This window comes from Camelus ferus, chromosome 18 (genome assembly GCF_009834535.1).
Source record: "Camelus ferus isolate YT-003-E chromosome 18, BCGSAC_Cfer_1.0, whole genome shotgun sequence".
Lineage (NCBI taxonomy): Eukaryota > Metazoa > Chordata > Mammalia > Artiodactyla > Camelidae > Camelus > Camelus ferus.
In genome coordinates, this window is record NC_045713.1 from 30819088 (window position 1) to 30942344 (window position 123257).

At 45.0% G+C, this 123257-nt stretch overlaps 6 protein-coding genes across 20 annotated transcripts; 3 read left to right on the plus strand and 3 right to left on the minus strand.

Moving 5' to 3' along the window:
- Positions 1-221: 221 nt before the first annotated feature.
- On the minus strand, positions 222-4921 carry CHP2 (calcineurin like EF-hand protein 2). 2 transcript variants are annotated; one of them, XM_032460853.1, is made up of 8 exons: positions 4613-4921; positions 4029-4180; positions 3530-3602; positions 3342-3422; positions 3073-3203; positions 2820-2881; positions 1911-2033; positions 222-1714 (listed from the first exon to the last, which is right to left on the minus strand). In XM_032460853.1, exons 1-8 carry the CDS (start codon positions 4750-4752, stop codon positions 1661-1663), a joined length of 816 nt encoding a protein of 271 aa, XP_032316744.1. In that variant the 5' UTR covers positions 4753-4921; the 3' UTR covers positions 222-1660. The 2 variants fall into 2 exon arrangements, with proteins under 2 accessions (XP_032316744.1, XP_032316745.1); XM_032460854.1 differs by lacking the exon at positions 4613-4921 and having other exon boundaries at positions 4029-4544.
- A 26192-nt stretch (positions 4922-31113) lies between these two features.
- ERN2 (endoplasmic reticulum to nucleus signaling 2) lies at positions 31114-48859 on the plus strand. Of its 2 annotated transcripts, none has more exons than XM_032460866.1 (22): positions 31114-31319; positions 32966-33071; positions 33432-33465; positions 33694-33766; positions 36772-36844; positions 36965-37072; positions 37393-37494; positions 38414-38678; positions 40409-40487; positions 40580-40727; positions 40835-40956; positions 41676-41831; positions 42042-42210; positions 45170-45251; positions 45391-45580; positions 45664-45763; positions 45840-46039; positions 47239-47386; positions 47480-47607; positions 48132-48255; positions 48336-48403; positions 48484-48859. In XM_032460866.1, exons 1-22 carry the CDS (start codon positions 31227-31229, stop codon positions 48694-48696), a joined length of 2781 nt encoding a protein of 926 aa, XP_032316757.1. In that variant the 5' UTR covers positions 31114-31226; the 3' UTR covers positions 48697-48859. The 2 variants fall into 2 exon arrangements, with proteins under 2 accessions (XP_032316757.1, XP_032316758.1); XM_032460867.1 differs by having other exon boundaries at positions 31115-31319; positions 42045-42210.
- PLK1 (polo like kinase 1) lies at positions 48808-69803 on the minus strand. The gene is given in 11 exon segments (XM_032460870.1): positions 48808-49125; positions 49127-49303; positions 49564-49746; positions 49848-50002; positions 50190-50267; positions 51233-51388; positions 53946-54165; positions 55490-55583; positions 56581-56725; positions 57476-57644; positions 58366-69803. Coding segments are annotated over 11 exon segments (1815 nt in total). The 5' UTR covers positions 58774-69803; the 3' UTR covers positions 48808-49095.
- Positions 69804-70343: 540 nt separating this feature from the next.
- On the minus strand, positions 70344-88918 carry DCTN5 (dynactin subunit 5). The gene is made up of 6 exons (XM_006193114.3): positions 88763-88918; positions 87938-88006; positions 81870-81988; positions 78894-79005; positions 74688-74790; positions 70344-71742 (listed from the first exon to the last, which is right to left on the minus strand). Exons 1-6 carry the CDS (start codon positions 88808-88810, stop codon positions 71645-71647), a joined length of 549 nt encoding a protein of 182 aa, XP_006193176.1. The 5' UTR covers positions 88811-88918; the 3' UTR covers positions 70344-71644.
- Positions 88919-88984: 66 nt separating this feature from the next.
- On the plus strand, positions 88985-111181 carry PALB2 (partner and localizer of BRCA2). 13 transcript variants are annotated; one of them, XM_032460857.1, is made up of 13 exons: positions 89001-89241; positions 91025-91084; positions 91221-91323; positions 92915-94369; positions 96573-97399; positions 97757-97828; positions 99570-99731; positions 100772-100857; positions 101281-101442; positions 102491-102607; positions 106245-106332; positions 108552-108722; positions 110692-110845. In XM_032460857.1, the coding sequence occupies exons 1-13, from the start codon at positions 89194-89196 to the stop codon at positions 110704-110706; spliced, it is 3366 nt and encodes a 1121-aa protein (XP_032316748.1). In that variant the 5' UTR covers positions 89001-89193; the 3' UTR covers positions 110707-110845. The 13 variants fall into 13 exon arrangements, 11 of the variants coding, with proteins under 11 accessions (XP_032316755.1, XP_032316756.1, XP_032316749.1 ...); XM_006193115.3 differs by having other exon boundaries at positions 89003-89241; positions 108552-108700; positions 110692-111181; XM_032460856.1 differs by having other exon boundaries at positions 89003-89241; positions 96720-97399; positions 108552-108700; positions 110692-111181.
- A 1395-nt stretch (positions 111182-112576) lies between these two features.
- NDUFAB1 (NADH:ubiquinone oxidoreductase subunit AB1) lies at positions 112577-120008 on the plus strand. Its single transcript, XM_006193116.3, has 5 exons — positions 112577-112802; positions 116851-116973; positions 117974-118061; positions 118996-119095; positions 119843-120008. The coding sequence occupies exons 1-4, from the start codon at positions 112635-112637 to the stop codon at positions 119085-119087; spliced, it is 471 nt and encodes a 156-aa protein (XP_006193178.2). The 5' UTR covers positions 112577-112634; the 3' UTR covers positions 119088-119095; positions 119843-120008.
- The last annotated feature ends 3249 nt before the right edge of the window (positions 120009-123257 follow it).

A 123257-nucleotide genomic window follows, 5' to 3' on the forward strand; every position in this document is an offset into this window, starting at 1 on the left:
CAGGGGGTGGAGAGAGGAGGATGTGGGAAGCTGTCATTCAATGAGTATAATGTTACAGGTACACAAGATGAGCAAGTTCCAGAGATCTGCTGCAGACATAGTGCCTACAGTTAACAATAAGCTATTGTACACTTAAAAGTGTGTTATGCAGGTAGATCTCATGTTAAGTGTTCTTACTACACACGTTAAAAAAAACTAAAAAACAAAGGGACACAAGGACATTTTTGGAGATGATGGATATGTTTATTACCTTGATTGTGGTAATGGTAATATGAGTGTACACATGTGTCCAAACTCATCAAATTGCATACATTAATTATGTGCAGTTTTTTGTATACCAATTATACTTCAATAAAGCTGGAAAGGAAGTCATTGGCTTATACCATAATGGTGAATGCCAGGCAGCTGACGTACTGAGAGATATTTAACTACAGGCTCTCTCCCAAGCAGAAAAATCCTGGACTATTGCATTTGCCAGCGCCTGGCATGTAAATCTAACCACCACAGCAATTTCAAGCTACCAATCTGACACCACTGAAAGCAGAGCTAGGAAGATAGAAACACCATTGGCTCCCACGTGTTGGTACAAGACAACTCCAGCACAGACCTGGGAAGGGATCTGGGCAGGGCACCAACAGCATGTCCTATACGTACAGCCAGTGTGCTTTGCTACAGACATAGAGTCTCATAATTTTATGAGACTTATCCACTCTCCTCTGTGATATGTCAATGTCTGAACATCTTACCACGAAAAAAAAAATGAAATTACTCTCCAAACTTTTTCATTATTTCACACTCTAGGAAGGTATGTCTTGTTTATTACTTTTACATCACCTCTCCCCACCACAACCCGTCACCATCATACTGGCAAGCACCCATAAGATCAGCGAAAACCCATTTAAGAAGCCAGACTTCAAGACTCCCTCTGTTTGGTCAACCTAACAGTAATGGATATTCTTGTTTTACCCGACTGGCATCACTCCCCCTTCTGATAACAGCCCTTCATTTTCCTTTAAGCAGCCATCCCTTACCCCACTTTGAGTCCTCAGACCTTATTTCTTGGCCCTAGCAGCTAGCACATGGCACAGTCCTGGCCAAATAGGCCTGGAGAAGGGACAAGGCCCCAGATGCGCTGATGACACTCTTTGCTTAGAATTATTGGAAAAGAAAATCTCTTCCCGCTGGATTACTAAGCTAGTAGGATGGAAGCCTGGAGCAGCTGGTAGTCATCCTCCACCATGAGGAAAGAGCCCTCCTGAGAATGAAACCAACACAAAAGAGAGCCAAGCTGAGAGACGGAGAATAACTGAGTCCTGAGGGCATCATTTGAACCCTTGGATCCAGCTGTGCCTGAGACACTTCCAGACTTCTCCAGTTTTCTGAAGATACTTCTAGACTTTTCATTACATGAGCCCATAAAATCACTTTTTAACTGAAGTCCCTTTGATTTGGGGTTTCAGTTACTTGCAACCAAAAGGTTTCTAGCTGATTCACAGATCTGAGATCAAATGAGTTAGTACACATCCCTGCAGCTTTCTCTTCTTGGCCCTAAATAGAGCTCAGTGTCGAAGGAGGAATATGGTTTACTGGGGCTGTGCTCCGTGAGGATGAATACCAAGCAAAACCCGTCTGTGTGAGCGGTCCAAAGGCACAAAGGGGGTCACTTCAGAATCCGGATGCTCATTTTCTGCTCAATGTTCATCTTCTCTAAGGACTGGGGGAAGATGAGTGATGGTCAAGAGGCTTGAATTCCAAACCTCTATGCTTCCAACCTCCTCTCCCAACCCCAAGGCCCCATCATTTCCTGGGAACCGCTCTCTTCCTGCCCTTCTCCCTCCAACTTCATCTCCCATGTCCATCTGTCCTAGGGACTCCTAATCTCAGCTTCCCAGGCCTGAGGGCATCCTGACCTTGGTGAACTCCAGGAAGGACACAGCCCCATCCCCATCTTCGTCAGCTTCCTGCACCGTGCGGTCGGTGATGCTCTCCAGCTGCTCTTCGGTTACCTGTACCCCGACCATCAGCCGGAGTACCTGGGAGGTAGAGGAAGAGACAGAGACAGCCCTAAAAAGGAGGCACAGGGACTACAAGCACCATCTCCCGAACCTTAGCCACATCACCGCAGAAGTTACTACCAATGTCATAATCCATTCCTCATTCCCTTTTCACCCCATTCCAATCACTTCCCACCATATCCCCCCCATAAATCCCCCCATTGCTTCTGGATCCAAACCCCCATTTGTCCTTCACTAGCCCACACGCGTCTCAACAATCTGCCCAAGCTCATTTACTCATCCCCAGCCTGAGAACCCAACATCCATCTATTTTCCACCCCATTCCCCACCTCATCCTCCAACTATTCCCCAGTCCATCCACCACTTCATCACATCTATCCCAGAGTTTCTCAGTCTCACCACTATCGACATTTGGGACCAGATAACTCCTTGTCATGGGGGTGTCCTGTGTATCATAAGACGTCTTAGCAGCGTTCCTGACCTCTGCCCACCAGGTGCTAGTAGCACCAGCCACCTCTTCGATCGTAACAACCAAAAATGTCTCTAGATATTGCCAGTGTCATTCAAGGGGTAAAATCACCCCCAATGGAGAACAAAACAGTCTATCTCCAACCTCATACCCAATGTCCCCCTCCTCATCTCCCAATTAATCCACATTCCAACCCCACCCATTCCCATTTCCCACCCAATATCCCAGTCATTTGCATCTCTCACCCACCAACCGTCCCTCCCATCCCTCACAACCATTCCATTCGACCACCCCAGCCCGCACAGATCACATCTCTTGCCCTATGTTCTTCCAACCTGGAGCATCTCATGCCTGGAGATCTTTCCATCTCGGTCCAGGTCGTAGAGCTGAAATGCAACTGGAAAGAGAGTGGAGGGGAAGATGAAGGTGGGTCTTCCCTGGCTCTCTTCCTGCAAACGTTCACCTTGTAAGAATGGGGGCTGAGGGAGTCACCAGTGGGCTCACAAAGGGAGTGGGTGGTGCCTGGGGCCTCTCAATGGTGTGGTAAATCTGGGGTCTCACTTGGGTAGGGGGGTCCTACAAACTCACAGCGAAGTTTGTTCATTCTGCTGTTGAGGGGTTCAGGTTCCTTAGGGTCCCGGTTTCCGTTGTCCTCATCATCTACAGGTCGAAAATGAGCCAGGACTCTGACAAAGCCTGGGAAATCCACTCGCAGACTCCTGGGGAAGGGGGTGGGGTGGGGGATGGAGGCGAGCAATGGAGGAGAGGTGGTCACCTCGGCCTTCCCTCTGCCTCCGTCCCTAACTTCCCCCTCAACAAGCTTTCACCCCCATCTCCCCACCCCCGACGATGCTCACCCGTCAGGGAAGAAACTGTCTATAATGCGGTCTCCCAGGGGGTTCACTGCCAGCGCCCCAATCTGCTGCAGATCCACGCGGCTGTAAAGTCGAAGTTCAAAGGGGGTGGGGCAAAGACGGAAGGTGGTCAAGGTGAGGAAGGGATCAGAGAGACAGGTGGGAGGTCAAAGGTGGCAGCCCCCGCTCACCTCAGGTAGCCCTTCTCATTCCTGTCCAGCGCCTGAAACCGGTGGTAGAGGCGGATCAGACTGGCCTGCGAGACTGCGGAGGGAAGGCGGACGGTGACGCCCCGAGGACGCTGGGGGTGCGGCCGGACCCCCGAGCGCCCTCCATCCAGAAGGCGGCCGCGGGAGGTGGGGCGGGGGAGCGGAGGGCTGGCTGGAATTGGGGCTCCACCCTGGTCCCCGGGCCAAACGGGCGGAATGGGGACAGGCGGGATGAGACCAGCGCGATCCAGGAGACAGAGGGACCAAGGACCCCTCCCATCCGCCTGCGGCTCTGCCGTCTGCCGCGATCCCAGCCCGAGGCCACCTGGGTGCCCCTAAGCCCGGAGCCGGGACCCTGGATGAAAGTGCGCCCGCCCGCGCCCCCGGATGCTCGAAGCTTCTAGACCCTCCCGACCCCGAGACCCCCACCGGCGCGCCCCGTGGCCCCGCCGGGTCCCCGGACGCCGCGCGCCGCACTCACAGCCGGTCTCCCGCCGGATGCTGTCCACGTCGGGGATCCTGGCGGCGTGGGAGCTGCGGGAGCCCATGGCGGAGCTGCGGCGCGGCCGGCGTCCTCCTCGTCCGCCTCCCGGGCGCCTCCGCCCCGTGGCCCCGGGGCCGAAGGCCACAGCCCTGGCGGGGAGCCAGGCTCGTGAACCCCGGCGTTCCTCGCCTCCCACCCGCGACCCGGGCGAATAGAAAACCGTGCCCAGGGCGGCGGGGTCAGCGGGGCGGGCGCGAACAACGGGCGGTTTCATTCCGAGACTCCGAGGCCGGGCCGGGAGGGGCTGCGCAGGGCCGGGTCCGCGTTCCCACGCTCGCCCGGGACCCGACCCACCTCCTCCGGCCGGGCCCAGCCTCCCAGCCCCTGACCCTCCCGGGTCCCGCTGAGCAAGGCTCGGAGGTCCCGACCTTCTTTATCTGGAGACAGAATCCAAGCCCTTCTGGGAAGGGGTGGCAGGTGGGGAGGGGAGCCAAATGCATTCGTCCTAATCCCTGATGGCCCAGCGTGGAGCCCCCTCCCTAGGCAGGAGGACGGGGAGGTAGAGGCGCTGAGGGACTCACCAAAACAGCTGGAGTGGGCAGAGTCGTGAGGCGCCGAGTGAGGGCTGTTTTACGTGGAAGAAGCACTGGGTTTGGAGCACTTGGGTTGGAATCCCAGCTATGCTACTGACTCTGGACAAGTCAGCGGATCTTGATTTCATCTCTTTTGTTTGGTCCAAATAGCTGTTGTTTAATTGAGTGAATGCTCCAAAATCAGGAGATTGGCCCCCAAATCCCAAATTCCTGGCTTCTGAGTAATCAGAAGTTCTGACACCACTCGGCCACCACTCCTGCCTGCATCACTGAGCTGCAGCTGGGGAACAGCTGCCGTGTTTAAGTGGGGCATCCTGGTCGGTCCACTTGCCACAGTCCCCACCCAGCTCAGTTGCTCTCTTATAAACTCTGTCGGCTTTGGTAGAAGTTCCAGGCTGGGACTGACTTAGACCTCTGACCAGCCCTCAAGCACCATGGGAATCCACACACAGCCTGAGGGAGGGTGACAAACCTCACTGTGACCAAACTTAATGTAATAATAATGAGAACAACCATAAGGGGTCTCATTTTTTTGAGCCCTCACCATGGGCCCTGAACTTTGCTGAGCACTTGAAGTGCATTAGCTCCCATACTTGCTAGACTACCGTCTTCCCACTTTCTGTGAAGGAGGCTGCCATCACATAAAATAATCGTGAACTATTTTAAAGGATGTATCCTCAAAGGGGGCCACATCTCCCCAGGGGAACAGAATAGCTTACTCTTTTTATATATGAAGCACAAATATAGAGAGAGCACATAAATAGATACATAGCAGATCTGTGGTATTAAAATTTCATGGGAGAAAAGTGATTAGGGGAAAAAAGTCTAACAACACTCCTTAAGTTGAGGTGATAATGAAAAAATGTTGAGAAACTCAGTTGTAAAGGAACAAGCAAGTTTTGCATCTCTCATTAACCCGTCTCCCCCCATAATAGTCACACATAGACACAAGTTTCCCAGGGGGTGAGGGGCAGAAATGCAAGCCATTCATTACAAGGGTTCAAGTTTATGCTCACCCTGGAGAAAGAGAAACTGGAGAAACAGTCAATCCTCCAGCCCCAGGCAGAGTCTCACATCAGACAAGCTTTGAAAATATTGATCTGAGAAGTGCTTGCTTCACTTTCAGATACCCCAAGGATTAGACAACCGGCATAAAGAATGCTTGATTCCCTTTCATATGCCCCCCAAGGACTAGAGCACGCAGAAAACCATGCTGTTCCCTAATGGAGCCCAGCAGCCACTCCAGTGCCTCACTGGGAGTGTAGTTCGGGTTAGGTTCTGAACCTAGGAGGGGATGAGAGTCCTTGAGATGTCGCAATAATCACCCGGGGCCAACGTGGGATGCTGATCTTGGAAAGAGTTCATCTCTGAGTCAGCTCTATACTCAAGTGAATCAGGCCAGAGAGTAACTAACAACTTGCATGCACGCAATATCACAAGCCAACAGGAAAACGCTATGCTAGAACCCATCCCTGCTTTATGCCCACGAGTGGCTTTTAAATCAACTTCACGATATATACGTGCACATCTTTCCAGGGCATTTAAAGGGGAAATGCTTTCACTTGCAGACTCTGTTGAATTGGATTCAGGCTGAACATTTGTTTGTTGCTTTTAAGGTACAGAAAAGTTGCTAGCCTTTCATGATGAAGCAATACTGAGGTTCAACTGAGAAAACGCAGATGCAAGAATAGTAGGGAAAATATAGCACAATTCAATAACAAAGACAAATAATCCAATTTTTTACAATGTTCGCAATGAGTTTAATGTCTTAATATATATTAGAGTTCTTTTTTTCCCCATAAAATTGCAGGCTCCCTAAGGGTTGAGGGCATATAAGACATATGAACAAGGCCAGACATCTGAGAAGTCCAAATATCTGAGAACTCAGGCCAAGTCTTGACCAAGTTCCACTGCCTTTGTCCTGCAAGTGGAATTTGGTTAGTTTTTCAAATTAAGCTTTTCAGTTTGTCAGCTTAGCAGGGAGCTTGTCAGTTCCAAACTCGTCTTTCTAGCAATAATCAAGTTACACTCCACACAAGGTGGCCTGTTTCCTGAGTTATTTCATTAGAATCTACAGATATTTGCAGGGAAAGAGTCAGCACAGCATATGTCAAAACAGGCTGTACCTTTGGGAAAGAGTAGGGCTGGGGTGCACAAGTGTGGGTGGAAAGAGCAAGACGATGCCCCTGGAAGATACTAGCTCCAGACTTGTTTAGTTGGGAGCAATGATCTTCATGCACTAGACTTCCAGAGGTGTGCCTGGAGAGTGGATTACAGCTGAACTTGATTGTCACCAAGGGAGAGTTGAGAATTTCAGACAGCTGTGGGTCTTGGAGCAGCCTGACGCAAGGGAACTACACAGAAAAGTCCCCTCCAAGAAGTTTAATTCAAAAAACAAACATGCACCCCAATATTCATAGCAGCACTATATACAACAACCAAGACATGGAAACAATGTAAATGTCCATCCACAGAGGACTGGATAAAGAAGATGTGGTATATATCTACAATGGAATACTACTCACCCATAAAAAAGAATAAATAATGCCATTTGAAGCGACATGGATGGATCTCGAGATTGTCATTCTAAGTGAAGTAAGCCAGAAAGAGAAAGAAAAATATCATATGATATCACTTATATGTGGAATCTAAAAAAGAAAAAAGAAGATACTAATGAACTTATCTACAAAACAGAAACACACTCACAGACCTAATAAACAAACTTAAGGTTACTGGGGGGAAAGGGGGTGGGCAAGGATAAATTGAGAGTTTGAGATTTGCAAATATTAACTACTATATATAAAATAGATTTTTTAAAAGTTTCTTCTGTGTAGCACAGGGAACTATATTTAATATCTTGTAGTAACCTATAATGAAAAAGAATATGAAAATGAATACATGTGTGTATATGTATGACTGAAACATTATGCTGTACACCAGAAATTGACACATTGTAACTAACTATACTTCAATAAAAGAGAAGTCCTCTCCAAGACTGCTTTCCTGGTTAGGATAAGGTTCAGCTGCTGTAACAAATGGCAAATAGAAATCTACATCTCTCTCACATTTGGGTCTGGAGGCAGACAATCCAGGGCTGGTCTGGCAAGGCTGCTAGGGAACTACTCTCCTTTGATGCTCTGTCATTCCAGGGAAGTTGCCCTCATCCAGGATGGATACGGGTAAGGATGGACCTCCAGCCTCAGAACTCACAGTTCCCAGCAGCAGGACAGAGGGAGAAGCAGAAAAAAAGGGCCTGTCTCTCCCTCCTAGGAAATATCCTAGGAGTCATACTAAGTTGCTTCCCATTCTATCCTGGAGAAAGAGCTTAGTCCCACAACCAGCCTAGCTGCAGAGGAGGCTGGGCACTTCTCTAGTCCTGGGTGCCCTGTGCCCAGCTAAAATTTGGGGGTGCCAAATAACTCAATTTTTAAATGAGCAAAAAAAAAAATCTTAAATTGACATTTCTCCAAAGAAGATATGCAAGTGGCCAAAAAGAACATAAAAATATGCTCAACATCATTAGTCACCAGGGAAATACAAATAAAACCACAATGAGATTTCAATTCACACCCACTAGACTGGCTAGAATTAAAAAAACAAAAACAAAACAAGGGGAAAATAACAAGTCGTGGCCAGGATGTGGAGAAATTGGAAGCCTCATGCATTGCTGGTAGAAATGTAAAATGGTGCAGCTGCTGTGGAACCGTTTGGAGATTTCCCAGTAAGTTAAACAGAATTACCATATGAGCAATTCCACTCCTAGGTATACATCCAAAAGAATTGAAAACAGGTGTTCAAACAAAAACTTGTGCATGAATGTTCATAGCATTATTCACAGTAGCTAGTAGGTGGAAACAATCCAAAATGTCCACAGATGAATGGATAAACAAAATGTGATAGAACCATACAGTGGAATACTACTCAGTCACAAAAAGGAATGGAGTGCTGATACAGGCCACAACACAGATGAACCTTGAAAGTAAAATAAACCAGTCACAAAAGACCACATATAACATGATTCCATTATAACATGAAATGTCAAGAATAGGAAAATCTATAGAGACAGGAAGTAAATTAGTGGTTGCTTAGAGCTAGAGGAGCCAGGGGAGTTATAGATAAAGGGCACAAGGTTTATTTCTGAGGTGATGAAAACGTTCTATAATTGAGCATGGTGATGGTTACACATATCTGTGAATACACGAAATCTGCTGAATTGTACACTTTAAATGGTGAATTGTATGCTATGTGAGTTATATCTCAATAAAGCCATTTAAAAAAGAAAAACAAAAACCCAAGAATATCCAGGAAAGCTCTGGAAAGTAAAAAGTAATGAGGGCAAACTAGTTCTAACAGGTTTTTAAATGTACTATAAAGTTACAATAAGCTGCATGGTAATAGTCCTGACTAGACAGACAAGAAACAGACAAGAAACTCAGAAATAGATCCAAATATATATGGGAACTTGGCGTGTGATGAAAGTCGCATTTCAAATAGTGGGGGAAATGTGGATTACTCAACAAATGTCATTTGGAACATCTGTCTTTGGGGGGAAAAATTAAGCTGTACCCCTGCCTTCTTATACGAAAATTAACTCCAGATAAAATAAAGGTTTAAATGCAAAATGAAACAATACAATACAGAAGGAATCTTAGATTTTGTTATAATCTTGAACTGGAGTAGGTCTTTCTAAACATGAAACAAAGCACAGAAGCCACAGAGGAAAAAAAAAAAAAATTGGCAAGTTTGACTATGTGAAAATTAGAATCTCTGTAGAGATGTAGATATAGATATTAATACAGCTCTCAAAGCCAAAAAGAAAAACAGGAAAAATATTCACAGTCTATATAAAGATAAAAGATAATTTCCTTAGAATACAAAGATATCTTAAAAATCAAAAGGAAAACATAACAACAAAAAGGAAAACCAAAGAAACCCTACACTTTTCTCATTAGAAAAAAATGAGATAAGATGTGAAATAGAAATGGCAAAAAGCATAAAAAGATGCCCAATCTCACAAAGTTTAAAAGTACACATTAAAACAAGAGACTATTTGTGTCTTTGATGTGGTCCAGACGACCAGGATACAGGTCATGAACGTCAAGGAGGCAAGACTCATATCTTGCAGGGTTTTGCAGAGCCTTTTAGGCCACAAGTTTTAGTTGAAGTGTGATAGGACATCATGGTACTGCTTTTAAGGTGGAGAATGCGATAACCCAGTTTCTGTTTTAATAACATCACAAGAATCGCTCTGGCTGTTATGTAGACGTAACTGGGGCAAAGCGGAAGCTGGGAGACTATTGCAGCAATGCAGGTGAAAGATGACGGTGGATCAGGGTGTTAGAAGTGAAAGTGGTGAGAAAGGGCCAAATCTGGGTCCTATTTTGAAAGAAGAGTCCACAAGATTTGCTCATGTATTGGATGTAAGGTGTGAGAGACAGAGGAGTCAAGGATAATTCCAAGGTTTTGGTACCAAAAACTGGAAGGTGCCGTTAGCGGACATGGTAAATAGAGACAAAGGGGAACATTTCAAAGGGAGAACATTTAAAAGTCCTTAAGCTGCTTGTCACACATCCTAATAAAGATACTATAAATAGCTCACTGGATATGAGAGTTTGGATTTCAAGAGAGCAGTTGGGACAAAGGTCACGCAATTGCTATCTTGTGTTTTTATTTTCATTCATCTCAAAGCATTTCCTAGTTTCCTCTGTGATTTATTTGACCTATCGATTGTTTGAGGGTGTTGTTCAGTTTCTACATATCTGCTAATTTTCCAGTTTTCCTCCTCTTGCTGGTTTCTAGTTTCATTCCGCTGTAGTCAGAAGGGATACTTTGTACGATTTCAATATTTTTTAATTTACTGAGACTTGTTTTGTGGACTAACATACGACTTATCCTGGAGAATGTTCCATGTGCACTTGAGAAGAATGTGTATTCTGAGGTTGTCAGGTAGAGTGATGCCCCCTTTTCTGGAAAACTGCCCTTGGTCAGAAAGGAGCCACCCCTTCTGAGAGGTTACACACACATGCAAACCGGAGCTGAGCTTAGCCAGGGGCACGCTGGCCAGTCCCTTTGTCTCCAGGTGGGACTGGCTCTGCGGTGAATCCGTACTCCACAGCTTCTCTGAAGGCTCAGAAGGAAGCTGCCTTCCTTCAGCTGCTGTCTTGCAAAGTTTGGATTCTCTGCCCAATCCTGCTTCCCTAATAAATCAGTTGAGCAAGAGTCCGTGTCTGTGGTCCTGCTTCCAGGGAACTTGGCCTCACACGGAAACTTCTAGAACAGAAAAGCGAGACTGGACAGGGAGCGGGTATAAGGAGAAAGAGGAAGACAAAGGAGAGGGTGTGGTTTCCTTTAAAAATTGAAAACAGACTTACCCTATGATCCAGCAACTCCACTCCTGGTCATATATCCAGAGGGAACTCTAATTTGAAAAGATACATGCACCCCAATATTCATAGCAGCACTATTTGCAATAGCCAAGACATGGAAACAACCTAAATGTCCATCAACAGATGACTGGATAAAGAAGATATGGTATAGTTATACAATGGAATACTGTTCGGCAATAAAAAAGAATAAAATAATGCCATTTGCAGCAGCATGGATGGACCTGGAGATCGTCATCCTAAATGAAGTAAGCCAGAAATAGAAAGAAAAATACCATAGGATATCACTTATATGTGGAATCTCAAAAAAGGACACAAATGAAATTATTTATAAAATAGATACAGACTCACAGACAGAAAACAAACTTCTGGTTACCAGTGGGGAAAGAGGGTGGGGAGGGATAAATTGGGAGCTTGGAATTTGTTGGTAGTAACTACTATATATAAAATAGATCAACAATACAGGGAAAAGGCATAGCTCAGTGGTACAGCATGTGCTTAACATGCACAAGGTCCTGGATTCAATGCCCAGTACCTCCATTAAAATAAATAAATAAAATAAATAGAAACTTACTTACCTCCCCCCAAAAAAGAGTAATTAAGGAATAAATAAAAATTTTTAAAAATAGATAAACAACAAGGTCCTACTGTACAGCAGAGGGAACTATATTCAATATCTTATAATAGCCTATAATGAAAAGGAATATATATATATATATACATATATATATATATATGCATAACTGAATCACTATGCTGTACACCAGAAATTAACACAACATTATAAAATGACTGTACTTCAATTAAAGAGTTAATTAAGACTGAGGCCATTCTCTCCATCTCTCCATTGAACCCCGCATCCTTCAGGCACCCCAAGGACACATCTGGGACAGCACCCAAGGCTTGGTCACTGGCATTCCTGGACAACAGTGAGTCTTCTCCTGATGGCTCACATCCCCCAGTCCTCATTCCTAATGGTAATGCTGCAGCATTACTCTTTCCTGGGACTCTTCCAGAGATGATAATGCACACACAAAAAAGGATGTGTGTATACATCGAGGTTCCTCCTGAGAGAAAGGAATCTGTTCCAGGAGCCTCCCCCAGCAGACCTCCCCACACAGCTCACTGGCTGAGATGACATCACTTGCTCGTCCTAAACAAAAACACCAGCAAAGGAAATGTGCCCTCCTGGCCACACATTAGAACCACCTGGCTTTTTTTTTTTTTAATGCGAGATGCCTGGTCCCCAACCTCAGGCCAATCAAGCTGCATCAGAGGACCCAGAACCAGTGAGAAGTGACAGCAAAACTAAAAATTGGGACTGGGTCATCTCCTGCCCCCAAAGAAGAAAAGATACAGGAAAGAGAGAGAGCAGAAGTGAAGGACAAAATGAGTGGGAAAAGTGAGGAATGAGAGGCTGGGAGACAAGTAGCAGCAAATATGTCCCCATCCTCTGGTGGACTTAAACTGACAGTTCTCCCCAGGAAATGACTCCTCCTATTTATTCATTTGAGAAATATTTATTGAGCAGGCATGTGCTGGATGAGGGGGGTTGAGCTGGGAATATAACAGACACAGGTCCTGGCTGCATGCTTTTTTCATTTAATATTATATGGCTTATATTCAGCCATATTGATGCAGTCCCTGTAATTCATTGTTTTGGCTGCTAATATTCACGGTGTGTCTATCCTGCAGGTTGTTCATCCACTCTCCCATTGATGAACATCCAGATTTTAATTCTTCTGAGCAATGCTGGTACAAACATCCTTGTCCACATGCCCAGTTGTGCACAGGCAGGAGTTCTTCCTGATGAAGAAGTTTTTCTTGGTGAAGTTGAATTTGTGAATATTCAACCTGAGGGGTTAAAACCAAACTCTTTTCCAAAATCTTGGATATAATTTTACACTACCAGCAGCATTGCCTAAGCATTCTATACATTTATAATGCAAATGCTCAAGACTTGTTGAAAGCAAATTAAATAATTAGAGAAAAGGAGTCTTAGTGTCAGGATCCAAGGAATCCCATGGAAACCTAGAGCAGGAGTCAGCACCCCAGTAACCTGGCCCTCTCTCTCTGGGGGCAAATCATCTCCCATCTCTGCTTTTCCCCTTCTGGGCATCCTCCCTTCCCTCTGCAGGTCAGCATCCTCTGAAAGGCTCCGATTTTCTGTCTCTTCCATAATTTAGACTTGTCCTTGACTTTGGGTTGCATGGCATCAGCTCTGGCCCAAATCCTTCAGTAGATCGGAGCTCCAATGGCCCCAAATTTTCCTTTCACTAATTCAGATTTTAAGGCTTAGTTGGGGTCAGGTATCCATGCCTGGTCCACTCAGCTGTGGCCAAAGAGTCTTGGTCACTTTAAGGCAAATATGACTCCCTAGGTCCACATTTTTTGCAGGGACTGTGAAGGCAATGACAAAAAAAGAATTACAGGTGCAACACGCACCACGAAAGCGTTTCCATGTTGACCTTTGCTCTCCCTAAACCACAAGAGGTCACGCCGCATACACACTGCCAGTTAGCCTCACACAAATACACTAGTAATTCCTCCCTCATCATCAGAAGGCATGAGGCAAAGAATTTCATATACTATCTCATCTTACCATGTAATTCTTCCATGCTAAGAATTCAGGGAAACAGACTCTCTCAATCCAACACAAGAGACTGCCCTTAGGCAGGAAATTCAGTTCCAAAATCCACATGTAATTTAAAAGGCAAGTGCAGGCAAAATTGCAAACTACCATGAAACTCAGTATGTGGGTTTGTGTTTATCTACCACCTTGTACCATAACCCATACATCTAATTGAATGATACATGTCTTATGATGAGATAATCAGAGCGCTGTGCACTCTCTGATGAATGCTCTTCCTCAGCTCATGACAACACCACTTAAACTATTATTTTTCCTCTTTTCTGCATAATTGGATTCAAATAAGTCAAATAAACACGCATTTGATGCAACTCCAGTGAATCAGAATCTAAACACTTAACAAGCATCTTTATTCTTATGGGAAACTCAAGAAAACCACATAAGCTAAGCACTTGGTACATTTCATGCCTTGAGATGTTAGGTAATAATGTTACGAAACCATCACAATTAGCAAGATATTTAAAAAACCAAGCATCCAATTCAACTGTAGTCTCATGAAGACAAGTGCAAATTAAAACTGCCCTGAGATATCATTTTTCATTTTTGATACTGGAAAAAAAATCCAAAAGTTGGATAAACATTACTGGTGTGCCTATAGGGAAATAGACACTCTTATCCAAGACAAGTGGGTGCGCTGATTGGTGTAACTTCTGTGAAGGTCATGTGAGCGCTGTTAATCAAAGTTATTCATTTACACACTCCTGGGCCAGCATTCAACATCTAAAAATTCACCCTATGAATACATTTGCACACTTGTAAAATGGCATATACACAAGATTATTTCATGCAGCATTGTTTTTTCCAGGAAAAAAAAAAAACTGGAGACCACCCAAGTGTCATCAGGCTAAATAAAGTACAGGACCATGAAACACAATGAAACTGTAAAAACAAAACAAAACAAAACAAAAACAAACAAAAAACTTCTGACAAACTGGTATGAAGAGATTGCCAAGATAGATCAAGTTTAAAAAGCGAATTGCAGAACAGGGTGTATCACTCTAAATAAACATGCTATCTTTTCTGTAAAAAGATGAGAGAATACAAAAATATATATATGTACATATACATTCATATTTGCTTAAGTAAATCTTTTTTTATTGAAGTATAGTCAGTTACAATGTGTCAGTTTCTGGAGTACAGCATAATGTTTCAGAATACTTTTTCTTTTTGATGGAGGTACTGGGGATTGAAACCAGGACCTCCTGCGTGCTAACCACACACTACCGCTGAGCTTTATTTACCCTCCCCCTTATCTTTGCTTAAGAAAATCTTGAAGATACTTAAGAAACTAATAAAAGTGGTGACCTGGAAGGTGAGAAGACACGGTGCAGCTTAGGTGGATGGGCGCTAGCAGTTGAAGGGGACTTTTCATTTTATACCTTTTCATCTGGTTAGACCGTATTCCCTATTCAAAAATTAAAATTAGAAAAAAAATTTCTGTGAGATGATGTTGTAATTTTGATTTGCATTTCCCTGATATTAGTGATGTTGAGCAACTTTTCATGTTCCTGTTGGCCATCTGCATTTCCTCTTTTGGAAAAATGTCTGTTCAGTTCTTCTGCCCATATTTTAAATTGATTGTTTGTTTGCTTTTTAATTGAAGTAGAGTTGATTTAAAATGTTGTATTAGTTTCCAGTGCACAGCATGGATGGACTTGGAGGGCATTATGCTACGAGAAATAAGTCAGACAGAGAAAGACAAATACTGTAAGATACCACTTACATGTGGAATCTAAAAAAATACAGCAGACTAGTGAATATAACAGAAAAGAAACAGACTCACAGATGTAGAGAAGGAACTAGTGGTGACCAGTGGGGAGAGGGAAGGGGGAGGGGCACGATGGAGGTGGAGGGTTAAGAGGTACAAACTCTCGGGTATAAAATAAGCTACAAGGATGTATTGGACAACATGAGGAATATAGCCAATATTTTATAGTAACTATAACTGGAGAATAACCTTTAAAAATTGTGAATCATTATATTGTATACATGTAACATATAACATTGTACATCAACTATATTTCAGTTAAAAAAATATGATATTGTAAAATAAATAAATTAAAAAAGCTAAAGCTCTAAACAGTTCTTAGAAACAATGAACAGTACATACATGTAAATTTTAAAAAATAAGTGCATTATGCTGTATATATGTATTTACATGCAATATATTATATATGTGCAGTCAAATGGTATCAATTTTGCCTAATAAAACTGAAAAAAGAGAAAAAAATTTAAATTCAACTGTAAAAGGGAAAAAAAATCTAGCAACCAGAACATGAAAACAACCTGAGGGCAAAATATTTTGTACCATGAAACAAACAAAATTTTATTTTAAAAGTGTATTTCATCCTTAATGCTTTCATCCGTAATTCTCTTGAAACTCAGCATAATTATACTGAGTGAAAGAAGTCAGATTCCCTCCAAAAGATGTATAATGTCATTTATGTTAAACTCCACAAACTGCGAACTAATGTATAGGGACAGAAAGCAGACTGGAGGGATAGGGGAGCAGGAAGGGTGGGAAGGAGCATTACAAAGAGACACTGGTGGGGGAGGGTATAGCTCAGTGGTAGAGCGCACGCCTCGCACGCCTCGCACGCATAAGGTCCTGGGTTCAATCCCCGATACCTCCACCAAAAATAAGTAGATAAACCGAATTACCTACCCCCCCTCCAAATTAAATTAAATTAAAAAAAACAAACAAACAAAGGGACCCTAGGAAACTTTGGGGTGTCATGGTTCTAGTCATTATCTTGATTGTCATTATCTTGATTGTGCAATGGTTTCTTGGCTGTATACATATGGCCAGACTTAGAGTTGTGCACTTTCTAATATGGGCAGTTGATGGTCAACTACATCTCAAAAAAACATTCTTAAAAGGTATTCTCGGGTGGAGGGTATAGCTCAGTGGTAGAGTGCTTGCTTAAATTAACATGCACGATGTCCAGACTTCAACCCCCCGTACCTCTTGTAATAAATAAATAAACCTAACTACCTCTCCCCAAAGAAGTTATTCTCACCATTTTCTCTATATTTAATTTCACTTTTGTTATGTTTTATAGTATATTCATCTGTAATATTAGGACAGGAATTGTGTATATAATTTAGCAGTTATGCTACATATGTTTGAGGGTGCGTATTCGAAAACTTTCTCATTGCGAGAGGTGTATGATCACAAACGCATGGGAACCACGGGTTGAAGCCAGGGTCAAACCCAATCACAACTGCAAAGCCCACACTTGTAACCGCTACACTCTACTGCCCCCTGCTGTACGTAGGTTTCGTAGCCACCCTTAACCTCTAGACCAGCTCTCACCGCTCTAATGACGAGGAAAGACAAATCCAGGGGCAAAGGATGTTTATCAAAGATCTACCTAGAACCAAACTCTTCTCTTTTTCACCTTTTGAAAATTATTCTTATTTTTTATTGAAGTGCAGTAGATTTACAATGTTCGTTTCAGGTGTACAGCAAAGCGATTCAGTTATATGTGCACATACATACATACATACTTTTTTTTTCCATTTCTTTTCCATTAATGGAATTGACTATACTTCCCTGTGCTGTACAGTAGGTCCTTGCTGCTTATCCACTTCACATATAGTAACGTGTGTCTGTCAGTCCCAAACTCCCAATCTATTCCTCCCCCCAACTTCCCTTCGGCAACCACAGTTTATTTTCTATGTCCGTGGGTCTATTTCTTCGAACAAATCTCTTCTAAACCAAACACACACACACATGCATACACATATACAGATGCATGCACACATACACACGTATACCATGCATACATATATACATACATGCACACTCACACATATACACACTCACACAATACATACATACACACACTATACAAACATACAACATGCACCCATGCTTACATACACATAAATATACACACACACATATGCATACACACTTACACACATTCATATGCACACACATATACACACTCACACACATACACATATACACACACTATACAAACACACATACAACACACACCCATGCATACATACACACTCATACACACAAACACACACACATACACTTATACACATATACACATGCATACACACACACACGCATGCATACACATATGTACACACACTCACACATATCCATACACACACACACACAGCAGGAAGCAGCTCCAGATCTCTCTACCACACCAGCCTCAAGGGAGACAGGGAGGAATCATTCAAAGCTATGAATGAAGAGAAAAAAAAACGAAATAATCTGGCCGAAGTCCGAACTGCAAAAGCTTTCCACTTGGAGGACAGGGGTGGAGAGGAGTCTTGGACTCCCCTAGAGGCCAGCAGTCCCCTTCCTCCTTTCTCAGGGTAACTCAAAGACTTAAAACCAAGCCTCCTGTCAGGCAGGGGATGCCAGAAAAGGTAACTGCAAAAATTATGCTTACAGATGGTTGCAAGAAGGAACTGGGGCGAGGGGAGGAAAGAAACAGGTGAAGGGGATGAAGAGGTACAAACTTCCAGTTGCAAAATAAAGAGTCATGGGTATGAAATGTACAGTGCGTGGAACACAGCCAGTAAACATGCGCTACCTTTGTGTAGTGACATATCGTAACTAGATGTACTGTGGTGATCATTTTGAAACGTATAGAAGCACAGAATCACTGTGTTATGTAACAGGAACTAGCATCATGTTGTAGGTCAGTTATACTTCAAAAACAAGCTCATGGAAAAAGAGATCAGATTTTTGATTATCAGAGGGGGAGGGGGGCTGAAGAGGGGACTTGGATGAAGGCAGTCAAAAGGGACAAACTTCCACTTATAACATAAATAGGTACTAAGGATGCAATGCACAACATGGTAAATATAACTAACTCTGCTGTGTGTTATATATGAATGTTGTTAAGAAATTCTGAGTTCTCATCACAAAAATGTTTTTCTATTTCTTTAATTCTGTATTTATACAAGATGATGGATGTTCGCTAAGCTCATTGTGATAATCATTTCATGATGCATGTAAATCAAATCATTATGTTGTACATCGTAAACTTATACAATGCTGGATGTCAGTTACAACTCAATAAAACTCAAAGAATATGAAGAGTTTTTAAAAGTTGTAGCTTCCACAATTGAAAGAAAAAAATACTATTAACAAAAAAAATCATTCTGGCCATAGTCTGAGAGCTGCTCCCAGTAATCTCAGAGAGAAGCCCACAGTCAGGTAAGAACCTCACAGGTGCCTCTTAACTGTTGCTCCCAAGGATGCCTAAAATGGGTAATCTAGGGGAGTGGGTATAGCTCAGTGACAGAGCGCATGCTTAGCATGCACAAAGTCCTGGGTTCATTCTCCAGTATCGTCATTTAAAAAAGAAGAAGAAATAAAATAAAATAAAATAGGTGAGCTCATTGCTTCAAACCAGGTCACACAATGACACATGCCCAAAAACTCACTTCTAATCCAGTTTCCATCTCAAATTGCATCTAGTGATGGGATCCAGCCAAGATTCATCCTATAGGATGAGGTGATGTGCCCAAGGTAACCCCAGCACTTAATGATAACAATTCTAGAATGCCCCAAATAAACCACCACCCCATAAATGCCACCACTATTGTCATCAGTTTCCTGCTTTCACAGGAACATAAAACTCACAGCAGTATTATTTCATCCTAGAGAAATGAAGGAAACCAAAATGTGACCAGACAACCTTCTCTTTGAGAAGCTATATAGAACAGAGGTTAAGAACTTGAGATTTATGCTTGGGCATATATTCGGAGGGAACTCTACTTTGAAAAGATACATGCACACCATTGTTCACAGCAGCACTATTTACAATAGCCAAGACATGGAAGCAACCTAAATGTCCATTGACAGATGACTGGATAAAGAAGCTGTGGTATATTTATACAATGGAATACTACTCGGCCATAAAAAATAACAAAATGATGCCATTTGCAGCAACATGGATGGACCTGGAGATCATCATTCTAAGTGAAGCAAACCAGAAAAAGAAAGAAGAACACCATATGATATCACTCATATGTGGAATCTAAAAAGAAAGAAAAGAAAGAAAAGAAAAGAAAAGAAAAGAAAAGAAAAGAAAAGAAAAAGAGGACACTAATGAACTTAGCTACAAAATAGAAACAGACTCACAGACATAGTAAACAATCTATGGTTACCAGGGGAAAGGGAGTGGGAAGGGATAAATTTGGGGGTTTGATATTTGCAAATGTTAACTATTACATATAAAAATAGATAAAAGAACAAATTTCTTCTGTATAACACAGAGAACTATAATCAATATCTTATAATAACCTTTAATGAAAAAGAATATGAAAACAAAAACAAACAAACAAAAAAAGAACTTGGGATTTGTTATCAGATACATCAACATTCAAATCCTGGCTCTTTAATTTTGTTTTTAAGTTATGTGTCCAAGGAGAGTGAGCTCTAAATTTCTCTAAAAACTTCTCTGTAACTTAGTTTTGTCATCTATAAAATGGGGGTAATGGTGGGACCTATTTGGTAGGATTGTTACAAAAAAATATATGAGACTTTACATGCAAGGCTCTTGGCACAATGCCTGGCGCCTGGCAAACTCTCCAGATCGTCCCTCTTGCGGTTGTTCTCTGTCTTTCCCTTCTCCTTCCTCCCAGTCCCAGTTCTGATGGACTGAAAGGATTCACACAGGTGGACTGGTTTCCTCTTCAGGAGCTGGCTTGGATCCTGTTGGTCCATCAACATTTCCGGAATCAGGTGGTTTATTTCAACTAGAGTCTCACCTGTCTCACTTTTCCCAAGTTCTAGAAGTCAATAGGACCCAGAAGGATATCTTAGGATCAGCATTACACACCCAAATTTAGAAAATACAAGAAAATGGCAGAACCAAAGATGAATACAGCAGAAGCTTGAAATCAAATCACTGACTGTTTCCCAAAGTAGCATTTTCCAACCCAAAAGCAAGGCCCCAGATCCAAACTCAGCTCATGTTATTGCCAGCCAAAGGGAAAGCGTGTAGCAAAGAAGACAGAAGAAAGAAAAGAGATGAAAAGCTTTCTTGCTTTCTTAGCTTTGCCAAGATGCCCAATGTCCCAATTTCCCCACCTCTGATCTTAGAATTCATGAGAGAAATCCCCCGTCAAGTGGTTCCTCCCCTCTTATTCCAGGGGTGAGGTGGAGAGATAAGTCTCCTATCGGTGGGATGTGTCTCCTCTCTGAGCAAGTGGCATCTTACACACTCAGACCAGGGGTTCTTGAACCCTAGGGTGCATGAGCATCATCTCAAGGGTTTGCTGAAACACAAATTGCTGGGCCCCATTCTCCGAATTTCTGACTCAATGGGGCTGGGGTGGGGCCAAGAAGTTGTCATTTTAACACATTCCCAGACTCTGCACTAGAAACAAGCCCCAGAAGAGATATCAATTTGCAAGAGTTTAGCCCACTTGAGGTGGGAGCTTACCCTCAAAAAGTGCTCCGGCTCCCATAGTCCGAACATCCAGGGAATCTGAGGTTGGGTCCTCCAGAGCAGAGCCTGAGACAGGGACTCGAGGGCAGGGTGGTTTTGAAGGAATCTCTTCAGGGGAAACCTGTAATGAAGCAAGTGAGAAACAGGATAAGGCAGGGGGACAGACGAAGCAAAGATGTGGTCTGGGTGCGGGGTGGAGGATAAATGATACTGCAGAGTGGTCCCTTGTTGAGATCAGGAGGACAACAGAGAAGGGAGCAGCCAGGTGACTTTTCAGGAGAGACAGCTCCCATCAGCACAGAGCGATGCTCCGGAGAAGGAGACAGTTGTGAGCTGTGAGCAGTCACCACTCACTGCAGCTGGGACTGCAGTGGTGGGACACACAGTGTCTACTGCACAAGAGAACTTCCCCCTGACCCCACAAGTAAATACTACTCAACAGCATAGTGCTCAGCAAGCCTGGAGCTGAAACTGCAAGGTTTTGTTTTTTGAAGAGGATGGGGTTTTCTTTTACAATGTTCTTAGATTTTTATTAAGGAAATAAAACAAAGCTACTATGTTTGGGACCCATCATACTTTGCCCATAAGAACATAGATCCTGTTTCTCTGTTTGTTTTTAACCTTTTATTGCCATGTAACCAGTGGTGGGCTGGTAAAATTTTAACAACTGGCTCTAAATGTCGTTCTGATGTGTGCCCTGGTTGATATTCTTGCTTACATTAACAACAAGGAAGAGGAAAATGTAACAGTGAAGACGTATTTTGAAACCACTCCTTCTTCAATGATGTGAACAGCTTCTTTGCTGAATCAGATAATAGGTTTCAAATATGAAGAATATTTCCTTGATTCCTTTTTTTTTTTTTTTTGGTGGGAGAGGTAGTTAGGTTTACTTATTTAATTTTAGAGGAGGTACTGGGGATTGAACCCCAGACCTTCTGTATGCTAAGCATGCACTCTACCACTTGAGCTATACCCTTCCCCCTCCTTGATTTCTTTTATGCCATCCACAGAGGCAGAACACTTTTAAATCCAGTCTGTATTAACATTGTCTTCCTCACTTTCTTAAGTCTAGGCAATGAACAAAACAATAAATCAAGCCCTGATTTGTATCATTGGACGATTTCCATGGTGTAAATACTCCCACTATGGCTGATTTCAAGCCGTTAATGTGATGTCACTGAGCATGGAAGTGGAATGCCATGTGTGCAGTAACCATTATGTAACTTTTCCAGCAAACAGATACCATGGATGTAAATAATCTCAAGAGCAGAGTGAACAGAAAAATAATTAGGAAGTGATGAGTTTTGAATAGTTACTACGTTTGTTTTAAATGCAATATATTTAGTTGTAAGTTTACATAATTTAACTTTTTACAATGGCCATGATTAACTGACAGCTCACAAAATTCTGGGGAAGGTAACAATCAGCTCTCGTGAATCGACTCCAGCACACCAGTGAGATATACACAAAGTTTGCTACCAGCACCCGTAAGAAGAAAAAAAGGAACATGACCAGATGCCCGGAAGACTCCGTCGAGCCTCCTCGCGATCACTAGCCTCCTTCTCACCCGAACTTAGGGCGGGTAACCAATACGCGGACCTCCAACAACGGGGATCAGTTGACCTGCTTTGCAGGTTTCAAAAATAGAATCGTAAGCCTGAAGTTTGAAGTGTTACCACTAGAGGCCTCTCGTGAGGCACAGACAGAAGGCTCCGCCTACAGGACTTAGAATGCGCGTTCCAAACCCAGTCCTGGGTGCTTACTCACCTCTCTTCGCTATAAGGGGACGGCTGACTACTCACTACCCCCGGTGGGAGGAAATAGAGAAATAACTGAGCGCTGAATCTGGGCGTGGGTGAGTCCCTGGAGGAGATCTGGGACCACAAGTTCCCCAAGGGAGATATGGGGACCAAGTGTTTGCAGAGGAGTCCCAGCGGGGGCTCTGACCTCCAACCCTTGTGTGGGCAGCCAGTGGGCTAGTCGGCCAGTGAACGAGGACTGCTTCTGCCCTGGTCATCGCAGGCCCGGCTGCCTTGGTGGCTCCTTTATTCAGACCAGGTGAACCCATGGAAGAGCAAGTCAAAAGAAGAATAGGGTAAACGAAGTATAACGGAGCTTACGTTCACAGACTCAAGCAGACTTAGGTTTCAATCACTGCCTCTTCGCATTCTAGCTTTGTAAGCTTGGGCAAACTTAACCTCTCTAAAACTTAGTTTGCTCATCTGTAGAATGGGAACAATAAAACCTTCCTCGCAAGTTAGTTAACAGATTAGGTTAGATCCTGTATGTGAAGCAAGGAAAGGCTCATATATTTTTTCAACAGTACTACTGTTATGGTCGGGATAAAGAGGAGACTCCTATTTTGTTTGAGAAGGCGTTCTAGTACTCAGTTATGCACAGAACTAACAAGGAGTGGAAACATGGAGATTAAAATTTCTCTGTATAGTATATAAACAGGTATTTCATTTGGGCAAGGAATTATATGCACATTAATGCATACACACACCCCACATATATACATCTACTTTTACATACATGGGTTAGATATATGATTTTTTTTGAGTAGCTTTGATTTTTTTCCTTTTTTGCTGGTTTTACCCCCTTCTTAGTATAGCACACCACCTCTAGCATACCGCAGAATCCTTGTTAACAAACCAATATATTGTATTCTGTATTTTCACCCTTTACTCACCTAAAATAATTTACATATATATATACATATACCTGGTTTTACAAAAGTAGGTTCCTATAATGCTCTTTCTGCATCTTGCTATTCTTACTCTAACTCGTAAAAATCTTTCCAAGTTAATTAATACACTCTATTATTTTTAGTGGCTGCGTAATACTCCAAAGTGCAGGTGTTCTGTAATTAGGTCGGCTATATCTCAGTTGAAGGATACTTGCTTTGTTTCTACTTGTTTGTGCTAAGAACAATGCTCCAATAAGCACCCTTATACCTCTACCTTTATAAACTTTTAAAAATAATTTTTATATAAAGATCTTTTATTTTTATTGGAAAGATCCCCACGAGTGGATTTTCCAGGTCAAAGGGATTATGCAATTTTTATGTTGAACAATTGTTTCCAGACTGCATTCCAAAAAGCCTAACAATTTACATTTCCACCAGCCCCATATAAGAGCATACTCTTCCCCAAATCCCTGGCAGCAATAGGCTTTGGTTTCTTATTTTTGTTTGTTTGAGTTTTTTCTTCTTATGATGGACATCTTCAAGCATCTTGAAACGAAATAGAATAGTATAATGAGCCCCAAAATACTCACAACTCAGCTTCCGCAATTATCAACATTCTGCCATTACTATAGCCTTCTTTTTAATTTTTGCAAATTTATGGACATAAAGTGATATGCTGGTTACTTTTTTAAAAATCTTGTTTTTGCATTTCTCTGACTGCTAGTGATTCTGAGCACATTTTCATACGTTTTGGTTCATCTTACGTAAGTGTCTATTCATAGCCTTTGTATATTTTTTGGTTGTCTTTTTCTTGTCAATTTATAGGAGCAGTTTATACCACAGATATTAATCTTTATCTTCTGTGCTTGCCAATCTTTTTTATGCTTCTTTATGGTATCTTTTGACCTTCTAAAATTTTTTAAAGTATTTTAAATAATTTTTTTTCTTTTACAGCTTCTATATTTTCTGTATCACAAAAGAAACTACCCACCACCTCCACCACCAAATGTAAGCTGGTAAAACCACTTTGGAAAATTGTTTGGCAAAATCTACTGAAGCTGAACAAATACATATCCTATGGCCTAAAAGTTCTACTCCTAAGTATACGCCCAACAGAAATGCATAGATGTGGTCATCCCCAGACATGTGCAAGAATATTCATAGCACTCCATAGTAGCCAAGAACTGGTAGGGGAAAAAATAGTACTGCCCATCAACATTGGAATGGACAAATAAATTTTGGCATATTCATACAGTATAATATTGTACATCAATGAGAGTGAACTACACTTGATGACATGGTCAATCTCACAAAAATAATATTGAAAAAGAAACCAGACCTAGGAAAGAATATGTGGTATGATTCCATTTATATAAATATCAAAAATAAGTAAAACTAACTTATGGAGTTCAAAGTCAGGGTAGAGGTTATTCTTAGAATGGGGCACAAGGGACCTTCTGGGTTACTGGTCATATTCTTTTTTTTTTAATTGAAGAAGAGTCAATTTACAATGCTGTGTTAATTTCTAGTGTACAGCATAGTGATTCATTTATACATATATATATATATTTCTTTTCATATTCTTTTTTATTATAGACCATTACAAGGTATTGAATATAGTTCCCTGTGCTATACAACAGGACCTTGTTGTTTATCTATTTTATATACAGTAGTTATTATCTACAAATCCTAAACTCCCAATTTATCCCTTCCAATGCCCTTTCTTTCCTGGTAACCATAAGTTTGTTTTCTATGTCTATAGGTCTATGTCTGTTTTGTAAATAATTTCATTTTTGTCTTTTTTTTTTTTTTTTTTTTAGATTCCACATGTAAGTGGTATCATATGGTATTTTTGTTTCTCTTTCTGGCTTACTTCACTTAGAATGACGATCTCCAGGTCCATCCATGTTGCTGCAAATGGCATTTTATTCTTTTTATGGCTCAGTATTATTCCATTGTGTGTGTGTGTGTGCGCGCACGTGTGTGTATCAAAACTTCTTTATCCAGTCATCTGTTGATGGACATCTAAGTTGCTTCCATGTTGTGCTATTGTATATAGTGCTGCTATGAACATTGGCGTGCATTTATCTTTTTAAATTAGAGTTTCTTCTGGAGCTGATCATATTTTGTTTCTTGATCTGTCTACAGGTTAAACAGATTTGTTCACTGTATGGCCTATGATTTGTACACTTTTCTGTAAGTATGATTTTTTTTTAAAAAAGTTGACAAGATCTACTCAAAAAACCCTGCACACAGATGTTTACAGCAGCTTTATTCATAACTGCGAAGACTTGGAAGCGACCAAGATGTCCTTCAGTAGGTGAATGGACTAGTAAACTGTGGTACATCCACACAAAGAAATATTATTCAGTGCTAAAAAGAAATGAGCTTTCAAGCCATGGAAAGACTTAAGGAAACTTAAATGCATATTAAATGAGAGAAGCACAGCTGAAAAGGCTACATCCTGTGTGTTTCCAAATATGACATTCTGGAAAAGGCAAAACTAGAGAGGCAGTAAAAAAATATCAGTGTTTGCAGGGGTTGGAGGGGAGAGAGGGATGAATAGGCAGAGAACAGAGGATTTTGAGGGCAGTGAAAATACCCTGTATTACACCATAATGGTGGACACATGTCATTATACATTTGTCCAAACCCATAGAATGTACAACCCAAGTGTGATCCCTAGAGTCAACTACGGACTTTGGGTGATAATGTCATGTCAATGTAGGCTCACGGATTTTAACAAAAGTAGTACTTTGGTGGGAGATGTTAGTAATGGAGGTGGCTGTGCAATTCAGGGGCAAGAGGTGTATGGGATATCTCCGGATCCTCCATTCAGTTTTGCTGTGAACCTAAAACTGCTCTAAGAAATAAAATCTATTTTTTTAAAAAGAATGAGAAAGATTTACTTTCTTCCTGATGGAGAATTATGCCAAGGAATTTATTAAATTTTCCCACAAATTAAAATATTCTCTTTGTCATTTATTAAATTCTCACATATGCTGGTGTATATTTCTGTATTCTCTATTTGATCTAACTGACATATTTTTCTATTTGTCAATTCTTATGCTGAAATTATATTGATACTGTAGTTTCACATATCTGGATAAGACACGCCCCCTTCTCATTATTCTTTATTTTCACACTTTTCTTGACTATTCTCAAGCATTATTCTTTTTTTAACAATTTTTATTGATTTATAATCATTTTGCAATGTTGTGTCAAATTCCAGTGTTCAGCACAATTTTTCAGTCATTCATGGACATATACACACTCATTGTCACATTTTTTTCTCTGTGAGTTATCATAACATTTTGTGTATATTTCCCTGTGCTATACAGTGTGATCTTGTTTATCTATTCTACAATTTGGAATCCCAGTCTATCCCTTCCCACCCTCCACCCCCCTGGTAACCACAAGTCTGTATTCTCTGTCTGTGAGTCTATGTCTGTCCTGTATTATTCTTATATACAATCTCTATTTTAGCCAAGTTTTAAAAATCATAGAATAAGTTTAATATTATAGGAATAACAGAATTTCATTATGCTTATGATTTAATTTAGAGAGAATTGATTTAAAAATTTTTTTTTCAGATATTAACGTGAAGATAAGTATTTTTCAGGGTTTGTAAAGGAGACATTTTTATATTTACGAAATGATTATTGCTACATAGAATAAAGATCTCCCCAGTAATGTCCACATCCTTATCCCCAGAATTTGTGAATATGTTAGGGTCCATGGCAAGGAAGATTAAGATTGCTCGTTAGCTTATCTTTTGTTTGTTTGGTTGTTTTTTTTTTTTTTTTTTTTTTTTTTTGATGGGGTAGGTAATTAGGTTTGTTTGTTTGTTTTTAGAGGAGGTGCCAGGGATTGAACCCAGGACCTCGGGCATGCTGAGCATACACTCTACCACTTGAGCTACACCCTCCCCCCTGAGAGTCCATATTTAAACATTTTTATTTAGTTATGCATTTAATTTACAATATCATATTTTTTTAAATTGAAGTAAGTTGATGTACAATATTATATGTTACAGCTATACAGTGTAGTGATTCACAGATTTTTAAAGATTATACTCCATTCATAGTTACTATAGAATATTGGCTATTTCCCCCATGTTGTCCAATACATCCTTGTAGCTTATTTTATACCCGAGAGTTTGTACCTCTTAACCCTCCACCTCCATCGTGCCCCTCCCCCTTCCCTCTCCCCACTGGTCACCACTAGTTCCTTCTCTACATCTGTGAGTCTGTTTCTTTTCTGTTATATTCACTAGTTTGTTGTGTTTTGTTAGATTCCACATGTAAGTGATACCTTACAGTATTTGTCTTCCTCTGTCTTATTTAGAGGGAATTGATATTTTAATCATATTAAGTCTTCCCACACAGGGTCATATCTCTTTATTTATTCACATTTTGTTTTAGTTTTATAGCTTTCATAGGGTTTTGTAGTTTTCATACAGGTCCCGTGCCTTGTTTTTTTCCATAACAGAGGCGCTAGGGAATGAACCCAGGATCTCGTGCGCGCCAAGCACACATTCTACCACTGAGCTATACTCCCCCCACACCCCCCTGGTTCTATGCCTTTCTGGTTAAATTTATTCCTAAGGATTTCCTTTTTATTATTATCATGATTGGAATATTTTTCCCATTACTATTTCTGTTTTCTCCATTCGTTTGCTAGAATGGAGAAAAGCTTTTGGATTATGTATGTGTCTAGAAGCAGAGCACAAACCGAGGTGTGGTGAATAAATACAACTTTATGTCTTTATAACTCAATATAACTTTTTATTTTAAGCTCCCTTTGTGCCAGGTGGAAGAAATTCACTCCCATCTGGCTTTTCCCAGCTTTTCTTCAGGGTGGGTTTAAATTCCATGGAGTTAACATAGTACCAGGAAGCAAGGGGCACTGAGTCCTTGTCATCATCTCTGCCAGCCAGCATCCCCTGAGACGCCCATGGTCTCATTGTGTCCTGCCTCTTGTCCTTACTGGTCTCTGCTGCTTTGTCCCTTTTTTCTTTCTGAAGAGTCTTTCCCTCCTGCTCACTCCCTCCCTCTCTCCCTCCCTCGGGCATGTAGGAAACATCCCCCCACCTCCATCTCACACTAGACAGTGGGAACCTCCCTAATGTCCCCTCTCTGCCCAGACATAGCACGCAGCACCCCTACCCAGAAAGTGAGACATAAATCCCCTTTCTCTCGGATCCCACAAGTCTATGTGGGGTCCTGTCCTGGGGTAAGGGGGCTGCAGAATGGTCCCCCTTTCTCAGGGACCTGCAGCATCTTCTCACTCCTTGCTCCTCCTTATCCTCCTTCCTCTCTGTGTCTGGGGAATCTTCTACCCTCATTACTTATTCTCTTAGGTCTCGGTTCATGCTATGAGTTATACAAAAACTCAAAAGGTTAAAAAAAAAAAAAAGCTTCATTTTCTCTCTTTCTGCTTCCTCATCCCTTCTCTGAGATAATAAATTCAGAGCAGCCTTGCTGGATTAGGAGAAGGGCTGCCAGGGGGAAAAAAAGCTCTGGAGGGGAAAATGTTGTTAATATTTCGACACAGTATCCACCAGACCTATAGGCACTGGAAAAACAACACTGGAGGAAATATGACAGAATGTTAACAGAGATACTCCATTTCCAGAAGGTGGAAACATGAATGAATTTTCTTTTCTTTTTTTTTAATTTTGCAAAGTTTCTAGAATGTATATTACTTATATCAACACACACACACACACACACACACACATGTTCCAGTTCACTTGTAGTTTGTATTCTATTCAAATCAAGTTTATCACATGAGACATTCCTGTGGATCCAAGCATACTTAACAAACACAATGTGCATTCCAAAACAAATAAATGTACAGTGTACAAAATAGAAAGTGTAAAGGCGGGCTCATTCACACTCTTGGTAGCATGGGTTGGTTTCTAGAGTGGCAAGCAATCATTTTTTGTTATCAAGTTAGGATTTCCATGCTGATTTGGGTGCAATGGAACAGCTCAGCACGAAGGAGTAACCAAGCGAACTAAAGACTCCATGATGTACATATTTCTAAAAGAGGTTTTTCTGCCATGAGCCAGTTGGGTTTTCTAAGGCTTTTGATGACCATATGGTTAAAGAAAGCCTTAGATTTGGGATGTTCTTAAAAACAGAGCCTGAGACAGGGGTTCTTGCTCAAGTGATATGTTGGAAAGAACTCTCTAACGGGGGTGAGAGAAGCAGGATGGGCAGAGAAACAGCCAAGGTAAGGAGGGGTCTCAGCTGGAGACCAGCTTCAGCCTGATCCCATGGGGACCTCTGGAACACAAATTGCACCGCACAGAGTTGGCTCCACCTTGAAGCAAAGGGGCCAGTCTTTTGTACCCCCATGTCAGCCCATCATGGGCAGGGGCACTGGGCTGCTCCAGTCGCCAGGGGCAATTCTGTAGGGAAGTGGGCACATGTTAGCCCTTAGCAGCCCGTCCTCGGGACAGCTGAGGAATGAGGATGCCAGCCAGGCAAGATTTACTTGGGGTTACTTGAGCAAGCTTGGGTGATTACGAGCTGATTACAGCATGGGTCAGGGTCAGCATGCAGGAGCAGGTGACACCGAAGACACCAATGATGGTGGGAAGATTTCGGGTGGAGAGGAAAGCTATGGGCCAGCTGGCAAAATCTTCAGTGACTTGTAGGGGTGTGACCAAGAGGGCAAGGATGACAAAGAGGGGAGAGGGAGATGGTGGCAGAGTCAGGTTGCATGATTGTCAAATCAGCAGGGATTTTTTACACAAAGAAGAAGGAGAAACGACTGAGTCAAAGCTTGAGAACTAACTGGACCCCTGCAGTCCGGGAGGTCCGCCTGCAGCTGAGACTGTCACTGCGGTAGCAAGGCACACTTTGATGTGCAGGTCTGACGCCTAACACTTAGGAGTCTGTAAGTTCTACGAAAACAAGGACCTTGTCTCTCCTGCCTACCAGGCTGGGATAATAAATAAATATTTATTGAATGAATAACTGAGTCAACCAATTAATCTGTATTTCATCACCTCTCAGTAGAGGCCACCAGCCTAATAACAAAGAGCACAAGCTTTGAGGTCAGAAGTCTGAATCTGAATTCGGGTTCTGACCCCGAGCTTTAACATCGGAAATGCTGTGACGATTAAATGAGTGAATGGTGGACGTAAACATTTGGCACAACACTTGGCGGGTGGTAACTTCCCCATGAAGGGCCTCAGTTGGTACAATCCCCTTTCCGGGAAAGCTCAGAGCCATCCCTCGCGGGGTGACGGGGAGCGGGGTGCGGGTGTGTGTTGGGAAGGGCGGGGGAAGGGGCGGCCCTCGGGCTGAGGTCGCGCCCGGCCTCTGCGCACCCAACCGGCCCAGCCTGGGGCGGAGTCTCCTCCGTCCCGGGGAGCCGTGTTGGCCCCTGGAGGCACCGAGGAACCGGGCCAGCCGTGTGGCTGCCGTCTATGCGGCCTATGGCGAGGATGGCCCAGGGGGCTGGCCCGTGGCCACCGCTCCTGCTCCAGCTCGTGGCGCTGCTGGGGACGCTCGGGCCACAGGTGAGAAGCGGGCGGACGGGGAGCCTGCAAGGTCGGGTTCCGGGACGCAGGCGGCTGGGGCGCTGCGGGGCCACAGGGGGCGCCCCGCCTTCCCAGGCATCCGGGATGCCCCAAGTCGGCCCCTGGCCAGCGAAAGCCCCCTAGCTCTGGGGAGTTGCCAGGTACCCCACTAGCTGGAGAGACATGCCAGGTAGACCCAACACCCCACCCCTCCTGCAGCACTGGGGGTGTGGGTGGAAGGAACAGCCCTTCCGAGGGGACCGTGGCTTTCCAGCCAGGCCTCCTAAAATTTCTGGAATCCTGGCTTCCTTAGAACTTATGATCATCTTAAAGGTCCTCTGTCGAGAAATGTGCCCACACTCAGTTTTACAGACAAACTCATGAGGATGGCAAGGCTCCCCCCTTACCTGTGACTGGACCTGGGATTCACAAGCTCTGGGATAAATAAGCTGGAGGGATGGGAATCTGGTGCAGCCCTGCCAGGAGTGGAAAAGCCCAGTCTTCAGCAGCCAGAAGGCCAAGGCGGGACTGGATCCCACTCCGCCAGCCTCAGAACCCCCGAACACTTAATGAAATCAGAGAGCTAACTGTTCATGCCACTCCCTGCTCACTGTCACTTCTCTGGACTCACCTCACGGTTGCCAGGTGTGAATGTGAATGCGGTGTGGCCAGATTGGGTGTTTCTAGGAAAAAATGGAAAAAAAAAAAAAAGGCCAGAAATGAGAAAAATTAGAAATCTTGATTTTTTAAAAAAGTGAAGTCGTTCCAATTTTTTAATTGGTAGCTAATTAAAAACACATTTTTAAAACACGATCGTGGTCAACCATGGGCAACCAGTCTGCAGTGTCTTCTCCAGACCCCTCTCCTGGCTGCCACGTTGCAGATCATAAATCAGGCCCAGGAAAGAGAGAGATACAAAGCAGTTTCCTGACTGCTCCCAAACCGCTGCTCCACCCCAAACCTGAGGGTCCCGGAGCAGGACGTGGCCTATGCAAGGGTGCGGCTGGGCCACCCGGATGTTAGGGTTTCTACTAGGAGCTCAGCCCCACCCTGTTTGTTCAAGGAGGGGCTGCAGCAGGTGAGGGAGCCCAGCAGGGGCCAAATGTAAGGGCAGCACCAACCCTCCCTCCCTCCCTTGTGCGCCCCCCTCCCCCACCAGCCTTGGTTCAGGGGGCCCGCTGGGGCCTGGCACCAAAAGCAGCCAGACTGGTCTGGGGAGGCAGAATGGGTCTTCCCCAGAGAGGCAGACAGTGAGGCAAAGGAGAAAGAGACTGGCGTTGGACCCAGAGAGATGGTGGTTCAAGCCCCAGCTCTGCTGTCTGTTATCTGCGTGGCTTTAGGCTGTTCACCCCACCTTCCGGAGAATGAGTCTCCCTCCCTTGCACAGTGGTGAGAGTAATAGCACCGATCTCTTAGGGAGGCTGTAAGCGCCACTGAAGTCCTTTTGTAAAGGAGCCAAGGTCCCCTAGCTCCCACCGTAACCCCTCTCTAGGGTCCTGGAGATCAGTGGCTAGAGCCAGCAGCTTCCCCAGTCATTCTTCCTCTGTTTCCCTCTGGGGGATGGGGAGTCACAGCCAGCCCTGCCTGGAGCAAGGGCTAGGGTGGTCCCAGGCCTCTCAGAAGAGGTGACTTTGCTTCCACTGCAGGTCCAGACCTTCAGGCCAGAGAGCCTCCTGTTCGTGTCCACCCTGGATGGAAGTCTCCACGCACTGAACAAGCAGACGGGGGACTTGAAGTGGACGCTGAAGGGTGGTAAGCAGGGCAGTCATTCCTCCCTCCTTGGCCCCTGAGTCGGGGCTGAGGGAGGTCAATGTAGAGGGCAAGAACATGGGGTCTAGAATCCAATCAGCAGGTGTCTGCAGGCACCTTCGCCACTTACCAGCTGTGTGGCCTTGGGAAAGTCACTTCACCTCTCTGAGCCTCAGTGTCCTCACCTGTAAAATGGGACTAAGGGTAACGACCCTACCTCACAGAGTTCTTGGGAGGATAACATCACACTCATGTCAAACGCTTGGCTTGGCGTCTGGCACACAGCAAGCACCCAATATGGGGTATGTCTTTTAACGGGGAGTCTGGAGGGAGCTGCACATGCCTGTGTCCCTGTCCCTGCAGATCCTATCATCCAAGGGCCAATGTACGTCACAGAGTAAGTGGACCTTCAGTCTTTTAAGGAGCAGGCAGCTGGGAGATGGGGAAGCCATAGTTGCTGGGATGGGTGGGTATGCTGGAGGTAAGGGAAGACATTTGGGTCTGGAGCCCTGTGGTACCTCCTGCAAGGGTGGGCACCTACCTGCAGGGAAGTTGAAGGGAAAGGGGGCCTCTTGCCACCAGGGGGCGTGTACCCAACTTTATCCCATTCCTCTCTGCCCCACAGGACAGCCTTTCTCTCAGACCCAGCTGATGGCAGCCTGTACATCTTGGGGACCCAGAAACAACAGGGATTAATGGTGTGTTTCCCTCAGTGCTTGGGGTGGGCGAGGGCCAGGGCTTCTGTTAGCCAGAGCACCGAGGGGGCAGAGGGGGCTTTATGGTCAGAATCTGGGTGTCCTGCAGAGGAGTAAGTCTGACAGCACTAGGGGAAGGCTGTCTGGAGGGGCAAATTCAAGTTTTGCTTTTTGGAACTTTCTGGAACTTTTTCCCCCCAAATATTTTCGATCTGCAATTGGTTGAATCTGCGGATGCGGAGCCCACGGATAGGGAGGGCTGAGTGTATCACTTTCACTAGTGTCTCATCAGCCAAAGCCGGTCACGTGGCCAAGCGCAGAGTTGGGCAGGGTCAGGATTCTGACTGCGCCGGGGGAAACCTGCCAGGAAGGTCTAGGCACGTGATTTAGGAAACTGAATTGGTGAGAAATGTCCGTGTGTAGACAGGCATCGTCCCAGCAAATGGATGGCTCGCTGCAAAAGAGGAGCTTGAGGAGGTTTTATTACGGGATTATTTACAAAGGTGTGGGCCGAGTACGGGAAACCGCAAGGCAAGGTGCCATGTTCTGTGGCCCATGAACGTGGGGCGCCATTATCAGCCCTAAGCTCATAGGGAGGGAAAGGAGCAGTTACCACAACCTGGAGCCAGAGGGGGGCAGACTTAGAGGGCCACCTGGTAGGGGCTGAGGCCTTTGAGGGAGGGACGCAGCCAGCCCACCATGACTGTGGAGAGGAGACCGGGGAACACATAACCCTGGTCCTGCCCTCTCCCCATTTTCACAGCCCGCCTGGAAGCCAGAGCGTAGGGTGCCCGCTGACTGAATCCAAACGAGTATGTCTCCTGGGGACTGAGTGGGGCAGCGAGTGGATCTCCAGTCCTGTCCACCGCCGGGGGTTGTCATCGGGCCTTAGTGGGACAGGTGTGGTTGTCAGTCCCATCACTCCCGCTGCGCCAGGGATAAAGTCCAGTCGCCCTGACAGAGCACGTCAGGCCATCTGTGATCTGGGCCGCCTCATTCTGCAGCCTCATCGCTCACTTACAGGCACGTGTGCACACACACCTGCACGCACGCACGCCGTTCAGTTTGCTGAATATGCCAGCTCTGGGGCTTCACCCGAATTGTCCCCACCATCTGGAACCCTCTTTCACTCTGCCTTTGCTTCCCGGACTCAGTCAGGATCGGCCAGAGCACGCTGCAGTAACAGCACGCTGCAGTAACAGCACACTGAAATCTCCGCGGCTCCCCGGAGCTGGCTCCCTTGCTTACACCCTGTGACCTGCGTCGGTCCCCGAGCTTCTGTGCCCTGTGGTCTCCTGGAGACCCAATCTGCTAGAAGCTCTGTCTCAACCCGAGCTTCTCGGTCACCGAAGCAGAAAAGGGGAAGGTGGTGAACCACACACTGGCTCTTGGCATGTCCGTGTGGAAGTGACGTGTCTCTTCCGCTCCCTCCCTTTGGCTAAAGCACATCTCATGGCTGTGCCCACTTAAGGCAGTCAGAGCAGTATGTTCCCAGCTGGAGTCCAGAATAAGAGCCAGAGTATTTGTGAGAAGTGCGCCCCTTCCCCAGCCGTTTCCTACTCAGCCCCTGTGTCCCAATTTAAAATCCAAACTCCATCCCCACCTATGACCTTGCCCCCAGCTGACCTGACTTCTGGCCACTTTTCTCCCCCCATCCCCTCTCCCTCTTGCTGCCCCTGCCGGCGATCTCTGCAATCTGTCCCTCTGCCCAGAGGGCTCTCCCTCCATGTGCTCCTAAGGCTCACGCCTCACTTGGCTTGGGGTCTTACTCCCTGGCTGCCCTATGTCAAATCACCCCCTCTCCTAGTTCTCTGAGTTTGTTTGTTTTAATAGCATTTACCACTACCTGGCATTATGGTTCACGTGTTGTTATGTACTATCTTTCCCCCCATACACACACACCAGAAATGTAATTCTGTGCAGAAAGGTACTTAGTTATCACTGGGTCCCAGCACCTGGCTAGTGATAGGTGCTCATTAAACAGCAGCTGAATAAATGAGTGAATGAACAACTGAACTTTGCCCGTCAGTCCTTCTTCAGTCCCCCACATCTGCATCAGGCACCCTCAACTTCACGTGCTCCCCAAGCACAGTGTAAGCACACACATCAGCTACAGGTTGTGTTGACTCTTGTTGTGGATCCTGACTCTGCCCCGGGAAGCCCCAGTTCTCTTCCCCTAGGTACTTCCTTGCGCTTGGGATGCTGTCTGGCAAAAGCTCGGTATGTGGAGTTTGGGATTTTTTTTTTACTTTGATATGATTTCAAACATAAGGGGAAAAAAATGCAGGAATAGTACAGAGAAATTCTTTATTCCCTTTGCCCAAATTCATCCATTTTTTAACATCTTACCACTTTCAGTTTACCATTCTCTCTTAATAGGCAGATAAATAATATACTTGTATATATAAAATTTCTTTTTCTGAACTATTTGAGAATGAGTTACAGACACTATTCCCCTTTATTCCTAAAGTGTCACTGTGTATTCCTGAAACACACAATAGCCTGAATGTAAATTATCAAAATCAGGAGATTTAATGTTGATGCAATAGTGCTGTCTAATCCACAGTCCGTATTAATTTTGTCAAGTGTCCCAGTGGTGTCCTTTATTGTTTCCAGTCCAAAACCAGGATGGCCCCTTGAGTTTGGTCCTCATGTTTCTTGGGTATCCTTTAACCTGGAGCAGCCTCCCTGAAGCTGTCACAGCCATTGAAGTTTTAAAGTCTTGGCAAGTGTTTCTGAGGAGGTTGTCAGGCCAGGATCAAGACATCAGGTGGCATCTTGGCACTGGGTGTGGGATTTGCTGCAGCTCCGTAAGGGGTCATGTAGCAGAGTGGTTAAGTGTGTGGGTTCTGGAAGCTGCCTGGGTGGGTCCCAGACTGTCTCTGGCTCTGCTATGTTCCAGCTGTGTGACATTAGCCAAGTTACTTAGCCTCTCTGGAAATGGGTATTATAATAATTGTACCTAATGAACAGGTTGTATGTGTTTCTCTGCTCTTCCTGCTCCTCAGAGACTGCCGTTCACCGTCCCCGAGCTGGTTCATGCCTCCCCGTGTCGCAGCTCTGATGGTGTCTTCTATACGGGTAAGCATCTCTCCAGCCTCTGAGTCCAGGTCTAGCAGGGACGGGACCTAGGTCAGGACGGACAGGCTGCATCCCCTCTCCAGGCCATCTTGAGAGCAGGCACACTTTCCACCTCCACAGGCCGGAAGCAGGATGCCTGGTTTGTGGTGGACCCTGAGTCAGGGAAGACACAGATGACGCTGACCACAGAGCAACACTCTACCCCCCGCCTCTACATCGGCCGGACACGTGAGTCAGGCCCCAGCTGCTCCCCAAGCTCCGGGCAGCCCCACTTTTGCTCCGCCCAGGCCTGGCAATTGCTATCCAACTGGCCTGAGTCTGGGCCAATCAATCTGTCAGTCAACAAACACTTCACTGAGCACTGAACAAGGAGCTAGGGACACAGCGGTAACCAAAACAGACCCAGCTTCTGCCATGTGATGCTCAGACTCTGGCCTCCAGGCCGGGTGCTCAGGAAGCCCCAGACCCCACAAGATGACGTCCCCTGGGTCGGGGTGGGGGAGTGTCACATGGGCACTCCTGGTAACCTTGCTTTCGGGCATCCCCAGAGTACACGGTCACCATGCACAACCCCAGAGCCCCGGCCCTGCGCTGGAACACCACCTACCGCCGCTACTCAGCGCCCCCCATGGATGGCTCGCCTGGGAAATGTGAGTTCCTCCTTTCTCTGGCACCACCTGGGAGCAAGGTCCCCAGCTCAGGGAACCCTGAGTGGCATCCACGACCAAGCCCCACCACATTCAGACCCACCTGACCTCAGAGGGACCCTGTGTACTGAATGGCACACCCCTGATGGGCAGCCCTAAGTGACCCCCCTCAGCACCCAGCCTGACCCTCCTGTACCCTGAGCAGCCTTAGCACCCTAACTCCTTCACACTCCAGGCGAGCCCACCCAGGTCACGCTGGGTGACGCTACACATCCTGAGGGACTCCAAGCAACCCCTGCACCCCCTGAGCAGTCTGTACGTGTTCTAACTGACCCCCAATGTTGAATGACCCCTGACAGATGACCTTTAGTGACCTCTCACAGACTGACCACCCCCTTGATATTATGACTGCCCTACTGAAACGCCTGAGTGACCCCACAGGTGCCTCTAAGCCACCCCTCATACCCTGGCTTCATGATTCCATGTGAGAACTCATGCAGGTGACCCTGACACATCACAGTGACACCCACAGGGCCCCTGACTGACCCCCTTCAGGTCCTGAATGACTCCCAAGTGACCCGCATGTCTCCAGACCACCCTTGTTGACCAGCAGCCAGCGCATGACTGACTACCCCACATCTCTCTCAAGTAACAAGGACCAAGTCACATACCTCAGTCACCTTTGGGTGACCCTGCCAGACCCCTCTACCTCATATTGCTGTCCAGTTGACCCCAACTGATCGAAGTTACCCAGTGAACTTCCCATGTCCTGATCACCCTCCAGGTGATCTCACCTGACCTCCACACACCTGAGTGGCCCTCCTGATGGCCCACCCTCAGAGCAGCCTTCCCGCTCAAGATGCTCTGAGATGCCTCAGGTCAAGCTCCCTGACCTCATCTCCCCGGCCACCTTTCTTGGCAGACATGAGCCACCTGGCGTCCTGTGGGATCGGCCTGCTGCTGACTGTGGACCCGGGGAGCGGGGCAGTGCTGTGGACCCAGGACTTGGGCGTACCCGTGACGGGCATCTACACCTGGCACCAGGACAGCCTGCGCCAGTTGCCTCATCTCACACTGGCTCGCGACACCTTGCACTTCCTCGCCCTCCGCTGGGGCTACATCCGACTGCCTGCCTCAGGCCCCCAGGACACGGCCACCCACTTCTCTGCCTTGGACACTCGGCTGCTGTAAGTGCACATGCCTTGGGGCTGGGGCCTCTGGCAGTGGTGCAGCCCAGGTGCAGTGCGCAGGCGTGAAGTTCCACCATGACACACCAGTTCAGCTGAAGCAGGGGTCAAAATCTTACAAACAGTTTGGTGAATAATCAGTGCCCTGCACCACCCACCATGTGCTCCCAGGATCCCCTGGATAAACCCGTTGTTCAGCAACTGATAGGGTAAGATCTGGCCTAGGAGGGGCCTCCGTGTCTCCACCCCAGTGCTATAGCTGGCACCTGTTCTGCTCGGTAGGTACTGTATGTTTGTTGGTTGTTAAAAAGTTTAAATATGACCCTTCCTTACAGCACCAAATACCATAGTGTCCCCATCTTGGGGCACCAGGAGACAGACTGGGAAAGTCAGGGATTATCCATTCGCTCAGTTCATTCCACAGACATGAGCTGAGCCCTTGCTATGGAGCAGTCTGCACTCTGGGAATGCAATAATATAACCAGTGTTCCGACTTACAGAAATCTCAGGGTCCAGTGGGGCAGAGAGCAACCGTAATATAATATAATAAAAGAGGAGATAAGAGAAGTATACGGTGTCATGGGAATGTATATGGGGGGCACCTAAGTCGAGACTGGGGGCAGGAGGCAGTCATAGAAAGCTCCCTAGAGGAAGGGACATATAAGTTGAAACCTAAAGGATGAACAGGAAATGAAAGGGAGAGGGAGAAAGAAGGGTATCGTGACAACCAGGGAACAGATTGAATTAACAAATTAAATAAGGCTGGAGAATATCTCTGAGCAGGGAATAAGGTCTGAGGCTGTTAAGCAGGAATCTTGTAGGATCATTTAAAGGGTTTGGGACAAGGCTAAAGAGAAGTCCCTGGAGGGTTTTAGGCAAAGAAGTTATTTGATCATATCGACCAGGCTGCAGGGTGAAGAACACCTTAGAGTCACAAGGGAGGAAGTGAACACATAGAATATCGCATTAGTTCAGGCAAGAGATGAAGACACTTTGAACCATGGCAGAAACACCAGAGATGGAAACACGTGGAGGGCAACAGATACTAAGAGGGAAAACCAGTAAGAATTTGGTGACTAGAGAGTTTTGGTGATTGTGAGCAGAGTCAACAGTTATGCAGAAGCACATGACTGCTGTCATTTCAGAGGCAGGGAACATTAGAGGAGGAAGAGGGGAGGAGCAGGCAAGGAATGAGGTGATGAGTTCAGATTTAGAAAACTGAGCTCTTGAAAGTGGTCTGGGCTAGAAACAGATTTAGAAACAGTGACTCTAGAGTTTGTATCAGTTAGCTTTTGCTGCATAATAAACAACCCCCCCGCCAAGTTTAGAGCTTCAAAATTTCTAATTTTTCAAGATTTTGTGAATCAGCTGGTGGCTTGGCTCAGCCTGGACCATCTAGAATGGCTTTACTCATCCTGTGCCATGATCGGTGGATTATTTAGCCCTCAGATGTCAAATAAGATCTCTCATGCCCACACACACTAGCCTGGGTTTCCTCTCATGGTGGTCTCAGAGTTCCAAAGAACAACATGAGAGGGCAAGCCCTGAAGAACAAGCAGTTCTCAAGCCTCTACTTATGTCTTACATTATCTATTGCCTTATTGGCCAAAGCAAGTGACATGGCCAAGTCCAGAGTCAGTGTGGGAGGGGGCACAGACGTGGATACTGTGGGAACTGAAACCGTCCACAACCATCACTCATTCTTTTCCGCTTTCCCTCTCCCCCACTAGGATGACGCTGTATGTGGGTAAGGATGAAGCTGGCTTCTATGTCTCTAAAGCACTGGTTCACACAGGGGTGGCCCTAGTGGTGAGAAGGGGGTCTCTGAGGGGCTGGAAAGAGGGGATGAGAGCAGGAGAGGAGCCCTCCCCCGACTCATGACTCTCCATCTTCTTCCATAGCCTCGTGGACTGACCCTGGCCCCCACAGATGGCCCCACCACAGATGAGGTGACACTCCAAGTCTCAGGAGAGAGAGAGGGCTCACCTAGCACTGCTGTCAGGTACCCCTCAGGCAGCGTGGCCCTCCCCAGCCAGTGGCTGCTCATTGGTGAGACTCCCAGCTCAAATTTGGAGTAAGGGACCTGTGAGCCCAGGTTCTGAGCTGGAAGGCTGAGGGTGCCTTCAGCCCACTGACTTGTTTCTTCTGCCCCTCAGGACACCATGAGCCACCCCCAGTCCTGCACACCACCATGCTGAGGGTCCATCCCACCCCAGGGAGTGGGACTTCTGGGACCAGACCCTCAGAGAGCATTCAGGCCCCAGCTGTCTTCTTGGAGGTCAGTGCTAAAAGGGCAGAGGAAAGCGGGGAGAGGCAGCAAGCAGGTGGGCAGCCCTTGGGTCATTTCCTCGGGTTTCTAGGAATAACATTTAAGAGTGAGTCAATTGACCTCACACAATTTCTTGGAAGAAAAACTTAACTTTGGTTATTGTCAGAGACGTGCTAGAAGTGTCAAAAAGTTACTGGCTACCTAAACTGTGAAACGTGGGTCACAGTTTTCTTTATTCTTCTTCAACTGAAAGGTTACAAAATATTTAATAAGTGAGAAAATGAAAACAGAAAAAACTGTAAAAGCATGCCTTCCTGGGAGAGGACTGGACAAGAGTCACCAGTAGTTCAAGGTTAGAAGGAACAGGCATGATCTGGAGAAATAATTCTCAAATCTAGTTGCTCATCAGAATCACCTGGAAGCCACTGACTTCAGCCCCACTGAATCCAGAATCTCTGGAGGTGGATACTTGCACTTTTTGGTGACGCCACAGGAGTATCTGTATTTTTTAGCGACACTACAGGAGACGCTGGTCCTCAGCTAGGTTTGAAAGACAATTGTCTGGGGCACCATGATGTTTCACCGTGGAAAGTGCCGCGTTTCCCACCAGACCACTCACCTACCAGCCCTTCAGCTAAGCCCAGCCCTATGCTGGGTGATGCAGAAGGGTTAGTTAGGGGGTCCACAGTGGGAGGGGCTGCTAAGAGTGAAAGTCTCTTTGTCCCCAGCTCCTGAGCCTGACTCGAGAGGAAACTTCGAGCCTAGAGCTGCATCCAGAAGAGAAAACCCCAGGCCTGTACCCCGGACTGGGAACTCAAGACCTGCTGGCAACCAGCCTCACCGCCCTCCTCCTGGGAGGATGGATTCTCTTCCTGATGAGGCAGGTAAGCCCATTGCCCCCGACCTCAGGTCCATCTCACAGTCTTCCTAGGGGCAACTCTGCTCCTCCTCTCCAAGGCCACTTAGCAACTTTGTCCCCCACCCAGATCCGATTCAGCCCACTGTCTTCCTTTTAGCAGATCCCCGAGCCCCCGATCCTGTGCTCTGTGTGTTAACGCTCCAGGGCCAGGCTGGCTCAGGCCCTCATGTTTCAGCAGCAGCAGCTGGTGGTGGAGAAGCAGCAGCAGCAGGTGCCCCTGGCACCTGCAGGCCCTTCTCACATCTCACCGGAAGCTCAGTGCCAGCCCTCGGGGGCCACCCCACAGAGCCAGAAGAGGATTCCAAACCCCTCAGAGCAAGACCAGCCCCTCGAAGACCCTGAAGGTGAGCTTGTGTGAACAGGAGAGGGGAGAGTCGGGGACAGAAAAGAGGGGAGGTTTAGCTTCAAAGTTGGTTTGTTAGAAGCCGTTATGGTGGGGTAGCGAAGCCTAAATGAGTTCATTGGAAAGCACTTCGAATAGTGCCTGCTGTGTAGTTGAGCCCTCTAGAAATGGCTGCCATCATTTTTATTGCTGTCCTTTTGAAGAACCCTAGATGCAAATAGAGGAGTTGGATCTTTACCCAGTTCTGTTAACTTTGATGAATTGCTTAACTCATCTGAGCTTCAGTTTTCTCATCTGTCAAATGGGACTAATAACACCTACCCTGTTACATCACCTTGTGATGAGAGGTTCCCATCCCAATTATTATTAAATCATACCTGGTCATGTTATTGGCTCACGGGTGGGCCAGGTGGATAAAGTAAACAAGCGAAGCAGCCATGTGGGAGAGAGAATAGGGAGTGGTGGGGACTGTGGCAAACTGGAAAACACACGCCTGATCTGAACTGCTGTGGTAAAGCCTGCCTTGTTTACTGCGACACTATCAACACAGAGCATAGCTCAGGGGGAATCAGTGACTGACAGTGGGCCCTGGAGAGTCTTAAACAGCCATTCTCAACTCAGTAAATATAGGTGGAGTGAATGTGTGCTGGGAAGGTGTGAGGAACAGAGAGAGTTACAGTTAATAGTCTGGGACGTGCCCATCTGATATACAGCTGTTTGGAGTCCAGTGCATCAAAATCTTGGTTTAGTGCAGGGAGAGTCAAATAAACGAATGTGGCAGATGACAGAAAATCTTCGAGAACCACTCTCCGAAAAGCCCTCCAGTGCCAGCACCTCGTGGCAGCCTCTAACCTCTGGTTAGAAAGTCTATGTCAAGAACAGTGACCTTGGAAATCTTGGTCCTCCCCTTGATGTGGGGAGAGGGGCGTTCCTCAAGGCCTTTTATTGGTTCACAAAATCTACACTGGAATCACATCCTACTCTCATTTAACTTCCACCAATTCATCTCCCCAGGCTTGGTTGGGCATCCTTCAGGCTACATGGTGTATTCAACAGTAAGTGGATGCAATCAAGCCTGAATCAGAGCTACCACAGGGCTGACACTATATGGCACTTCCTGTGTACCAGGCACCGTTGTAAGCACGGTGCAGGCGTGAACTCGTGAGATATTCACAACATTCCCGGAGATGGCTTGCTGTTGTAACATTTATTTTATTTTTAAGGAAGATGAAATGAAGGCAGGAAGGTCCACGGCACCCCCACCACAGACACACAAAGCCAGTGGCAGCTCAGGGACTCCAAGGCAGGTCAGCTGTGGGACAGTAGTTCTGTTTGCACTTTGGTGGTGATGCCCATGAAGGTGCGTGACCAACTTTCAGGGGCTTCCCAACCCGTGTAAAGGAGCAACACAAGGCATCACGTGTTCTCAGGGTTTCCAGAGGGAGTTCTGCCTTGACACCATTTTCCCCTCACGTGACAGTGGTTGACTCTGCTTTAGAACTTCTCTCCTGCCTTTGCTGCTTCCCCATCATCACGATAGAGAAGGCTGAGCAGGTGGCGGCGAGTACGCGTGTGCAGACAGGGCCTCCCCCCCCCCCCGTCACTTCTGCGCTCAAGGCCTTCGTGGCCTGAAGTGTGGCCTCCATCCCGGCGTCAAGGGTACATGTGAAGATCTAACCCAGAAAGCGCGCAGAGAGTGTTTACCTCACGCCAAGGGCATCCAGAGCAGGGAAGGCAGGCGTGCCAGAGACGGGACCAAGAACCAAGCAGAACCAAGTGAGTGGTACCCAAGAGGGGCCGGAAGTGCTCAGGGACCCGCACCTGGAGCCGGCTGAGCTGCGCTTGTTCAAATAGGCTTTTGAGCCCCTCTGTCCCTGCTTTCTGAGCTGCCGGAGAGGCAGGCACATCTCACCTGTGGGCGATACGCTTCCAGCCCCGAGCCCACACTCTGGAGGGTCCAGCGCACACAGATCAGGTTACTGCTTGCATTTCATCGACAGATGAGAGTGGCTATTTAAGTAGATAATTCAGAGCAGTGCTGAGGGACAGTTCGATACTTTTCTCACTGATCTCTGATGCTAATTTTCATTTACTTTTCCTAAAGCTGATTAGAGAGACCAAAGCTGGCAGCTCTTCCTAAGGAGAGTGTTCTCAGGGCCACTGAGGGGCGTATAATAGTGGGTGCCAGACACACTTAGCTGTATGCATGGGGCCCCTGGGAGCTGGGCAGGGCTCAGCCTGCCTGGACGGACGTGCCTGGGCCACTGGGAGGGGGGTCTCTCGAAAGCTGCCCAAAAGGAACAGCAGTAACTACCTGAGTCCACTGCCAGCCCGAGCCAACCCCACCCTTCTTAGCAGGAAACTGAGGCCTCCTTAGAACTAACTCTGGGGCAGCTCAGCGTCCAGATGCCCGCTTCCTGCCCGTCCCCTCCTGTCCAGGACAACCCCGTCCTGTCCAGGACAGTCTTTTCTGAGACAGCGCTCACTCTCACCATGTTTCCAGCTGCCAAAACTCACCTTCCTGTTTGAAGCCAATTCCTCCATTCAAAGGGTTCATTGTAACTGGTGGAGGTGGGGAGAGTGACAGAGGAAGGAAAGGAAAGAAACCTGGGCAGAAAAATGCCAAAGAGGGAGAATGATAAAAGAAGCCCGCACAGCAAACCTCTGCTCTTCCCTTTCTTTATTAATCCTCATAATCCTGCTACGCAGGCTCCTTAGTGTTAGTCCCACTTCACAGATTAGGAAACCAGGGCACAGCGGCTAAGCCGCTTGCCCAAGTACACACAGAGCAAGGGGGAGCTCCAGGCACTGGACCCAGGCAGCCTGGCACCAGGCTGGGCATGGAAGGTGGAGGCCACAGAAAGGTCACGGCGGCAGGGAGGGTCTGGATGGGGCAGGGTGATGGCTGTGGGCGGTGAGCAGAGGCTCCCTGAGACCTCCCCCCATGCCTGTCCCCTCAGCTGAGCTCACCGTGGTGGGGAAGATTTCCTTCAATCCCAAGGATGTGCTGGGCCGCGGGGCAGGCGGGACGTTTGTATACCGGTGAGTGGCAGCCGGGCTGCCGGACTGGAGATGGCCCCTGTCCCTTGGAGAGCCATTCTTTCAAAGAATCCCCAAGGTGGGTGCAGTTCCCAACTTTCTCCTTCATCTGCCCTCTGAACCTCCGCCTGCCACCTCCCAGGGGACAGTTCGAAGGGCGGGCAGTGGCCGTCAAGCGGCTCCTCCGTGAATGCTTCGGCCTGGTCCGGCGGGAGGTGCAGCTGCTGCAGGAATCCGACAGGCACCCCAACGTGCTCCGCTACTTCTGCACCGAGCGCGGGCCCCAGTTCCACTACCTCGCCCTGGAGCTCTGCCGGGCCTCGCTGCGGGAGGTGAGGCCAGCGCTCGCTCGGGGACGGGCGGGGTGGCGGGGGTCCTGGGCCACAGAGTGACACTGCTCCTCGCTGCTCCTCAGTATGTGGAAAACCCAGAGCTGGACAGCTGGGGCCTGGAGCCTGAGATGGCGCTGCAGCAGCTGATGTTGGGCCTGGCCCACCTGCATTCCTTACACATAGGTACCAGCCGCCTCCCGCCCTCCATCCCAGCCCCTGCCTGTCCCGCTCAGCTCTCAGCTCTGCTCTGCTCTCACAGTGCACCGGGACCTGAAGCCGGGCAACGTTCTCATCGCGGGGCCCGACAGCCAGGGCAGAAGCAGAGTCGTCCTCTCAGACTTTGGCCTGTGCAAGAAGCTGTCTGCCGGGCGCTACAGCTTCAGCCTCCGCTCGGGCATCCCTGGCACAGAAGGCTGGATGGCGCCCGAGCTCCTGCAGCTCCTGCCCCCAGACAGCCCCGTGAGTCGTCCTGCCACCCTCGGCCGCAGGATTCCCTCCCTGCCCAGCGCCTCTTCTGTCCACGCTCCATTTCACCCACAGTGTGATCTATAGTCACTCCTGTTTCTTCACCTGTAAACTGGGGATAATTCTTCCCTTCTTACCTAGAGCTGTGGTTCTCAACCTGGGATGATTTTGCCACCCAGGGGGCCTTGGGCGATGTCTGGAGATATTTTTGGTTGTCGCACTTGGCAGGGGAAAGGGAGGCTTGCTACTGCCATCTAGTGGGGAGAGGCCAGGGATGCTGCTAAACATCCCACAGTGCACAGGACGGTCCCCCAGGACGAAGAGTTATCTGGTCCAAAATGTCAATAGTCCTGAGGTGGAGAAACCCTTAGCTAGAAAATAGTTTTCATCTCTACTGTGCTGCAGGATCACAGGGGAACTTGAAAAAATTCAGGTGCCCAGGCCCACACCCAGTAAGTCTGACCTCCGGGAATTTTAACGCGTAGCCAGCTTGGAGAATCACCCAGATGTGGAGGGTTTGGGGAGCACTAGATGAGCTGAAGCACAGAGTAGTATCTGGCCCCCAGAGACACTTAAGTCCGAGACCCCAGGATTATAGATTTTTGAGTCAGTGTGTGGTAGAGGTCACGGACATAAATGAGAGTAACACGCAAGGACAGTCATTAGGCAAAGCCACCCTGACCCCTGAAGTCGAGCTTCCTGGCGGCCCAAGGACCAAAGCACTGGTGTTATGAGCCTGTGCAGGTTTTGATTTTTTTTAAATGAGTGGCCGGTATTTTACCTTTTGGGAAATTCCACCTGGAAGTCTGCATTTCTGGACTTTCTCAGAAAATCAAAGCTCTGCCACCTGAGAGAGTCCCCTGGAGCTGGAGCTAAGTGCCAGCGGCCACGTGTGGACAGGGCCAGATCCTAGTCCTCACTGCCTCAAAGCTGGCCAGCTTCAGTCAGTTCTGTCACCCACCAGCCCTGGAGGTATGACGCTTGGAAACCCAAACTAGAGGCTCAGTGGGACAAAGATTTGGGATGAAAACCACGGGCCCCTTTCAATGGTGCAGAGTGTGAAGGAGCTGCCTCTTGGGAAGCCTTTTTGAGTCCTAGTCTGAACCAAATCTGCATCAGCCGTGGGAGATCCCAGCCAGGCAGGCTTCCCGGAGCAGAGGCCGCCTCCTTATGCCTTCCCCTCTGGCCCCCAGACCAGCGCGGTGGACATCTTCTCTGCAGGCTGCCTGTTCTACTACGTGCTTTCCGGGGGCAGTCACCCCTTTGGGGAGAGTCTTTACCGCCAGGCAAACATCCTCGCTGGGGCTCCCTGCCTGTCTCATCTGGAGGAAGAGGCCCATGGTGGGTGAAGGGGGGCCTGGGCTGGCGGAGGAGGGAGGAGGCTGGGCAGGGGCTGGGTGGGCCTGAAGCCATTCCTCCCTCTTGCACCTACAGACAAGGTCGTCGCCCGGAACCTGGTGGAGGCCATGCTGAGCCAGCCATCGCAGGCCCGCCCCTCTGCTCGCCAGGTGCTGGCCCACCCCTTCTTTTGGAGCAGAGCCAAGCAGCTACAGTTCTTCCAGGTCAGGGGGAAATCCTGGGAATGGCCCCAGAAAGCCCCAGGTTTGGGTCCTGAGCAGCAGGAAAGGGGAAGCCAGAGTGGCTGGAGGAAAAGAGATTTGTCTACCTGCTCCAGACAGCCCGGCTCCTTATCTAAACCAAGACAGAGCCCAAACTCCTAAACGTTGCCACCTGGGCACTGCACAGTCTGCTTATTACCACTTTCCCAGCCCAGCTGCCCCTGGCGTGAGAATACTCCCCATTCCTTTCAGCCCTAGTTGTCACTCACGCTATTCCTGCCCCCACGGCCCATTGCACTTGTGTGACCTTGAACCTCAGTTTGCTTATCTGCAAAATGGGAACAGCACCTCCATCACAGGTTGGATTAGACCTGGCACAGTGCAAGAGAAACTGCACTCCACGGGCAGCAACAATCCTTATCCTAAACCTGAGCAGCTTTGGCTGCTCCACTCCCCCAGCCATAGGACACCCCTGGCCTGTGGCCTCCGACACTGGTCAGGAGGCTCAGGAGCTCTGTGGGTCCTAGGACGTCAGCGACTGGCTGGAGAAGGAGCCTGAGCAGGGACCCCTGGTGACGGCGCTGGAGGCAGGAGGTTCTGAAGTGGTCCGGAGCGACTGGCACAAGCACATCTCAGTGCCGCTGCAGACAGGTAGGGGCCAGAACCAGGTGGCCGGGAGGCCAAGGGGAGCTCAGTGGGGACAGCTGTGTCAGTGGTTTCCCTGCCCACAGATCTGAGAAGGTTCCGGTCGTATAAGGGGACTTCAGTGCGAGACCTGCTCCGCGCTGTGAGGAACAAGGTGCGTCCCAGGGCTCGGGTGGGGCCTGGATGGTGGGGAGGCTGGTCCAGCTGAGCCCGGGCCCTCTGCTCCAACCTCAGAAGCACCACTACAGGGAGCTCCCGGACGAGGTACGGCAGGCGCTGGGCCCCGTCCCCGACAGCTTCCTCCAGTACTTCACAGCCCGCTTCCCGCGGCTGCTGCTCCACACGTACCAGGCCATGAGGAGCTGCGCCTCCGAGAGCCTCTTCCTGCCCTACTACCCGCCGGCCTCGGGGGCCAGGGGGGCATGCCCAGGGGCTGCCGGGAGCTGAGCCCCCACCGTGGGCAGAACACCAGCGGAGGCTTGGCGGCCGGAGATGCCGGAGCCACGGTGCGGGCAGGGCCCAGGTGCGCGCACCCCTCAGGGAACACAAGAAGAAAAGGAAGATTCACACGTGTTTAATGTATAAAGGCAAGGAAAGGACAGTCCCGAATCCAATAGCAATATTCTGTACAATTCATATGGTGGGGTTGAGAGGGACGGGGAGGAGGACACAGAACCCACACCGGAACATGTACAAAAATAACTTACACAGAGCAGGGATGCCGGCTTCGCCCCAGCCCCCAGGGCTGGGGGGCACGTTATACAGCAGCACCACGGGAGCTGACCAGCGTGGGGCCAGGTGCTGGTGGGGGAGAGGAAGGTGCCAGTCCTTGGTGGGGGTCGGGGGCTACGAGGAGGCCTTGAGGCGGTTGGTGGCAGGACCGCGAGCTCAGCAGCTTGTCCACCATGGTGCGCGCGTAGCGCAGCCGGCTGGCCAGCTCCTTGGAGCAGCCATACTCCTCAAGGAGGCTCAGGCGGTACGTGCGGAAGTCCCGCTTCTCGTCGATGTAGGTCACGGCTGCCATCAGTGGGCACAAGATGAGTTTGGTGTGGTCCTGTGAGGGGTAGGAGAGGAGGGCAATGGACAGACAGGGGGTTATCCGTGATTGAAGATACAGCTGCTGGTATGTGTGTTGGGGGGGGAGGGAAAGGACCCCAGCTGATTGGGGGGGTCCCACCCCACTTCACTCCCTCCTACTGCCTGCCACCAAAGACATGTCCCATGCCTCCCACTGCCCACCCAACTCCGTGGGCCCGCTGAGAGGCACAGATACCCCGCCCCAACTCCCCACGGCCCCGTTCACCTGCTGCTCACCTGGAAGAAATTGATCTGCACGCAGCCATTACTGAGGTGCAGGATGATGGCGCTGCGGGTGCGGAACCAGGTGCGCAGGTAGGGGAGCCGGGCTAGCTCATCACCTTCACGGGGCGTGATATTGGCACCCGCCTTCAGCAAGTGTTCGCTCATGTAGTTTCGGAAATACTTAAGGAGGGTGATCTGGGTGGAAAGCGAGGGAGGAAGCCGAGAGTTAGAGGCTGTCCCCTGGCACATCCCTCACTGCTGGCCACACCAGACCACCTGGGCCAGCCAGCGCTCACCTTCTTTATCAAGGAGTTGGGATGGGAGCTCACGGTGAGGTAAGACTCTGTGCCATCACGCTCGATGTACTGAAGGCTGTCCCCGTCATTGTAGAGGATAAGGCGTGTCGAGTCATTGAAGAGCACCCCCACGCTGTTGTCACACAGCTGATACCCTAGCAGTAGGTGGAGGGAGACCTCAGAAAGGGGGAGTGGGGAGCAGGGGGGCATTGGGAGCTGGAACTGGGAGGCCTGGGATGGAGACAGGAGAGTGTTGAGAGAAGAGGACTGGGAGCGCCGGTAATAACTCGAAGGGGCGCTAGGCCATTCCTGAGCCACCCACCCACCCCGGGAGAAACGTACCGAGGCCGTACTTGTCCGAATAGTCCACCCACTTGCTGACCCAGAAGATGGGGATGCAGGCGGGATCCTCAGCCTCCTCTGGGGCAGAAACAGACAAGACAATTGGTCAGGACCAGCCTCTTGCCCTGTGGGGCCCCAGAGAAGAGCAAAGCAGGGCCTCTGCCAGCAACAAGCTCAGACAGGCAGCATTAAAGCAGCAAGTTACAGTGCAGAGCACCGAGTCCACTCCTGCATTCAGCTGACCCATTTATCAGGCCTGTTGTGTGCCAGGCACCGTCATGGGCACACTGAGCAATGACAGAAGCCCAGTCCTCACCGAGCTTGCATTCTGGCTCTAGGGACACAGACCAGTCAAAATATGGACAAAACATTTAAGTTACTTCTATCACAGTGAGAATCAGTGAGCTTTGAGTGATTAAAAAATTGTGAGAAGATAGACAGTTCGAGATACATGAAAATGTTATACTCCATGCATGCAACAATCCCTTCTTTTAAATACAATAAATATGGAGACTGTAGAATATGTTGCTGAGAAATGTTATGGAGAAATGTAAGGCAGGTAAGGGGGAGAGGTGCTACGATGAGGGGCAGGGAAATGCTCATGGAGGTGACACTGGAGCAGACACTTGAAGGAGGGGAGAGAGGGAGTCATGCAGACATCTGGAGGAAGCGCATGCCAGGACAAGGGAACAGTGTGAGCAAAAGCCCTGAGGTTGGAGCATGTCTGGGTCTGTTATTTCTCTTGTCTTGTATTCCTCTGTAAGCAATTCCCTGAGCAGAAGAACCGACAGGTGCAATGTATACACGTAGCACATGGTGGTGCTGGAAGATGGGGCACTTATGGAGACAGAACAGATGAGTCAGAAGAAAAGAGGAGGGGGCCTTGGAGGGCCTGGGCCACTTGGCTCACTCATCTGGATTGTACTGCACAGGAAATGGGGGACGTAAAGGTGTCATGGAGATGGTGGCCTGGACAAGCCATGGGCACGCTGGGGCTGAGACCTCCCTGCCCTCTCCAGATGTCCCTGGCCCGCGGTGCCCACCTTGCCTCACCAGCCCCCGCTCCGAGGGCTTGGAGGCGTTGACGCTGTGGAGCTGCTGCAGCATGTCGCTGAGGTGGCAGTCAACCGCCTCACTGGTCTCCCGCACCACTGGCTCCTCTTTTTCCCGGGGACGCTCGGCCATGGGGTTCTCCATGCCTGGGAAGATGAGACACGGTCGTTAGCTGGGCACAGAGGCTGCAGGCTGGGAGGGCACGGGACCCCCTGCCACAGCTGGTACTGCCCCCAGAGAAAACTCTGCTGCCACTGCTTTGGGTAAACGGAGTCAGTGCCAGGTTATCATGTGGCAGTGCCTGGTACTCACTCACTGGTACCTCCAGGGCCAGGCCAACCCCTGTAGGAAGGCTTCCCGGCCACACACAGCCATAGAGCTTCAGATGCTCAGACCTCTGACCCAATGCAGGGCCCGGCAGGACACCTCTGCTCACTCAGGGAGACAGCTCAAAGGCACAAGCAGCTTGGAGCTGCCTGGCTTTAATCTAAGAATTAAAAGCATCTTCAGCAGCCAGGAAAATGGGAGGGCTCAGTAAATTGCAACTCATCAGCAAGATGGATTAAGCAGGCATTTGATGAAAATGTAAGAGATTTCCCCCCTAAAATTTTCTTTATGTACTTATATGTAACCAAAGTCTGAAAAGATACACACTGAAATTTTAACATTGATTGTATTTGGGTGGCAGAAGCATGGATGATTTTTATTGTCTTTATGCTTAATGTTTAATTCCTTCCCCACCAACATGTGCTAGTTCTCCTTGTATAATATGAAATTCTTAAAATTTTTTAAAGATCTGAATTTTCAACTAAAAAACAACTATGCTGTGATAAGGACTTAAGTGTGAAATGATAAGATGCTTAAGATTTGCTTTAAAAACTCTAGCAAAAAAGGGGGGGAGGAGTTGGAAAGGATAAAAGAAGTATGGGCAAATGTTCATTATCAAAAATGGATGCTGAATACGTGGGGATTCTTGTATTCCCAAAAAAGTTCTACTTTTGGGTGAGTTTTTAAAATATGTTTTATGTTCAAAAATTAAAACCAAAAGAAAAAAAGGCAATTATTAAAATAACAATATTATAGGATAGCTCTAAGAATAAATATCCCTGAGTCCATACATACATAAATATATAAACAAATAAATCAACGGGAGAGAAGTGACAGGTCTTCCTTATGGAAGGATTATAAGTAATAGATGTGGAAGGAGCAAGAAAGAAAAGTCACCAATAGAACACCGCAGTAATAACTGCTGCAGGCAAGGTCCACCCTGGATGCTAAGATCATTGGGTTTAAAGTTTGAGGAGAAACAGGATTGCCTCAAAGTAGCTCTCAACAAGGTACTAATTAATCACAAAGGAGAAAACAGCAACTCTGCAGTGGAGGCACCACCTTAAACAAGTGGTCACACCACAGTCAAAGGAAATATTAACATAACCAGTGAAAACGTCAAAAATCAAAGCCAAAAGAAAAAAGTAATCCTTAAAACAGCAGTATTATAACCCAAGCAAATGAACTGATGTATTACATTGGTGCTATATCCACAGAAAAATAAAGTATTTCAAATGGTTTGGGGTTTTTTTTTAAATATATTTTATAGGCAAATAAAACTGCAAGAAAATAAAATATTATTTCATAACAGTAACTACTTTTTATGTTGAAAATTTATGTATATAATGTAAGGAAACAAAGCTTTCAGTGTAAGAGAAAAGAAATACAAGTATAAAATTAAAGAAGTAAAAAAATCCTATAATAGTATATTTAAATCAGACACTTACAAATTACCAAAAGAAAAGTATTAATGCCATAGTGGAGAAAAAGATTGCTGTAAGACAGGATTACATCAATGTTATATTTCCCGAACTCGGTAACTGTGTCGTGCGCTGTGGTATGTAAAAGAAGCTCTGTTTTAGGAAATACACACTGAAGTGCTAAGTGGTAAAGACCAGGATGTATACAATTTACTATCAAATGGTTCAGAAAAAAAATTTATATAGATAGATAGATAGGAAAAGCAAATGTAAGTAATGTTAATTGGTGGAGAAAAGGGGATATAAGATACAGGAAGTTTCTGTCTATTACACTTTTTCATAATTTCAAATATCAAAATAAAATGTTAAAAAAAAATGTGAGTCAGAAATAGCAGCATAAACTCAAGGCTCCCTCCCTCCCAATTATTTATTTCCTAATTCTGTCTTCTGAAGACACCTCGAAACAATGACAATCCATGCAATGGGATGTGATTTTGTAAGAAAATGTCCATCCTTTTAAAGAGATGCCTACTGAAGTTTATGGGGGTAAAATGATAAAATATCTGGGATTAACTTCAAAAATATTTCAAAGGAACAAAAAAGGAGTGATGACACAAACATGACAAATCTTGGTAACTGCTGAGTCTGCTGGGGATGTGGGGGGTCCACTGCCTTGTACTTGAAATTTTTCATATTTTTTCCCAACGAACCACTCAAGGTGATAAGAATTTTTCAGGCATGGCATTCAGTCACTCTCATCTTCTGGGGCATGGTAAAGTCTGTCCTTCCTGCCAGAGCCCCAGGGAAGAAGGGCACTTTGCCACATGAGGATGGGGACCATGGATTCAAGGACTGCGGCCTGTCATAGTGGCCACCTGAGCTTTGAGGCCATCCATTCACACACCTGAAGCCTAGGCTCTCTCGGGGTCCCCTGTCTCCCCAGACCCTGGCTTACCTTTATTGAGGACTGTGAGAGGCTTCCGGCTGCTGGGATCCAGGCTGCTGGGAGCGATTGAAAACCTCGGTGGAATGGTGAGGCAGGTGACAGGGAGGCGCGCAGGGATATAGCCAGAAGTGAAAAACTCGTCATTGAGCAGCTCATGAATGGTTGGGCGAGCAGTGGGATCTGTCTGAAGCATCTTCTGGATGAGGGAGGCGGCCACGGGGTTGATGTGCTGGAGTGGAGTGGGAGAGCCATAAGCAGGACGTGATGGGGGACCCGAGTACCGCATTGCCACAAAGAAACTGTAGCCCCACTGCCCTGGCTTCAACTACGCCACGTTCAGTGGCTGTAAACAGGCCAAGTTCCCACGGTCAGCCTTCCCGCTGTCACCAAGTGTCAGCCAAAGGTGCAAAAATGATCATTTCTCCTTCCTCTTGAAATTCAAGATTAATTTGAGGTCATTTTCCCCCAGAATTCGCTCCTGCATAATTTAAGTGGCTCACTACTAGAGCAGCACCTGAGAACACAGGCTCAGAGGTCATAAAGACTGGGTTTCAGTCCTGGTCCTGCCCCATAATGCTAGCTGTGACAACTAAGCTGACTTTCTGGGCCTCTGTATCTTTATCTATAAAATGGGGACACAGCACCAAGCCTGAAGCCCTGGGGAGGAGATTCAGCCTCGTGCAGGTTGGAAGAACAGTAACAGCCTGTCACCAACTGTGCACGTACTATGTGCCAGCAAAGGATTCTAAGCACTTCCTGTATATCACGTCATTTAGCCCTTACAAGAACACCCTTACAAATGAGGAAGCTAAGGCACAGGGAGGTTAAGTGCCTAAGAATACACAGCTAGAAAGTGGTGAAGCCAGCACCCACCGAGGTAGTCGGCTGCAGCACCCACACTCGGAACCGACTCTTTGTGACATTCTCCATCTGTCCTTATAGAGATCGGGCTCTGGGCTTCACACAAGGCAAGGACACCAAACTGGAAAGCAGCCGTGTGCCAGGCTGCTGCAGACCACCCCTTTCAATGCACTTACGTTGGTGGTTGTGAAAGCATACCACTTTGCACTCACAGTGGTTCATGATGCTGTGAGCACTTACTGTATGCACAGTGCTTTGGGGCAGTGACTCCGTTTTACAGATGGGAAACTGTAGTTCAGAAGAATCAGGCTGTTTGTCTGTTGTGATCTGTCTGCTAAGTGGCAGAGCCCATCTGAATCAAGACAGTCCACTTCCCAGGCGTGAGCAGCACCTCTACATCTTCCTCCTACTCCCTTCCCACCCCACCTCCTCTCTTTTTTTTTCTAACACATCTTTTGGGATATCTACCCAACCTTTGAGGATCTATAAACTCTCTCCCCAGGATAAAATGCTTTTGTGCACATATGTCAGCTTCTGTATGCAATTTCAGACATGGACCCTCTAAAGCTCTGTGACTGCCCCAGAGGTCGGGTTGACCTACCTCTGTCGCCAGGATATGGCTGAACTCAGTAAATAGCTTTGGAAGAAAAATAAATTTAAAATGTATTTAACCTTAAAATGTTTTTAGTCACCTTGGGGATACTGTACTCATTCTTCTTGATCCGGAGGTAGGTTTCTTTTAGGCAAGAGGTCTCAAAAGGCGGTTTGCCCACTAACAAGGTATACCTGTAAGCAAAAGGAGGGGTTTGGCTCAGGGCTCCCAGCCAAAATCCAGATGCAGGAGGAATCATCTCAGGGCCAGAACAGAGGCCAGGCATCCTCTGGACACTCATTCTGACTATGGAGCCTCTGAGGACAGCTCCAAGTCCCCTGAGCAGCCCCAGGAGCCCGGACACTGGTGGGAGGAACCCTCAGTAGGATACAGGTGATGAGATGGGATTCTCATGGAACAGTGACTTTTCAGCTCTAGTCTTCAGTAATCCAGGGCCCCAGAGGCTGCCAGCCAACACAAAACAGGTCAAATTGGGTAGGCCACCTGCTCCTACAGAGACAGCTCCACGGTTAATAGTTCTGTACTTAAGCCTGCAAGTTTTCATTTGAAAAAGCTCCACTGCAAAGAAGTGGGAAAGCTGTTGCTATGACTCATTTCTAACTCTCCAGGACCCAGGCCACAACAAAAAAGATAACACCTGAACAGGCCCAACTTCTGCCCACCACTCACCCAACCCTGATGACCCTGATTCAGACAGACCACAGGACCCCCTCCTGCCAGCTGTAACTCCTGGCCTAATTCCTCCTGCCCAATGCTGCTTGCTAGCTCAGTGGTTCTAATAGTTCCCTGTGTATGGAAATCACCAAGGGATGGTGTTAAAATCCGGATCCTGATCCAGCCTCCGTCCTGAGATCCTGCTTTTCTAACAAGTTCCTAGATGGTGCTGCTGCTGGTCTATGCACCACACTTTGAATATCAAGGGGCTAGAATGAGTTTGTGAAGATTCTCCCTCCCCTTCTTCCCCAGTCTCACAGCCCAGGCTGCAGGAGTCCTACAGGGTCCACCAGTGACAAGAAAAGATATGGAAATGAGGCTTCATTTTGGGGCATTCTAGCCTCTGGAGCAGCCTTTCCATAGGCAGAAAGCTCTACAGGATAAGGGCTGCCAGGTGAGATGTCCAAAAAGGCCCCTGCTGAGGCTCGGTGGGTCCTGAGACAACTTCCAACTTACATGATGCACCCAATGGACCACACGTCCACCTCGAAACTGTGCCCTTTCTTGCTCAGCACCTCAGGAGCTATGTAATTAGGTGTCCCGCACAGGGTCTTCTTCCGTTCCCCGTCATACTCGACTTTGGTTGCCAGTCCAAAATCCCCTGGGACAGAGGGAGGAAGAGGGGGTACTCAGACGCTAGCCTGTGTCATCTGTCAATGCAGACAGCTGGTTCAGGTGTAACCAACAAGAACCAGGGTCGTTTGATCCCTCAAGCCTCTAGTTCTTGTGTACAGCAAGCCTTGCCCAGGAATCCTCCCACCCTGCTGGCCCCAAGGAGGGGCCTTCCCAAGAACCCTCCTCACCCCCTCCCCTTAGAAAGGAGGGCTTTGCTCCTAAAAGGGATTTGATAGGGATAGCAAAACTCAAATGCAAGTAAATTTCAAAACTGCTACTTGGCAAGTCTGTGAGGAAGTGATAGGGAAGAGTAGGGACTGTGCCAAACCAGAAGGCATCTAAAGGGAACAGCTGCTCTTCAGTCCTGCAAAGAGCTGCCCTGAGGGAATGCTGTCCCTGTATATTCCCTGTACATGCTGTTTAAAAGGTGCTCCAAATCCAAAATTTTACATCAAGTTTCCGAATTTAAAAAATGAAAACAAATTCAAATTCTTAAAAGAAAACCATACTGTGTAGGAGCACACACACAAACACACAAATGCATCTGTAGGCAAGATACTCGCTTGTGGCTCTTTGTTTTAAATTTCTTTACTAGAGAGGATTCTAGAGGCAATCAACAGTCCAGATGTCCTACCATCCTCTTCCTCCCTTCCTTGTCTCCTTGCCATGTCCTCTCTCCCAGCTCCTCCTCACTCCCACTTGCAGTGTCAAGTGCCCTGGAGGCCCAGCACCTCACCTATTTTCACCTCCAGATCCTCGTTCAGGAAGAGGTTGCCCAGCTTGAGGTCTCTGTGAATAACGCGGTTTTTGTGCAGGTATTGGCAGCCAAGGACGATCTGCCGCAGATAGTAGCGGGCCTCAGGCTCAGTGAGTGCTTTCCTCCGCTTGTGCAGCTCCAGGAGAGACTGGGAGGAGGGAAGGAAGGAGGAATGGGTAGTCGGTACTCAGGCCCAAGGTGGGGAGAGGGTGTCACTAGGTAAAGGCAGCCCATGGCCCCCATTCTTTCTCCAGGATAACGACGATCTAGGCTCTCCCCTAAGCCAGGCCACAGCCGTTGGCAGCACCTCTTCTACCACCAAGTCCCGTATCTGGGACCTCTCTCCCAGCCCCACTCCGGAAGCTCAGGGACCCCAATATCCCCGCCCCGGGCCTCGTCGCAGCAGCAGATCCCTTTCCTGACCCCCCTCCTCCCCGGAAGCTCCCAAGTCTGGCTCCAACCACCCTTTGCCTGACCCAACCCCACTCCGGAAGGTTCCGGTTCACAGTACCCCTTTCCTGGGACTCCTTCCTTAGCAACTCCGGAAGCCCTAGGGTTCATCAGCAGGGTTCTCCCATGACCCTCGCCTCCCCCACTCTGCCCAACTCCCGGCGTCCAGAAGCTGCCTTCCCTAGAGGCAACATGACCCGGGCTCCACCTAACCGGAACTACCCCCCCACCCAACCGCGGCCCCGAGTGCCAAGCACCCTCTCTCTACCCGAGACCCTCTCCATCCCTACCTCGAGGTTCCCAGCACTTCCTCTCCAGCAGCTCCGAGACCTGAGGGCGCCCCTTCCCCAGCAGCTCCGGGTCTGGGCGCCCCAACCCCTACCCCCAGGCAGCTCCAGTCCCCCAGCAGTGACACTCACTCTCCGGCGGCAGAGCTCCAACACCACGAACACGAAGTCGTTGTCCTCGAAAAAGCCATGGAAGCCGACTACGTGCTGGTGGGCGAGGCTGCGGTGAATTGATATCTCCATGGACATCTTCTCCTTCTGATGCGGCTTGAGCAACAGCGACTTAGGCACGATCTTGCCCGCAAACACCTCCTTAGTATCCGCGTCCGAGATCTCGAAGCACTTGGCAAAGCCGCCCTTCCCCAGGAAGCGACCCCGCAGATAGCGCCGCCGACTGCGCGGGTCCACTAGGACCTCCGGGATCTCCTTCGCCTGCGGGGCAGCCGCCGGGGCCCCGGGAGCTGCAACTCCGGGGACCCCGGCTTTCCCTGGATCGGCTGGTGCCCGCGCCAGCTTCCCTGCAGTTGCCGCCGCACTCATGTTCCCAGAGTTGCTCAGCAGACCTAGCAGGGTCTGGACAGAGGATTGGCACCGCTCTGCCCCTCCTCGAATTCAAACGCGGCGCCGGGAACGTTACAAAAGCCTACGCGCTACTGATTGGCCGCGGGGATTTAAAATCCAAACCCGCCCGCCGCGCGGCACTATGGGAGCGCTCTGCTCCGCAGCCGCCTTTAAACTCGTATCCAGCCCAGGGGAGAAACTTGATTGACAGGTACTTGCGGACGGAAGACACGTGGGATGCCTGGGAAACCATACCCAGCGTGGGGAGGCGGGGACCCAGCCCCAGGAGATGGGGAGTTCAGGGTTTCTCCCTTTCTCTGCAGGGCAGCCGGGGAAACTCCGGCAGTTCACGTGCACCTCCTGCAGGAAGCTTTTCCTAGCTGCTTCCTCCACCCCCCACCCCACCTTCTACTTTATAAACAGAACAGTGACCTGACAGCGCCAAGAGATAGCTTGGGAGAGCCGGAGCACCCGCCTCCGAAGTCATCAACTCTCTTCCAAAGTCACCCCAATAAACTAAAATCTAAGTTAAAAAAGGATGCTTTCCAGGCAAATGCACCTTCATGGCAACCCCCCCTACTCCTCTCCTTCAAACAGCTGCTCCTGAGCCTCTCCAGATTACAGAGTAACGCTGCTCAAAGTATAGTTCAGAGACCACCAGCATCACCATCACCTGGGAGCCTGTTAGGAAGGCCAAGCTTCAGGCCGCACTGCAGATCTCCAACTCAGAATCTACCCAGTGATTCCTACGTATACTGAAGTTTGAGAAACACACTCCAGAGATCCCCATTCTGCAAGACAGTTGTCTGGCTGGGCCACTGATCTATTTCCCAGTGCCTAAAATAGTGGACCCTTGATGGTTTGGTAAGAGGGAAGGCTGGATGACAGAATGCCTGGCAAACTGGTAGGCCAAGGCCAAATTTGGCCTGCAGGGGTATTTTGTTTGGCCACCCACTTTTTAAAATTTAGATTAATTTATAGCACTCAAAAATCAAGAGAGCTCACATAAAAATTCAGATTTGTGGCTTTTCCTTAAAATACAAAACCCCAAAAAACAACTATTAGCTGTGGCAACTCTTTCCTACATACCTCCCCAGTATGCCAGAGTTCCCAGCTACCCTTCTTTGCCCATTTGCCTGTCTGGCTTCTGTAGATACTCGAAGTGGCAACACTGCAATAGCAAATTATCCAAGTTAGAAACCCTTTAGCGTCTGTCATATCTTTGCTAGAACTCAGCAGAAATCAAAGAGATATATCTCTTTATCTGACTCCCAATAAACTGAAAGGCAGTGATGACATCTTTTCTATCCCATGTCCCAAGGTCCCAGCACAATGCCTGGTAAAAAGGAGTGATAAAAATGTTTGCTAAATAAAAAGGTTTTTTTTTAATTATTATTTTTTAATCCCTGTGGTGTGTAATATTCTGTTTTATCTTTTTATAAAGTTGAATCTATATACCAAAAAAGCATACCTGTCTTGGTTGTACAGCTCAGTGAATTCTCACAAACCAAAGACACCCCATGTAAACAGCACCCAGACTGAGAAAGGGAACACTACCAACATCCCAGAAGTCCCCCTTGTGCCCTGTGTTGGGGGCCCCAAGACCACGCCCCAATTTGATGATTCGCTAGGAGACCCACAGGACTCAGCATAGAGACCTACTTATAGAAGGCTATGATTAATCACAGCGAAAAGCTACAAACCAAAATCAGCAAAGGGAAAAGGTGCATAGGGCAAAATCCAGAGGAAACCAGCCCAAGCTTCCCCGAGTCCTCTCCCAGTGCAGTCCCACAGGCCACATGTAATTCCTCCAGCAATGAGCGTGACATGTGTGAAGTGCTGTCTACCAGGGATGCTCGTTAGAGACCCAGCACCAGGGCTTTTACTAGAGGCTGGTCACGCAGGCACCCTCTGCCTAGCACACGCCAAAATTTCAGGTTCCTGGAAGGAAAGCAGGTGTGCCACATAAACCACACCGTTTGCACAGTTTAGGCCCAGTGAGCAATGCTGATCATTTAGGGAATGGTGAGAACCTCCTGAAATCCAAGCACCCAGATGCCAGCCGAGGGCCAACCTTGCAAGTGGTCTTCCTAAGGAGAGCAGTCTCAGGCCTGCTTTCTTAGCTCTTTTCTGCACAGTCCACCCCCTTAGTCTCCGGCAAAGTCTTCTTTAGAGCAAAATTATCATCGGTAGGACCCCAAACAAAAGGATGAGACCAACCTGCAATATGATCTCAGTTATGCCGGTTAATGTAAATCCCACTAACCATAAAAGTTTATCTTAGAAAGCCAGGCGGCCTCCTCAGTTTCTGCATGACTCGTTTTTACCTGGCGCACGGCATTGACTCGGGCACAGCACAGCTGTGGCCGGTAAATTCAAGCTGACCTGAAGCCTTCCAGGGCTGAGGCAGCGTGGTGATAGGGCAGAGACGAGGTGCAATTCCAAAGGGTACATGTGATCACTGAAAACGAGTTCATGTTAGAATACCTCAACTAGAGCGTACGCTAGGCAGGCCGTACAGGTTATCAGGAACCCCCTCTACCGCACCCTCCACCGTGCAGCCTCCTGCCTTGGGGCCTCCTGCACAAGTCTCCAGTCCAGTCTGAGAAATTCATCCAGTCCTTAGCTTCTGAGAGATTGCCTGAAGACAGTCAGCTCCAAACAATTTTGCTTGTCCTGGAAACCAGGTTACTCAGCTCGTGATCTCGTGAGTGTGGGAGACACTGAAAGGTGTTCTGTATGGAAAGTGCAGGAGCCAGGCCCCTTCTATTGTCACATTCTCAGCACAGGGATGATCACAGGCTCAGCCATCCGAACCCAAAGCACTCTCATGCATGGAAAGGCAGCGCCAGGAGTTTTCCTTCATAAAGAGGAGAAAGCTTCCAGATCAGTTCTGATCAAGATCATAAACGTTCCCCCAAGCTCCCCAAAGCTCCCTAGGTGCCAGGTTTCTGTTTTTTCTCATTGTTACAAAATCAACATGCCCCAGAGATCAGCGATCCTAACTTTATATTTTTTCCATCACCTCTTATTCTCATCCAGGCCTTTCATCCAGAAGGGCTATATGCGAGAGGCACAGAAGTATTTTTGCAGATAAACATTTTAATACAAATGAACCAGAAAGACATATTCAGGAATTGATTTGGATAGGCTATGGGCTGAACTGTGTTTTTCCCAAATTTACATGTTGAAGTCCTAATGGCCAGTACCTCAGAATGTGACTGTACATGGAGATATGGCCTTTAAAGAGATGATTAAAGAAAAATGAGGCCATCTGGGTGGGCCCTAATCCAATATGACTGGTGTTCTTCTAAGAAGAGATTAGGACACAGACAACACAGAGAGACGACCCTGTGGAACACACCGTTGAGAAGGCTGCCATCTGCAAGGCAAGGAGAGAAGCCTTAGGAGAAACGTGCCGACCCCTTGATCTTGGACTTTAAGCCTCTAGAAGGAATGAGAAAACACATTTCTATTGGTGGCTTAAACACCAGCAAGCCACCACGTCTGTGCTATTTTGTTATAGCAGCCCTAACAAACTAATAAGAGGAAGAAATCCTGAATTTAAAAAATTTCGAAGTGGGTTTACATAACCTCCCACCCCTTTTATCCAGGGACAGCCTAGAAAAGATCAGTCCCTTTCTGGAGACAGCTACACTGAATAATCAACCTATCTTACTAAGGTGTGTATACAGGGAGAGGTGAGGAGGCAGAATCAAAGTCACAGGCTATCTGTAGCAAACTGCAACTAATCCAGAATGCCGAACACACCGGTCAGCAGCAGCGAGCCATCCCCCAGAGAAGGCCCAGAGCCTGATCTGTCAAAAGCGGGTGGAAGAGTCAGAGCCCCTGTGATGTGCCCTCCTCCTACTTGCAGCTTTTGGCAGGGATCACAAGTCAGGATGCAATTCACCTCGGCATCAGATATAAAGAGCTGATCAGCAGCTTGGTTTCAGATGGTCCCATCAGAGAACAGACGCTTTCCCATGGGCATCTGTACATGACCCAAGTGGTACAGCCAGCATCCACGATGTACGTTTTCATCATTTAGAGCCCTACTGGAGGGGTCCTAAACCTCCAGCGGTCCCAGCGTCTGCATCCTGTTCACGGAGCCTGTGTCTGCTTTCAGTTCAGCACAGCTTCTGCTGAGGCTGAAACAGTGCATGACAGCCAGTATCAGGGGTCAGCTTAGAGTCAGGTCCAGGCAACTAGGATCAGTGAATTTGGGGTTCCAAACAAGCCAGGTGCTTTTCTTCGGCAGCAGCAAAGGCATGCTGCAATGCCAGACAGCCATGGTCCACGTCCAAGCAGCAGCAAGGTTCCTTTTTATCTTGTCAGTCTTGGAGCCCAAACTGACCCACTCAAAAATATGTACATCAGACTAGGACAGTCATCAGCTTCTAAGGGTCAGATATTTGATTTCAACAGGGGCTCATTAGCAATTTAACTGCTTTTTCAAATACAAATGTGTATTTCCATCCAGAGATTGCCTCTCTTTTCATGTCATCACCCTCTTTCCAGAGGCTCCAACAGACACAAGTCACAGCGAAAATCATTGGTTATGGAGACTTGTTCTGGTCCCAATATCCAAAGAATTTAAATTCCAACCCATCCACTGATGGCAAAAGCAAGGAAGCTGTATCCCACCAACACCTTCTTAATTTTATTTTATTCTTGCATGTTAGTTTGAGATGGTTCCTCTAGCATTTATGAAATTACAAGCATGTAATATTTTAAATCAATTTTATCATATACTCAGATACAATAGCCACAAAAGACAAAGGCATTTAAAAAAAAAAAAAACTTCCCTTTTTTCTCTCATTACAAATTTACTCAACCCCCTGGCAGTAAATTCAGCACCTACAGGGTTATTGTTACAGGCCTGCAGTGTTCATTCTTTTTGCACAGGCCCCCTTTCAGTAGCAACCCGCCAAGGGTATCCACTATCATATTTTAAGCAATTAAATAGAATTAAATTAAAAAAAAATTTAGAGTGTTTTTCATCTCATTCAAAGGCTTGTTGAGCACCTACTGCAACTGCAAGTGTGTTTTATTTATTCCATTAGGAATATTTACTTCAAAAATGATGAAGCATTGAAGAAACTGTAATTCCCTTTCATCCTTTAACAGCTGCTTTCACAGTCCCTTCTAGTCCTTGTCAATGTAGAGTTTCAGGTTTGCACGGCTGCAGCTGGGCCATGCTAAGCCAGTCCATCCGCACAGGACCAGCAATAGCAATGCTAACAACGAGCCCTTATGGACCCACTACACACCAGGCACGAGGCCAAGAGCTTTACAGAAATTATCTCTAATCCACCCAAAGACACCAGGAGAAAAGGACTACTATTCCCATTTTGAAGATGAGGAAATAAGTACCTCTGTATTCGGTTACTTGCCCAAGCTCAGGCAGTCAGGACGTGGTAGCAGAGCTTGAATTTCGACCCAACTCTGCTGACTCCAAAGCACACCTGTCTGCACATGGCCTCTCAGGCCCTTGTCTGTCTGGCAAGAACCAAATCCCAGACTCATCTGGTTCACTTGCTCACTCCCTCACTCCCTCACTCCCTCCCTCCTACCAAAAAGCAATGTGATGTGTTGGTTAAACTCATGGACTAAAATAATCCTGATCTCAAATGCCAGCCCCACCCCTGACTAGCTGTGTGACCTCAGGAAAGTGACTTAACCTCTCTGTGCCTCAATTTCCAGGACTATAAATGAGGATAATTATAGCACTCATCTCCTAGGATTCTATCTAGGAGGTTATGTGCCTATCTCCTAAGGTTCTTGTGAAGAGATTCTATGAGCACAGTACTTCAAGTAGGACCAAGTACATGGTGGTGGTGATGGTGATGGTGATGGTGGTGGTGGTTATTATTATTGAAATAAAAAGAACTTGTGCCTATTCCCAAGTTGCTTAAAGTCATCAACAGGCCTTTTCAGTTCCTGGGCTTCTCACATTTCCTTGTTCTCCCCTCTCCTCTGGCCACACTGCTTCCTCAGGCTTTTGCTACTTCCATCGGAAGTCACAAAGTGCACCCAGCAGACAGCAAAGGCCGAGATGAATGCAGCTGAAGAGACAAGTTGGTAGGACCAAGAACACCCACGGGCTTCAGAGCTAAGGTCTGAAGGCCAGAGAGGTGTGGATCTGTTCCCGTGTCTCTTTCTTGACTGATTATCATATGCACGAACCGTCTGCCTGACGCCCACTGGACTTGAAGATACAGAAAAGGCTATTTAGCCTCCTCAGGGAAGCTGGACGTCTGTGCTATCTCTTCTCACTTCAGGGTAAGGGTCAGAGCGCATAATAAAAGCAGGTGTGGCTGACCCACCAGCAGAAACTGCAGGAAAGCAAAGGACTAACTGACAGAGCAGCAAGTGTAGTCCTCAGGGCCAAGTGCTTGGCTGCGTAAAACATGGACTTTGCAGCCAGGGAAGACTTGGCTTTGATTCCCGCTCAGCCATTTATTAGCTATGTGACATCGGGCAAATTTACTTAACCTCTCTGAAGATTGGTTTCCTTGTCTATATAATGGGTTGTAAAAACCCCTACTTTTTTGACGGTTGGGAGGAGTAAACGTTTTCTAAGAAGTGCCTTGCACCCCCTAGATGCAAAGCAAGGACAGGTGATTTCTTTTCCCCATCTCCTCTTTATAGTGAACCAGTTATAAAGGGAAAGGTGGTCTTAATTTCATTTTAAATTTTTAAAAAATCTAGGAACGCTGCACCTTATAGGGTTTCACTTCCTAATAATAGTGGAAGGTCAACATAATAGTATAATACACCTAGTATGCTATAGGTTGCCGCCGTCCTAATAATAGTAGTTGTACCACTTACCGAGCGCTCACCATGAGCCTGTACTCATGATTCTTATGTATGAATGCATTTAATCATCGTAACAACCCCGACACATCTTCCCCATTTTAAGGATGAGAAATCTGAGGTTACACAAGGCGAGATAACTCCCTGAAAGGCACAAGCAGTGCTGGGATTTGATCTGCCGCCCCCAGCACCCACACCCTTCCCTGCTAGGGTGACCCTCAAGACGGGCCCCTCAGGCCTCCATCAGAGAAGTCTACTTTGTTCCCTTGGCTAAGCTGTAAGATCCCTGCGGGCAGGGACTGGCTCTGTCTTACGCTCCACGAGGGCAGTGCCTGGCACTCAGTAGTGGCACAGTAAGTACTTGTGAAATGAATATACGAGTGACATAGCATGTGGTCAGGGCCCCCACTTCCTAGCCCTAAAGAGCAGCAAGTATATGTTCTACAAAAGCACAACCCCATCACTGGGGCTTTAGCAGGGTTTCAGTGAGCATGGACCTATGGCAACTGGTCCATGCTGGCAGGACATTTTGCTGACACCTGTTTTGAAACCACCAGACCACTGAACACAGTTTCAGCACTGCCATTTCAGGAAGCCTCGCAGTTCCATAGAAGCTAACCCTAGGAGATCAGCCAGCTAGATCTGACCACGCACAGCAACCACCCAGTTTTGTTAGATGCAGTCTGTCCTGGAGAACAGTTGAGGGCAAGTCAGAACATGGCTGAGCTCTGCGTTCTGGACACCCTGAGGGCTCTCACCAGCCAGATCAAGATACCAAGAAAGGCCTCCCTAGCCAGCAAGATCCCTGCTTTATAGCTGAGAAACTGCCAAGGATGTGTTAACAGGAGCAATGTTTGATTCACTTCAAGTCTGCCATCACCCAGATGGGCCAGAGTGACTAAGAATGGGACTGTGGCCTGGGCTCTGAGTGAACTGGCTCATGCAGAAGTGACTAATTCAGAAGCCACCACAGATCCCAATCAACCACAAGGGCCCTGTGCAGCTACATGGAACAGAATCGGTCAACAGGAGGCTCACAAGTCAACCATTCAGCCTTGTTCCCGGCACCCAGGATCCTGCAACATAAACTTATCTAGGGTAGGGTGGAAACTAGGGGAGAGGGACCCACATCCAGGTAATCACCCCATTAAGTATGTGCTGGATACCACAGGCTCATGCCTGCCCTCTTAGGAGCTCACAGCTAGCGTGGGCTCAGATAGGAACACAGGGACACAACTAGAATTCCACCTAGACGTTGACAAGGACCCCCCCCCCACACACACACACACACCGGCAATAAGGTGCTAAGGGGTCCATGAGGAAGCAGTTTCAGGAAGAGGAGCACCTTCAAATGGCTCTTTATTGAACACCCTACTTTGGCTAAGCGACATCCTCTCTGTGCCGCTAATCCAGGCCCAGGTACCCCTCAGAAGGTACTCCCCAAGACCAAGAGTAATGAGGGATTGAGGGGATAAGGCTGGGCAGGGAGACGGAGAAAAGTGAAGATGTCCAGAGAAAGGGGAAGTTCTGAACTTGACACCCGATGATTCTTCCTGCCCAGCACCCATTCTTCTCCTCTTCACCCTCAGCTACCAAGTCTCAGTCCATGTGGGGTCACGCCCCAGGCCCAGCCAATCAGTGTGTTCCATCTTCCAGGCCACAGTGGTTACTTGAGTCTGGATACCTCCTTGATTTGGACCAGTGAGAGCCAGGTCCAGGGGTTTTATCAGGGAAGAGATCTTTCTATCAACACCTGAAGCTACAGGGTCACCTTGTAAAGCATTGAGAATGAAACCAGTTCACAAGAAAGCAGAGTCAAGAGCTGAAGAGAGACAGCTGCCTGCTGATGCTGTGGTCAGTCCTAGAATCCAGCCTGAAGCCACATCTAGACTTGGCCCTATCAGCTACATGAGCCAACTAGCCCCTCTGCCCTAACCATCCAAGGTCTCTTCCATCTGCCTGCTCTTCTGGGAGTATTATGAGGACAAAGAGATTTTCTTCTCTGGGGTAATAAAAGTAACCATCTGGTGATAGACTGTCCCTGGGGTGAGAGCCACCATGGAGACAGAGTCCAGCTGGCTTCTCCTAGGACACACACGACTGTCAACACACTTTCAAACCGTATCAGTCCACAATGATAGACTTGTTTACTATTTGTAATAGGTATTGTTTTTGTCTTCCCAGCACTCTGTTTTGGAAGTGGGCTTTGTTGTTTCTCCACCGTGGGGGGTTGGAGGAAAGGTCATGACCTGGATCGGGTTAATCACAGGGCCACACATCCTTGGCTACAGCGACTCATCCAAGAGGGCACGGGACTCCCGACAAACCAGTGAGAACCTTTCTCTGAGATTTTCCAAATTAGAACTGAAGGGAAGATACCTTTCTTTCAGGGTCCCCAAGCTGGGAGGATGCAAGTCTGGAGCTGTCAGCTGCCACGTGCCCCAGTGCATGGAGAAAGCCCAGTGGCAGCAGCAGAAAAGGAAGCCAACACCCAGGCCTGGGAGAGTCTGCTGGCTGTCTCCCAGCATCCATTCTCTCCCTCTCCTCTTTACTCCCAGAATCTCCTTCCTCAGACTCTTGGCTGCCCAACTAGACACTAAATTTACAGCCTCCCTTGCAGCTAAGCATGGCCATGTGACAAGATGGGAACCTGGGTGCCTGATGACATCATGGAGCCCAGCCACCTTCCTGCCCTGGACCCCATGCCTATTGCTGCACAGGTGAGAGAAATAACCTTCTACCTTATACTGAAATAAACTTTTGCCACTATATTTTGATGGTCTCTTTATTATAGCAGCCTGGTCTATACTTTTACTAAAGATGAAAAAGATATAAAAACAAAGAGCCCTGATGGGGTTTAAATCTCTAGGTATGGTTGTCCCTGCACTGATAATAGGTTATTACTTATGGAACGCTTCTAAGTGCCAGGAATTGTCCTTAATATCTACGTGTAGTACCTCATTAAATAAACTCTCCGGGGTGCTACTGTCCCTCCCATCATACAGCTTAGATGCGAGGGCACAGAGAGACTAAGTAACCTGCCCAAGGTTCATGTTACATGGCTCCTCAAGCTAGTCTTCTCCATGATTTGTTGTGTAAGCCAATAAAACCCCTTTTATGATTAAATTGGTTCAAGCTGGATTTCTGTCGCTTGCAACAAAGCATTCTAATTGGATTTTTGTCTAATCTAGTTTGTTTATTCCTTTACAGGATGCCAGCCATGTGGTACAGAATTGTAAGACACCATTTAATGGCTGCAAGCAAGACAGTTCTCCCAAGGGACCCGCTCCCATTTAACTAGTCAGATCACGACTGCAGCGACAAGACAACAGGGCACATGGCAAGGGGGCAGGCTTCTCGGAGGGGGCACTAGGCCTCCTCCTGCCTGTGGCAGACTTTGTCAGATGGTTCAGCCAATACTCGTTCCCAAGCCCCTTTTCCTTGCCTGCCTGAAAAACCTTTCTGTCTAGCAAGAGCCGGCCAGATGATCCGATTTTGGGACAATGACAGTTATTACAACATGGGGGGACTCCTGCACAGTGACTAAAGGTCCGGGCTCTAGGGCCAGGACGCCCGGATTCACCACCACATTAGCTGAATAAATCTGGGCCATTTACTTTACCCCCTGTTCCTTGGGAAGAAAAACTAGACCTACCCTGTAGTTATTGTGAGGATTAAAGGAATTAACAAAGGTAAAGGACTCAGAAGAGTACCTGGTCCATGGTAACACCATAAAGGTTAACCACTGCTGTTTTTATCACCTGTATGTGCCGAAATGGAACAATCTGGAAGATACGTTGTTAAGTCAAAGCAGTGAGGTACAGAACAGCACATCTTGTGTGAGCTCGCATCTGCCTGAATGCAGAGAGGCTGGTGTGTACATGTATATCTGCTTGTGCCAAGTGCAGACGAGTCATTGGTAGGAGAGAGCAAAAACTGTCCTGAGTGGTTGCCTCTGGGATTCTGGATTCGGAAAATTTACTTCATTGTATGCCCCTTCTTTACTAACTGGATTGGAATCATGTATTTGAATTACTTAAAAAATTTTAAAAGATTCAAAAAAAACCACACATCCCACTTTCTCTTAATTTTAGTTGTTCACCAACAAAATGGACAGTCAAAAAATTATATGTCAGTTATATTTCAAAACAGCTGGGGAAAAAATAATTTAAAAAAGAAAAGGGACAGTGGGTCGCACAAGGTGGTAAGCCCCCTTTTGGAGGTATTCGAACCCAGGCTGGAGCGGGATCTGTCGGACACGCCCTGGAAGATCTCTCTAGTGAGAAAGAAGTTAGCCTAGGGTGCACCCAAGCTCTGCCATCTCCAAGATCCCGCCTTTCAGTGGCACAAATGGAAAAGGGAGCTGAGGTGTATGGCTCCTCAAAAAGCTGCAACCATCACAGACTGCTGGTATCAGACAGGACGCATCAGACTGTCCCATCTTACCGGGGCAGGGCTGAAGAGAGTGGGTTGTGGAGCCAGACAGTCAAGCATGTGACTCCCGAGGCAGTCACTTCTTCACCATGTGGCTTGGACCGAGTGATCTAACATCTTCCAGTTTTTTCCTCATCTGTAAAATGGGGATAACGTCCACCTTACAGGGTTGATGTGAGCCATAAGGAAGCAGGTGAATATAAAGCCCGCAGGAGCACACCAGGCACGCAGTGGAATGGCCCATGGAAGAGAGGTTCGCCATCGCTGGAGGTGGAGAGTAATTACCTTCAAGTGACTTGTTTCATGTGTCGATCTTTTAATGCACAAACGTAAAAAAATGACAAACCAGAAAGCAGATTGACATTGAACTAGCAGAGAAGACTGCACACAGCTATTTTTGCAAACCACACAACCGGATATTAAGTCAAGACAGCTCCTGCTAGATCCTAACCTTCGAGGCTGGACTGTCCTGCCCCATTCACACAGCAGCACCAGAGCATTAAGCATGGCCAACCTTCTTAGGCCTTTACTTCTAAATCCTCCTTCCAAACCAGGAGGCCAGAGCACAGCAGGAAGGGCTGTGCTGTTACCCAGAAGATGGTAAGAACAGCCCTGGCAACTTCATTTACTCCTCGGGGCTCTATGCCCACAGAACGGTTTTAAGAGGCCCTACATATGTATGAGATTGGGCCCAAGTACAGATGTTTTGGTCTGAACTGTGAGGTTTATCGCAAATACAGGGTGGGTTGAATGGTTCTAGGCCAGGGAGCAAGTGTCACAAATGCTACGTCTCCAGGGAAATAAGGCATATACTGCTGCCCCCAAATACCGGTAGGGAAGGAGTGGCTGCCCAGACTAGGCACGTGGGGGACTCAAACCTGGACTCTGCAAAATAAAATCTGGATGCTGAGGGCCCGCTTTTTAGTGAAAGCCGACGGCCCTAGAATAGAATGCTAGAAAGTCATTTATCAGTCCCCCTGATTAAAATGACACTTAAGGTCATTTTGCAAAGAGGAGGAATACTAACCACCCTCCCCTCAAGTTTTAGTAGCCAACAGGGATCTAGGCTCTGAAAGGCCGCGAACACTTTCTCTTTTTCCCCTCAAGATGATGAGCAATTGTGGCAAATGGCCAAACGTGTGAGCAGCAGGGAAGCCGAGAGTGACCCACGTGGAGCTCACTGTGGGTACCTCATGGCCATAAGCAGCACACGTGCATCACAGCCTCCACGCTGGGACAGCGTGCACTGCTCCGAGCCGCCATCCACAGGACCAAGGGGTGGGAGTGTTGGGAACAGATGATTCTGTGTTCCACAGATAATGGTATGAATTGACTGTTAATAGATATGGTTTAAGCACAGCATGTGGAGACAACTCCTCCAGACATTCTGTTATTAAAGTCTTAAGAGCTTAGAGCCTGGGAGGACTGAGAAATTATAAGGGGTTAAACAAAACAAAAACCAAAAAACAGAAAGAAAAAAAAAAAGGAGGGTGAGACGTGTCAAAGACACAAGAGCTCTCTGTCAATGCAGACTGGCTCACTTTGTCCCCAAGTTCATCTTAGAGCACAAGTGAATTCAAGACGTGAGGCAGAGACATTAGACCTGTGTCAAGGGCAAAAACTTCTGGTAGTAGCTCTTGGTGACATCAATCATCAGCTCCTGGGTACATTCTGGGAGCTCCCCTGAGAAGAGTCCTGGGGAAAGAAAGACCTGATCAACCACGAGGAGCCAGAGGAGCTCTGACTTCTGCTCAAACCCCTAGAAGCCCCCTTTCTGAAGTCATGAATGTCTAAATACTAGGTTTTCCATCTTTGGTGCTGACAGAATATTTCTACTGACCATACCTTCAAGGTGATGTGAATTTGTGTGTGTGTGGGCAACAAGTAACACTGTTCCCAAAATGCAGAAATATATTCCAAGTAGAAGGGGTTAGTGTATTACCGCACGATCTGAAGAGTTAAAGCATCTCTGACTACAGCAGGGGTTGTTCTAGACAAGGATTTGTCCACCCCCTGGATTTTGGTGTGACACCTGCTGGTCAAGCCAAGGTGAGCGCTCCTGAGAAAAGACACTGCCCTGCTATTCATAGCAATGAAACTAGACACAGACAACTCATGGATGAGAGTAGAGCAGAAATGCCCTATAGAAAGAGAGAAGATGGGGAATCCTATTTAAGAATTTCTGGGAAAGAGGCACTTCCATACACTACAGGTGTAAGTATAAACTCCACTTGAGCAATTCAGGAATATCTCGCAAAACTTTTAAAAGTTCATATCCTGTACTCTTAAAATCCAACTTCTGAGAATTTATTCCACAGATAATCTTGCCCAATTGCAACAATACATGTACAAAAGCATCAATGCAGCCAAGTTTCTAATAATGAAAAGCCAAGTACAACTTCTTTTGATCCATTATATCAGTGGATGATTAGTCACACTGTGGGACATTGATGCAATGAAAACCATGTAATCATTAAAAAGAATGAGGTGAATCTCTCCACACTGACAAGATGCCCAAGATATACTGTTGAGGAAGCAAGCTTCCTAACAGAGTAGAGAGTGTGATTCTGTTCATATATGTTAAAAACATTTTCACATTATATACAGCAATATATACACACATATACACACATATCTATATGCTCATATACATACAAAACCACATACATGTGGACTTGTATATATACAGAGAGAAAGTAACAGGTAGGACACAAAATATGGTCTTAAAAGATACACAATCCTCACAGGCACCTTTTACAAATTAGCAGCCCATGTTCAGTCTGCACAGTATTTAATCTTTTTTTACATGTTTAGTCTGCACAGTATTTACTCTTTTTTTAAAATTTGTAGTCAACAATTAAAAATTCAGAAATATCACATAAAAATTCAGATTTTTAGCCTCCTGTGAAACATCAGAAGTTCTCATAATATTAAGCCTGTATTCTTAAACAGCTATGATAGGCTATTTCTTCAATCATTTCCATGATCTGCCTGGCTCCTGTGGGCATCTGAGTTTTTGATTCCTAACCCAGATCCTCTCTGGATGGTTTACCTTTCATTTTAACGTGGTTTCATGCTGTGGAGCCCTCTGAAAACATGCTAGTTTTCCTGCAACCCTATGCCCCTTTATTAAAGAGGGAGATTGCCAACAACAGTGTCTAGATGGTTAGCACCTGTCTGTGAAACTACGTAAAATAAACATGGGAAGTATCGTAGTGCAAAAAGTGCTGGACTCTAAATAAGGAGTCTTAAGTGCTTGTCAACACTTTCCCACTAACCAGCTCCGATGCACTGGACAACTCAGCCTCTCTAGGCCTCAGTTCCCTCATCTATACAACAATCTCTAAGGTCCGAGGCCGAACCTCCACACAGTGCCTCGCTGCTATCTGCCATCAGTGCTCAGAGACCATAGGCTGCTTCTAAGGACACTGAGTAAGTTAAAAGAGATTAAGATATTTCTCCAGCAGTACACTTCCCACCTCAGACCAGATGCTTGTCTGACAACCACTTACAACAATCGCCAAGACTGCTCTGACCGAGCACTTGCTAAGAACTATTAAACTTTTTCACACTGGGAACCCAATATGGAGAGAATTACTGAACAAAAGACTCTTCCTCTTCTGCCTGCAAACGCAGACATGCATGAAACAGCAGAATGGCCAATTTCCTCCCCAAAGAATCTGAATGATTCTGTACATCTTTGAAATTCATATTCAATGATCTGAGTAATGAGATTTTTTTTTTATTGGAAAAACAATGAAACCACCCAGCAGTAGATGTCATATATCATCAAATCTCTCTCCTCCCATCATCTTCCATCTGTGAATCTGTGATGTGCCTCTGTGTGCAACATGACTTCCACTGTGCAAACAATATACAGAAGAGAAGAGACTGTCTTAGGGTGGGGGTGGGAGAAAGTGAGGTTTTCTCCTTCCTTTTTCTTTTTGGTGTTTTCCAAGCTTTCTGGGATGAGCAGGGATTGCTTTTGTTACCTCACAGGTTTGTAACCTGGAACTCTGAGCTCATAAGGCCTCTGCCTATGGGCATCCTGTCGGCCGAGGTCAAGAGATAATGTATTTACTTCTCTCAGGTGTCCCAGACTCTCATTGGTCTTAGACCATGTTTTATGGTAACTTTTCAGTTAGGGCATTCCTGGACAGGGTGGGAAGTACAAGTTCAAATCCCCAACCAGTATGAGGGTAAGGCCATAGAAGTCTCTGGAGAGACTTCTTTTCCTACCAGAGCCCAGGCCAAGACAGACATGCTTCATTGTACTTTTCCTCTGCTGGTGGCAGGTCTGCCCTACATCAACTTTTTATTGAGGGATAGCCCTTTGAGAGGATCTCTTTGCCATTTATCTCTCACCCCTATCAGAGCACCATACCCTAAACCACTCTATCATGAAGACAGCATGAATCAAAGTACGTTTAAAAGTGTGGGTTTAGTCTCCTCTTTGCTTCTGATCCTTAATAATTTCCTTGTGAACTCAATAATGCACATATTTTAAAAAAAAACTAGTTATATTTTCCATAGCATTTCTAGGTACTTTGTACCAGGAGAATTTTTAGGTTAGCTAGACCAACATACTGTTAGAGACAGAAACTGCATGCATTACTTTTGTAAAGGAAACCCAAGGTTACCTGGGCAGCCTGAGAAGACGGTGAACGGTGGAACTACAGTTTCTGGGGGTAACACTGTGTTGTCAAGAATTTTGCAGCAATCTTTCAACACACACCGGCGCCCCTGAAATTAAAATCCTGTTAATAGGAAATTGGCCAGGAAGTGAGAGTAAAAGCTGTCTAGTCTGCTGTGTGGAATATACTTGTATTTTCTCCATTCATGACATCACGTAATAGTCCTGGACAGTTACAAGAGGCTTGGCCACAATTCCTTACTCCAGGTGGTACCTGACAAGCCGGAGGTAAGGATGTGAGAGTGAGAGAGAGAGAGAGAGAGAGAGAGAGAGAGTGTGTGTGTGTGTGTGTGTGTGTGTGTGTGTGTAAATATGGGGTGGGGGCTGTATGCTAGGGACAGTTCAGGTTTTCTTAGGCATTTCAGACTATATGAAATTTGGTCTTCAAGAATTCTGTTTAATTTTCTTGTTTTCTTTAAATTTAGTGGACATCTGTTGTTTTGCTTGTCCAACATTTGCTCTCCTTTCTTCTGGTAACAGAACCTGTATTTTCCTTGGGTATTGCCCCATCCCCATCTCAGTCCATGTGCTTCACCTCCCATCCCAAACTCTAAACCCCAAGCCTGGCCACAGCCACTGGTCTAGGGAGTCGGCATATGACCCAAATCTGTCTGATGAATCTCAACCTTGGGGCTTTTGCTGGGACTACTGGGAAAAGAGGCTCTTTCCAATGGGGTTTCTAAAGGACAGGACAGAGCCTCGACCAGCCATTGGTTTCCATGAGGAAAAGGCCTGCCTGAGAGCCTCCCAGAGGAAAACAAAAAACGGAAGGAGACTAATTTTCATGACATCAACTGAACTGGAGCCGTCTGTATATGAAATAAGGATCTACTTCTGTACTCTTGGTATGTATTAGCCAATACATTCGTTTTGCACCTACCAGTTTAAGGTCTGTTTGTTCTTTTATCAATTCCGACTGGAAAAGTCTCGGCAAATTCATTTGGATATGAAGTTATTAGTTCATTTGTTCTCTCACAGGTAAGTGGTAATTATTAGGTTTAGGCTGAATGTTATACTTGACTCCACTGTCATCACTTTTCAACTCTGCCATCACCCATGGCATTTTGGGGGCAAGAGATAAGGTCTGAGAGATTCATCTGTTTCATGGCTTAAGGGAGAGGAGAGGCTTCTGTATACAGTTTAAAGTTGTGCTTCAGACAATTTGCCGAGTAAAGGAAAGTTTTGGTCTTTATTGTTTGCATTTACATCACCAAGGTCTGGAAGTTCACTTGTGTTCTGGTCAGATAACCTGATAAAACACACCTGGCTGAGGATGTGAAACTCTTAACAAATACTAGAATAATGCAAACCTGCCTAGATCTTAGATTTTACCAAAGAAGATGAAAAATACTTTGATTTGGTTGTGTTCAAATTCTACGCACTCAAATCTTATATCTTTCCAGGAACTTCCAGGTAGATTGCCAAATGAAATTTTTTTAACTGAAGTATAGTTGATTTACAATGTTGTGTTAAGTCTCTGGTGTAAGGCATAGTGATTCAGTTACACATACACAAACACACACACATATATATATTTTTTCATTATAGGTTACTGCAAGATATTGAATATAGTTCCCTGTGCTATACAGTAGGTCTCTGTTGTTTATCTAGTTTATATATAATAGTTAGTATCTGTAAATCCCAGACTCCCAATTTATCCCTTCTCCCCTAGTAACCACAAGTTTGTTTTCTATGTCTGTGCCAAATGAATTTTTTAAAAACCTTATACCTCTGGGGTCTGAATTTGTTCAGTGGCTAACTAAGCTGTCTCCAGCTGGGTGGATAAGAGCCAAGTTGGGCAACCACTCTAGGTCAGAAGCAAGTTATGTCTGTAGCTCTTCATTTCTCCTTGGAAAGTTTTCTTCCATGGATTATCTGTTATTGGCAATATCAAAAATCAGGCAGCTGGCCAGCTTGCCTGGCAACTCCCAAATTAAGTCAAAGATGTCCTATGATGCCTAAGCTCCTTATAACTCACACTGAGCACCTGGGGCACTGAGTAAAAGGAAACAATGTGCCGCATAAGGCATGATACAGTCACAGACAGGGATCTGCAGACAAACGGCCCAGAAAAGAACAGTGGAAAGGAACCTCCTCCCTGTGTACCACCAGCCACCACACAGCACGTAGGCACCTGCTTTGTCTACAAGTTGGCCATGCTGCCCACTGTGCCCAGAGAAGTGTGGCAAACTGGGTTTCAGAGAATTCTGGGTAAACTGATCAATTACATAGCAGTAAAATTAAAAACACAGGTACTTCTTAGGCATGAATGGGTTGGCAATAGCTGATGTGGTAAAAAGCTGAAACTACTTCTTTATTCTTTCCTGGAGAACTTTCCAAGAAGGAGTCAAGAACTGCACGTTGCTAGTATTACAGCTCCTCCTATCTCTTTATGCAAGTGATTTAGCAAGTTACTTACATCCTGGGAAACAGGATTTAAAACCAAGCCTGCAGGAGTGTTCTCAGGTAACAAGTGCTTATTAATACTGCCTATTAGGCTTTTCCTGCAGGCATCTGGGCAATTCTGACTAACAGCCACATCTTCACACATCCAAACAGGAGTGAGACTACCATGTGAGATGTTGTAAGAACAAGCTGAGTGTCATGGGGACAGCTGGACTCTAAAAGAGTTCCTGCTAGCTCTGAGATTATAGAATTCTCAAAGGATCCTTTTCCTGAGATTACCTGATAATTCGTAAAGGCTCAGTGATTAAGTACCGCCAATACTGAACAATGACAGTATCAGGAATTGATGGATTGAAAAGTGACACAACAAGAGAGCACCTAACAATAGGACCAGAATCTCCTAAGCACTGGGAAGAGCATCTGGATTTTAACCTTGCAGACATCTGGCTCTGGGGCTAAAGGACAGGGCTAAAGGATTAGGCTGCTATGGTGATGTCTTCACATTGCCAAGGAAAGTATCAGACAAAGCCAGCTGTGGCTTGGAAAGCCAGCTTTAGACACACAGTCTGAGTGAGGGGAGAGGATGAATTTCACTGTCTTCCCCGTTCCCTCAACATCAGGCCAAACCAAAGTCTTTCTGTCTCTAATACATACTGCAGAACTCCCCTGGAGGACAATATTTGGCAAAACAACGACTTCCCTTAATTCTGAGTAACAAATCAGACTGGAATGTTTTTCTCAGCAATGGGGTTCTCCATTGCACTGCACACCTTCGCTGTGCCCTCACGGCTCCTGAAACATGACTGCACGGTTTCTGTAAGTTTTGATACTTTAGAGGCTGAGTTTTATCCAGAGCAGAGAGCTGATTCTGTGTTAATGGGAGCAGCCATTTAAAAACATGAAAAGGGTCTTGGCTTTTCCCAGAATCTGAGGTAGAAATTTAAAATGTAAGAAACATTTTCCCTGAAAATTTAGGCAGTATGGCTCTGATCATTAACATTCCCTTCCAGGATGGTCTCAGAAATCCTAACTGAAATCAACCTCCTCATCTATGAAATACCAAGAAATTCGGCCTTGGAAAGCCTTGGCTGGGTTAAACAAAGTGATGCCAAGGCTTCTGGGGACCAGGGCGCTACAGGTTCTGCTGAGCGAGGGGCCCACTTGCACGTGGCACGCCCCTCACCCTGAACTATGTGCAGTTCCCTCAACGTCATGCCCTTCGGTGACTCTGACCCTTACACGTGCCAATCTCTTTCCTAAAACACCCATTCCCCTCTTGTCAATGAGCCAATTTCAACTCCTCCTTCAAGACCCCCTCACCCCCACTAGACTGTAAGATCCTTGATGTGAGGCAATAGGTAGGCCACATAGCAGCATGGCTAGTCATACCACTAGGGTTCAAATCCCAGCTCTACCACTTACTAGCCTCGTCAAATCCCCTAATATTGAAAGTCTTCGATCTTCTCACCTGCAAATAAGGATAATAACGGTACCTACTGCCCCTGGATGGTTATGAGGATTAAATGAAATAATCAAAGGAAAGAGTTTAACATCATATGGAAGAGGTTCCAAAAGGGTTAGCTGTGATTATTAATGTCGAGGGAAAATTCCCAATCCAATAATAATTCTGGTAGACCAGTAGACTAGAAACAACTTCTACCCTGCTGGGTGACAGAAGCAGAGGCCCACTGATGTGAGGAACAGGAGGCAGAGGGCGAATGACAGCCAGCCACGACACCATACTCACAATCACACAGTTCTTGCCAACGTGAACATAAGAGCCAATCTGAGCTGCGTTGACCACACAATCTTCCTCAATAAAGACATGGTCCCCGATATGTAAAGGAAAGAATGCAACGCTATAAAAGAAAAAGAGGAACAAAGAGAAGTCAAGGTGATGTACTTTGGAATTAAAGATCATAATCTCAACTTCATCTTCTTGTCTTGAGACTGTTCCTAGCCAGGAGAGAATCCTCAGGCCAGATGAATTCTATAGTTGAAGATAGAAATTAGAAATATTAGATCAAGCAAACGTGCAAGGAAACTGCAAAACAGCAAGGGCAAGACCTTCAGAGCTAAAAAAGCTAGCACCAAATAAAAATGAATGAATGTTTTGCTCACTCCTGCCTCCTTTGAAAATGCTCACGGATCACATTTTCATTAATCTGCTCTATAATGCTCAAGGCACTGACACAAGGTTCATGTGATATAATTCCCAACATGCTGGAATTTTATATGGTGACACTTTTATTGAGTGTCTACTATATGCCAGGCTCTATGATAGGAGTTGGGGAATACAACGGGCAGCAAAAGGAACACAATCCCACCCTCGAGGAGCTTACAACCAAGAGAAAAAAAGAGAGTAAATAAACAATTATATAACTAATTAGTTACAACTGTGATCAGTGCTACCGAGGAAAAATGCCACGTCATGAGAGTACACAACACAGAGATTTTACTCAGATTGGAGGTTTGGTAAAAGCTTAATCAAAGTGACATTTAAGGGCAGAAAGGTACTGGGTTCAATCCCCAGTACCTCCTCTAAAATAAATAAATAGATAGAGCTAATTACCTCCACCTTCCCCACTATCAAAAAAAAAAAAAAAGTGACATTTAAGCCAACACCTGAGGAGTTAGTAGGCTTTCTCCAGAATTTTGATATGGTTCCCACTCTCCAGGAGTCCTCAAACGTCATTGACATTGGTCTGTGATCACACTTACAAGTAATTTCAGTACGCTGGGATGTAGAATATTTGGACTGGAACTAATATAAAGCAGCTCTTTTCAGTCCTGTGTCCTATTTTGTCAGAGATGATGCCTGTCCTCCATGGACCTATAATTTATTTAAATCTTTCTTAATTCACTTGCATTTTTAGTCTGGACCTCTTGTGTGCCAATGGATTCCCTGATCTTATCATAATCTACAGCACTACTGTCAACTCTTTAACTTTAAATTAAAACTTCCAAACTTTATACTGTTATCTGGTTCTGGTTTTGGGATATGCAGGGGAGGATTTGCCATTCACCTTCTATTCATGTGTTATTATTTACACTTTCGTATTTCTATGTGTCTCATATGGACTATTCCTACTTACACATCCCTCCCTTCACCAATAAGCCCCTTGTTCATTCTCAGTCCTATTCCTGGCCCACTTCCAGCCCAGTAATGCCTTTATCAGGAGGTGGAGTCAACAACTCTAGCACAGCATCAGTCACTGCACGAAACCATGAAAGCCACAACTTTTTTTGGTTTTCCCCCAAATAACCTTCTGAGCTAACAAGCGAATGTTTCCCTATGAATTTCATGTGATTTACAATGACTCCTTGCTCCAATTCCCATACATAATGAATAGTCTGGAAGCCAACGTGGTTATGAGAAATGCAGGTTTACGAATGCAGGAGATACACCTAGATATTACAGCCTGAGTTAGCTGCTCTCTTCTCTGTTTCTCCCTAACCATATTCACATCCCAAGGACAGGAGTATCCCATTATACAGTGGCTACCACATTTTAGTATCACACTCTGTAGTAGCTATCTGTTTATGTAATTGTTTCTACCACTAGATTGTTGTTTTTTTTAAAAAATTGAGGAATAGCTGACTTATACTGTTATGTAAGTTTAAGGTATGTAACACAGTGATTCATGACTTTTAAAGGTTATACCCCATTTATACTTATTATAAAACATTGGCTATATTCCCTGTGCTGTACAATATATCCTTGTAGCTTGTTTATTTTATATGTGGTAGTTTGTACCTTTCTCCACTGGTAACCACTAGTTTGTTCCATTTGTGTGTCTGTTTCTCTTCTGTTAAATTCACTAGTTTGTTTCATTTCTACCACTAGATTTTTGAGACCCTATTTATCCATCTTTATATGAGCAGCTTATAACCTAGTGATGGACATAAAGAAAGCACTCAATAAATGCTTGTTGCCATTACTGGATGAAAAGCAGACGGTGCCACATGCAGGAACCAGGAGGGCAAAGGGGGAGAGAGGCAAATACTGGGTACAGTGGTTGGTCTTCCTGCCCTGTCCATGTCCTTTCTGGCCAATCCTTATTCCTACTGAGGGATCAGTGAGCCTAACTTGACCCTGCCCTCTGGGTCAAAGCCGTTTAGACCAGGGGTGGGCACTTAACTCAAACTGTGCCAGTCAGATTCCCTCTCCCAATAATTTGTTACCAGGAACTAAAATCTCTGGTTGGTATCTGTTGGAAGTCAAATGGAGAAGTGATATAATTAAAGGGCTGAGGCAGCAAGGTTGGCTCCATGAGGAAAGCAGGAGGACACAGCTGGAAAAAAAAAAAAGGAGGGAAGCAGAAGTAGAGAGAGAAGGACAGATGAAAACAGTATAATCTTGGTGACAGAGCAGTAGTCAGGCAGAACAGGTGTCTTGATTCTGGTGAGCTGTCCAGTTCCAGGTTCTAGTCTCTTGTGAAGCCTGGCCCCCTTTTCTACCCTTCGATTCCAACAACTATGTCTGTGTCTGTTTAATCAGAACCCCCTTTGCTTTTGCCAGCTTAAGTGGATTGTTTCTGGCAAACACCTGCCAACCAGACTAAGACAACAACCACCAGAGTTGTGTTCATTATGGCGAATTCTTACTTGGTGTCCCAAACAACAGCACAGACCTGCTCCTTACCCTACAGCTCAACACCTGGATACCACCACCACCAGCAGCATCTTGCCCAAGACTGAGACAGGTCATTAAATTACATACCCTTTGCTGAATTTCTTGAATGGTGGCCTTATGACACTCCGACTTTTCACCACGCAATGCCGTCCAACTCTTACATTTGCCAGATCCCCTCGGATGATACAGTCATTCATCACAATGGTCTATAAAACAAAGCACATTTTTAAAAACTACCAACATAGCCTAAAATGTAAGAAAAAAGAGTAGAAAACAAGACATTGAGAGTTATGTTATGCTCTACTGAGTTACGTGTTCTGTCAAGAGGGATATTTTTAAGGTAAAGAGAATTGCCCTCATAATGTCGACTGCAGCTGAAGATGTTCCTAGGACCTCGCAAGCTTTGCCCTTATTATCCCATGCATAGGACTCATTGGCTGGACAAACGTTTACTGAGAATACCTGCAGGAGAGCTAGTTTATGCGCCTCCTCAGATGCATGCTGTTCTAACCACCCCCAGGCCTTGGCTGCTTGCTCAGTGAGAGTTCTGGCTGCCCCCTCCTTTGTCTAATCTCCTGCCATTACTGACCATCCCCAACTTCATGCTCCCAGAGGTGGACCCACCGAGGTTCTGCTTCCTCTCCCAATTTCTGGACTCAGACTAAGTGCTACACTGCGGGGTGTGGCTTCCCCAGAGGTTGCCAGGCGGGGATCATCAACACAACCCAGAAATTTGGGGGAATTAATACCCCATACTTGGTAAAGAGCAGGCATTCTTGAAATGTCTGTTGAATAGATGGTGGGGAGGGGGAGTGCATGTGGCTGGAGTTGCAGCAAGAAAAGTAAGCAGGGGACCAGATCACGAGGAATTATGTATGCTGAGTACAGAAGCTTAGACTCTTTTCCCTCAAGGATATAAGGAGTGACTTGAAAGACTTTAAGCAGAGGATTAATACAATTGAATCTTCATTTTAGAAATGTTACTCTGGAAGCAGTCTGGAGTCTGAATGGAGGCAGGTAAGGCTGGAGGGGAAGTGACCCTTCAGATGGATCAAGGTAAGAAGAGGTAGTGGGCCTTACCTACGGCAATGGCTGAGCAACAGGAAAAGAGAAATAAATAGAAAGTAGAGGAATCAATCAAGCCCTTAGATCTGACTACCAGTGTAGAGGAAGGACAGAGGGACAGAGACCACATTAAACAACCCTGTGTAAAAAGAATCAGCCAAATTCAGACATTTGAAAATTCTGCAGGACAGTGGGGAGAAAAACAGGGTGGGAAAAGAGAACTGTTACAGATTAAAAGAGACTTAGGCACATCAATCGATGCAATGCGTACTTGACCTTGTTTGGGTCCCAGTTTGAGCAAGACAACTGTAAAAGGACATCTTAAGATCCTGGAAAGACTGAACATGGACTGAGGATTACATGATATTGGGCAACGATTGGCTTTTTAAAAAATATATTATAGTAAGGGTACTCTATTCATTTTCTAAAGCCTTTAAATGTTAGTGATATATATGGAAGTAGTTATGGGTGAAATAATATTTTGCTTGCAATTTGCTTGAAAACAGTCCACTCCAAAATTGGTCTGGATTTGGCAGGTGGTATAAAGATGAAACAAGAAAGCCAGAATATTGCTAATTGTAGACGCTGGTGAGTGAATACATACGGACTCATTATATGTTCTCTCTACTTTTATATGTCTTTGAAGTTCTGTAATAATACTGCTCGTCTATAACAAGTAATGAACTACATACAAATCCATGAATATATCCAACAATATGGATAAATTTTAAAAGCATTATGGTAAATTAAAGAAGCCTAACCAAGAAAGAGTCCATGATTCCAATTCTAGAAAATGCAAAACTAACCTGTATTAGTTTTACATTTGCGGTTACCTGGGGCAAAGCTAGAAGGAGGCTTGACTGCAGAGGGGCACGAGGAGACTAGGGTGATGGAAATATTTTCTATCTTGACTGTGGTACTAGTTGCACAAATGTCCACATCAGCTAAAACTTGTCAAACTGCAAACTTAAAATGGGTTCATTTTATTGTATGGAAATTACACCTCAATAAGAATGATTTTTTAAATGTTCCATTATAAAATATTCAAAAAGAAAAAAAAAAGGAAGAGAATCTATATGATTCAGTCATTGTTTAGATGTTGGGTAAGAGAAAGAGAATCTAGTATGGGGTGAGCAATTCTGGGGATTAGATGATGACTTCAATTTTGAAATGCTGAGTTGGAGGTATCTGGGGGATGACCAAAAGGCAGTTGTAAATCAAGGTCTGGGCCCAGGAGGAAGGTCAGGCACCACCTCAAATATAAGCGAATTAAGTAAATCACTAGCCTGAACACCAGGCTCTGAGATAGTATTAAAAAAGAAATGGGCTCGTACCTGGAAGTTTACCAATCTGACCTGCATGTATTGAGTCTATAAAACCTCTATTAAAACAAGTTCATACTGTAGAGCACAAGGAACTATATTCAATATCTTGTAGTAACTTATGGGGAAAAAGAATATGAAAATGAATATATGTATGTTCATGTGTGACTGAAGCACTATGCTGTACACCAGAAACTGACACAACATTGTAAACTGACTATACTTCAATAAAATACATATATATATATATACAAAAAACCTCTATTAGTAAAAAGAAACTTTCACATCTGCTGCTGATTGTAAAGTATTACAGTTCTCTTGGTTTTTAATAGCAATCTTCCTCAAACTAAAAGAGATATCTATTCCTAGCATGTAATTCTTTCATCTGAGATCCTTTTACTTAAATCATTGTTTTCAGCTTGTGTTTCCACCTACAATCAGAGAAAATGACTTCCTTTTCTTTTGGAAGAAAACGGAATACCAAGAGTTCTAAGTATTTGGTAATGGCTGTTACTGTTTTACTGTGTTTTAAATACAGATAACAATCTTAATCTAGAAATAAAGAAAATCTACATAAGTCTCTCAGTCAGCCTAAATTACACTCCCACTGAAGAAGCAAACACACAAAAAAAACAGAACACGTAAACGGTATCACAAGTGGTCAAAGAAACTTAGCAAGAGGAATTCAAACCCTGGTTTTCTATCTCATCAGGAACAGAGCTGAAGAAACGTCAGATTAAAGATAGAGGCAACAGGGTGTTAAAATGAAAGGAAATGCCCCAAAGACCTTACAGGGAAGAAAACAGCACTAAAGCAGAGTTCGTTGAACTCAACGAGGGATAAGGCAGAGGTAGCAAGTTGGAGGTCTAAGGGCTGCACCTAGAAACCTGTTTTCTCTGGCCCAGGCAGCCTTTTTTATCATTTAAATTATATGCTATTATTTGAATAGTGGGACATTAATAGCGGGCCACTTCACATTTTAAAAAATCCAGATTTCCAGTTTCTTTTGAGAAAATTAGAAGCTCTGGAAGTACAGGCCTGTATTCCCCTGTGACGACAATCAGCCTGAGCTTAGCCAGGTCCTGTATTCTCCAATTCACCAGACCCCAGCAGTCTCCCTTATTTACGCTCAGTCTGATTTACTCATTGGACCCCCATCTCTACCTGCAGGCACGGTGACACCTGAAATAAGGGATCGGCAAAACAGAAATGTCGAAGGTCTGAAAGGGACAAGGGCTGGAAACAGAAATGAACTGTTTATAATAACAAAAAGCTGGAAACAAAATAAGTATCCACCCATAGGAGAGGGGATAAATGCAATGGTACACAGCAGTGAAAATGCATATACCGCAATGAATCTTAGAAACGGAGTTGAGAACGATGTTACTTTGTAAGTGTAATATGTTTCCTATTGTCATTATTACAATAATTGAGTGTAAAAACAGTAAGTCATAGAAAACCAAGTAAAGTTAAATAATATATATTACTTAGAAATACATATGTATGTGGTAAAAATTTTTTTTTGAAAAATAAAGAATTTATAAGACAAAAAATTCAGAATAGTGGTATCCTCTTGGAAGGAGGCAGAAGAAAGAAAAGTATTATTATGCATTGATTATGTTCCAGTTCTTCAGTTGGGTGGCGGGTTCATGGTGTTGATTTAATTTTTATGCTTCATAACATATATATCACATATCAGTCTTCCATGTAAACCAAATATGGCCAAAACAATCTTAAAAAAGAGGAAGCAGTTGGAAGACTCATATTTCCTAATTATAAAATTTACTGCAGAGCTACAGTAACCAAAACAGTTTAGTACTGGCATAAGGACAGACATATAAACTATGGAACAGAACTGAGAGTCCAGAAAGTAAGTCATACATCTATGTCCAGAAGATTTTCTCAATGAGAAAAGAACAATCTCTTCAACCAGTGGTGCTGGGACAAGTAATTTTCCACACCCAAAAGAATTAATTAGGACCCCAACCCCACATCATATGCAAAAATTAACTCAAAATGGATCAACGACCTAAATACAAGTGCTAAAACCATAAAACTCTTAGAAGAAAACACTGGAGTAAAATTTTATGATCTTGGGTTTGGCAAGGATTCTTAGATATAACTCCAAAAACTTGAGCAACAAAACAAAAAACAGATATACTGGACTTCATCAAAATTAAAAACTCTTGTGCATCAAAGAACATTATCAAGAAAATGGAAAGACAATCTACAGAATGGTAGAAAATATTTGTACGATTGTGCAGTTTGACAATTCTTTACAAAGCTAGAAAACAGAATTACCATATGACCCAGTAATCCCTCCCGTAGGCACATACCCAAAACAACTGAAAACAGAGACTCAAATAGATACCTGTATGTCAATGTTCATAGCAGCATTACTTACAATAGCCAAAAGGTGGAAACAATCCAAGTTTCCATCAACACATGAATGGATAAATAAAATGTTCATACATACAATGGAGTATTATTCAGTCATGAAAAGGAGTAAAATTCTGATACCTGCTACAACAGGGATGAACCTTGAAAGCATTATGATAAGTGAAATAAGCCAGACCAAAGAAGGGCAAGTCTTATATGATTCCACTTAAGTGACATAGCTAGAATATGCACATTCACAGAGACAAAGTCGATTGAGGTTATCAGGGTCTGGGGGAAGAAGGGAATGGGGAATTATTCCTTAATGCGTACAGAATTTCTGTTCAGGTAATGAAAAAATTTTGGAAATAGAAATAGGGATAATAACTGCACAATACTGGGAATGTAATTAATGCCAATGTAGTGTATATTTTAAGATGGTTAAAATGGCACATTTTTTCATAAATACTTTACCATACACAAATACACACACACACACAAATCTTCCCTACAAAATAGCTGAGGGATTTCAAAAAACCTCCACATATTTGCTAATGAGTCAAATGGAATTTTCTGAATTCCACTGAATTTTCTAATTCTGTGCAGAAACAGTGTGTCTATAAATGCTAATTATATGTAATTATCAAACTATATTTCTTTTCCATTAAATCTTATGGTATGATGGGGTAATGGAGACAATAATTGTGTCTCTACTGAAAATATCTGTGATCTCTTAACTACAGTGAGATTATTTTACCTCTGGAAGTTAGGGATTTAATATTTCAAGGAAAGTTGAGTGTTCCTATTGGCAGAAAAAAAACTATGGACTTCGGAGTCTGTCAAGCTCAAATATATCTTGATATTTTCTCTGGTTGTGAAATGTTATTCCTCTCAGGTTTATACTCATCTCTCTGCTATATAAAATTTCAGTTTATTCAGACTACAAGATGCTAAGCCTTTGACATTACATCTCACAAATGCGTTTCATATTTTAGTATCTTTCCCAATTCTCACATTAATTTTAGTAGTTTCAATTAGCACTGAATCATTAATTATTAATTATATCAGTATCACACTAGTTTCTACACTAAAATACTATGTTGCCTATTTATGTTTTGTGCCCAGTAGTTTAGGACACACTACAACACTGTACAATAATTTCAGTTCTGGGTGCCATTGTATTATGTTCCTGAAATAAAAGGAAAAAGGCTTTCTGTTGTCTCCTTTTATTGCATCTTTCTTGAATTCAATAAATACAATATGGAAAATGAAAAAAAAAAGAATTTTAGAATGTACAGCAATAAGACGGTAACATTTCCTCTGCCATGCTAATGTGACAATTAGTGGAAAGAAAGCAAAAATATCTATCCTGGAGCTGGCTCTGTTGCTTACCTTGCCATTGAGAACGATGTTCTGACTTCCACACAACACAGACTGGCGACTAACTTTGTTCCCAGATGCCTGAAAGGAAGCAGCAGAAAACGGAGGTGAACAAACTGAGTGGGTTCTGGGCTACAGGTTTCCACCAAGAAAGCTCATATTGCAGAGAAAAGGACCTGATATGGGATATAGTCTGCAATGGAATGAGTCCAAGATATCAAAAAAGCAAAGATGGATTAGGAAACTAGGGATTCAAGCAACAGATCCAGAATTTGAATGTGGGAGGTCTATAGCTTAGCGGCAGCAGAGACACGCATTCAAGTCTCATTTCTATACTTCGGTTTTACAGCCCTAAAATCACGATAATGTTTCTACCAATATCACTGAGTTGAGAGAATTCAATGAAAAAACAATCATAGTAATGCTGACTGAGCACTAACCCTGTTTCAAGCAATTTACACGCATCATGTATTGACTGCAAAGAACTTAACAGTCTTTATTTAGTACATAGTAATAAATTACCACGTTAGGTTAAAAAAAAAAAAAAGCTTTTAAAAGGCCTGAAGCCTGGAGTCGATAATAAATATCAGGATGGCTGAAACTTGTCCTGCTTTCTGGAAAGCATTTTATCTCTATGAGGAAATCAGAAACAAATAACAAAGCCTAAACTGGCCATGCAAGGAATAAATAACAAAGCTAGAACATACACGAACTTTCCCTGGGTAATCTCGGACTAAATGCCAAAGGGACTCGGGGTGGGGCAGGGACAGGATGGGGACGGCGGCCTCAGGGGACGAGGGCTTGGGAAGGGGAGGGCAGATGTTTGGACACGCGCACCGTCTCGATGTACTCGGATTTGTTGTAAAGCAGCTCGCCCAACTCCATGGCCAGCAATTCCTCTGCACAGCTCCGGCTCCTGTCAAAGTCAGCCCGCCGGTCTGTCTACCCCGGACTAAGGCTACTTCCGGCTGCGCCACCACTTCCGCTCAGGGCGGCCCGCGGTCTCATCTATAGCTCGGCTCTCCGCTAGGTGGCCTGGCTCCATTGCTCAGCCGTCTCCGGCTGCGCGTGCGCAGGCCGAGCGGTGGCTATAATTGGCTGGGGTTGTTGGCGCGCCTGGCGCTCGTGGGCCGGCTGGTCGCGTGTTGAGGGCGTCCCGGGCGCCCCAAACCTTCCCCCGGCGCCTTGGCGCCCAGGGCCAGCCGGGCTTCTCGCGTCTGCAGGCCCGGGGCCAGCGACGGCTGCTCTTTTCGTTGGCCACCGGCCAGATGGAAGAGCCTCCCGGGAAGCCCCTCAGCTGTGAGGAGAAAGAAAAGGTGCTGGGGATGCGGGAAGGGTTGACTCAGAACTCTGACCCCCTTTCCTAGGATTTTAGGCTTGTCTTTGTTTCCTTGGTCGTCCGAGAGCGGCAGTGATCTCTAACCTACAGTCTTCTCTGGACTGGGGGCATGGGGAGTGAAAGTGTTGGAGAGCGCTATGCTCCCGTGGTGGCACTTAAAGAACAAAGTTTCATTACAGCAGAAAATTTAAAAATACAAAATGCATAACTGAGGTTCCCTTTGACACTTCCCACCCCAACCTGCACACTCTCAATCTTGGCTTCTCCCTCCCCACCTCCTTAAGTAAATCTGTTAACATCCTGGGTTTAGATCTTTTTTGTGTCTCTGTGTGTGTGTGTGTGTGTGCGCGCGTGCGTGCGTGCTGGGCGGGGGTGGTGGGGTGCGGTTTTATTCTCCAGCCACCAAAAAGTAATAGACATTTTTGGGAAAGGTTCATAAATGGTATGACCCGGATGGTGCTGCAACTTTCGTTTTCCTTCTTGTTTAACACCCACATTAATCCATGTTTACCTACTTTATTTTTTAAGTTCTATATAGTATCCCGCAGTATGGAAGTGTCATCTTTTCCTTACATATTCCTCTTCTGGGAGACTTTTAAGTTGTTTGCCGTTTTTGTTTTTACAACAGTGCTGCTCTAAATATTCTTATACACGCCACCTTGTGCTTGTGCCGATGCTGTTAACTTGAACGCATCTTGTGCCGGCTCTTCCAAGCTTTGTGCTAAACTCTTCATTCACAATAACTCATCATTCCTCTTACTTCCAACCTACCTTCTAGTGGGGGTGAGAAAGGTCATCTACAAGTCAACAAGATAATTCCCAGGTGTTGATAAGGGATGGTGATAAATAGGCCTCTGTGAGAAGCAGTCTAGCAAAGAGGCTAAGACTACACAGACTCTAGAGGTGGACTGCCTGGGTTTCAGTCGTAACGTTTATAAATTGTGTGATCTCGGACAAATTGCTTTCCCTCTGAGCTTCCCAGAGCTAGCTCTTTCCTTCTTCCGGTCTAAGCTCAAATGGTCGTGCTCAGAAATGTCTCCTGGCCACCTTCTCTAAAGTAGTCCATTCTCCTGTAGCCCAGACACTGTCACGTGGTCACTCTATTTGTCTAGGTATTGATTACCATGTGAAATCATCTTATCTGTTTATTTGTTTTCTTGTTTGTTATCTGTATCTTTCACTATATGTAAGCTGTCCAAAGAGCAGGGGCCTTGACTATTCTGCATATCTAGCGCTTGGAACAATAACTAACACACAGAGGGTATCAATTACTGTTCTAGGGGCTAGAGATACCTGGACCAACTGATCCATTAGTTGAATGAACATCTCCTGCTACCTTCAAGGATCTCACAGTGAGATGGGGGGAAACAGAAAAGTAAACAGACAACATGTATAATAAGAACCGTGATAAAGGAAGCACAGAGGAGAGGTGGAACGCCTAACTTGGATTTGGAGAAGGACCTAGAAGTTTACCCCAGGGAAAGAAATCTAAGCTGAGCCTTGAGGAATCAGTAGGAATTAGCAAAGTGAGTTGGGGAGGAGATGCTCCAGGTGATAGGAACAATCTATGCAAAGATGCTGGGATTTTAGGTTGGTGCTTGTGAGAACTGAGAGTAGTGTGAGCCCATGCCACTTCCTCCTCCGCCTCTAGCTCAGGGATCTGCTGAGCGCTGCACACTCATGTCTCATAGGCACTGTACCCCTTCTCTCTGACTCCTTTCTACCTGCTCAGTATTGTTTGGTATTTTTTCTTCTTCCAGTTGAAGGAAAAATTAGCATTCTTGAAAAGAGAATACAGCAAGACCCTGGCCCGCCTTCAGGTAAGTGAATCTTATTCTCTCAAGTTGGTGTGTGGTACAAACTATATAAAAACAGCTCTTCAGTTAATAAGGCTTTTAACAAAAACTTACTTCTTTTTCATAAAGTTGTTTCTTGAGCTGCTTCTGTTTCCTCTAGCGTGCTCAAAGAGCTGAGAAGGTTAAGAATTCTGTTAAGAGAACAGTGGAAGAACACGATTCCTTCATCCAGCAGGAAGTTTCAACACAGCTAAACCACTCAGGTAAAGTTAGCCCATTCACCTGTGTTTGCTTTTTTATTCATTTCCCAGGTAAACTTGGCTGTGATTCTTTTTCTCACAGTTGGAAGATAAGGACTAGCAGTAGACTTTTTAAAGTGTACAATTCAGTGGTTCTTTGTCTATTCACAAGATTATATAACCATCATCACTATCTAATTCCAGAATATTTTCACCACTCCAGAAAGAAACCTTAACCCCTGAGCGACTACTAATCTACTTTTTGTCCCTGTGGATTTTCCTGTTCTGGACATTTCAGATAAATGGAACCATATAATAAGTGGCTTTCTGTGACTGGCTCCTTTCACTTAGCATAATGTTTTCAACAGTCATCCATTGCACATAAATCTAAGCATGCATCAGTACTTCATTCCTTTTTTACAGCTGAGTAATATTCCATTATATAGATGTACCATAATTTGTATATCCATTCACTAGTTAATGGACATTTAAGTTGTTCCTACTTTTTGGCTATTAATGAATTTTGGCCATTATGCTGCTATGAACGCTCATTTACAAGTGTTTGTGTGGACTTATATTTTCATTTCTTTTGGGTATATACTTAAAAGTGGAATTTCTGAGTGATATGGTGATTCTGTGTTTAACTTTTTGAGGAACTGCCAAGCTTTTCTATAGTGGCTGTACCATTTTATATTCCCACCACAATGCACAAGGGTTCCAGTTTCTCCACATCCTTGCTAATATTTGCAATTTTCCATTTATTAAATTAAAGCCACTCTGGTAGATGTGAAGCGATAAATTCTGCTTCGGTTGGATTGCTTATTTAGTTTCTCTTTTCCTCTTTCAACTTTGAGAAAATATATTTATTGTTTAAATATTGGAAAGATTTTTTTTTTTAATTATATACGCACAGATGGAAAAGTCTGGCTGGGAACAATCTAAAAAACAATGGTCATTTCTTATGTTAGAAGTCATGTAATTTATAAATAAAATTGGAGGCTAATGAAATAGAAAAGTATAAAAATTAGTTGAGCCCCAAAAAAGATGTGAAATGAAAAATTAGGTGAGATACAGGGAAATGGGAAGGTGTTGGTCAGAGTATATAGAGTTTCAGTTACACAGAATGAATAAGTTTTGGAGATCTAATGTAGAGCATGGTGACAATAGTTAATAATACTGAGCTGTATACTTGAAATTTGCTAAGAGCACTGATCCTATGTGAAATAATGGATGTGTTAGTTACTTGATTGTAGTCTCACAATATACATACATCAAAACATCACATTAAATATATACAATTTTTCTTTGTCAACTGTACCTCAATAAAACTAGAGAAAAAAATAAGAGTAAAGATGATTACAATAAAAATAGATAATCTTTTAGTTTAAAAATCATTTTTCTAGCACGATTCCATTGTTTTACATTTACTTAATATTATTATAATTTATTAGATTATTAAAAACTTGAATTTTGATCTGCCTGAGTGAAATACCATTGAATCCTTTTAAAATAAATGTTTGGTGGTATTTATATAAAATATTTAAAAACAAATATGGAATATTTTTTGGTTCATCTTAAAAGGAAAATATTAACTATATAATTTTTTTCTCCCCAGAACCTAAAAATGAAGTATCTCCCTGTGACTCATTACAAAGCAACACTAATGTTGATGAAGAAACTGGAGAAAAGACATCTATCACACTTGACTTTGAGGCTGAGTCCTGCAGCCCTGGACGTGGCCCAGTGGAAGGATTATGCATACAAAGATCAGATGATACCCAAGAACGTTTCCCCTGCAGGATTGATGGCCCCGATGGTAAGAAAAGTCAGAGTAAGCTGCTTGGTAGAAGAAAGACACAGGAGAGAACATTTATTTCACTGGAGAGAGAATCTTTCTTTGACACTGATTCGCTCTTACTCTCTAGAAAAAGACTAAAGGAGCAGGAAGAAATCAATAGAGAAAACCCCAGGACACCTGTCGCTGAAGTAAGAACTTACCTTTCAAGTCCTAAGTCTGACATTCCTGATTCTCCAGCACCAGTTTCAGAAACTAATGTAGGGAGTGTATTAATTTTGCCAAATGCCAAACTGCAGAAAGATGCTGATACACTCTTAAGTGGAGATAATTTCCCCAGGGTGGCTGCACTTCCTTTGCATATTCCATCAGACAGCGGTAGTGGTCGGCACCTTGAAGATAAGCCTCCTAAAAGTAACTGTGAACTTACTACTCACGGTTTAAAAAACATTAGCCTTGCTTCAAACTTAGAGGCACAAAACAAAAAAATGATTGTGTTTACAGATAACCCAGAGGTAAACAAAACTGTAAGTGCAAGTGGTCAGCTGCCTAGAAGTCCTGACTCAGAGGCAGATAACTCATATTCTGTAAATGAACTCACGTACGATAACTTATTGGCGAATGAAAACCAAAACTTAAAAGAACAAGATCACACAGAGATGTCTTTTAAATCTCCTAATAATGTTCTTGATGGTAGAAATCAAAGTCTTCTGGAAAATGAAGTTCTAGGTCAATCAAAGCGTCTTAGCCTAGAAGTAATTTCTTCTGTTTCTACTGAAAATCAAACACAGTCTTGCACGATGCTTGAAGGCCTTCTCTTTCCAGCAGAATATTATGTCAGAACAACACGACGCATGTCCACCTGCCAGAGGAAAGTAGCACTGGAGGCTGTAATTCACAGTCATTTGGGTGTCAGAAAAAAAGGTTTTAAAAATAAGCAATCTGCTAAAAAGTTAAACCTCGCCAATGAAGAAACTAACCAATGTGAAATTAAGATGTCCAACACATACACAGAACAGCCAAGTTCAAGAAGTCCTCAGAAACTTCTCTCATTAACTAAAGTCAGCTGTCCCACTGGCCCCACTAAGACGGTTACCCAGACATCTGGTAGAAAACGCAGAGGAAAAAGAAAGTCAGTCTGCACCCCTGTGTTAGATCATCATGAGCTACCTTTGCCAACTTCTTTCACATCAGGTGTTAATAGGTCCCAGGAAGAAGTCGCCTTGCACAAAGATCAGAATGAAAAAGCAATTTTTCTTGAGAAGAGAGTTAAAGGTAAATTGAGGTGTGGGTGGTGGTGGTGGCGGTGGCGGCGGCTAACACTGTGCGCCTGGCACTTTCTAAATGTACAGATACTCACTGAGTCATCCCAACAACCCTACATGAGGTAGAATCTGTTATTATCCTCACTTGACAGATAAGGAAACTAAGGCAAGAAGATCAAAGTGTCTTTAAAGTGACAGAGCCAGGATTCAAACCTGGCTGTGTGGTGCCAGAGTTCACAAATATGGTTGGAAAAGTGGACACTGAGAAGGAAAATACATTGGATGTTTACCTAAAATTAGTATTTATTTACGTACAATACAGTATTTACCCATGGTGAGATGTAACTAATATAGAAAGTGTTTCTAAAGTAAAATGAAATCTGTGTCAGAGTAAGAGTCTACTGACAAACTGTCTTAGGAATAATCATGTAATGGAATGTAATAGGTCTGAGCCACTCTTTTTGGATAAAATATCTAATACAGTCTTGCTGAGGTGTAAGGGACACAAGATTTTGGAGGATAGCAAGTGACATGTTCTAATTTAAACTTTTGTGTTCATTTACTCAGGACTTAATATCTGCTAACTTGAGCATACAAACTAGATAATTCACTCTCATTCTGTGTGGGAGATCAGCAAGCTTTCTGTAAGAAGCCAGATAGGAAATACAGTCTCTGTGCTCTGTCACAGCCACTCAAGTATAGTGTGAAAGTAACCATAGACAATATGTGCATGTGACTGTGCCAATAAAACTTTATTTACAAAAGCAGGCAGCCAGCTACTCTACCATTGGATGCACACTTTGGTCTATGAGCTACAATTCATTAATTATTTTAAAAATAATAATCATCATGACTTTTTTGTTTATTTATTTACTAACTTTTTTTTATCGAGTTACAGTCATTTTACAATGTTGTGTCAAATTCCAGCGTAGAGCACAATTTTTCAGTTATACGTGAACATACACATATGCATTGTCACATTTTTTTTTCGCTGTGAGCTACCACAAGATCTTGTATATATTTCCCTGTACTATACAGTATGACCTTGTTTATCTATTCTACATATGCCAGTCTGTATCTACAAATTTTGAAATCCATGTCTGTCCCTTCCCACCCCCACCCCCTTGCCAACTGCAAGTTTCTATTCTGTCATTATGACTTTTTTAAACATCTTTTAGGCCAAAAAGAAAACAAAGAAATCAGAAAGTAGGGCTATCTAGTAAGAAACTTGAACCATTCTTTTGTATACTTTGAAATAATCCACTGTGATTTCAGTAACCTGCAGGTATGTTAAAACATTTTTTTTTTCTTGAGGTGATCTTCACATAACATAAAATTAACCTGTTTAAATTAAGTGAACAAGTCAGTGGCATTTAGTACATTCACTGTGTTGTGTCACCATGACCCCTATCTGGCTCCAAAATATTTCCATCACCCTAAAAAGAAACCCCATACCCATTAAGCAGTTGCTCCCCATTTCCTCCCCCTCTAGCCCCTGGCAACCACCAATCTGTATTCTGTCTCTATGGATTTACTTCCTTTGGGTATTACATATTAATGGAATTATATAATATGTGACCTTTTATGTCTGGCTGCTTTCCTTAGTTTTCAAGGTATGTCCACACTGTAGCATGCCTCAGTGCTTCACTCTTTTTTATAGTTGAATAATATTCCATTGTGTATATGTAACACAGTTTGCATATCCATTAATTAGGTGTTGGATGTGGCTACATTTTGAATGGTACAGAATTCCTGTCGCTCTAAGTCTAGTAAATTACTCTTTGCTTGAAAAGGGGACTAAGTGTTCTGTGAGGAGAGCCAGCATTTTGTAGTGTGTGCTCTGCTAGCCTGTTGGAATCACAGTTTTGGAAAAGAAAGGACTTCAGAGATTCTTAGCCAGTTCCCTTATGAGGGACAAGGGAAAATGAAGTGAATTGACTTGCCCAAAGTAACACAGCAAATCAGTGACAGAATTGGGACTAGACCCCTGTCTCCCTTTCCCAGCTAGCGCTATCAGTACTGTGCTGTTTTTGGTACCGCAGAAGGGGAGCTGCTAGTTAGCCACTAACCTGTGTCTGATGAACCGTTCACTGAGGTTTCAGAGTCACGGGTGGGAAACGTAGTGAGCACAGCACCGTGTTGGAGTTCAGAAGCTCAGTCTTTGTTGGGCATTAACGTTGGGTATTTGTTATTGTTGTTGCTTTCTGTTTTAGGGAAGGAAGGTCACTGTCAAAAAGAGGACTCGCTTTTTTACAATAATTATGCTTATTTATCTTTGGATGATGTTGCTTTCAGTGCTCCATTTCTTAAGAATGACATGCTCAGTTTAAAGCACCTGTCGCCTTTTCTCAAAACCATAGACTTTCAATTACCTGATGAAGACTTTGGACCTCTTAAGCTTGAAAAACTGAAGTCCGGCTCCGAAAAGCCGATTGAGCCTTTTGGATCGAAAATATGTGGAGAGGGGCATCTTAAAGAGAGATGTTGTATTGCTGTGGAGGAACTGGCTCCTAAACCAACCAATATAGAAAAGGAAGACTTGGAAGAGGAACTGATTTTTCTACCAGGAAAAGTACATCCTAAAATGCCAGTAAAAAGCCAGCCTCAGGAGAAGGGCCTTTCTTCATCCATTTTACTTTTCACTCCTTTAAATACTGTTGAATCTGATGATAATGACAGAGCAACGGTAGATGTGTGTTCACCTGCTTTCCCCATCTTGGGCACTACTCCAGCTTTTGGCTCCCCAGCCCGATGTGAAAAGATGTCTGCAGAGGTGGTTGGACGCACTTGCTCAGCACCCCAGCTCTCTCACTTAAAAGCCACAGTCAGCCTCTCTAGCGATCATAAGCAATGCAGCAGTTGGACCAGCCCACCAGAATTAGACAGCAGCCTGCATGTGGCCAGAAGGAAAGGATGGCCTTCCTGCGACCAGGATTCTGGTCCCCAAGCAACACCTCTACCCACTCCGTCACTCACCTACAAAGAAAATCAGCCAAGTGAAAATTCGTGTCAGGAAACTTGGAAACATTCCATCGAGCAGGTACAGTCCGCTTCCTTTGTGAAATTTTCTCCAAAAGAATGAAATATCTTAGTGAATATGGACAACGTGACTTCCTCACACATCAGTTCTTCAGTGTTTAAAAATTTTTTTAGCATGACTTCACTGTAAACACTAAGTTCATTCTGAGAAAATTAGAGTTAATTAAAATATTTAAAAAAAAATATCAGGGATCCTCTTCTCTTTGTTCTCCAAATGCAATAAAGCAGCTGCATGTGGAGCTTTGTCCCTGCTACCATAGAAAATAAAATACAGGAAGTAGGCATTTTGTTGAGTGAGTGATGCAGGCAGGTATCATACATAGAGTATAAATTAATAGTGTGACTTTTATTTCCACAGATTGAAATAGCAGACGTCCCTGCTTGTGATAACTTAAACCCAGGCACTCTACAATTGGTTTCAAAGTTAAAGGTCAGAAGACTGTTAACTTAACAATTTGTTTTGTATCTTACATGTGAAAAATGTAATGAATTGATAGGAAAATTCAGAAGAATTTGATCATTAAAAAAATTTGATAAAACAGACTCAGAAAAACAGATTTAAATTCTTTGTTTTTCACAGTATTTACCTGCCTATATATTTTGAGATCTTAAGAAATTTATATGTCAAGCTATTGCCAAGAGCAACTTAAGCTAAGTAACTCAGCTTTGTATCTAAATTTGAATCAGGCATTTTGACACAGAGAGAGGAGTCATTCATGACTCTCCTACCCAACTGGTGTGATATTTCTAGAAGAATCACTTATGGTAAATAAGAAAATGGGTAGCTGTTCTAGATTATGATATAGTGAATGGTTAATTTTCATATGCTATACATGGTTCTGAGAGATATAAATTATAAAATACTGTTAATGATATTTTAGTAAATCCTGAGAAGTGGATAGGGCCCATGTCCTGGTTTAACTTTTTATACTTGAAGTAGCCTGGTGTCGAGCAGGGGTTTTCAATCTCAGTTCTGTTGACATTTGGGGTGAGATCATTCTCTGCTGTAGGGGAGTGGCCTGTGCCCTGTACAGTATTTAGCAATAGCTCTGATCTTTTCCAGTAGCACCCCCGTCCCCAGTTGTGATAACAACAGTGTCTCCATATATTGCTAAGTGTTCCCTGCAGAGGGTTGCAGAATCTCCCCCAGTTGAAAACAACTGGAGAAGAAAGAGCTTTAAATCCACAGAAACTGTTTCTGCCAGTCACTGACCATGACCTGGGGCAAATCATTTAGCCTCTGAGCCCCAGATTCTTTTTCTATAAAAGAGACATAGAAATACCTATGTTTCAAAGCTATTCTTGAATCAATTTTAGTAACTTAATTTCTTAAGGAATCAATCATTTCATTGTATTTTTAAATTTGTAGGTAAAAGGTTACTTATTATTCGTATAGGTTTTTTTTTTGGTCCATGAATATGCAATTAAGCCTCTCTCTCCTCACTCCCCATTTTAAAAGTATTTTTTCCCTACATCAGACTTAAGAGATTTGGCCGTTCTGTAGGTCTTCTAAAAAAACTAGTTTTTGGTTGTGTTGATTGTTAATTTGAGTTTTTTGGTTTCCTATTTCATTTTTTTCTGTTTATATCCTTAACAACTCCTCCCTTCTGTTCTTTCATTGTGGTTATTTCATTGTTCTTTTACTAACTTCTTGAGCTGTTTGCTTACATTATTATCTTTCTTAATTTTTGATGAGTACCTTTATAATTTTAATTTTTTTGTTTTGGATCCTACTTTGGCCACCACATTTGGCATGTTTAGATTTCACAGGGCTCTGTCTTTGTTGTTCATTTAGAAATAGTATGTTGTTTCAGTTTTATTCCCTTTTCAGCCCATGCGTGCTTTGTCAGAATGTTTCATTTCCAAAGGGTCTTATGGAACTAAGGTTCCAATTCGTTCTTATGGGCTATTTTCCCCTTTGTGGTTAAATCTGAATCTATTCTAGTCTGGAGCAACATGTTTTTAAACCTATCATAAGTGTGTTTGGGCAATTTTTATAGTTACATAAGGCCCACAAAGCTCTTTTTTTTGACCTGCATAAAATTTTAATTACATTTACTTTTATTTTATCTAATCCTTGTAATCCATCACTTTTCATCTTTCTTCTTTTTGTGAAACACCCCCCCCCCCAATACCCCTTTAACATAGCTGTTGTTGCCATTCTGTGTCAGGATCCTTCAGGTTCCTGCTCTGTGGACGTGAGTGCCATGTGGTGGGACACAGCTGGTTTCAAAGAGCCACGTATCGTAACCGCCTGTGAATATGTAGTTTCTCTTTGGAAACCTCTGGATGCTTGGCAGTGGGAAAAAATTTATTCCTGGCACTTTGCAGAGGTAAGTTAGAATCTCATAGCTGGAGATCTTTGCAATCATTTGCATGGTAATACAGATGGGCAGCTTACCAAAAGTGTGGGCTCTGTGACTATGCAAGACAGCAGAGAAGGGTTTTTTCCCCAACATTTTATTATGGAAAATTTCAAACATACAGAAAAGTGGTACAGGGACCACCCATATACCCACCAGCTAGACTCTACAGTTAACATTTTTTATTTGCTGTATCATATGCTTATCCAGAGATGGATTTTTACAAGAGACCTGCTGGAGGAGCTTGGAATTTCATGCTCAGATATTATTTCTGCTTTTTTTCTGTGTGGCCTTTCTTCTGTCCTTGTCCACCTCCATACATATCTTACACGGTTGCAATCTTAGTGTGCCTAAAGTTTTTAAGCCTGCCTGTTCTTACCATATAAACATGTTTCCTGGTTTTACATATTCTCCATACTTATTTGCTTATTTTGAATTTTATTTTTCCTAGCTTTACTGAGGTATAATTGACAAATGAAATTATAATATATTTAAAGTGTGCAGTGTGATGGTTTGATGTGCATACACATTGTGAAAGAGTTCAAATTAATCAACACATCCATCACCTCAGTTTCCTTTTTTTTGTTCTCTTGGCGAGAATACTTAAGATCTACCATCTTAGCAGATCTCGTTCTTGTTCTCCACTGTACCTACAGCTTCTCACACTCTGTTTTGCGGAGTGGTGCTCAAGAAATATTTCTGAGGGAATTAACTTGTTTTGAATGGCTGTGTACTGTTGCATTCGTCCACACGCCAGGGTCTATTATTCTCCCATTGCTAGAAGCATAGGTTGTGTTAAATGCCGCGGTAAACACTGTTATGCATATAGCTTATTTGGATTTACAGCTTATAAAAGAGGATGTTTGCTGAATCTTTTCACATTTGTTCAGATGTTAGAAACTGTCCTGGTACAGTGAGAATAGGAAAGGAATGTGACAAATTTTGGAAATTTTAGATTAATTAAAGATGAAACAACCAAATGTAATTTTTGGCTGCTTTGTTTTATTTAGGTTCCAGTATTGCAGATAATTCTAATGCCTGATGTTTGTAATCTTGTGTGTGTGGCTTTGGGAAATTTGGAAATCAGAGAAATCAGGTATGTAATTCTCAAAGAGTAGTTTTATTTCCCTCCATCTTTGTCTCTGTCTTTTTTCTCTTTTTTTTTTTGGAGCAGAGAAAGGTTTATTGCAAGGCTGAGCAAGGAGGATGGGGTGGCTTATGCCCAAGAAAACCCCAAACTCCCCGAAGAGTTTCAGCAAAGCATATTTAAAGGCCAGGTAAGGGAGGAGGGTTGCAGGGTACGTGATCACCTCTCTGCCATTTTGTTTTGAGTGCAAGTTATAACCAAGGCTTGAGTCTTGAAAGAATCTAAATTTAGCTCTAAAGAGATTTGTTTAAAAAAATGTGCATCAGTAGAATGACATCCCTTACTAAAGTTTTCTTTTAAAGTTTGAACCTAGTTCTTTAATATTAAAAGCTTACTCCTCACTTCTCTGCATTTTTCTTATGTTTGGTTTAGGGCATTACTTTGTTCCTCAGATGGTAAAAGTGGAAAGCAAGTACTCCTGAGCTCTGGAAATATAAAAACTGTGCTTGGCCTGACAAAAAGGAGGCTAGTCAGTAGCAGTGGGACCCTTTGTGATCAGCAAGTAGAAATCATGACGTTTGCAGAAGATGGAGGGTAAGAAAAGCATTGGTTGATTTTAACTGTTAGATAAAGGATGGTTTTTGACACAGGGTTTCAGAGAAAGTCAGATCATTAACATCTTGTTTTTCTACGCTATAGGTGTAGTATGGAAGGTTCTGCCTCGACACTGGGCTATAACATAGAAGCAGCTTAGAGAGGTGGGGACATGGCAGGGAAGGACGCAGTGGAGTAGAAGAGGCTCAGCAAGGGTGCCTCGTTCAGTCTTCTTTGACATCTCAGTGTGTCCCTTGAGTATCACAAATATCTCAAGATCCTATACCCTTTTCTGATTCCACATACGTGGTTTCCATCGCTTCACTTACCGTCTGAATGCTGGCTACACGCAAACATGTATTTCTAGTTCAGCTCTTTCTCAACCTCTAGACCTGCATGCCTATTTATTAGACATCTTGTGGATACCTCAAATTCAACATGCTGGAAAAGGAGCTCCGAGCATCCTCTGTGTCTGTCGTATGCTCACTACACTTTATTGTGATTATTTATCTGTCTTTCCTAACAGGGCATGGACCTTGTTTGTCTTATTTATTCATGACCTGTTGCAGTAATCTGGACAGGAGATAAGTAATTGTTTGCTTAAATTAGGAAAGTGTTCCTGGAGATGGGGAGAAGCAGACAGATTTGAGAGAAATGAGATGATAAAATCATTAGGACTTGGTGACTGAGTAGATAGAAAGGAAAGAGAGAGAAGGATACTGTGCAGGTTTCTGGGCTGGCCACCTTGATAGGTGGTATTACAGTTAGTTGAGACAGCAATGCAGAAACACATGGTTTAAAGGGAGAGCTGGTGAGTTTAATTTTGGATATGTTGAATTTGAGGTTCTTGCCATATATATCCAGGTAGATAATATGAAACTAATATATAGTCACTGTGGAAAGCTTAGAATACACATATTTTCTGGATGAAATTTTTTCTTCTGGTATTATGTTAGTGTTTATTATGTATAGTTCAATAATATGAGAAGAGCTGCTTAGAAACTGTTTTCGTACAAAGTGCTGATTTTTATTACTATTTTAAATACAGAAGCAAAGAAAAACAGTTTTTGATGCCCCCTGAAGAGACTATACTGACTTTTGCTGAGGTTCAAGGGATGCAGGAAGCTCTGCTGGGTACCACTGTAATGAACAACATGGTTATTTGGTAAGCGTTCCCTCAAGGGCCTCAGTTTCCTCATCTGTAATAGAAGGATATACCTTTAATTTTACAGGGTTGTTACGATTACGTGAAAGACTCTGTAAATATGTTTTTGTTTGTTCACTGTCAGATGCTACATACTTGTCTTGACAAGAACATCCTATTAATTCAGACAGCCCAAGTTCAGACTACTTTAAAATACATGAAATTTTATTGTTGTCAGAAATATACTGCTTCTGGTTAATGGCTGAGTAGCTTTCTCAGACTGATTCTCCTACCTCAAATATCTATAAATTCTGCACAAAATATGAAAAACAACTGTCTGAAAGCACTAGTGAGCGAGACAAAAAAAAAAAAAAAAAGTAGTATACTAGAGGAAATGCAGTACTTAGAAGAAGGAAGTGTCACCGGGCGAGTTTGCCATTCAGAGGGCAGGCCCCAGTCTGCACACTTGGTGATTTAAAGCCTGACAGAAAAACTTCCTGTCTTGCTGGCCTAACGGACGGAAGGACAGAGTTCAGGGTGAGTACAGCAGCAGGAAAGTGAGGGAGAGAAATCCTGAAAGTAGAGCCGGAGAAGGAGCCCTAAACTCTGCCTAAACGTCCAGCTGCACACATGCAGGACGGACTTGGGGCGGCCCAGGTAAAGCAAAAGGAACGGAACTGGGTTCTCAGCTTTTGGAATATAAGTTTAGCCAGTTTAACTGTTTACTAGGTGGGGGCGGGGGCTGGAAATCACTATTCTTCAGAGGAACCTAACAGAATGCAGAGTTTATGTGATATGTCATTCATAATGGCTAGAATACAATCCGGAATTACTAGATATACAAAACATGCTTGATTACAGGATTCACATGAGCAGATCTGTGATAGGGACACTGAAGTTGAAAAGTCCCCAGCCACCTCTCTTTCCTGACCATGGTGGGGACCACACCTGGCCGCAGGCACCTGCAAGGTTAATTTGCAGTAGGAGAATAGATTAATTTTTTTTTTTTCTCAAACACCTCCATTAACTTCCCTTGGGGCCAAAATGGGTCTTGGTAAGAGAAAGTTACAATATTATTGTCACTGCTTCCTCCCTGTTCTGCACTGTCCACCCCTAACCCTCGAGGGATAAACTAGGAAAGCATGGCCCCTGAGAGAAACTTGGTCCCCTCCCCACCAGGGAGCCTCTGGAATTTGACCATGATCTATTCTGCCAGGAGAGCCATTTTCAGATGTCCTGCTGTCTACAGCAGATTTCCACTTCAGGCACCTTCCTCAGGGTTTCTGCACACAGGTCTTACTTGAGGACAATGTTCTTTACAAAATTTTCTTTTCTATTCTTTCTGCTGTTTCTACAGTCTGAACCTTCATTATTTGGCTCCTAAACTATTACTATAATCTAGTAATTAATTGGTCTCCTTGCCATCAATCAATATTAAACCTCCAGATCATCTTTCATACTATTACTTTATAAATACTCTTCCTCCCCATCCACCCCCACCCCCTGAAATGAAACCTTCAGTGGGGCCCATATTTGCTTTCTTCAGCTTCCATTTCCCTAATACTTCATTACAGAAATTCCCCTCCATTGGGGGTGGGTAAAGCTCAGTGGTAGAGTGTGTGCTTAGCATGCACGAGGTTCTGGGTTCAATCCCCAGTACCTCCACTTAAAAAAAAACTCCCCTCCAGCCCTTCCCTACTCCTTCACTTTCTTTTTTCATTCCACCCTTCAGTTCCCCACTTCTTCTAATTGTGGTCTTCTGGCATTTCATAGATAACGGATCACAGTGGACTTTGAGGTTGGGAAGGGACCTCTATACTTGGCTTTTAAGTGTCAGTTTAATTTCTTAGTTTAAGGGGTATCTTCAGCCCCACAGTTGCCTTAAGTTCTGTTGCACCAGACCTCATTGATGTTTCCCTCTGGAAGTTCATCTTGCCCTTATTTTTCGCTTAGCATATGCTACTTCGTGTTATGAAAGTCCTTGAAGACAGGTACTGTATCTTGTATCTATTCTCAGTGCCTGTCTTAGCTCCTTGCTTAGTTATTCAAAGGTGGTCTATCAAAAGCTATCATTTACCTTTTGGACTGTATATAGCTTTATATTTACACATGGAAGTTGTTCACCTTTCCTGTTGAACTCCTGATTTGTTAGATGTCTGAAGTGATTCATGTATACTCAAGGGTCAGTGGCCCTTTTTGAAACTATTGCTGAAGGTCTAAATATTTATTCTTGATCCAGCTGTATTAACTGAGCACCTGTCTTTCAATCATTTATGGATAACTGATTCTCTTACTTATGTACCATCCTCTGAGAGAGATGCAGATATGAGTCAGCTATGCATCTTAGTCTCAAGGCCCCTAAAATCTAGCAGGGAAATAAGATTGCTCTGCAATTCAAAGTATATAATTCGTTGACAACTCACACAAGGTCAGAGTGGTAGAGATTTAAACAAAGTGCTTTGGGATTTGGGGAAAAGCACATTTACTAAATACAGAACGTATACTAACTTCTGTAAGGGATAAACCTATTCTCGTGTCCCTTATATGAGGAAGACCATGTGTATGTACATAAGAATTTCATTTTCCTTCTTTAATTGTTATACACAGCATCTGGTCCATAGAAAGTTCAGTAGCATTTGTGGAGTGAATACATTATACCCTATTACAATATATATTAAATTAAAAATGAGGCATATGGACAGTACTATTGGGAGCTGGAAGAGAGGAGATTCGTGTAGACTGGTGCAGAAAGGGAGGAGTGATAGAGTAAACGGAGCTCACACAGCTGGGAGGAGGTGGGACACAATCTAGGTCTTAGAGGAATGGATGGGCATTGTCAGTAATAGGGATGAGAATGCATCAGTAACGGGGAGTGCATTGGAAGGGGTATAGACCCAGGACTGTGCATGATAACGCTGCGTGGGCAGTGAGACGATTTCAAGTACGAGAGCAGTGAGTGATAGTGCAGCACTCAAATCATGAGGGTTATAAGTACCATGAAAAAAACTTGGGCTTTTACCTTATGGCTAATGGGGAGCCACCTGAAGTTTCTCATCAGCAAAGTACGTGGTAGAACAGTTATCAATGTCACAGATCCTCAATGAAGCTAAGGAGTGGTTCCAACAAACTTTCTCTTTTTCTTCTTTATCTGCACCCTCCCCTTTCTTCCTTCTTCTGTTTGTCACCCCATCTCAGTCTTCCCTTCTTTCTTCATTATCTTGGTCGAGCTCTAGTATAAAGATATATTATATAGACATAATTATAAATCTGTTTTAGGTGTGGTTTCTCACCTAACCAAATTCGGTTTCCTGACCATTGTCTTCCATGGAAAATTTAGGCCTTACATTTAGACGTACCTAATTTCAGTACAAGTGAAATGAGATAATGGAAAACTTTTCTCACTGAATTTGAAGAGATTTATCCCTAGTGGCATAGAAGATTTTTCGATCTAAGGCTAAACTATCAAGTTATGCTATTGGCAAAGTTAAACTACGATTCTGATTTAGCTAAATCTGTGACTAAACAAAACTAAGGTACTGTGTCCTTTAGTTTTTCCCTTGGTCACCTCCTAAAGGATTCTGTGATAAATAAGAGAATACTGTGTGAAAGCCAGTTTGCTGGAGGAATGTTATGAGCTTTTTTATTTTTGGTGTCCAAGGAATTTAAGAACTGGCCAGCTCCTAAAGAAGATACACGTTGGTGACTCCTACCAAGCTTCAGTCTGTCACAGAGCCTATTCTGAAATGGTAAGTAATGATCTGCTGGGACCACTTTGTGTCTGCTTTGTGTGTTACTGTTGGTCTCACTGAATAAGAGCCATCACTTACTAAGTGGTAATTAATCAACCCTCCCTGATGCCTTTTTTTTAAATTGGATAGCAGTTTTTGTCCTTTCTGGAGATTTATGAGGGAGAATAGGTGGTGGTACAACATGATTGTCTGGGTAAAATTTCTGGCTGTATGACTGCAGGGCAAACGTTTATTTCCAGCTGTGAGTCTGTACCTAGAAATGGTATGCCTGTGATCAGACTTGGCTCCCAACCACATGGCCATAAATGATTTATGATGTGGATGAATACCCTTGGGGAGGATGACTAAATGGTCCTAGACACGTTTTCCTCTTAGGCTCTGGTGTTCTTGTATAGAGACAAATGCAGCTTCTTAGCTATTATGTTAATAGACTTTGCTTACAGTCCAGTTTTAACATGTGCACAGGTTGGAGGTACTTGTTTAGGGGTCAGGGGTAGCTAACTGCTGGAAGCGTCCACCGTGGAGCCAGGAGCAGAGGCAGTCGCAGCCAGTTGAGCGCCCTGTGGAGGCTGACTTGCCCAGACTCAGCAGCAGCCCTGCAGGCACCAGCACCCAGAGGCCCTGGGTGCAGGGGTTGCATCTTTCCCTAGCCTAGCAGCACCTGTGGACGTGAACTCCAAACTTGCGTGTCTTAGATAATCTATCACGTTATCTTGGGACTAACTTTTCTCCTCCTAAAATAAGAGGGTTGAATTCATCTCTGGAATGATTAAATTTACCTACCAGGCATTTAAGTAGTTTTACATTTTTGTTATTACAGCATTAATACTTATTTGATTTTGGGGGGAGAGGGGAGGTAACTAGTTATTTATTTATTTATTTATTTTTAATGTAAGGTACTGGGCATTGAACCCAGGACCTCGTGCATGCTAAGCATGTGCTCTGCTCACTTGAGCTATAGCCGTCCCCCCACATACCTATTTGATATTAAAACATTTAATGCAGAAATGTATAAGTAGAAAGTAAAAGTTCCTCATGAAGCCGACCTCCAGAAATAATAGTTAATAATTCAGTGCAGGAATCGGCAAACTCTTTCGGCAAAGAGCCAGAGAGTAAATATCGTCAGCTTTGCAGGCCACGGGGTCTCTGCTGCAGGTACTCTGCTCTGCCGCTGCAGCCGCCAGGCAGCCAGAGATGATATGTAAACAAATGCGTGGGGCTATGTTCCGAGGAGACTTTCTGAAACTTGGATTTCATTTAATTTTGACGTGTCACAAAACATTCTTCCTCTTTTTTGCAACCATTTCAGAGTGCAAAAACTATTCTTAGTTCACTAGCCATACAAAAATAAGCACTGAGCCAGATTTGACCTGTGGGCCATAGTTTGCCAACCGCCTAGTTGAGTGTTTGGCATTTAACATTCTTTTTGACTCTCAGTTGTTTTTTAATTATGAAGGTAATTTATTCTCATTATAAGAATTCAGTCGTTCTAGAAATGTATGAATTAGAAATGAATATTATTAATCCTAAGATGTCCCTATAATCAATTTTCCCCATTTTACCTCCAAAGACAATTACTTTCATGTGTGTATGTACATGTATGCGTGACATATATCTTCACACACAATAATATTATTAGAACATGTAATTTTAAAGCTGGGAGAGATCTGTAACTCCTTTTCCGACAGAAACAACTATAGGTGATGGTGTCTTTTTGTTGTTGTTGTTAGTTTTACTCTATAAATAAATAGGCTATTGCGAACTGGCCTGAAAATCCAGTCACCACTTACAAGATTGTTTTTATCGGAAAATCTGTTCTGAACTTTCAAAAACCAGCTTACAGGTGAACATTTCTAGTTTGAGGACTCGCTACGTGTGTTTCTGTGTCCTCTTTTCTCATGCCAGCATTTCCCCAAATGGATGGCATGAGATGTTAGCAGTATCTAAAGTGGAGGAAGCTGATAAGTCAGGAGACTCATGCCTGCAAAGACTGGCTGAAAAGTCCCTGGGAGCCCTGTGCTGAAGAAGCCAGAAGTCCAGCTCAGTGATAGCCTCCAAGTTCTGCCTGGAAAAATGTGAGCCAGTGATTAAATCCTGGGTACATAAGAGCCTGTTAATCATTCCTGAAATTCTTCAGTTTTGTCTCTGCCATCACTTTCTTTTTCCCAGCATACTCTTGATGATTTATTTGGTTATTAATTTTTCTCCTAAATTAGGGGCTCCTGTTTGTTGTTCTGAGTCATCCTTGTGCCAAAGAGAGCGAGCTGTTGGGCAGCCCCGTGTTTCAGCTGATTGTGATTAACCCAAAGACGACCCTGAGTGTGGGCGTGATGCTCTACTGTCTTCCTCAAGGGCAGGCTGGAAGGCAAGTGTGTGGCTGCCATTCAGTGAGTGTGACATTTTGAAAGGCACTTGTGCAAATAAAAAATAAAACCATTTTTCTGTGTCATGGACATGAACGGAAAGATGAAATACTACAGATAGTGGTAGAGAATGTTAAGAAGTAAGGGGAAGTGTGAAGTTTAGTAGATCTGAACCAAACCTCAGATCCCCTACATCCAGAGCCCCGCCAGTATGGCACTGGATAGATGTGTTATGTGTATTCAAACCCTGTTTTTTTCCCATAACGAAAACATTTCAAATACAAAGTAATTAATATTCTCCACAAGCAAACAAACAAAAATTTTAAGGAAGTTTTAAAGGTACTTAGGGAGGTATCTTTACTTTGAAATCTGACTGAGCCTCCGTCCTGTAGGCAGTTGATATTTATCTGCTGATAAATATCTACTGACTGGTGAGAAGATCTGTTTATCAGTGACACAGTTATTGGCATCCCAGCAGTTTTCTGAGCTATGTAGAGTTTGTGCTCGTCTTATAGGCCAACCAAGCAACATCTGAACCTTGTCATTCCCAAAGACTACCTTTATTCATGTTTGAAAATAGACCTAGTAAATCAAGATCACAAGGTTTAGCTTCAATAGGATAAGGAACCTTGCTAGTTACAATGTGTATTTCTGTGTTTCTGTGGATCTTGTGCAAAGCTTGCTGGAAGATACGTGTTCTAAAAGTCTCTCTCTCTGTGTACTTGTCCTGCAAATGTTCTTAGCTCAGCAAGAACCTCAGAACTAACATCTGTAATATTTGCTTGCATAAAACTTGTTTTCTTGGATATGAAGAGAGAACCGTAGTCATTGGCCTAGAAATCGAGGATACAAATAACTGCTTGGTCAGACATTTCTTTTGTCATTTTTCAAACCCATGTGTTTAGCGAATCTGGAAAGCCTGTTTGGTGCCAGTCCTGTAGGAAGCACTGCTGTGTCTAATCTCATGGAGGTTAGAAGAGAAAACCAGTGACTGCTGTTCAGTGCACAGAATGCCGTGAGGCTGGCACTGTCATGGAAACACAAAGGACGGAGGGGCACCTTAACTGGCAGAAGAGGATGGATAGACTCAAGGAAAACTTGATGGAGTTTCAAAAGATGAGCTAGGATTCAGCTACACAAAAGTTGGGTATGAACCAGGGATAAAAAATATCATTCAGTTCACTCAAATATTCACTGAAGACTGAGTATGTGCCAGGCTTTCTGCAAGGTGCTGGTAATACGGCAGTGAGGACTAACAGTTAATTTTTATTAAGCACTTCCTGTCTGTTAGTTGCATAAAAAGCTCAGTGCAGTACCTATTTCATTAAACTTCACAGTAATCCTATGAAGTGGGTCCTCATATAATCACATCCCTGTTCTACTGATGAAGTTAAATAACTTGCCAGGGTCACACACGTCTTACTCTGTTAGAATTCAAACCCAGGTAGCTGACTGCAGAGCCCTGTCCTAAAAAGGCAACCAGATTTTTGCTTTATCATGTTTCCATTTTTCTGGGACAGACAGCCACCAAATGTGGAAGTAGGATAAACTCACACAGTGGAAAGCGCTGTGAAGATAAAAGAGGTGACGTGATAGGGAGCAGAGCATATGCATGTGTGCACTCTCGAGATCGCTGATTAGGTGGCCCCTTTCTATGGAGGCGACAGGCCGGAACGATGGCCAGAACCTAGCCAGGCTAAGATCTGGGGTGAGCCTGCCCAGGAGAGGGAAGAGCAAGAGCAAAACTAAGTTTGGCTGGTTGAAGAGTGGAAGGAAGGCCACTGGGAGCTGGTGTGCAAAGGTACCAGGGGGCATCAGAGATAGCCAGGGCCTGCAGTGATCATAGCCAGCCGTCCTAGGATTGCAAATATAAGCACTGATATTTCCAAGTATTTTTGTTGTTCTTGTTGCTCTGGGGAGCATGGTTTTGACTTTTTTTTTTTTTTTTTTTTTTTTTTGATGTGTGATTTGTCTCGTCTCTGCTTGATGTTAGGTTCCTGGAAGGTGACGTGAAAGATCATTTTGCCGCAGCAGTACTGACTTCTGGAACAATTGCCATTTGGGACTTACTTCTGGGTCATTGCACTGCTCTCCTTCCCCCTGTCTCTGACCAAAATTGGTCCTTTGTTAAATGGTCAGGTACAGATTCTCATTTGCTGGCTGGACAAAAAGATGGAAATATATTTGTGTACCGCTACTAATAAGATAGGATAAGGTGGAAACACGGTGTTCTGGATATTTTTGGCCTCTTTGTACTTCTTGGAGTTGTAACTCTAAAGAAGACTGAAAGGTGTTTAAAATAATTACTTGTATTCATTCAGACTGAAGAGTCCGATGGTGGGGGCACTACTGATCTTGAATGCTTATACTTACTTTGGGGGAAAGGGGTTTGGGATTGATTTTTGTAATTCCTCACATTTGCACATTCGCTTTTAAAGGTGTACAGAAAGCTTCAAATGTTAATAAATATTTATTTTGATACATCCTGCTTGGCATATTTTTTTCCTATCCTATAAAGATCGTTTTCAGAAACAAGAACTAATTTACATCTAGAATACTTAGTCCATGACGCTCGCAGAGTAGATTTCAGTTGACTTAGTATACTAATACGCAGTATACCTTTTATGCTGCTGGTAATACTTTATTTTCACATACCTCCTAAAAGCAATACAAAGCCTATTAAAAATGCTAATTTAGAAATGCTGTTGTTCTTTTTCATTCTCACGTGCATCTTTGATACCAGTGCCAACATTATGACCAGAGTCATGTTGGGTCAGCAACACAGCTGTACTGAGTATATCGTCTTCGTCTTTGCCTAAGTGGCTTGAGAGACAGCAGTTTTTAAAGTCCTAATCTGCTGGTATCATTGGAAGTTTTATCCCAGTTTACAAGTATTTATTGGCCTATCTTGAGTATACAGAGAGTATGTATTCATGATCTATATAACTATTTGCACTATTCTCTTTTAAAGATACCTTTTATGATATTACTATGGTGGTTTTTGCTAACTTCATTACTGCCCTTTGATAGGTCTGCATAAAAGATTTCTCTCCTATACTAATTCTGTCCTCACTGTCTCTAACTTCAAATGAAAGAATACATTGCTGGCACATCATAGATAATAGAGACCTTTTCACAAAGACTTAATTTACTCAGGAACCCTGAGAAACATGTTGTCTTGATTTTAAGAGTTAAGAAAACTGAGTAGAGCTAAGTCAGTAACAGTAGAACAAACACTGAGCACATCCTTGACATAGTAGATGTGAAAATGATTGCTGGGAGGCCCCTTCCCTGCAAGAGTGCACAGGTTACTGATTTAATTCAATTTAAATACTGCGTTTTAAATTTAAAGGGTGTGTTCAGAGTGCTGCTATGGAAGCTCCATGGGCAAGCACAACGCGGGGTGCAGGGAAAGCTGCTTGAAGAATGACAACGTAGCTGAGTCTTGCAGGGTAAACAGGGCAGAGCAGAGGCAAGGGATATTCCAGGCCGCAGGGACAGGATGGTGTGAACTACAGTCAGCTCAGTATTACAGGATAATTATGCCAAAGGGAATGGAATCAGGAAGCCAGAAGGGTGGTCAGGGAGCTGGTGAGGCATGTTAACAAACCTGGACTTCATTCTGCACATGAAGAGGCTGTTGAAGGGTTTGAACAGTGAGGCAGTAAGTAAAAATAAGTTCCTTTCTTGTGTCAGCGATTGGTATTTAGGGAAATAGAGTATCTATGCCATTTTAGCTCTGGCTCTAAGCAGCCATTCGCCCACGGATGTGGACAGCTGGACCGCGCGCTCCGAAGACGCAGCGCCTCCAGGAGCCGCCGGGGGCCGCCACCGCCGGCAGCACCCGGCAGAGCCGCTCTGTGCGTCGCGGGCGCCGAGCTCGAGCGGATACTGGACCGGTGGGCTCTGCGCAGTGCATCCTGGGTCGGCGTAGCTATGGCGGCTCGTGTCCTTTGCGCCTGTGTCCGCCGACTGCCCGCGGCCTTCGCGCCACTGCCCAGGCTTCCTACGCTGGCCGCCGCCCGGGCGCTCAGCACCACCCTGTTCCCCGCGGGGTCCCGGACCAGGCCTGGGGCTCCGCAGCCGGCCTTGGTGTTCGCGCAGGTGACTCGCGGTGACTTTGTTGGGGCTTGGCAGGGGTCAGGCGGCGGGCCCACTCGGGGGGAGGGGGAGGGGCCAGGCAGCGGGGTCGCGGCTACTGTGGGCAGGGGTGACCGGGGACACTTGCTCGCTCCCCATCCCATCGCCCAACGGTGCTCGGTTGACCCCTGCCGGGACCTGGGTGACCTGGTGATGACGAGCAAGAGCACAGACCTTCCAGTTAAACACGTCTGGGTTCGAATGCTGGCTGCCACTTAGCGAAACTTTGGACAAGTCTTGTAATCTCGCTAAACGTCAGTCTGAACCTTAAAATCGGGTTACTAGTCTCTGGAGCTAAGGCAGCTTTCCTGAGTAGAAAATATAACAATATAAAATAGAGGGTATGAAAAACAAGGGAGTGGCCTAAAATGGAGACTTGAAGTCTTATACTTGACCCAGACAGCCGTGACTATAAACTGTCTGGGAGCCAGAGCACAAAAAGAATTCCCAGAGTTCGGTGGGGCACAGCACCCAGATGAAGACAAAGCATTTCTGCAGGGAAAGCTCACCTGCTCCTGGGACTGGAACCAGACTGACAGGCATAGTGGTGATGGATTTGGAGCTGTGATCTGCCCACATCATTCAGTCCCCAGTAAGAGAAATCTACAAATCTGCAGACTCAGAGCCCATGTCGGTGTTCCACCACCTTGGCCTTTAATCTGCACCATGGACTGATTTCTTCCCACACAACACACTACACTTTCACATCTCGTTCCCTTTTCTTGGCCTGTCCTTCCCTCGTGGAAAAATCTGTCCCTGTCTCCTGGCTAAATGCAAGTCTGGTAGCTCCACCTTCCCTGCCTCTCAAGGATCAAATGACAACTTTTGTTAGTGAAGCAGCCTACAGATCCCTCTGACATGGCTTTTGCCACATTTTTATTACAACTAAAACGATCTGTTTGGATTGGTCTTTTCCGCTTGGACCATAGGCTTCTCTGAGGGTAGAGGTCATGGCTTATTTATCTTTGTGGTTCCAGCCCACTGCACAGTGCTTGGTACAGAAGGTGAAGTTCGAAGGCTGCTGAGACAGGCACGTAATAGAGAAAGACACTGAGGACAGGTGCGTGTACAGTACAGAAGCAAGAAGAGGACTTAACTAACCCCCCAGTGTTGAAGGCAGCAGTTGCTCAAGCAGTCGTGGCTGGATGTAATGGTACATGCAGAGGCCGAGAGGAGCCCAACTCTTAGGGTTGACCCTCAGGGTGCCTTTGGAAGGGAGAGATCTGAGTTGAGATGGGAAGACGGCAGGCATATGGTGAAGGGTGCATTGTGCCCCACTGAAGAATGTGGATGTTCTCTGCCTGGGTCACAGGGAGTGAACATTAAATGAGATTTGCTGAAGGAATATTTGAGACCTTTCCTCCCAGTCAGCCAGGCTGGCTGACCCAATAAACATGATGGTGAGGGAATAGGAAGAGTGGAGGCTGGCTCTGAGGTTTCCAGCTAGAGCTGGAGAAGGAATGGAGCGAGTGATTTGGAGGAATTTATTTCCAAAGTGAGGCTGAGATGTCTGCTACCTGGTGGAGCTGTCCAGGGAGCAGTTTGTAGGGATGGTCTTTAAACCCACCTAGGCTCCTCTGAGTTTCCCTTAGTCAGAGATGAACCCCAGTGGAAGTAAGATGGATGTTAACGTAAATGTGTCAGGTTTATTTCTACTAGTCCTGCAAACAGTGCCTTCTCTGAAATCTGTGGGAGGTGATTTATGTTGCATATAATTGTCAAGTGTAGATGTTGAGGAAAAACAATAAACAAACAATGTTGGCTGTTGTGGGTACTTTTCACAAGTGCTTGTCCATACTCTTATCTTTTTTTTTTTTTTTTAAATGGCTGAGATCCTGCAGGAGGGAGGCAGTAAGACCTTCCAGGAGGCCATTCTGGGAGACCTGGTGTGAGATACCTAACCGTTCTCAGTTTCCTTATCTGTAAAATGGGCTTATTATTAGCTCTAAAGGAGATGACATCTGTGAAGTGCTTGGGGCAGTATTATAGCCTGACATAATGATGAGAAACCAGTAAAGAGCCCGGAAGTGAAGGCATGAGAGGGGAGGAGTCAGATCAAGTACTTTGGGGCTACACCACTGCCAAACTCTCAGACTCGCAGGTAATTGTCATCCTGATCCTACCAGACAGCCCAAAACAGCACTTACCGAGTCTGTGCCAGGCAGTGTTCTGAGCCCCTTATGTTATCTCATTGATGCCTCACATCAGTCCTGTAAGCTTAGTACTGTTGTTTGTGCCCATTTTACAGATGAGGAAACTGAGAAATAAAAAGGTTAAATAACTTGCTGAAGGCCAGACAGCTAGTAAGAAAGAGCTAGTGCTGGGGTACTTGGTTCCAGGGTCTGAGTGCTCATCACCTTCCTGCCTCCTGCTGAGCCTGCCACAGCCACCCATTTAGACCGGCATGTGGTCTCCAGGTGGAGCCCCTTTAATCTCATTCAGTCACCGCGTGCCCACCTCCTATAGTCACATGGCAGTGCTGCTGAGGGGACTGTGCTGGGACCTAGTGGGCCACTTGCATAGCTACCTACGGACATGCCCTCACCAGCCTCTTCCTCTCCCTTGGGCGCCATGTACATGGCAGCCTCCCCTTTCTTTCACCCAGTTCTCAGCAATAATTCCACCTCCTACCACTTCTTGATACGCACACAGCGGCCTCTGTCAGATCCTCCCACCTCAGATTTCTTTTCTGTTACCACTGGTATCTCATGTCTTCTCGCTCTATCTCTTTAGTCTTTTCTGCTGCTTCACTTTTATTTGTGCCTTGGAAACCTCTCCTGGTCCTTGTTGATAAGTAGGCCTGGTGATGTTCCCAGAGCAGAGGTCTCCCTAACCCATGCTGTTGTCACAAGGGAAGGGAGACCATAAGTTTAGACAAAAAAGAACAAGTGCTCTAAACTCTGAAAGTCCCCAGACATACTCTTTAGAATATTCATCTAATCTCTTTAGCGTGCTAGTTAAACCTGATTTCAATACCTGAATTTTTTTGCAAGACAAACATTTCTTACACATGGTGTATACTGACGTGGTTCATTTGGCAGTGTTTCTTACTATGATTTTTCATAAACCATTGTGACTCTCAGGGGCCTCAACCCCAACAAAAAAAACCCAGTTTCTATGGGGAAATGCCCTAAGAACTCCAAACTTCAGGCTCGAAATCAACTTTAGAAGGTGAACAAACCAGTTCAGGCTGGGGACTTCACAGTGAGCAGAAGTGCCAGACAACGGTCTCGTTTTCTCCTCTTGTGCGTGGTGCCTTCCACGGCGCTCAGTCCGCTGACTGTGACTCAGAGCCCCTTGCAGATTCAGTGAAGGAATCTAGGCAAGACCCTAATACCTAGTTGAATACCCAGGGGGCTAAGAGCAGAGCGATTTGAGATATTACTCCATTGTGGCAAAGATTTAGTTGGTGGCAACAAGGCAAGCCCACTTGGAAGGGAAATAGATCAGAATGTAATGACTTTCGGGCACCCTCATCCTCTGTGGGTTGGTAGCTGGCTTCGTTTGTCCTGGCCAGAGTCAGGGTAATGACTGCTGGGGCCAGATTAGACCCTTCCGGTGGATGGTTCTCCGTGTGAGTTGCTCGTTTACTCTGACAGCTCTTTGCATGGGTAATTTTGATTCAGGTATTAAAGGTGGCAGTGCCTTAGAGAGGCAGCATTCTGCTCGAGATGCCATGACAAGCCTTGGGCTCTTCTGCAGACCCTCGATGATTTTAGTGGCAGTTTCACTGAGCAGGACAAATGTCCAAAGCCTGAGGGCTGAATAGAGGCGAGAAGGGGCCACTCGTGGCTCAGTGGGGAATGAGGTCCATTTTTATGCTGTTGAACTGCTCAGGCTTCTGACACTACCCAGCATGAGGCCTCAGTGCATTCTAAAGGCCAGTTAGAATCGGATGAGGTGGGTTCGCTAAATCCCTGAAAGCTCTGTAAAAGATGTCTATAGGCCAGTGCCTTTATTTCGAGGCATTTTGGGCTCAACAGTGATGCTTCCCTCCTGCCCTCTGCTCTAGGTTCCAGGTGGAGTGACGCAGCTATGCCGCCAATATAGCGACGCGCCCCCTTTGACACTAGAAGGAATCAAGGACCGTGTTCTTTACGTCTTGAAACTTTATGACAAGATTGACCCAGAAAAGGTAATTGATGTGGCTTAAATGTTTTTTCTTTAAATGAGTATTTAATCATATGGTACAAAATCAGTAAACAGTCACCCCTGCTCCCAGGCTCCCATTTCCCCTTCTGGAAGGTGCCAGTGGACCTGACTTTGTATCTTACCAGAGATTCTCAGTGTATGTATATTATATGTACTGTGACCTGTATCTCCCACCACCCCCACCCCTTTTTTAATGGAGGGACTGGGGATTGAACCCAGGACCTCGTGCATGCTAAGCACATGCTGTAGCGCGGAGCTATACCCCCTCCCCCCAATCTCCCATGGTTTTTAAGAAACACGAATGGTAGCATACTGTAAACACTGTTCTGCTTTAACTTCACTCTTGGAGTTTTTCTCACAGTGGTACCTTAAAAAACTCCTTTAATACCTGAATCTGTGGTGTTGGTAGGTTAGATTCTGATGCGGTTTTTGAAGAATTCTTCCTGGTGATCTGGAGGTCTGAATTAAAGCCAGAGTGATAACAGACACTGTGTGCTATTCTTGGGGGAGAGGATGTCACTTCCGAGGTGTGGTATCCTAGCTGTCGGTCAGGCAGCAAGAAAAGCCGCACAGACTCTCAGATGTCATTCAGAACAGTGATCAAAGGTCTTTGTGAAATATATGGTGAATCCATCATTAGCTTTATGTATATTGTTAACCAGTTCAAAATCAGGTTGAATAAGTTGACACAGAAGCACCCCACAATATATCCTGGCACAGGTTAAATGTATGTTAGTTACGGCTCTTTATGTTTAAAATATGGCTTCTTTAGGCTCCTGGGTTGGCTCTCCCCAATTCCAGCTGACCTTCGCTCAAATAAACTCTTCAAATTAAAAAAATAAATAAATAAAATAAAATAAAATATGGCTTCTTTATATTTAAAAAAGATCTATATAATTATTAAGTGACAATGTACCATTCAGTTGTTTTGAGAAGCAAATGCTCTCATGGACTGAATTTTCTTTAATGTTCTTTCCTTGCAGCTCTCGGTAAATTCCCATTTTATGAAAGACCTGGGCTTAGACAGTTTGGACCAAGTGGAGATTATCATGGCCATGGAGGACGAATTTGGTAACACACACAGGCGGAGGCTTGGATATGCATATTGTGGTTCTTGATTTAAATGCAAAGAAATGCTGGGAGTCTGAATTGGGGTTTGAAATAGTAGTGACCCCCCACACACACACACCTGCTTACCATCAGGTGAAGTGAGTATTAGGCACAGGGCACTTACTTGGAAAGCACTTACTGTGGGTCTGGCAGAACACCTGGTGTGGCACTGGGCTGAGTGACCAGGAAAGGCCTAGGAGGGTGTGAACTGAGGTTCTCAGGGTGGGGCTCTGAGATGACGGGCAGAGCCTCACCTGTGGCGAAGCTGAAGACACCTCGGCGCCCCCATGAGCTAGGCCCAAATGTCGGCGCTGGAGAAGTACTGGGTGTGCTGAGGGCAGGATGCGTGCCTGCACACACTTGTACACACGCCCTGGTTCCCTGCAGCACCTCCCGTGCACGCTCCTAGTTACCCTTGTCTGGGCCGGTTAGTTGTGCAAGTGAGACCTTGATAAGGTCCCACGGCCCATTCTGGGGATGAATTGCCTAAGTGGAAGCCAAGGGACTTCTGTTCCATCCTACAGAGCAGAATTTAGTTCAGATTCCTCGGGGACCCTGCTAACGAGAGGGAGGGTGTCGATTAGGGGTAGGATGGGTACAGGGTTTCTTTTTGGGGTAGTGAAAATGCTTTAGAATTAGATCACGATGATGGTTGCACAACCTTGTCAATATACTAAAAACCACTGAATTTTGCACTTTAAATGGGGGGAATTTTCTATTATGTGAATTACATCTAAGAAATACATTGTCAGGAACATGCTTACAACTTAAATGAGGGTCAAGGTTGCTGGAAATTTTTGCTGTGCTTGTGGGTGTTGCCAAAGTGTTAGATGCTTTCAGTTCTAAAGGATTTGCTTTTTCTACACTCACACATTGTCATAAATTTTATTTTTAGGGTTTGAAATTCCTGATATAGATGCGGAGAAGTTAATGTGCCCACAAGAAATTGTAGATTACATTGCAGATAAGAAAGATGTATATGAATAAAATAACAGGTAAATAATTTGACTTAATGCAATTATGTTCTCCCATAGAATTTATCTCTCTTTGATAAAGAAAGTCTTGGGGAGAAATCGAAAAATGGAAGTACCTGACAGATTTTCACTGGTTATAAGATGCAGGCACCTTCTGGGTATCTGCCACTCCACGGGGACCAGCCCTAGTGATCACCTTTCTCCTCCAGAGCTGTTGACAGCAGTTCATTCCTGGACAGGACTCTTGATTGTCAGCCCTCCTTGCACAAAAACTGAGCAGGGTAACCCAGACGCAGAGACCTCTGCCTCCGCAAGTTACCCACCCAAGGCCTGCCCCGCCTGCTGTCCAGGAGGCTGAGATGGCCTGGCCCTTAATTAGGCAGGAGAGGCCTCACGGGTAAGAAGATGACTCCAGCACCAGACACCTGAGTTGATTCTCGGCTCTGCCACGTTCGGCAAGCCTGGTGATCTTGGGCAGGCTGCTGAGCCTCTGTAAGCCTCAGTTTCCTCATGTGTAAAATGGGGATGAGAGGACCTACCTGGGGCTTTTGTGAAGGTAAAATTGAATAGTGTGTGCGAGTCACTCAGTTCAGTGCTTGATGTAGAGGAGCTGTTCCCTAGGCGGCAGAGTAAGTAGGTGATCAGACTTTCAAGATAAAATGTTGTATTAGTGTCTATAACTCTAGTTACCCTGGACTTAGCACCTCAGAGATCATCACTTAAAGGCAGTAACAGTGGAGAGAAACACTGAACTTTTGTCTTTGCCAGAGCCCTTTTCTTTCCTGAGAGAAGACTCGGAAGATGCTGGCAAGCGTCTGCAAGTGAGAACGCATTTCTGCAGCACTGCTGACTTTGACAGAGGGATTCTGTTCAGACTTGTATTTAAGTTGTCTTAAGTGTTTTTGCCTTTGAAAATAAATCTGTAAAACCAACAGTTCTGCTGTCTTGTTTTTTAAATTATGTCAGTAAAGTGCTTTTATATTGACATTGCTTAGTATTTTTAAAGATTTGTCTGATTTGCCATTGGTATCATGCATATCAAAAATGTAACTTTTTCAGCAGGGTACTTGAAATAAGTTTGTCTCCCATTACCTTCAGTATGAGGAATGAATGTATTAGTGATAAAAGGACTTTTTGCCTCAAAAAATTTTGTGCCTGCATTAGTTTATTGATTATCCCATGTATCAGCCGACACCAGTGTGTGAGACTAATTTCCCATCCCTGTCCTAAGGATCTCTTTCTAAAGTGATGGAATTTAATAATTTTGGAGACTACAAGGCTCTCTTTTCTCCTGGAAGGTCCCTGTGACACATCAGCGACATGCATCAGTGAGTGCTACCTCTGCCCCTCTCTCTCCCAGCACCGTGTCAGCCCTCTGGAGCTGATGTAGGCAGCTGCCTCGCCCTTGTTGAGATTTAATTTGAGAGACCTATCATAAAACAGTTGCCCTACTTTTACTGAAAGTTCTAGTCTGTGGGAGAGAGGAGACCAAGGTCTTGTCAGTAAGTACAAAGTAGCATCTTAAAGGCGGAGGGGCGGCTGAGTGACCCTCAGCTGGCAGAGGACCTCATGGCTGAGGGATGAGGGGGCAGGACCCACAGTCAGGTCTGGGACTCAGCCTCACTGCGCTGCTTCCCCTCCCTGCAGGGGACCCAGTGATCCTTCCGTGTGGCACTAGAATTGCAGACGTAGTAGGCAGCGTACTTCCCTCCTTTTTCAGTGATAAGCAATCCCTGTTACACAGCACCTTCTATTTTTTGTAATACTCAGCAAGACAGTCTTGGGAAACCGCCAAAGTGGAGCCTAAGGAGCTGCCTCATTCTTTCTCACAACTACATTTTGTTCAACAAATAGTTTGAGTGCTTATTGGGCACTAGAGATCCAGCAGGAAACAAAACGGTCTGCATGTGGCTCCTTTGACTGGAATGTACCATAATTTAAACACCTGGGGTAAATGGTCTTCTGACTATTTTAACCCCCATGGCAGCTACACATTTTGCCAGAAACCGCATTTGTTGCTGCCTAAGATCACAAAGTCTAGCAGTCCTGCCACTAAAGTGATTGCTTTGCTAACATCTTAACCACACACCTGCAGTGAAATGGCCCATTCACATCCTTCTGCAGCTGCTGTAAGTCCCAGAGGAGCCACAACGAAGGAAAAAAATTCACTGAATCACACACACAATTCGTTGATAATGCTATTTGGGATCTGGGTGTTCAAACAATATAGCAAAGGCCTTTCTCCTCTAAAAACTTGCTGGAATGTTCTCTGAGAGCCCTGTGTGCCACTGTAAGTAGGGAGCATTCCAAAGTATGTGAATTAGAATAAACGGGATTCAGTGTATGTAGCATTTAATGGCCTCCCGTAAGTGCCTCTGAGGATCTGTGTCTGCTGTAGCAGGTCCCTTTGTGGGAGGGTGGCTGGGAGGCCTGTCGCGACCTGCTTCCGGCCCCATCTCCAGCTCAGCCACATCACTCTCTGCACCCTGCCTCCCAAACAGCCAGGGCACTCATTCTCCCAGTGCAACGACGACGTGCCCACCACGTGTGGAACGCTCTCCCAGGTGGGGGCCTCGAGACATAAAGATAAACAGTGTCTCTGCTGGCAGGAAGCTCCCAACCGGGAAGGGAGTCGGTTAAAATCCACGTGACGCTTCCCACGCAGCATCACCGAAAACAGCCAAAACTGCTGCTCCTGACGGATGAATGAGCAGCACATGCCACCTCTGAGGTGTTCCTGCTAGAATCGTTTAACGTGAATCTGATCAGGAGGGAACAAATCCAGACGTGGGACTTCAATAAATTCAATGACACGGGACAAAAAGGACAAGGTACGAATCAAAGGAGACCAGAGACATGCCAACTTAATGGGAAATGTGAAGCTTGAAAGGACTGGGGAGGAAAAAACATTTTGAGGACCACTGGACTGTATACAGGTGATAAGACAATGTTAAATTTCTTAGATATAATAACAGTGTTATGCAGTGGTTAAACTAACCTTATTGTCAGGAGATACTTAACACTTAGGCAAGCATCAAGATGTCTGCAGCTGACTTTCAGATGGCTCAGAGAAAAAAGAGAAACAGTAGCAAAATATAACAACTGGTGACCAGTATACCCCTGTTCATTGTGTTATTCTTTCAACTATTCTGTTAGAAATTTGTCAAAATAAAAAGAAAATTGAACATGATACATATTAACAAAAAGTATATTGATGGCATACCATTGGATATCCAACAACATGGGATTGGTTAAATTGAAACAATTTTACACAATGCAAGATTGGTGTTTAAAGCGAAAATAGATTATAAACAGTACTGATTCCATTTCTATAAAACACATACAAAAATATTAACGATTACCACCACATGGTAGACATATATTGGCTTATTTCTGTTAATCGTATTTTTGAAATTATAAATACCACATATTGTACAGTAAATGAAAAAAAGTACTAAAAGTCTGGGAAGACTGGGAGTAGTTCAGCAGATGCTGAGAAGCTGACTCTTAGGCAAGGCGAGCCCAGGCCGGGAAGCCTGAGCGGAGGAGTCCGAGGCTGCTGGGGTCAGCCCTGCGGCAGGCACGGGAGATGGGCTCCGGCAAGAGGGCACAAATGGGAGGTGGGACCTCAGTCTGGGCTACGGCTAGAGTGTGAGCTCACAGGTGGGGTGGCCTGTGGTTAAAGCTATGGCCAGGATCAGATCACAGAAAAGCACCTACCATCTGGTGAGGAACTTGTCAGCAGTAGGAGCGACAGGATTTTCTGCAGGACCGACAGATACACTTGAGCTCAATGGCCGGCGGCCATGCAAAGAGTAAACTGAAGGGGATGAGCCTGGTGGTTATGAGAAGAACCCAAGAGAAAGGTGCAGGCTTGGAGGCTGGGATAGAGACGGGTGGGACTGAGTCAGATGACGGAGGATCTCCCAAGTTTAGGGCTTGGGCTGCTGGTGCTGGGTGAGCTGCTGTCTGAAGGAAGGAGCGGGGAGGATCAGACTGAAGAGGGATATAATTTCAGTTTGAGACATGCTGGGTTTGTTTGTGGGATACCCAAGCAGATAACAGATAATGAGCAAGAACGCAAGAAAAATACCAGGCTGGAAACCTGGGGCTGCAGTGGATTTGCAAGGTGCTTCCCCCGGGCTGGCTCCCTCCTGCTGCTGAGTTCCCATTGCAGATTCCC

Excerpts from the sequence above, each read along its gene's own strand:
- ERN2 (XM_032460866.1), top strand. The coding sequence starts at position 31,227 with ATGCGGCCTATGGCGAGGATGGCCCAGGGGGCTGGCCCGTGGCCACCG. Across the intron at positions 41,832-42,041 it reads TTCTCTTCCTGATGAGGCAG|CAGCAGCAGCTGGTGGTGGA; the intron begins GTAAGCCCATTG and ends CTCATGTTTCAG. Across the intron at positions 47,387-47,479 it reads TCTGGAGGAAGAGGCCCATG|ACAAGGTCGTCGCCCGGAAC; the intron begins GTGGGTGAAGGG and ends TTGCACCTACAG.
- NDUFAB1 (XM_006193116.3), top strand. The coding sequence starts at position 112,635 with ATGGCGGCTCGTGTCCTTTGCGCCTGTGTCCGCCGACTGCCCGCGGCC. Across the intron at positions 112,803-116,850 it reads CGGCCTTGGTGTTCGCGCAG|GTTCCAGGTGGAGTGACGCA; the intron begins GTGACTCGCGGT and ends CCTCTGCTCTAG. Across the intron at positions 116,974-117,973 it reads ACAAGATTGACCCAGAAAAG|CTCTCGGTAAATTCCCATTT; the intron begins GTAATTGATGTG and ends CTTTCCTTGCAG.
- DCTN5 (XM_006193114.3), bottom strand. The coding sequence starts at position 88,810 with ATGGAGTTGGGCGAGCTGCTTTACAACAAATCCGAGTACATCGAGACG. Across the intron at positions 88,007-88,762 it reads AATCCGAGTACATCGAGACG|GCATCTGGGAACAAAGTTAG; the intron begins GTGCGCGTGTCC and ends GCTTCCTTTCAG. Across the intron at positions 74,791-78,893 it reads TTGGCAAGAACTGTGTGATT|GGGCGCCGGTGTGTGTTGAA; the intron begins GTGAGTATGGTG and ends TTTTAATTTCAG.
- CHP2 (XM_032460853.1), bottom strand. The coding sequence starts at position 4,752 with ATGAAATCAAGATCCGCTGACTTGTCCAGAGTCAGTAGCATAGCTGGG. Across the intron at positions 4,181-4,612 it reads TGCCCACTCCAGCTGTTTTG|GGCTGTGGCCTTCGGCCCCG; the intron begins GTGAGTCCCTCA and ends GCTCCCCGCCAG. Across the intron at positions 3,204-3,341 it reads GACAGTTTCTTCCCTGACGG|GAGTCTGCGAGTGGATTTCC; the intron begins GTGAGCATCGTC and ends CCCCTTCCCCAG.
- PALB2 (XM_006193115.3), top strand. The coding sequence starts at position 89,194 with ATGGAAGAGCCTCCCGGGAAGCCCCTCAGCTGTGAGGAGAAAGAAAAG. Across the intron at positions 91,324-92,914 it reads AACACAGCTAAACCACTCAG|AACCTAAAAATGAAGTATCT; the intron begins GTAAAGTTAGCC and ends TTTTCTCCCCAG. Across the intron at positions 99,732-100,771 it reads ATTCCTGGCACTTTGCAGAG|GTTCCAGTATTGCAGATAAT; the intron begins GTAAGTTAGAAT and ends TGTTTTATTTAG.